General features: G+C 37.8%; 7 protein-coding genes across 29 annotated transcripts; 3 read left to right on the top strand and 4 right to left on the bottom strand.

Moving 5' to 3' along the window:
• Positions 1-3,041: 3,041 nt before the first annotated feature.
• phldb1a (pleckstrin homology-like domain, family B, member 1a) lies at positions 3,042-66,794 on the bottom strand. Of its 20 annotated transcripts, none has more exons than XM_055199362.2 (26): positions 54,603-54,790; positions 51,103-51,147; positions 49,561-49,665; positions 46,929-47,052; positions 45,675-45,845; positions 42,231-42,356; positions 39,698-40,830; positions 29,887-30,117; positions 26,710-26,847; positions 25,793-25,930; positions 23,007-23,135; positions 19,866-20,021; positions 19,640-19,750; positions 17,101-17,190; positions 16,514-16,633; positions 14,633-14,758; positions 14,164-14,322; positions 11,254-11,397; positions 10,932-11,021; positions 10,735-10,804; positions 10,372-10,636; positions 9,700-9,790; positions 9,246-9,392; positions 5,645-5,864; positions 4,521-4,606; positions 3,042-4,196 (listed from the first exon to the last, which is right to left on the bottom strand). In XM_055199362.2, exons 1-26 carry the CDS (start codon positions 54,606-54,608, stop codon positions 4,056-4,058), a joined length of 4,362 nt encoding a protein of 1,453 aa, XP_055055337.2. In that variant the 5' UTR covers positions 54,609-54,790; the 3' UTR covers positions 3,042-4,055. The 20 variants fall into 20 exon arrangements, with proteins under 20 accessions (XP_055055337.2, XP_055055340.2, XP_055055338.2 ...); XM_055199365.2 differs by having other exon boundaries at positions 10,932-11,012; XM_055199363.2 differs by having other exon boundaries at positions 49,561-49,662.
• Positions 66,795-71,361: 4,567 nt separating this feature from the next.
• Positions 71,362-81,819, bottom strand: arcn1a (archain 1a). Its single transcript, XM_055199382.2, has 10 exons — positions 81,630-81,819; positions 79,989-80,252; positions 78,865-79,044; positions 77,895-78,094; positions 76,857-77,021; positions 76,296-76,461; positions 73,719-73,866; positions 73,500-73,608; positions 73,070-73,274; positions 71,362-72,943 (listed from the first exon to the last, which is right to left on the bottom strand). The coding sequence occupies exons 1-10, from the start codon at positions 81,630-81,632 to the stop codon at positions 72,854-72,856; spliced, it is 1,530 nt and encodes a 509-aa protein (XP_055055357.1). The 5' UTR covers positions 81,633-81,819; the 3' UTR covers positions 71,362-72,853.
• A 587-nt stretch (positions 81,820-82,406) lies between these two features.
• Positions 82,407-89,633, top strand: hmbsa (hydroxymethylbilane synthase a). Of its 2 annotated transcripts, none has more exons than XM_055199383.2 (14): positions 82,407-82,669; positions 83,744-83,797; positions 84,392-84,464; positions 84,822-84,871; positions 85,780-85,835; positions 86,292-86,369; positions 86,579-86,656; positions 86,832-86,907; positions 87,059-87,172; positions 87,447-87,485; positions 87,879-87,998; positions 88,357-88,410; positions 88,548-88,634; positions 88,721-89,633. In XM_055199383.2, the coding sequence occupies exons 1-14, from the start codon at positions 82,634-82,636 to the stop codon at positions 88,889-88,891; spliced, it is 1,086 nt and encodes a 361-aa protein (XP_055055358.2). In that variant the 5' UTR covers positions 82,407-82,633; the 3' UTR covers positions 88,892-89,633. The 2 variants fall into 2 exon arrangements, with proteins under 2 accessions (XP_055055358.2, XP_055055359.2); XM_055199384.2 differs by lacking the exon at positions 82,407-82,669 and adding an exon at positions 83,559-83,648.
• Positions 89,634-90,405: 772 nt separating this feature from the next.
• Positions 90,406-91,059, bottom strand: h2ax (H2A.X variant histone). Its single transcript, XM_055199398.2, has one exon. It carries the CDS (start codon positions 90,975-90,977, stop codon positions 90,549-90,551), a length of 429 nt encoding a protein of 142 aa, XP_055055373.1. The 5' UTR covers positions 90,978-91,059; the 3' UTR covers positions 90,406-90,548.
• A 1,227-nt stretch (positions 91,060-92,286) lies between these two features.
• Positions 92,287-126,402, bottom strand: c2cd2l (c2cd2 like). 3 transcript variants are annotated; one of them, XM_055199386.2, is made up of 15 exons: positions 126,268-126,402; positions 123,904-124,331; positions 105,526-105,621; positions 105,189-105,308; positions 104,731-104,844; positions 104,372-104,485; positions 104,086-104,188; positions 101,106-101,238; positions 100,498-100,562; positions 100,283-100,404; positions 98,359-98,530; positions 98,156-98,260; positions 95,696-95,829; positions 95,016-95,253; positions 92,287-93,321 (listed from the first exon to the last, which is right to left on the bottom strand). In XM_055199386.2, the coding sequence occupies exons 2-15, from the start codon at positions 124,264-124,266 to the stop codon at positions 93,068-93,070; spliced, it is 2,133 nt and encodes a 710-aa protein (XP_055055361.2). In that variant the 5' UTR covers positions 124,267-124,331; positions 126,268-126,402; the 3' UTR covers positions 92,287-93,067. The 3 variants fall into 3 exon arrangements, with proteins under 3 accessions (XP_055055361.2, XP_055055360.2, XP_055055362.2); XM_055199385.2 differs by lacking the exon at positions 126,268-126,402 and adding an exon at positions 125,240-125,591; XM_055199387.2 differs by lacking the exon at positions 126,268-126,402 and adding an exon at positions 125,240-125,591 and having other exon boundaries at positions 95,696-95,826.
• Positions 126,403-126,407: 5 nt separating this feature from the next.
• Positions 126,408-132,298, top strand: dpagt1 (dolichyl-phosphate (UDP-N-acetylglucosamine) N-acetylglucosaminephosphotransferase 1 (GlcNAc-1-P transferase)). The gene is made up of 9 exons (XM_055199390.2): positions 126,408-126,801; positions 126,903-127,023; positions 127,188-127,401; positions 127,737-127,883; positions 128,109-128,193; positions 128,280-128,468; positions 129,638-129,725; positions 131,453-131,608; positions 131,708-132,298. The coding sequence occupies exons 1-9, from the start codon at positions 126,647-126,649 to the stop codon at positions 131,771-131,773; spliced, it is 1,221 nt and encodes a 406-aa protein (XP_055055365.2). The 5' UTR covers positions 126,408-126,646; the 3' UTR covers positions 131,774-132,298.
• A 316-nt stretch (positions 132,299-132,614) lies between these two features.
• hinfp (histone H4 transcription factor) lies at positions 132,615-141,385 on the top strand. The gene is made up of 10 exons (XM_055199399.2): positions 132,615-132,770; positions 133,157-133,362; positions 133,748-133,977; positions 136,715-136,814; positions 137,033-137,185; positions 138,443-138,520; positions 138,681-138,801; positions 138,934-139,072; positions 139,383-139,507; positions 140,844-141,385. The coding sequence occupies exons 2-10, from the start codon at positions 133,200-133,202 to the stop codon at positions 141,202-141,204; spliced, it is 1,470 nt and encodes a 489-aa protein (XP_055055374.2). The 5' UTR covers positions 132,615-132,770; positions 133,157-133,199; the 3' UTR covers positions 141,205-141,385.
• Positions 141,386-142,066: the final 681 nt, after the last annotated feature.

The raw sequence follows: 142,066 nt of genomic DNA, 5'->3' as shown, positions 1-142,066 counted from the left end.
TTGCATTTTGTGGAAAAAAGAATTAGTTTTTATAATAAATCTTTGAAAATCAAGTTATGGATTTGAATTTTTTATGTTTTTATAACCTAAAGATGCTATGTGAAAGTTTGTAACAGAAAATAGTGGTTTTCATCTTGTCACTTTTTTGGTATAGAAAACACGTTTTTACCGAAAATTGTCAAAATGGATTTATTGCGTTTTGGAACCAAACTCTTCATATATTCAGGCCTGTCAATCATCATCATAATGGGCGTAAGGCAGCCTTCAGGGCTCCGCGTCCAGCTGCAATTTTTCCCGCATCCCTCCTCCTCCCCATTTCCTCATTCACTCTCTCTTTCTTCCTCTTTGCAGTTCTGTTGCAGGGGGTTGAACTTGGGGCTCGAGCCCCAGCCTCAGGTTCGCTCTCCTTCGAGGACCACAAGCCAAGTTCGTTTACCATTTATCATCAAGACCTGAATGCGCAGGCGAACTAGTGAAGTGGTCAAGGGATTTTATTTCAAGTCCACAACTGCGGGAATTAATCTAATTGAGAAAAATGCTGGTGCATTGTCTGAAAAAATCATTAATGTGATTGGATGTTAAACTTAAAAAACTTTTCCTTTAAAAGCAATCATTGATTCATATCTCATTTAATTTCCTTTGTTGTGCCTGTAAAAGCTAAATGGGGGATTGTCCAACAAGAAATCTGTAAACAAGACCCACAATATCCATCCACAATAATTATAATTCCATAATTTTTTTGATGGTGTTGGTCTTGACTGTCTTTGGTCTCTGTCTTGTCTTGGTCTCGGCCCTTCAGAGTTTTGAGTTCGCTCTAGGACTACAACACTGCCTAGACTTTCTGTGGTGGGTCTGTTGTCAGTTGTATATGTACATTTGTAACCATCTGTGTGTGTGCATATAAGCTATACTGTACGCGTGTGCATGTGTACAATTTATTACTATATGCTAGTGTAAAAAAATGCTGGCTGGTTCACATGGCCTGGATTAAGTCGGTTGATCACGACTTCAAAGTCTTGGTCTATTGATTCCCGAGCGACTTCTCTTAGGTCTCAGTTGATCATTTCGGTTTAGTCTTTAGAGATTTGCAGGGCACAAACCCTCTGGCTTTGATATGTGAGATTATGCTGGATAGTAGGCTACACTGGTTTTGAAACTCAAAGATCTCATAGCTTTAATTGGTGTTTTTGTTGAATGTTAACATGTACCATTTTTTACAAATTTAAAGCAAAGACCTTTAAATGTTTTTAGAAAATAGAGTTGAGCTTCTTGCATTCATTACATTCTTGGGGTTGATTTATTATGCTTTTATGTTGCTTAACAATTGTAACGTGTGATGAATTTGCATCAACTGATAAATTAATTGGTAAGGCTCTGCTGGTGTAGACAGATGGCATCATTATAGCGTTGATGACATTTGTAGTTGCACATTTAACTGTTATGATAATGACTGGGTGCGAGACAGAGAAGAAAACAAGCTGAGGGCCCCGGGGCCTCGGAGGAACACAGAGCGGAACGCACATCCAGCCCTCGCATCTGGAGCATGAAAACAGCGCTGAAGCGTAGAGAAATATGACGAATGAGGCCCTCTACTGGACATTTGGGGAACAGCAAAACCTCTTTACGTGAGAGAGCGCAACAGCACAAACTTATCCAGGAATCAGTAAAATGCTTTAAATAACAAACCATTCGTAGACTATTTGTTTAAAGGTATAGACATAAACAAAGGTTCTTTTATATAAACCAGAGGTGTCAAACTCAATTTTATCAGAAGCTACATTAGCATCATAGTTGCTTTATTTGTAAGACTATATGAATGTATCTCTTTTTTTAACATTACATATTTACCTCTGCAATTGATAACTTATGGTATTCAAGTGTGCAACTATTGTACAGATTTTTTTAATAATAAAATTAAATAAATTAATTAAAATAAATGATGCAATAATATAAATGTACACAAAAGTTTGGACACACTCACTCGTTCTTTATTTATACATTTTTCCATATAACATAATAATAATAAACTCATCCAAACTATGGCATAACACAAATGCAACTTTGGAAATTATGTTGGTGACTAAAAGCATCTAAAATAAACCGAAACTGCAGTCACCCTTTGCCTAGAAATTGCTGAACCATATGCATGTCATTTTTTCAATAAGCTTCTTAAATGTTCAATTTAGGATGAATTTTAAAGATGGAAGATGTATGGAGTTCATATTTAATCTAGGTTCTTATAGGCTGCTGTTTCTTCAATATTTAGTGTAAGTCATCTATTTCAAAAATAATATTTTAAAATAAAATTTTAGTTTTCTAATAACAAAAAATAATCTGTTTGGCATGGGTATATTTTTGTCTACAAAAGTAATTTTAAGCATTTAACCATACACCTTCAGCTTAAATTATATTTTAGATCATAGTTAACATTTTAGTCAAGTGTGTTCAAACGTTTGGCCTGTACTGTACGTTAAAATAAATGATCACTCTTAAATCACATAAAATTATGAAAAAAAACTTTGGCGGGACAAAAATTTGCTTTGACGGCCGCTAAAAAAATTTAATGCAAGAAAAACCCTGCAAAATAATACTTGTAATAACAATAAAATAATTTGTAAGCTCTTGCGGGCCACATAAAATAAGGGGGCGGGCCGGATTTGGCCCCCGGGACTTGAGTTTGACACCCCTGAGTAGACCTCACATTTATACTGTGGGATTTCCTGGGCATTTCCAAAGACATAACAGGTTACTAATGTAATCGATTAAAAAATGTATGTTATCTGACAGGAAAACGTGCCATAACTTCTCGTGCCATATGGATTTAAAGCAACAGCAAGCAGTCTTAAGAGTTAGCCAATTATGTTGTCTAGAGATTTTTGTCTTTTACAGTTATGCGAATGTCTCTCATTTATGTCTCATGTTCACAAAACAAGAATTACTTGACATTGCACTTTGCCTTTTAAATAATGAGACAGCGTTTGCACGACAATATTTGAGAAATATTCTTGTGATTTAAATCAATATGATTCAAAGTTGATACATTGTGCTATAAATCAGTATAACTTTATTTCAATGTATTATGTAATTAAAACCTTAACATAATGTGACAAATAGTGACTGAAATGCATTGAAATGAGTTTATAATGAGTTTATCTGAGCAAAAAAGCTTTTTGTTTCTGTCAAACATAGAAATACATTGTTAGTGGTGTAGCACTGAATTATATAAAATACCCTTATCCAGGAAAATCTGAATAACACACAATTTGTGACTAATCATTAATCATAGTGGCACATCCACACATTTTAAAACCCTGAAATAAAAGATGTGCAAGTCAGAGTACATATCTCAACACGGGTAAAGCTTTGGCTAGAAAAATCCTGTCTTTACAAGTGTCCCATGGTTTGTTTTTAAAAAACACACAACATTTACTGCAATGGTCCCCGACCAATTTATCTTGTAACAAATCAGGTAGCAGGCGTACATTTTTTGTTACTCGTCCAAGCACCTGAGCCACTTGTTTAAGAATTTGTTTGCAGAACAAATATACCAAAATAAAAAAGACAGACAATATATATATATGAATCATGGTTAAAAAAAACTATCAAAAATGTGAATGCTGCCTTTTCTCCTAAAACAGATTATGAATACTGTCATATACAATTATGCTTAATATAAAATCTTGCATATGTGTAAATGCAACTAAGTGAAGATATGTTAATATACACTGTAATGTATGATGTACTGACCTGAAGGCTTGGGACCATAAAATTAAAGAAATGTAAAAAAATACATAAATATAAATATATAGAGAGCATACGATTGATACTGTATGAAATGCTCTAAGCTCTTTAAGTGGTTCAGTAATATAGTCAATAATATAATCAATTAGTAAAATTTGTATATATGTATAATATACCATATAATCAGATCAGCCTCAGTTCTTCTCTAATCCCAATGACACAGAGTTCAGTCAGTCATGGCTAAAGTTTTTTCATTCTTTTCACAATAATAATACAATTTTAATGTCCTGTTAAATGAGTCCATCCGCACGCTCTCAGGTCATAAACTGCGTGTAGCCCTCGGCACCCGTTACTATGACATCCATCCAAATCCGCATGGCCTCTGGGGACGGTGCCACCATGAAATAAAGTCGATCATGAGTCTTCACGCAGAAGGTCAGGGAAGGATTTGGACTCTGCAAGGACACAGAAAAGGATAAAGTGTAAGATGGTGAACGACATGCAAAATGAAATGTCGCGGAAGTGAAAAGGGAAAGCATGACGAAATGTAAGTGAACATGCAGCCGCTTTGATCTCTTTTGCCTTCTGCTGTAAGAAATTCTCTTTATGGAAAGACGTCTGTCTGTTTAAAGTTTCACAGCGTGCTTGCAGAAGTATAGTATGAGTGCTGTTCTCTAGCTTTGTGTGGTATGTTGATTTATTCATGTTGACTGTAAACAGTAGGGGTTGAAACAGTACAGCATACAGTTCACATATACAGTATTACTGTATGCACTTACCTTAGTTGCGCTGCGCAGGTGATCGTAATAGACCTCCTCTATGGCTTGGAAGTAGATGACACCCTTTAGTTTGGTCTCGTGCTTATCTGAGAAGTAAATACAGTGTTAAATAAAGGTGCTAGCTTTTTGGAAAAAAATAATTGTAGGGATTAACTTTGTTATTCATTAAAAGGGATTAAAAAGAGATTACATTTATCAGTCTATTTGCATTACATGATGGGTATGTTGGGGTTTGCGCTAGACACTGAATAAAAAAAAGCTTTGCCTCAGGGAAATAAAACAAGCATAAAAAGTAGACGTTAATTCTAGAAGCGCACGCAGCGAGTCACCTAAAAACTATTGTCTGTCTCAATTTAACGCAATGTGCCACCCACAGTAAACAGCTCTTCCAAAAGACTTCCTTTTCCCCTACTTAGCGCAAATTAACACACATCTTTGATCTGATTTTATCTTATCTAAAAGCACAGTGTTACAGCCTCCAGTGAGCCCCTTCGCACCCGTGTCAACGGTTAAGATTTATTAGTTTCCTTTAAACCATTTTTTTTTCTAGCCTGCCTCTGTTCATTATTCAAATCTGCTTAGTAATAGGATAAATAGTTTTTGTGTTTCATGTTTTTGAAGAGTTGTAAGTGTGGTATTGTTACTCAGAACTGAGCCAGGGGTAAATCTACACCCCCATCCCTCACAAATGCAGGGCTAGAGAAAGTATTGCAGTTTATTTCATCATCTTCATCATCATCATCATCACTACTAACATGGGGAGTGAGGGGGTGAAAAGGCTACACATGAGAAAAAGGTGTGTGTGTGTGTGTGTGTGTGTGAGGAAGAGACATGGCATCTAAAAGCAAGACGGGATGATTGAAAATTGAGAGAACTGAGATGAAACATTTCACTAGAACTTAATCAATGCTTGAACATTTGTTTTCTTTTTATCTATTTTTTTTCTTACATGTTGCAATTTTAACTAAGGCACACATAACGTAAAAAGCATGTGCTCTTCTTCACATTTAAATGCAACACATTTTGCTACAAAATAAATAAATAACTTTGAAATAAATAATAATTATGCGCTTTTTCTATTTCCTTACTATGTAATCTGGAGAAAAACGTGATGATTTACTCACCTACGTAATAAGAGAAAGTCCTCTTAAGTCGATCAAAGACAAACCAGCGTTTTTTCCAGGATTTGATCTTGCCGCCCATCTTCACGAGATGACCCTTGCACATTTTCTCTGTGACATTGACAAACGGACAGGTATCCACGCAGTGGCCCGACGATTCCACGTGAGAACGCAGGTCGAACTCCTCTTTCCGAATGGGCAGGTAGCGCGTCATTGGCCGAGCCTGAAAAAGCAAGAGCTCAGACATTGCAAGTACGGTCTCATATATTTAACCCTAATAAGTCCCTTGGGGTCAATCTTACCCCCAAGCCACATTTCTTAAGTTTAAAAACATGGTTCCCTTCATCTCAGTGAAGTAAGATTTTGTGACTTTTCCAGATTATCTGTAAAGATTCATATAAAAAAACTGGGCTTGATTCGATCGTTCTAAAGGGTGTAACAAAATTTTACCAAAATTTACCTTTTTATTTGTCAAAAAAAATCAATGCATTCAGAATAAATCTGAAAAATTTTGATACAGAAAGGTAGGCCTGGTACTAGAGCACAAATGCAATATAGAAAAGAAATGCTCAATTATACGCACGCACGCACGCGCACACACACACACACACACACACACACACACACACACACACACACACACGCACACACACACACACACACGTAATTCTTTTACGTTTTTTTTTGTAAACACCAAATGGCCGAATTCAACACATGACATCTAGATCAATATCTAAAAACAATTAAAATCAGATTTAGATAATAATTTATGTGAATTTTTCATAAAAACCTGAAACTTTTCAGGTAAGCTAATGGTGTAGTTGAGGAACTGAGTGGTAAACAGGTACAAAAGTATTTTATATCTCCCAAAACACAGCATTAATGTATAGATGGGAAGTAAACAAAAAAAAGATATATTATTTGTATCATTAAAAATGTATATATTTTTTGTAATCACTCTTTTAATTTCTGGGGTCAGTTTTACCCCAAGGAGCTTTAATGTATACAGGAAAATAGGGGCTTATGATGGTTAAAATAATAATAATAATAATAGTTTATCTATGTATTTCTTATTATCAAATTTATCAATAAAAATATATTCATCCACCAGAAAAGTTTGTTTCTTGACATTTTGATGATATTGTCCTTTCTTAAACTCTGCAAAGAATTGATATTCTTTGCAAGAACCCACTGGTTGAATCAAGTGTTTTGGTGATGTCACTTATCTGTGTTTAAAACATGGGTGTCCTACTGCCCTGCCCTTCCCTGCCTGTCTCATCCCCCTCCTCTTCTCATCTTATCTCCTTTTTGTTGTCTCCCTTTCACCATCTGTCTGTGCGCTCCTCTCGTCCACCTGCTGTGCGGATGTGCTCTCTGAGCATTGGCGCTTCTCATCTGGTCCAGTCAAGCTGAGCCAATGACCTCATAAAGTCTTTTAGAGAGCAACTCCAAACATTGACTGACCTCAGAGCTGCGCCGGTTAAGCAGACTGCTGTGCTAGGAGCTGTACACAGACATTGATACTGTCTGCTCAAGCGAGTGCAGCCGCTGACCTTAGATCAGCGTGTTTTAACCATACAGTATATCCTTTTTCAGCGTTAAAGGGATAGTTCACCTTAAACTGAAAATTCTGTCATTTACTCATTCTCATGTTGTTCTAAACCTGTATGAATTTCTTTTTTCTGATGAACACAAAATAACATATTTTGAGAAATGATGGTAAACACACAGCAGATAGTGACTTTTGACTTTCATAGTACGAAAAAATATTTTGGAATTATTGTGATAAATGAAGAAAATATTTTGATAAATGATGGTAAGCACATTGACGGTACCCATTGAATTCCATCATATTTTTATTAAGGTGAACTATCCCTTTAACACTTCATAATAACTTGCAGTATAACACTAACCAAGTTTTTTACTTATAAATAAATGTATTAGTTCATATACTTAGAAATTCATTTTGATTCCTATACATAATATGAAGAGTTTGGTTCCAAAATGCGATAAACGCCATTTAAGAAAATATTAGTTACCACCAAAATCAGTATTGTGTCTGGTCAGTATTAAAAGTCAATGTTTTTTCTTTTGCAAAATCCAATATCAGCCATGTTATTCTGTCATCTTTTCTCCTTTTTTTCCAATCCGCAACAAACGTCACTCCTCCTTCTCTGCAGAATGCAATAAATCCACTTAACCAATCACAGTGTACCATTCCACGCATTGTAAACAATAATGGCGGTGCGTTGAATACACACGGAATCCTAGTTTTCCTCATCTACTTTGTACTTCGTGATCAACAAACAAACAAAAACAAAATAGTAATTTTGATGGCATTGATAAACCTGTGGTGGTTTTCTGTGGCGGGGAAGAAACGTAAGCCATCAAAATCAAATAATTTAGGTGAGAGGCACTCGGGCGAGGGAAAAATGACGACTGTTGCTTGTTCTCACAAGACAGCATCAAGCTTCTCACATTGACCCCAGGGGATCTTATGAAAAACTTTCCATTATTTTACGCGAAGCCAACGAAAATCGAGCAGGACCAAAACATTTTACAGCTGATCGCTGTGAAAATTTTTAATCGACGACGTCCCAAGTATAACAGCACCAATGACAGTGTTCTTAATATGACAAAGTAAGTGTTTTGATTAATGCCATTAATGTTTTTTTTTTTAACGAGTGTCTACTACTAGTCAACTAAATGAAAATAACATGGCAAAGATGAATTCACGTTTATATATTGATTCAATAGATTTATAGCATTTAAAAAAAAAAATGTAATCTGTTTTTATAATAAATCTTTGAAAATGGATTTGAATTTTTTATATTATTATAACCTGAAGATGCTATGTGAAAGTTTGTAACAGAAAATGGTGGTTTTCATCTTGTCACTTTCTTGGTATAGAAAGTAGTCAAATGCATTTATTGCGTTTTGAAACCAAACTCTTCATATATTAATAATGTCCTCCATATATATTCCCAGTGATATTCTCAGTGATATTTATATATACAGTACATATCACTGGGAAAAGTGCCAATGTTCAAGCCCCATGAAAGCACAAATTTCATAATAAACGAGTCATTTGCAGTGAATTGTATTGCAGTGAATAGGATATTTCACCCAAAAATGAAAATTCTGTCATCATTTACTCCCTCTCATGTTGTTGCAAATCTGTATAAATTTCTTTGTTCTGATAAACAGGTAGAAAGATATTTTGAGGAATGTTAGTAATCAACCCGTTCGTGAGCACCATTCACTTCCATAGTATTCTTTTTACTACCATGGAAGTGAATGGGGCTCACGAACGGTGATATCTCTTCCAAAATATCTTCCTTCGTGTTCATCAGAACAAATAAATTTATGCAGGTTTGTAAAAACATGAGAGTGAGTAAATGATGACAGAATTTTCATTTTTGGGTGAACTATCACTTTAATTTAAAAACACCCTGCACTAACATATCTTAACATATTTTTGTGCCATTGTTTTTTCTCAAGATGCACACCAGTATTGTTTTTTTGTAAGGTATGTTTATAAAAGCTATTAAATGTCCAGATATAACTAAGGCCTGGATTAATCTAAAACCTGTCCCATACTGACCTGGGAACACTGTTTCTCCCTCATCTTGACCTCTTCATCCACAAGCCTCTGCCTGTGTGCAGTCTCATCAAGCAGCCTCCTCTCCACTTCCTCTCGCCTCTTCCTCTCGGCCTCCAGGAGTTGCTTCCGTGTCTGAACTTCCCTTTCCTGATGTAGAGACAGACAGATTAAGACACAGAGGGGCTTTAAATCCAAATACACAAAACACACAGCGCTTCGTGACTGGGGATGCATGAAAAAATAAATGTCTGAGCGAGTATTACTGTCAGAGAGCTTGTTAAGAGCCGGCCTTTCATGTCTATCAGTCTTTGTAGGTAAGAAACAATCTTTAATGCAGTGATGCCAAAGGGAACAAGGCTTCCTTTTTAAATTCATGAAAAAGATCTTTTTATGCGAGAGACAGGGAGGCGGATAGATTATATTTCACAGAGAATTAAAGTTTAATGCTACTCACTCGACTCTCCACCAGTCGGGCTTTCTCCTGCTGGGCCTCCTTTAACATCTTCTCCATCTCTTCCAGTCTCAGTGCTGCCAGCCCGTTGTTACTGAGGGAGACACAGACGCGGTTACTGTTGCCGTGGTAGCGGAAGAGGGAGACTTTGGTACATGAGTGCTGGACACTTTGAACAGATCCTACTTCTTTTAACTGAATTTCACAGAGGCGGTCGAGGAGGATGTGATTTTTTGCTATTTTACCTCTCTACATGCTTTTTTCACAAAAAGAAAAGGTTGCCAGGTTTGAACTGTACGAAAAGTGCTGAAACATCTAAGTGAAACGTAGAAACGAGTGGTCAGAGATTCATGCCCGAGACCTATTGATGCTGAAAAGTAGGCCAACATCAAGAGAAAATCTTTTTGTGGCTTCAACATCTAAGGAAACACCTGAAGCATCCCTGGCTGTAAGGATAGTATGCTGTACAATGACATTGTGAGCTTGTTCTGCCTCGGGACAAGAGCGAACTTTGAAGACGAGAAGAATAGCGTGACTGTATGGATGTGCGTGTTGTCATGGAAACAACCTAGGAACTATTCTGGGAAAAGGATGGAAAAAATAAGATGGGCGGCGTGACCCGTCGTCAAGGGATTGGGGGAAGAATGCAGGGTTCCCTTGACAACTGCATCTCACCTTTCAGGTGAGCAAGCCGAGTTGTTGCCAGTAGATACGCTGGTCTCCACGCTGTCAGAGCTCTCCAGACTCAGCGTGTCATACGTGGATTCTCCAGCTGGGGGTGCTTGGTGGTGCAGTATCGAGTGGTGTACCATGGGAGCTCCTGAAGATGGAAATGGGGAATGAGCGCCCTGTGGTGCCCCCCAGTGGCTTTGAGACTCCATCACAGGTTTCTGTTTAGGATCCGAAGGGCGGATTCTGAAATCGTCATACGCATAGAGCCCTGCAGAAGAACAATAACATCGCTAAACTGTACAGTTTTTCTATAACCACCTTTAAAGTTATTTGTTTCCCTAAATGCCCTTTAGGTGTGTTAGCTACCTCTGCCCTGAAGATCAAACTGTCTTTTGGAGTCTAAGTCCAAGAAAGCAGGAGACAGATCCGGTAGACTCTGTAGAAAATAACAGAGGAATAAACAAAGAGAATGGAAAAAATATCTACTTTCCTACACTAAGAAAAACGAACTTGCTAAAGCTAAAACAACAGCGCTTTTGATGTTTTGTGGTCTTTTTACTTACTTTGGTGGGTGTATTTCTGCCTGAGCTGGAAGGTGGGGGTGTAAATGTGCCATTGGTCTGTCCCACCTCACCATCTTGCCTCTTGGAGATCTATAAAGAAAAAAATTCAATGTCAAATATGGCACCTTTCCCAAGCAAAACAAAGAAGTAGAGATAACCCCAAACATTTTGTGTCCCAATTAGATTATTGGATATACTGTACAAATAAAGAAATGAGACAACTACATCTGGACACCGAGAGGTCAAGTGAGACACAGATGGACGACGTAGAGACAGAAACAGGAATACATGCAAAGACGACAGACAGATGAGGAGAGTTTACCTGCATAGGTTTACGTGATGAGAGACATTTAGCTGGCAGAGGGGGAGGGCAGGCATTGCTGGGCTCCCCAGCTGCCATGATTTCCTGGTACCAACGCTCTGAATCTAGCCTGGGGATTAAAGGCCTACTCCATGCAGGCTGGGTCTGAAGGGTCATCCATGGAAAGAGATTGACAGCAAAAATAGAAGAAGGAATTGATATGGAGATGAACTAGGAAAGAGTCATTTGAAAGTGGAAACACATGCATTGAAAGAATGGAGAATTATAAGTTCTTAAATTAGAAGTGCAAACATTAGAAGTGGTTGTCAGATCAGAAAATTAAAAGTATATCTTTGAAGGAATAGTTCACCCAAGTGAATTTACTACTTCGATCTGCCACCATATATTAACATACTGGGCTCATCTGTACGTTTCCATGGATACGAAAGGTATTGAACACATAATAAGCTCAAAATAAATGAAGTATCGTGAATTGATAGTTTAGGGCGCTTGCCGCATGTAACGCATGATTCCGATCAGGAGCCTGCTCTAGTAGTGACGTGATTATGATGTAGCGAGTGGAGGCAGAAATACGAAACAACAATGGAGGACAAAATCATTGTCGCTGTTTGTGTACACCCGGAGCTGAAGTAGTAATCCTTATATATTTGTTCAGTTTTATGCGTTTTAAGCAGGCTGAAGCAAACAATCCCTTTTGTTTAAAATATAATCTGCTGCATTTTGGCGTCTCTCACTCTCGCGCACATGCAGAGAGCTGCGCTTTTTTCGTCCAAAGTCAGACTATTAGGAAGTAATCCTGTTTATGTTTGTAAATGTATATGCATTTCAAGCGAGTTGTAGAAAAAACATCCCTCGTTAAAATATGAATCGCGTTCCACTGGACCGATGTGTTTAAAAGTAGGGCTGGGTATTGGCAAGGGCCTCATGATACGATACATATCACAATACGTTGCCCATGATACAATGTATGGTGATGCGATAGATTGCAATACTTTTTATTTTTTTATCAAAAATGTAAAAAACTTTAAAGCCAAAGTTCTTCCACACGCCGGGTTTTTACATTTTCTGCCATTTTCTCACTCCCGCTAACTTCTGAGACATTGGCAGAAAGGCCATATATGACAGACAACTGGACCGCGACAACTACAGCAGCAGTGGAGGAGGTCGTTTGATGCACACAAAGGGATTTGATGGGGTTTTAAAATATCGATAGTACAGATGGAAATATCGATACACTATCGTGGAAAACATTATCACGATAGTTAGCTGTATCAATATTTTTGCACAGCCCTATTTAAAAGGCACCTCTGTATGCGCCAATGTTTGACACGTGTAGCCTTTTGCAACAACATTAAACAAATGCACTGAATTGTGTGTGTTCGGGGGTGCATGTTTTTACAGTCATTAAGTAATTGTGCTAAATAATCGGGATTCTGATTTTTACCATAATCGTGCAGCCCTACAGTATGACACATCTATAGAAACAAGAATAAAAAGGATCTTGCTTGGAAGAAAGTGAGTGAGTAGGGATGTGCATTTATGTCATTTTTTTCATTTAGACTAATCCATAGGTCTGAAAACAAGTACTCGATTAACTGGGGGCGGGGCAATCAAAGGGGCGGGGCATATACGTCATGGTGAAAATGAAAATATTTTTATTAAAAACCCCTAAATAAAACTTAATTTTAAAGAAACTATTACAGAAAAATGAAAACATACTAGATTATTAATGAATTAAATGTTTTTATCAGAAACCTCTAACAGGAAAAGCTGTGTGATGAAGTGAAACTAAAGGGTTATAAAACACAAACTGATGCGCTGTCTATATGACGCACTATACATAATATTAAGCCTTATATACAAAATAAATGTATTATACAACATGCATATATCTGCACAAAATGCAAGACTTAAACCAAGTTATGTACTTGAGAGCAAGTTTAACTCCCGTTGTGGATGTGCACCATAAACAGCGCGCTTTTGTTGCCGCGGCGACTTTATCTGTTTTTGAATCATGCATGGTAACGTTACTGATGTCATACGCCGGTCTGCATAGCTCAACACAACGTCAAACACGCACCCAGTCTTTACTAGCACAGGCGCTTGTAATGCTAACCATGGCGCTACAAAAAAAAATGAAACCCACATGATCATCATTTTCGTGATCGATCATCGATGCCTCGTTCGAGTACTCAAGCAATCGAGAACTCGTGCCCATCCCTATGAGTGAGGAGGTCGGATAATCTGGTAAGTTGTAAAAAAAAATTCTATTTATATATATATATATATATAGCAGTGGCGGCTGCTGACTTCTTTTTTCGAGGGCGCACGATGCGAAGTTCGTCATAACATGTATGTAGCCCGTCATGTGTGGTTCGTAATTTCAAAATATGTGTTCTGCGTGTCAAGTGAACCTATGTGCATCACGTATACATATTGAGACTACAAGCTAGCTAAAGCCGGAAAATTGTGGGTATTCACGTCTGAATTTAAAGCGAATGAAACTAATTTCACGCGCGAATGATGCAAATTTCATGCACGAATGAAGCGAATTACTTCAAAATGATCCAGCGTCCAACTACGTACGAATAGCGCAATTTATTCGCTTTTTTCGCATCTGGTGTGAACGTGAGTTGTTTGAAAAACTTTAATGATGGATGTAAATGCTTTTTAGAGCTTCCCCATGTTGGCTCCAATATTTTAATATAAAAGTGATGGCATGAGGGAGAGTAAATAATGAATTTTCATATTTGGGTGAGCTATTTCTTTAAATTATAAAAACCTGGCTTAAAACAAAGCAATCTGTCTCATTGTTTTCTCACACTGCTCTTAAGGAACCAACCGAGAATGACAACAACAGAGAAAAACAACGATGAACCCAAAGACACCAGGAAATATTGGTCCACACACCTCGACAGGAAGCAGCTGTGAAGAGCCACACTGGGATGTGTGGCTGGACATGACAGGGTCAGCAACAATAGCTTGGAATGATTGGACGGAAGATGTGGGGGAGGAGTCAACTTTGGGCATCCCGAACAGCTGGTTTAATTGACTAACTGTCACATACTCCTTAACACGATCACAGTGTTGCCCACACACAAACACACGTACACAAACAAACATACACACAGAATGTAGTGAGGGAATTGTGGGTTATACAAAAGCATAGAAACAAAAGCAGAGGACAAAACAGCAACAAATGGAGTTGAGAGAAAGAATTTAGAAAAAAAACACAAGAAATCCAGTGGGTAGGTCTGGCAGCATCATGAAACATAAGGGCACTGAAGAGCAACAAACGTGAAATAAACGGCATTGGAAACAGCAGATTGAAAAGCAAGGAAAGAATCCTGTCAAATATGAAAGACTGGAGGAGTCATACCTCACGAGGAGCGTCTGGTGTTACAGCCAGCGGGAGACAGAAGGAGTTAGGGGCAGAGGAGGCAGCTTGGGCTGGGAAATATCCACTCCCATACATCTTATATACATCAGAGAGTTTGAGGTACTCCTGAGCAGACAACCATCCACACACACACATCCACACGGGATACCGGTTGATAGCTTTTATGTGAACTACACAAATTATGCACTTCATGCACACACAATGAAAAAACCCATGCTCCTACATAAAAAAAATCACTAACATGCAACGCACGCACAGCAAATTTTCAATGTACGAATTCAGCATGTGTATGCAGAATGAGTCAATCACTATTCTCTACTATTATCCTATTATTATGATATGACACAACAATCATGAATGATCATAATTTGCCTGAACGCAACAGAAGTCACACAACAAATCTTTCCATTATGTCAACTAGCTGCTGCTAGTACAATTGATAAATGGTTAACAAACAGACATCACAAACACCGCACACATAACCAAAATCGTGCAAACATTCCCGGCATGACACTAAAACACCAATTTGTCCATTAAGCATAGCATGTTTATTCTTATAATGTTTCCTGTAGGTCACATTAGCCACAGAAAAACATTTTGGTTATGAAGGGTAAGATGTGTGAATGATGAGATTGGTAACAAATTATGTACGGTCGGCAGCCCATTATCAGCAAAGAAACAATAAAAGTCGGTTTCGCAAAAAAAGGTCGACTAACGTTCATTATGCAGCTTATCACACGGCTGCTTTCACATAAATAAATAAGCATACATCAATTATTGATTTGAGTTTCAATAGTATTATTTTGTCAGAAGAAAGCAACTTTAAAGCGATGAGCGACACTAAATAGCAGAGTACAGCATTTAACCAATCAGAATCGAGTTATCCAGAGACCCATGTAATAAGTTAGATATCAAATAAAGTGGGTAAATATATGGACACAAAGTATTGAAATACAGTATGTTATTAGTTTATATAGTTCTCCTAAAAAAATTATAATTTGTCATAATTTACTCACCTTAATGCTATCCTAGCAGTGGCGGCCGGTGACTTATTTTTTTCGAGGGCGAACGATGCGAAGTTCGTCACAACATGTATGTAGCCCGTAATGTGTGTGTGTGTGTGGTTCGTAATTTCAAAATATGTGTTGCGCGTCGAGTGAACCTATGTGCATCACGTGTCCCGTCAAAACAAGTGCCCGCTGCAGTTGCGTCCAAAGGGTTTATGATAAAAGAGATGCTTACTCACATAATCTCATGCGGTATCAGAGTTTACTGTTAAGGGAGTGTCTTGCGTGTATTTTATCAACGTAAGCATCTCTTTAATCATAAATGGTTTAGACGCGTGTGCAGCAGGCACCCACCTTGACAAAACACGTGATGCACATGGTTCACACGACGCAACAAACACACACTTTGAAAACACAAGCAATATACATGACACTTCGAACACACATTTAGAATTTGCACCACTCGGATGAGCAGTCACGAGCCGCCACTGCTAGTATGTCTATTTGGTCGTGGGTGCGGGTTGGGTTGTAAAAATAGATACAGTGGTGTGGGGCGGGCCAAATAATTGCATTAAAGCGGGACACGAGGGTTGGAAAAAATCCTGACCGGCGCATCACTAACACCTAGGATGGCATTAGGGTGAGAAAAATATAAGCTAATTTTTATTTTTAGGTAAACTATTACTTTAAATTTCACAAATCTTACATAACAAACCTTGGAATGTCACCACTGGCCAATCAGAATCAAGCATTTCAGAGTGCCGTGTAATATTGTTAGTTTATATTATGTACTTAATAATTTTATTAGTTGTGTCAATCTTTTACGATTATTTTAGGGTCATGCTGTGTTTACCTCCTGTGGCCTGTTAGGATAAATCTGAGGGGAGGAGCTTTGATAACAAGATGTGGGGAGCAGAGAATTCTGGGTAGGGATCTCGTCTAAAAGATCAGGTTCACTGATGTACAGCACTTCCTGTTTTGAATATGAACCGTCAGAAAGCAGGGCACAGCCAGTGTTGCACAAGCCATACCAAAGAACATTTTAATAATATTGTTTGTCTTATCAAACTTCTTCAGATTCCCTCCCTCTACTTATTTTATGGATGATCAAACCGACATCGGCATGAAGTTTATCGCCAGCGGCGATAACCCAGAAAAAAACATACTCATCACTGCAAAGAGAGACTCGAGTGGATCCCTATAGACAGCAGCACCATCAGTATGTACACAACAATGCATTTATTTCAAACTGATGTACTAAACACTGAGATACAGCTCAGATACCTCATGAATTATAATGATTCTTCAGTTCAGATCACAACACTTCTGTTTACACTCTGTTCAACATCTTAGATCGACAACAAAGGTAAAAAAAGAGTTCACCAGCCAGAAAAAAATTGTAAATTGGTGCCTGCAGTCATGGATGATTAATTTTCTTACCTCTTTCGAAGTGTTAGAAGGTTTGGAGGAAGTCTTTCCACCTGATAAGCTCTGGTATCTTTTCTCCAGAGCAACCAGTCTCTCCTTTTCCTGAAAAAGCAGTACAGAGTTAGATTCACAAAGAGGAATGTTTAAAGGAATAGTTTACCCAGAAATGGAAATTCTGTCATCATTTACTTGCTCGCATGTTGTTACAAACCTGTATAAATTTCTTTGTTCTGATGAACACGAAGAAAGATATTTTGAGGAATGTGCCCCATTCACTTCCATTGTAGGATAAAAGAATGCTATTATATGGGTCAGTGACAAAAAAACGGTTTGGCAAGATGAGAATTGTTTTTATTGTTTTAAAAGCACAAATCAGGTGTATTTTAATGCACATAGTGTAATTGTGTTAATTTTATGCAATAAAAAATTACATTTGCACCATTTTTATAAAAGTTAAGACTGAATGGAACTGAAAATGTCAAATAGTGTAACCGCCAATTGTGCCAAAGACTGAGAAATATTAAATATTTTATCCACCTTGATGGAAATTTTTTTTTTAAATATAATTTTATTAGTTATTTCTAAATGCAAATTTTAATGCGTTTTTGTAAATATTTGTCCTGACATATTCTGAAAACAGCTCTGTTTTCTAAATAATCTTTGACAAATAATGTAAATATGTATGTAAAAAAATCATATTACACTAAACTAGATGACTATATTTTATTCCACATTTTTTATGAATATATTTCTATTTTAATTTAAAAAATACTAGTTACACCAACTGACACAGACCGGTTACACCACATTGACATTTTTGCAATTATCCCCCAAATATTCTTTAAAAATGAAATAAACCGAGAAATGTTGGACTTGGTCCTCAAAAAAGAGAATGTATGCAAGTAATCTGCAAATTTATTTTGAAATTTTAACCCTTTTAATGTATCCATTGCGACACAAAATAATTAACATTACGTCATTGACCCATATTATTATACTCTCAAGTCATCCTAGGTGTATATGACTTTCTTCTTCAGATAAACACAGTCAGAGCTACTGTATAGTAAATAATATTCTGGCTTTTTCAGCTTTATAACGGCATTGGACAGTGACCTATTGTCAAAAAAAAAAAAAAACTAAATAATCTTTAAATTTATTAAATGTCTTCTGAGGTGAAGCGATGGCCTTTGTAACATTGGCTCAGATGTCAGCTGTCTGTCTCTCATTAATACACCGGCTGTATATTGTTTGAAATGTTTCCTTACAAAAAAAAACATCTCTTCACCTCAGAATACATTCATTAACTGTACGGATTATTTCTTGATGGATGGATATGCTTTTGGAGCTTTAAAAATGGGGCACTAATAAAGCCTGGACATTATTTAATACAACTTGGACTGTGTTTGGCTGAAAAAATAGTATTATAGACCTAGAATGGCTTTAGGGTGAGTAAAAAATGGGCTAAATTTATTTTTGGGATGAACTTTTCCTTTAAAGGGGCCATGGTATGAAAATCTGACTTTTTCCATGTTTAAGTGCTATGATTGGGTCCCCAATGCTTCTATCAACCTAGAAAATGTGAAAAAGATCAACCCATTAACTTAGTTTTGGTAAACCATTCTCTACAAGCACATGAAAAGATAGGTCGTTGAAATTTAGCCCTCCTTATGATGTCATAAGGAGCTCTTATTATAATAATACCACCCCTTAATCTGCACTATACAACCACAGCACTCCCATTTAGTGCAGAGAAAAGCACAATTGAGTTTTAATTGCAACAAACCACCATCATTGCGATTAGTGTTTGAATTTCATCAGCTCATTTGCATTTTAAAGGACACACCCAAAACTGCACATTTTCACACACCTACAAAGTGGCAATTTTATCATGCTATAATAAATTATCTATATGGTATTTTGAGCTAAAACTTCACATATGTGCTCTAGGAACACCAAAGATTTATTTGACATCTTAAAAAAGTATTTTTTGCCCCTTTAAAATTACTGTCATGAAGACTCTTATGAGCAGTTTCCCGGACAGGGATTAAGACTAGTCCAAGATTAAAATGCTTGTTTAAGTTGTCTAAACATATCTTATAAATCAGTGCCATAGTTTTGTCTCAAGATGCACACCAGTATTGTTTCTTGTAAGGTATGTTTTTAAAAACTACTTAAAGGAACAGTATGTAGGATTGTGGCCAAAACTGTTACTGCAATCACAAAAATTGTGGCTAAAACTGGTACTGCAATCACCCAACTGGTAGCCAATACACAAAAGGACAACATAAACATCAGTCGAGGGCTGCAACTCCACTTTTTAAATGACAATATCCTGGCCGGACCACTGTTGTCAGTGATATAAGTATTTGAAATGAAAATTATTTCTTAATGTCTAGTGACATATCAGGGCCATTTTATGATTAATTGATATACATTTTTTACAAACTGTTCCTTTAAATGTCCTAATATAACTAAGGCCTAGTTCTGGCCTAATCTAAACCCTGTCTGGGAATCCGCCCCTAAATGTATAGATAATAGTGTAGATGGAGACCTTGTAGAGCATCTGCAGGGCCAGGTTTCTGTCTTTGGCCATCCTTTCACAATCCTGACCTGATTGAAGACCTAATTGATTAGCCTGAATCTCAAGGGCCGCCATTTTTTCCTACACAGACACAAACAGAAGAAACGTTTCAAAAGAATCTATTCTGTTCTGATAGATGATTGGCTGTGATATTACTAGTACCTTAACAGGACTGATCAGAGATCAGTGGCATTACCTTCCTTTTGGCCACACTCCGGTGATACTCTGCCTTGTCCTGCAACAGCTGTCGGCTGACGGTCTCCTTCTCTTCTTCTATGCCACTCTCTCTCTCCAACTGGCGGAATTCCAAATCCTCAAAGCGCTTAGTGGCCGACTCCATCGCCTCTGCCTTCTACAGACACACGTGCACAGATGGACAGAGAGACGAAGAGGGAAAGAGAGGTGCAGACGAACAGATGGGAAAAACAAACAAGCAGACAGACAAATGTGATGAAGCTCACTCCATCTGCCAAACAGTGTTTTCTCTACACAACACAGTTTCTTTCAATAAATCTCCTGAAAATCCATTTCGTAAACATTCTCAGCTTGGTGCTTGTTTGTTATACAGTGCAAACAGTTCAGAGCTCAAGAAGAGTGAGTTGAATTGTTCAATTCATTACAGTATCAGTGGATTAGTACGTTTTAGTGATACAGTAAAAAAAACACGAGATTGAGTGAAAAGCAAGGCCAGGCATACAAATACATAAATTTCATGCTTAGACAACAAACTATAACTTCTAAGAGAGAGGAGGTGGATCATTCACAACCACTGTGTAAATCTGAGCACATTTTGTCTAAAGAGGGGAGTGCATACGCAGGCAACACAAACAGCCATGGGACACTTGTGAAATGTGTACACACCAAGACACTAATAAGCTGTCCAGTACAGGCTGTTATATCGTGACATGTGCTTTTTTGACCATTTATTGCTAGTGTTACTGGAGCATGATATACTAAAAAAGTTATTCGCATACACTGAAGAAAAAAAAAGATTTTCAAGAAAAAAATATCTTAGTATTTTTGTCTTGTTTTCAGAAAAAATATCTAAAAATTCTTAAATTAAGAAGCTCTCTCTTGATGAGCAAACCGACCCAAGAAAACAAGTCTAGTTTTTAAACCAAAAGTATCAAATGTAAGTGATTTTGTGCATAACAATCTGCCAGTGGGGTAAGCAAAATATCTTGAACAGTTTTCTTAAACACTAAATTCAAGAAAAATGTGCTTACCCTATTGGCAGATTTTTTGCTTGTTTTATGCACAAAATCACTTTGATGTTTTTGGTCTACAAACTACACTTATTTTCTTGGGTCGTTTTGCTCATCAAGAAAAAGCATCTTAATATAAGAATTTTTAGATAATTTTTCATTTCTTCAACTTTTTTCTTGAAAATCCTTCTTTGCAGTGTAGTGTATGTATTTCTCTATTTCTGATAGGGAATTAACAATCAACAGTAGTAAATGCACCAATGTACTTTGGGGGGTATTTGCCTCCATTTATTTAGGTCTTTATTTGTTTGTGTAGGGCTGCCCAATGCATTATTGTATACGATAATTACAATTTTAATGCCGTTCAATTTAACACAATTATTGTTTGCAATGTTAAAAAGGGGATAGTTCATCCAAAAATCATTTTCTCACCCTCATGCTGTCCCGCACGAGCCTCCCTCCTCCGGTAAACACAAAAGAAGACACCTTAATAAATAATGGTAACCACAGAGTTTACGGTAGCCATTGACTTCCATAGTAAGAAAACAAATGGAAGTCAATGAGCACCGTCAACTGTCTGCTTACCATCATTTATCAAAATATCTTATTTTGTATTCAACAGAATATAGAAACTCATACAGGACAACATGAGAGTGAGAAAATAATTCATTCAATTCAACTATTTAAATTCAAGTTTCCCTTCAAATATCCCTTTAACATTGCAACCATTTCATTATGATCCATTTGTCTGAAAATACTCTAGCCACTCTTGTTTATTCTGCTGGCTAGAGAAAGTCTTTATTAACAGTAAATCCATATAAGACTTAAAGGGATAGTTCACCCCAAAATGTCGTTAATGACTCCCCCTCATGCCGTTCCAAACGGTTCATCTTTGGAAACACAGTTTAAGATGTTTTAGATTTAGTCCGAGAGCTTTCTGACCCTCCATTGAACATCTATGTACGGTGTACTGTCCATGTCCAGAAAGGTGATGAAAACGTCGTCGGGGTGGTCCATGTGACATCGGTGGGTCAGATGGAATGTGTTGAGGCATCAGGGGTGCATTTTGGTCCAAAAATGGCAGGGGTTGCGACTTTATTCAGCATTGTCTTCTCTTCCGCGTCTGTTGCGAAAGCGCGTGCACAGTGACACTGCTGACGTATGACGCTGCTGACATGTTATCATCAGACATCAGCGAAGATTTTTTTTCAAACTTACAGCGTGCGTCTCCCTCAGACTGTAAAGGAAGCTTGGGCGCAAAAAAAAGCTGGGGCGCACCAGATAACACGTCAGCAGCATCGTACGTCAGCAGCGTCGTGACTGCAGTCTCGTGCATGCGGTTCACAACAGACCCGGAAGAGAAGACAATGCTGAATATAGTCGTAATTTTTTTTATTTTTGGACCAAAATGTATTTTCAATGCTTCAACAAATTCTAACTGACCCACTGATGTCACATGGACTACTTTGATGATGTTTTTATTACCTTTCTGGACATGGACAGTATACCGTACATAGATTTTCAATGGAGGGTCAGAAAGCTCTTGAGCTAAATCTAAAACATCTTAAACTGTGTTCCAAAGATGAACAGAGGTCTTACGAGTTTTGAACAACATGAGGAGTCATTAATGATGAATTAATGAATTTTTGGCTGACCTATCCCTTTAACATAAAGACATTTTGCGTTTTTGTATTTAATTTTATTATTTTTAAAATTCAACAAGTATTTAATATCACAAGACTTGTTTAATAACACAACATGTCTAAGCAGTCACCATGGAAGACTATAGTGGTAGACACAAATACATGTTACTTATTTTATTTTTGTTATATAAAGTGATATTAATTGCTTAAAATTAAATTAAAACTTAATATTGGATGTAAAACTTGGAGAGGAGCCTTTTTATCTATTCAAAAACAAACTGAAATTTTTCACATTGTGTTATCTACTGAAAAAAAAATGAAATCAATCATGTTTAATTATTTATAAGCTCAACTATGCCTTTCGGTTTCTATCTTTCTTGCTACATTTTTCTTTCCGTCTATCTGCTTTTCTTTGAGGTGAACTAGTTGTACAGATGTTCGATTTCTCTGTGACTGTCTCTGTTGGGCAGTATCAAAGCACACACTGACCCTGGTCACTTGCTCCTGTAAGTGCTCCCTCAGTGATTCGGGGCATTTATGAAGCTGGCCCTTCAGTTCACTGTACGAATCCCTCAGCCTGGCCAGGACATCCCGCTCAGCTGAGACTTTTGCTCTCTCCTACAAAAACATTACACACACGTAACATACACACAGGTAAAAAACACACGCAGCGAACCAGTAACGTCGGAGAGGGAAGAAAATAACAGAGCGCACTGCTCGGATAGAGACACATCATGCTGTGTTAAGACAAAGGTTTTCGATATGGGGTTGCCATGGCAATCGGAGCCCATATTGCAGTAGGGTAAATGATAAATATTTATATAGCAGTCAGTTCTACTCAAACATATCTGTAGACTGTTACATCAATACGATCTCTATTCAGTTTGTGGGGAGGGTTGACTCTTGCTACCTAAATTAGAATAGACAGCCCTGCAACAACATACTGACATCAGTGTGAACATACCCTACTTAACTATTACACATATTCATATAATTGTATCTATATGTTAATATTACAGTATAGTTATATCTCTCTGTCCTGTAGTGGCAGTACAGAACAAATCGTGATTGGTTAAAACAATAGTTGTGTAATTAATCTGACTGGAGTGTGTACGATATATAGTGAACAAAATAAGTATTTGAACACCCTGCTATTTTGCAAGTTCTCCCACTTAGAAATCATGGAGGGGTCTGAAATTGTCATCGTAGGTGCATGTCCACTGTGAGAGACACAATCCAAAAAAATCACAATGTATGATTTTTTTTAAACTATTTATTTGTATGATACAGCTGCAAACAAGCATCCGAACACAGGTCTATCAGCTAGAAATCTGACCCTCAAAGACCTGTTAGTCTGCCTTTAAAATGTCCACCTCCAATCCATTTATTATCTTAAATTAGATGCACCTGTTTGAGGTCATTAGCTGCATAAAGACACCTGTCCACCCCATACAATCAGTAAAAATCTAACTACTAACATGGCCAAGACCAAAGAGCTGTCCAAAGACACTAGAGACAAAATTGTACACCTCCACAAGGCTGGAAAGGGCTACAGGGAAATTGCCAAGCAGCTTGGTGAAAAAAGGTCCACTGTTGGAGCAATCATTCGAAAATGGAAGAAGCTAAACATGACTGTCAATCTCTCTCGGACTGGGGCTCCATGCAAGATCTCACCTCGTGGGGACTCAATGATCCTAAGAAAGGTGAGAAATCAGTCCAGTACTACACAGTAGGAGCTGGTCAATGACCACCATTTGCAAGGTTACTGTTGGTAATACACTAAGACGTCATGGTTTGAAATCATGCATGGCACGGAAGGTTCCCCTGCTTAAACTAGCACATGTCCAGGCCCGTCTTAAGTTTGCCAATGACCATTTGGATGATCAAGAGGAGTCATGGGAGAAAGTAATGTGGTCAGATGAGACCAAAATATAACTTTTTGGTCATAATTCCACTAAACGTGTTTGGAGGAAGAAGAATGATGAGTCCCATCCCAAGAACACCATTCCTACTGTGAAGCATGGGGGTGGTAGCATCATGCTTTGGGGGGGTTTTCTGCACATGGGACAGGAAGACTGCACTGTATTAAGGAGAGGATGGCCGGGGCCATGTATTGCGAGATTTTGAGGAACAACCTCCTTCCCTCAGTTAGAGCATTGAAGATGGGTAGAGGCTGGGTCTTCCAACATGACAATGACCCAAAGCACACAGCCAGGATAACCAAGGAGTGGCTCTGTAAGAAGCATATCAAGGTTCTGACGTGGCCTAGCCAGTCTCCAGACCTAAACCCAATAGAGAATTTTTGGAGGGAGCTCAAACTCTGTGTTTCTCAGCAACAGGCCAGAAACCTGACTGATGTAGAGAAGGTTTGTGTGGAGGAGTGGGCCAAAATTTCTCCTGCAATGTCAGCAAACCTGGTGAAAAACTACATGAAACATTTGACCTCTGTAATTGCAAACAAAAGCTACTGTACCAAATATTAACATTGACTTTCTCAGGTGTTCATATACTTATTTGCAGCTGCACCATAAAAACAAATAGTCAAAAAAATCATACATTGTGATTTCAGACCCCTCCATGATTTCTAAGTGGGAGAACCTGCAAAACAGCAGGGCGCTCAAATACTTATTTCCCTCACTGTTTATATATAAGTGGAGCTCAGATGAAAAAGCCGCTATATGCCACATCCATCAAATATGTAATATGTAATGTAATACTTTCAACTCAAATCCCCTTAATCCAGGCCTCAGGCCATTCAGAAATACCGCTTTATTGGCAGAATCAATTAAGAGTCTGATAAAAAATGCTTATTTACAAGAAAACATGTCAGACACACTTACAGTAAGAGAGTTTTTATCTGAGCTCTTCTTATGCAACCTTATGTGTTTGTCTGGGGTCTCTCTCTGGGGTGGGTTTAACTCCTTAGAGGGTCACTGTGTTACTCCCCCATGTGCCCAATTGCATTACGGCTCCATATGATACGAATTTTATTGTTGCTATGCTTTATTAGACTCCCCTCATGTTGCAGTTGGGAAATATTAAGATTTCATTCCAAATGAAATGTTTACCTGTATACATTTTTTAAATGAAAGATTGGCCATTACAATATGCGGTGTAGTCAGTGTCATTCATATTAATAAGAGTTAAAAGGCTGTTAGAAACTATAGCACAATGGTAGGCATGCATCCACACAGTTTTTCAACAGGACCAAATGCGAAACAGGGAAGCTTTAGTAAAAGAAAATCACACTTCATTGCGTGCATAACTGTCGGTACCTTCGCTTTCTCCCTTTGCGTTTCATTTTCCACTTCATTCAGTTTGAGCTGAAGTTGATTGATGATCTCTAACTCGGCCTCCACTTGATCAAGCTCCGCCCTCCTTTCTCCCTGGAGTAAGGCCCTCTCCATCTCTGCCTGCCAATAAAACAACACATTCTGTTAGCTTCCATATGTTTCCGTTAATATGAATAGCGCGGCTCTGCTGATCAGGCAAAATCCTACGTTCACATCGATTATAACATGCAACGCTAAAGATGTTTCTATGCATGACAGATGGTGATTCACTGATGTAGATAAACAGGACTAATGTGGATATCTCCATGTAGCCCTGCCTGTGAAAACCCAGCTGAAGTCATTTTACTGCTTTCTTCATAAAATCATCCTTCATAATTCTGTAAAAATATAATCTTGATACTTTTAATATTGACTGAGGATGGCATGTTGGGGGGGATTATAGCTATTTCATGCATTCTGACTTATTAACAGTGTTTACGAGTTGGATTCGCTAAACATAGGAAAAGTGTCAAAAAGCAAATGGACGTATATAAGAGTATTTCGCTGAAGGTTTTTTCGTGGGCAATTTCAGTGCAGGAAGTACAGTGGAAGTCCTTATATGGGCACTTTAACCAGAATAGAGCATGGACATAACAACCAAGAGCTGATACGAAATCAACATCACCAAAGAAGTGTGTTGTTGTTTGTGGGGAAATTTAATTTTTGAATTTCAAATTTTTGGACGACCGTGGACCCTCCTGATGATGAAAATGAAGTCATGCGGACAGGACGCATATCGGAAGTCCCTGGTATACCTTCGGCTTTACATGTTTCTTGCTCTCATTGAAGTGTTGCTGTATAATGGAACTGGAGTAATTTGTTATTTGAAACATCACAACTGGTTTAGGCCTCAGTCTAACCTCTTGTCTGCACTCCTGAATCTGTTGTTCTAGGTCAGTGACACGGGTCTTCAACTCGTCTACCCGAGCCAGAACCCTGACCCGTTCCTCCTCCAAATACACTCGCTCTTGCTGCCCCAGCACTGAAGAATCTTCATGCTGAGATAGAGAAACACAATTTAGAGACAAGAAAAGGGCTACCCGTGCCATTTTACCTTTGTTGTCCTTTTGGCAAGGAAAAATGAGAAAAATTACCTAATGCAACAGAAATAAAATAAAACAACATATCTAACATAAAGCCACTGAAGCATTTTGCCATTCTGGGGAAAAAGCACTACCAAAAACTAGTAGTTTACCAATATGCAAGATATATATAATAATGATATAGATTAGCTTGCTTTGATACAAAAATCAGATGATACTTTTTAAATTAATAGATGTATGTCATGTGTATATATATATATAGGCCACTCTGATAATATAAAATAATTATTTTTGCAAAAAATAAAAATAAAACCAAAATAACATTCACTTAAGAGGGGAAGAGAGTAAGAGAAAGACAGAGAGTGAAATGTGTTTAGAGACAAAGCAGAAACAATACAGGAAAAACTAGGTGAATTCAAGAGGGACCACTTGCAGACCAAATGATAGCCCTGTTGTAGACATGTTTGGTTTTCTATATGGGGTACATAGAAGCATACACAAGACATAAATGTTTTAGCTAAATCTCACATTAAATGTTAAAATTTGGACATATGTTTTAATGTTTAACAAGTTTTCATCCACAAACCATAGAGTCCAATAATTTGACACCACTAGTGAATAAATATGCTTATATTTTGCAACCTTTTTCATTTAACATACAGTACTGTAAGTCTTAGGCCCCCATTACATTTGTTGTTTGGCAATGATATAGAGACCATATAATTATTTCTCAGAATCTTAAATACAACCAGAAAATACAGGTTGTATGCAGTATAGGGCTGGGCAAAAAAATAGATTTTTCGATTAATCGTTTTTTTTACGTGGTCGATTCAATATTGATTCTCAAAGAGCAGAATAATTTTTTTTCATATTTATTTCCGCAAACATTGAACGTAAGATTAATGTTAATCTAATTACTAGTCTTCTTCAATAGATGTCAGCCTGTTTTTTGCCTTGCGCGATGTTACCAAGGATCAAGAGGCGAGCCTGTCATTCATTCAGTGCTTAAAATGGCGGTTTCAGGTGCTTCATCAACGTTGATGCCACCTTCACGTAAAAAGTCAGAGGTATGGAAGCATTTTAGATTCGGCAAGCAAGACGACGACGATAGTGTTGTGGCTTTTAATTTCTTTTTATTAATTACCCACTTGTAAACTGCTGGTCACTGTACTTTTTTATTAATATAGTATTTATATTTAATCTATATTCATTGAGTTGAATCGAGAATCGAGTATAAAAACCAACCCGAAAACCAGAAACGAAAATTGAATCGAGAATCGAAATCGAATCGATAGCTTGTGAATCGAAATCGAATCGATCTGGAACACCTGAATCGATACCCAGCCCTAATGCAGTACTAAAAAACTGAATAAATTTATAAGCTAAAGTGTCAATTATTAACTGTGACCTGCTCTTACACTTGGGCAATACCAGGACCCTGCAGGCTCTCTTAAACCTAAATGAAACGAAACCCTCAATTCTAATTCTCAACTAATAACTCAGGAGTTCAGTCTCCTCAGAGTTTAAGATGTGCTTAGTGCCACTGGAGGTCACACTAAATACTGAGTTTTGACAGAAGGCGGCATTTTGTTCTAAATTATTATTATTGCAATTTGTTTACATATTTCCTGTATTTTCTGATTGTAGCTTAACAAATGGAGTAAAATGAATGGTGGTGGTAGTCTACAACTTTTGCACAATGCTGTACATTTTATATATTTACAAAATATATTATCACACAACTATCTTAATTATAAATGGCTGAATTTCAGAATATCGTAGTATTTGCTGTGAAGGATATTAGGATCTGAGTCTCTTTAAAGCAGCATGTGCAAGTGTTTATCCGAGTACATGCACGTATGCTGCTTTTAATAAACTCAGATCCTAAAATCCTTCAGTTGTAATGACAGCATCTACTTAAGATGGTATTGCAGTTTGTACAGCACCTGATGATATGTTATTCCAACATCATTTGAGAATGTTAACATGTTGGATGCTTTAATGGAAGCAGGAAAATATGTATTAAAGACTTTGGCAGCAACGATTTAGCTTTTTTGCCACGGTTTTGCATATTTCTAAACCTGTCAGTGAAATCCAAGATAAAGTCTCAATCTAATCATGAGATTAGGAGTTAAATTTCAATCATTGATTTCACACTGATTTCAATCTTTGACATGACCCGACTCAATATGAAAGAAGGGTCACCAGCTGCGGCCGGTGACTTCTTTTTTCGAGGGCGCTCGATGCGAAATTCATCACAACATGTATGTAGTAGCCCGTCATGTGTGTGGTTCCTTTTTTCAAAATACGTGTTCTACGCTTTTAGAGATCCTATGTGCATCATGTGTCTTGTCAAAATAAGTGCCTGCTGCAGACGCGTCTAAAAGGTTTATGATAAAAGAGTCGCGTTTGCCAGATACTCGCATAATCTTATGTGTAATCAGAGTTTACTGTTAAGGGAGTGTCTTGCGTGTATTTTGTGAACGTGAGCATCTCTTTAACATAAACGGTTTTGACGTGTGTGCAGCAGGCATTTATTTTGACAAAACACGTGATGCACATGGTTCACATGACGCAAAAAACACATATTTTGAAAATGCAAGCAACACACATGACACTCCGAACACATATTTTGAATTAGCGCCCCTCGGATGAGCAGTCACGAGCCGCCACTGAGGGTCACATATAATTAGCAACCTAGGATTACGGCAAAATCTCAGATTACTTATTCATTTTTACATCATAACATTGTTTACTTTGGTATCATTGTTTTAAAACCTAAAACTGTCTCATTATATTCAGGTTTAAATTAGATCTTGAATCCCAGCATTTCAATGTTGTCTCAGACTTTTGGACCCCCCTCTCTCTCTCTCTCTCTCTCTCTCTTTGCATATGTGCATATCAATCTGTTAGTCTAATAGTGTGAATATCTCTCTAATAGTGTGAATATAATAGTTTTGATAATGTTTGTGTCTCTGTGTCTGTGTGTTGTACCTCTTGGTGCTGGCTCTCAGTGCTGCTACACTCCTCTTTCAAGTTCTCCTCTTCACTCTCTCTCTGTCTGTAAGAGCTGTGGGCTGCCACAGGGTCAGGGGTGGGTCGTAGACCCGGGACCTCCTCCATACACGGAAACAGACACTCCCTACCTGCGTCCACGCCAGCTGGAGGGTCACTTTTATTATACTCGGCACACAAATTCAGGATGGTTTCAAGTCTCTGCCTCTCCTACAAACAAACAAGCACACACACACACACACACACGAGAAAAAGGATTTAGTCTGCATGCTGCTTTTACCAGTTCACATAGTGATCTAAAATTGTGTAACTGTGACGTAAATGCAGACATACACAATCTCAGTCTCCCAAGAGGTTCATGTGGTCATGCTGGTCTAAACTAACTGCAACTTGACACCAACAGGACATATCAAAGACCATTTGCTACATTGTGTGTACACCACGCAAACAGTCACCCCCTATAACGTCCCGTAACATTACTGTGGATTCATAGTTCCCCGGAAAGGGTTTAGATTAAACCAGGAATAGTTATATTATGACATTTAAGTAGTTTTTTTTTACAAACATGTCTTACAAAAAACATTACAAAAACAATGGCACTGATATATTTTTATATAAATGCAAGCTGTTTTTAGTCAGCTCAAATGCACTGCAAAAAACGACTTTCTTACTTAGTATTTTTGTCTTGTTTACAGTATAAATATCCAAAAATTCTCAAATTAAGATGCTTCCTCCTGACAAGTAAAATGACCCAAGAAAACAAGTCTAGGCCCTAGACAAAAACTACACAATTCAAGTGAAACTGTGCTTATAACCAAAAATATCTGCCAATAGGATGAGAAAAAAATCTTGTAATAAGTTTTCTTTTTTTCTTAAACACTTAATTCAAGCAAAATTTTCTCACCCCATTGGCAGATATTTTTGCTTGTTATAAGCACAAATTCACTTAAATTGTATAGTTTTTGTCTAAAAACTAGACTTATTTTCTTGGGTCATTTTCTTATAAAGAAAAATTGATTTAAAGGTGCAGTGTGTAATTTTAAGAAGGATCTCTTGACAGAAATGCAAAATAATATACAAAACTATATTATCAGGGGTGTATAAAGACCTTTCATAATGGACCGTTATGTGTTTATTACCTTAGAATGAGACGTTTTTATCTACATACACGAGGGTCCCCTTACATGGAAGTCGCCATTTTGGGCCGCCATGTTTCTACAGGAGCCCAAACTTTTGGTTGTCCGGTGGCGGCTACCGTAGCTTCTCTATTTGTTTCAAAAACGAGAGGTGAGCAGTGGACTGAGCCGTTGGTTGTAATTTACAACCTTACCACTAGATGCCGCTAAAATTTACACACTGCACCTTTAAGTCTTTTTAGATATTTATACTGAAAACAAGACAAAAATACTTAGTAAGAAAGTATTTTTTGCAGTGTAGGCATTTTAGTTTTGGACTACACTTAAATACTGTCAGGGAAACCACCCCTTAGTGTCTATGAATTAGTATGAATTAAAAACCTAAAATATGTGACAGTGTTCTCACACACATGCACTTTAAAATAATTTACCCAAATCCAGTTAATGTAAATAACATAAAATAAGTTTCAAGAATGTGACCATGTGTTTGAAAACCCAACAAAAGTATTTTTTTGTAATTTATTGTTTTTTACATAAAATCTTCCTTCATAAAGTAAAAAAAATCTGTGAAAATATAACCTTGATATATTTAATATTGCTTGAATAAGGCCATGTCAAAGATTAAAATCAATGATTAAAATCAAACTTTAATGAGACTTAGCCTGGATTTCACAGGCAGATTCACAAATTATCATTTTTTATTAATGAGCAATATTTAATAAAAACACACACAGCATGCCAGCCATTTAAATATAAGTATACTATACTACTGTAACGGTTTACTGTAACAAAATATACTGAAATATATAAGGTTTTCACACACAAAGCATATAAATCTACCACCAGGGTATTTCACAAATTCACTTTTTAAACACCTTGGGCATTTTAGTCACTTTCCGTGGCACTTTTGCCGCAAGCCCTGGATCATTCCTGCCCCTACCCCCCAACCTCTGACCAGACTCAAGCAACCTCTCGCTCGGCTGTGACAGTCAGCTGCTGCCATCGCTCTACAAACGGTCTGCTTGTATGTGTGTGTACGCTCTCTACTTACAGGCTGCCAGAGCTGCAGACTCCTCTCATATCTCTACTCCGACTAACTAGCGCTCTAGGCACTCGGGCTCATTATATTTAACATGGACAATACCGAGCTCTGCTTGGCTAGATGACACCAGTGGCATTACTAAAATAGCATGGCGGAGGATGGTACACTTATAAGACTGGCAGCACAAATAACTTAAAGCTCTTTATGTCATCGGACCAGATTCAAGATGTTAATTAAGACATTATTAATGCATGACCAACATAATTCAGTTTACATGATATTTATCCATTTGGCAGGTGTTTTAATCCAAAGCGACTTACAGTTTATTTAATGGGTATCAGTTTGATTATACATTTAACAGTTTGAATCCTTCGGATGAAACTTGTGACCTTGGTGTCTCTAGTACAGCTACAGGAAGACATATTGTACAATTAAACATGAGACATGCAGACAGTTGTAACTTAAACTTGTCTATGGCATAACTGAAGTTCTGGTAATGACCTCCGACAATTTGTGCACACACACGGATACATTATTTGTAAATTGTAAAATGCTAAAAAAAAAAAATTGTAACGACAGTACACATATTTTGAATTTGCGCCCCTCGGAAGAGAAGTCAACGGCCGCCACTGCCAACCAATGGTACGTTTTAAAACATATGCTGTTTCTTTTTACAAGGTCTCCCATGTCAGGAGAGTGCAAGTGAACATAACAACAGCATTCTTCCCTAACAAAGAGGGTGTCATCACAGCTGCTGTGCATACTAAAGATGCCACGACACCGACCAACACAAAGCACAGAGCACTTCACATCTGTGTGCAAAAACACAGGTCTCCTTTATTTAAGCACAAATGTTCAATGGTCAGTTAACCTGAGACTAAAGCTGTCTTTTAAACAAGGTAATAAAGTGAATACTTTATCTTTTCTCCTGGGATTTATAGATTTTACGGTGTAAACCGAGTTCAATGAATCAAATGAATCTGTCGGATAGTGTGTGAGACCCAGCTTAACTAATACCGAGGAGCCTTTTCATCATCTTGCATTTTTTAATACTCTCTACCCTTTCGGAAAGAGACTGTGCTTTTTGGTTTAATGGAAGATGAGTATATTCATTTAATCAGTTTCTTAGCTTTATCCACAAAGAAACATGCGATTAAAAACTGTACATCTGTATTAAGCACATACAGAAATTATTTTCTGTTGGGTAAACAAAAGACAAAAAAAACTAACTCAAATTTGATGCTATGTTGCCCTCATGTGGAAATTGTTATGAAATGTTTTAGTTTTCCGAGGTTTCACAGCAACTCAGATGAGAACAAAAGGTAAAATGACCTCCAACTTAAATTCCAGCTCTGGAGCCAGACACATTTTGGTGTGGTTCCAGTGCTTCTCAATTGTGGGATGGGAACTAAAAAAGTCTTTCTTGGTGTGTCAACAGGAAAATGAACAAAATGATAAATGTAAATATATTAAAACTAAGTACATTTTTGTAAACATTCGTTGTCAATATTTTTATTTGACATTTGACTAATGAAATATTTGGTTACACTTTATTTTACGGCATCACTGTAACAGTGTAGTTATATATTTAGGTACTAAGTAATAATCATCAACAACATGTACATACTATAGGGTTGGGGTTAGGATTAGGGTTTGGTTTAGGATTAGTTCTATGTAATTATGCATAATTACCTGTTATTACTATAATAATTACATGTAACATGTGTAACAAAGACACCGTAAAATAAAGTGTTACTAATATTCTTGTTTAGTCTTGTTTAGGTATTTACAAAATAATCACTTTTCCTGATTATTTCCATAGACCCTTTTCTTCTACTAAAACCATCACACATGAAAATATGCCTTTTCCACATTCACTTGACTTACTTTCCACTATTAAAAGGGATAGGATGGTAACCACACAGTTGAGGGTAACCATTAACTGCCAAAGTAAGAAAAACTAATACTATGTAATTCAATGCTACTGTCAACTGTGCAGATTTTTTTATCAAAAATCATTTATCAAAATTAGTGATGTGCAAAGATTATTCACGATTAATCGCATACACAATATAAGTGAGCTTTTGAATATCCACCTTTTTCTCAAATGCGGAAGTAAGTGATGTGACGTATTTCCTTTCCTGTGCTAGACTTCTGGTTGAATAGCCAGCCGGTAGAAAACAGTGTAGTGGGAGCACACATAAAACATGATTTAAACAGTTAATATTTACTACACCTGCTATGTATGAACCAGTGTGAGGATGAAATTAAGAAGTGGCTTGATATATGAAAATGAAGAGTTTCGTTGCAAAACGATGTAAAACCATTTTTTAACATTTTTGTCAAAACATGTTTATTATTATGTTATCATGTTATTATTTTGTTTTATGGTGCTACTTAGCTGTATTTTTTAAGTTATGAAGGTTTAAATCAAAACAAACCAACTGCAGTTGCATTGAAATTAATTGGAATGCACAACCAAAAAACGAGATTTCTGAACAATTAAAAAAACGGTGGTTATCTCGTTTTGCAACGAAACTCTTCAAATATATATTCAATCATTTTGTGTTGTTGATTGAAAGTGACGGGTCTTCAATGCACAAATATAAAAGCACAGCGACATACCAGTATCTTTACAATGGGAAAGTCAGTGGAGTGTTTGTATGGAATTTACCAAGACTTCGTGTTTTTAACTTTTCAGGGGCTGGTTTAAAATGTCACAACTGTCCCGCTGGTGTGAGTTTTTTTTAAACTGCATTTTTAATGGAAATGTTTATGGCGACATGTCGAGCTTCACGCGGTCAAAATAAGTGCCTGCTGCAGATGCGTCTAAAGTGTTTATGATAAAAGAGATGTTTGCGTTTTTTCAGATACTCGCATAATCTCATGCATAATCAGAGTTTACTGTTAAGGGAGTGTATTGCGTGTATTTTGTGAACGTGAGCGTCTCTTTTATCATAAGCGGTTTTGATGCGTGTGCAGCAGGCACTTATTTTGACAAAACAAGTGATGCACATGGTTTACATGACGCAACAAACACATATTTTGAAAACGCAAGCAACACACGATACTCCGAACCGCCACTGAAATACACCCACATTTATATATGTAACGTGAAACATTCACATGCGTAAATATATTTATTTATAAATGTATATTTTATGATGACAGAATTTTCATTTTTGGATGAACTATCCCTTTAACTTTGTTTATATTTGCATGTACTCATACAACAGATGCTTTTATCCAAAGCGACTTACTGTACAAGTGGAGCATTCATCATTGTGTCAAAGAAGCATAAGGAGCTTAAAAAAATCTATTTTATGTTGTTCATCTTTCCCTAGCTTAAACTTTATTTCTATGGAGACTCGTTTCATCTGAGGCACGCGCGTGTTGTTGCAAGTACAAACCTGAACCGAAGTGAACTTCCGGACTGTATTTATTTATTGGTCTGGCTGGTGGCTAAACTGATCTCTGAAACCGATACCTTGTCGGAAATAAAATGTTTTGGCTTGCTAAAGACGAGGGGACATGACGGGCATGGATCACAACTGTGCGGAGAGGTTTGGCAGCCAGGCAAGAATTCAAGGACCTGTAGCTAAAATCGTATACATTCATTTTTACACAGTAACATTAGGTCAGTGTAATAGTTGATATGTGTTAGATATATGAAAAAGGTAATTTACCTGTCATTTATATCCCTTGTTATCAGAAATAAACTACTGTAAAATTACTCTGTTGTTATAGACTTTATGTGGAAGTCTACCGGAAGTTGCGTTTAGTCGACAAAAGCCGTTTGTTTATGTTGTTGCTGTTGAGACCATCTACAGACATGGGTCTGTAACAAAATGTTAAATTCTCCAATATTTGTAAGCTGCTTTGGATAAAAGTGTTTATGAATAAGTGTAAATGTATTTAGCCTTGTTATGTAACTAAGTTAACAAATTGTCCACATGTAAAATCTGAAGATAAACAAGGAATACACGTGTGTTTGTGTAATAAAAGGTGGGTGGAGCCCAGCAATGCTACTATAAAACACAGCAAACACAAAGTTTCAAGACAACTGGGCTATGACCTAGAACTGAGTAAACACAGACATGCATACAGTACATGTAAGGGGATTTAATATTATTTATTCTTAAGAGTATTAGAAAAAAATCTGCTTTTTGTTAGCTTTTTTATTATTCCTTGCCAATCCTTTTTACTTATCACCCAAATGTTTTTCCAGGTCAAGCACCAGATGTAAAATTCCTCCATCCTCAGTGACTATCACATCTATCCTGTCTTTAATCACTGAATCTGTGCTCACACATGGCTTACACTATCACACTGTAAGGGCACACTACTGAAATCAGCATCTGTGTATCTGATGGCATTGTGAAATGGTTTTTGAATGTAAATACATCTTCAGCAGTGCTGTAGGACAAAAGGTTTGGGCAAAACTGCTAAACTAGCACCACCTTTCCAGTTGCCACACCATTGGATAGAGATGTGCTGTAACCATGACAACAGTGCCAGACAGACCAAAGACCACATGACAAAGTTTAACTCAAACACTGAGTGAAAAAGTATGTTAATAATACATTTTAATGCTCTCGGTACTGAGATATTATTGAACCTGACTTCCTAGCCTGTATTAATTTTCATTATTCTCTCTCACACTAGCATCCTAAAATAGTTTTTCTCGAGGGAATAACAGGAATGTGTCTCTTCTGTGACAGCTGCTTCACTGTATAATTAGGTTTTCGTGCTGTATTTCTAAGTGAAGGTTACACTACTTCATCATGCAAATATCATTAATCAGTCGGTTTGAAGTGCAGAAGATGGATATAATTTAAGGGGTAAATAAGACGGTGAATAACACGGATGATGAATGATGATTCCATGTGGGAATTTTTCATGCACTGACGGAGTGACTGGGATTTGTAATTGGTTTGAATAAAAGAGAGATGATGTGTGTGCAATAAATGTAGACCCCATACATTGTGCAGACAATTCAGACTGCAGAAGGAGGGCAGTATGTGTGTTTGTGTGTGTGTGTGTGTGCAGACATGTTTGTGAGGAGGAGAGCTGCTCAAAGCACTGAGATTGTGATGGGTAAATATAGTCTTCGGGCAGCCACACGTTCTGCACATGGGATTTAAAAAAGACCTCAGGAATGTACATCCGTGTGTTATTTCTGACTGCTGTATGTCTTTACCAGAAAACTCTCGCCCATACAAACCCCAACTGCTCAAGCTCTGAGTTCAATTCAAACGCCACTCAAAGCCTCAACTACACACTAAGCAATTCATAACTTCTTCACTTTCACTTTTATGAAGACAAAACAAAAATGTGTCACTTTCAAAGTAAAACCGACCCTTGTCTTTAAAGGTCACGTTTTTTTCTGATTCCATTTTGTAAACCCTAGTAATGTTGCTATAATAGCATAAATAATACATGTAAAATGATAAAGCTCAAAGTTCCCTGCAAGGCGATATATTTTCTTTTACAGAATTCGCCTTTCAATTCAGCGAACGCCAGTTTGGACTACAGCCCTCTACTTCCTGCTTTTATGACATCGGTAGAACAGTTTTTTTGACTATACTCCGCCCACAGGAATACGTCAGTTGCCAGCTAAGCTAACGGCAAGCTAAGCTGCTGTCGAATCACAACACAATAAACAAACTACACAATCATAACTCGTTACGTATTCCTGAAGGAGGGACTTCATAAAACAAGGAAGACATCAGCCTGTTTTTAGGACAGTAAAAACAGCGCTATATAATTAAGTAAATTGTGTGAAAAATACAGCGTTTTTTTACACGTGAAACATGAACACATGTTATATTGCATACTGTAAACACAATCAAAGCTTCAAAAATACAAAAAGAACGGGACCTTTAAATTTGAAAGTAAGGACTTAAATTTCTTCCAGACCTTTGTTCAGTTTCACTCAATTCAATTATTGACAATTCTGCTCTTTGGTTCGGTTCGGTTCAGAGCGTGCCATGCGCAATGTATGTAGCCTCGTGCCCTGTATGTGACCTCAGATAGCGTGTTTCCCTTTCGCGAATTGCGCGAAAGAAGAGGTGACTGATGTGGAGAGTGAGTGCTGCGGGTCATGTTACGTGTAGAAATGGCAAGTGGGAAGGAAGTCTGCCCGGAGTTGGAGGATGCGCCAGCGTCGTATAAGTTTGGTGTGTGGAAACATTTTTTATTTCATGTTACCTATGATGACAGCAGAAATAAAACAATAGATAGAACTGCAGTCTATGGGTTGAATGTGTTCGAACAGCCACACGCGACAGCCTTCTCTCCGCCCATTTATCTAATCTGAGGTACTGAACACAATTGTTTTACGTCTTTTCTGACTTCTGCCGGGAACATACGGTGAAGAGCGCTATTTTTAGCCTTTCATTGATAAAATGAAAGCGGCTGATTTCTGCGTAGTTTCATGTTGTTAGCGTGTGAAAGTTGTGCGATCTTATTTCATAAATTGCCCCTCAAAGTAATCAGGACAGAAGTGGACAAAAGAGACGGATTTTTAATATTACATGTGTAAACGTTATGTTTCTCTCTCGTCTACATACTCTCTGCAGTATTTAAGCAACCTCTCAATGATAAACGTTTGATAAATGCAAGTTATCTCTGTGTGCTAAAAAGGCACATAAGTTCACGTAGATGGCAATACACAGTCTATATTTTTGCCAAATAAATGAAAAGCGTGTTGAAATCATCAATGTCTTTCCTCTTGCTGTATCAAAATCTCACCTAGCTTTCCTCAGAGATGGTCTCAATAATGTGCTTAGTCAAATTCAGTTTGTGCATGATTACATGATACAACTTTTTAATACTCTATCCTAAAATATGGATAATTAATACATTAATAAGATAATACATTTCTGGAGTGTTAAAAAATTAAAAGAAAAAATAACAAGAAGAACCGTACTGAACCGAGAACCGTAACCATAAAACCGTGATACGAACCGAACCGAGGGTTTTGTGAACCATGCCACCCCTAGTTATCATACCGCCAGAATCTTATACCGGCCCATGCCTATATGACACGAGATGTTTATGCGTCTCATTTATCATTTCCTGATAACTGCTTCAGTCTAGTTTGGGACATTTCTCGTCGTGAATGTTGTTATGCATGTAAATCTCTCGTTTTAAAAAGCTGAACCATTTTGTTGTGATGACACACTTGTCCTCACTACGACACGCCCATTACGGCATTGTTTCGGCTTCTTGTTCACACTGAGGGTTTTCCGTGTATCTTACTTACCGTGTCATCTTTCCGGCAACAATCTCAGAAGATTTATGGGACTTGTTTGCGTTTACACAGAAGCTTGTCTAGCAATTTTACGGGTATTTTCTGGGACCAAAGGTCTGTGTGAATGGGGTTTAAGTATTCACGTGTAAGATATGATGCACACATGCGTATTCAGTTTCACATGCATTAAACCTAATTTATATATACATTCACCAAAAACAATTCACTTGCGTAAAATAAAAATTATATTTCCATATGTTTCACAAACACTACATACAATTTACAGACGTAGAACTAAAGCAACTGAAATCGCTCTATTGACTTGTATTGTATAAACATAAACACATGCAGACATACCAGCCTCTCCATCTCCTGCTCACGCATGCGTTCCTCCCTCTGCCAGCGATGGTACTCCAATAAGTCTTCCTCTTTGTCGCTGACCTCTGATATGCTGTTCTTGCGTTCTCGTGTGCGTGGCGGGGCCTGCCGTGGCTCCCTAAGGTTCTTTCTCTGGTTCCCGGGACTGGTGAGAGGGGACACCCCAGTCTGGGAGCTCAGAGATGGTGTGAGACCTCCCCTCTGCCTTCCTCCAGGACCACCTGAATGGTCCTTCAAAAGAGCTGATACAGGAGATGGGCTTCTGGCTTGCAACCTGGAATTTACTACTTCATCCTCTGTTGTGATTCGCCGCTGGAGTCGAGGACTCTCTGGTACGCTCCGACCTGGTTGGCTACGAGAGGTCAAGGGAACAGCAGGTAGAGCTCCGGGGAGAACAGGCACTCCTAGGATACCTCTTCGTGATGACGAGGGGCTGAGAGGAGGAAGATCACGCATGCTGGATGTTTCCACCACACGGCGAGTTGACTGGGGACTTTCTGGAGGAAGGAGTGCACGTGAGTGGGGCTGGTTGGATTGAAAAGTTGAAGTAGTTTCTTGACTGGAGGATCCAATACTGGATCTGGGGCTGGAAGACACAGGTGAGGAAGAGGTTGTGACAGACTTTTGGGTACCTTTACGATTGGTTGTAGGGCTTGAAGGGGTTTCCGTAAAGCCTTTCTTCTGAAGCCTGGAACTTTCCTGATCCTTTAGTCCTCCACTGGAATTGGATACAAAAGTACGTGGTTGCGGCACCGGGGCCTGGACAGTGAAGATGTTGCTCGTGGAACGATTATTAGTTAAGTCCAAACTATCCCCTGATGGGGTGGAAAGGGGAGGACTGATATTTTTATAGTTGGAGCTCACCGACATAGCCCCAGGACTGGTTGGAGAGGAGACAAGATTGTGGACACCCCCATTGAGCATGGCAGATTGCGGACTGGGGTGGTAAGTTTGTTTACGGAGCTTGGAGGAAGAAGCCTGGGCTTCATCCATAGACAGAGAGCTCATAATATCCTTAAAGTCTCTCTCAATAGAGCAAACAAGAGTGCCTTGTCCAGAACGAGTTTTCTCATGCAGTGAAAGATGGTTTCCATTGTGCTGCCCATGAGTTTCTGTGGAAAATACAGAGCAGATCAGTTTTAATAATATTTTTGGATCTACAAAAATTTGAATTTTGAATATTCTTTCATTGTTATATAACAAATTGATATATTTAAATTTCCTATATTTAAAACCAACTGGACCATAATGCACTTAAACCACATTTGCTCTACAGTAATGTAGGCAGGGCTGGGCATGATGCACACAAACGCTCGCCCCCTTCTTTCTCTTTTTCATACACACATGCTTAAACTGGGACTGGGTGTGGCGCTCAGCCCACAGACTGCGAATTGCAACACTCCCACCCTCAGCACAAAGGTCAGAGCGTACAGACGCGGAATTATGGGATGACTCATACTGCACACTCTATACCAGCTCAATGTACTGCCCAAACCCTGCAGCCATGGCCAACAGTGCACTTAACCACACACTAAACGTGTTATTGCATACAGAGCCATGGCACAGCATGTAGTGCAAGATGAATGTGTATGCATAAAAATCCAATAAAAGTACTTAAGTGGAAATTGCAATATTACTTAACTAATTAGATCGAATTTGTGGACAAATTATTCACTTACATTTAGCCAAGGTGCTCATGTAGGAGATATGACACCTTCAGAAAACAATTCTTTAGCAGTGTTTCCCATACATTGATTTATCTGTGGCGGCCCGCCACAGAATCAACACTGGCCGCCACAAATAGATTTTTCATGATTCCCATTTACATTTTTATTTTACTATTTAAAACGTCTTCATTCATTGTAGCGAGCGCTCAGCACGCCTCCCTCCCTCTCTCTCTCATTACGTGCAGCGCCTCAACAGCGCGCCCCCTCCCCTCTCTCATGTTGCGTGCAGCGCGCCTCTCTCACATAACAGTGAAACGTATTTTAACTCCGCGTACACGTCAACAGTCACGGATGTTACTGACAGAGAAAACGGCTGATCATGTTCATCATGACTTAACGAAAGGTTAACAGTAGTGTTTCCCACACATACCCGTTCTGGTGTGAGTCTGTCTGCGAGCTCTCTTCCTACCTATGATGCGGTATGCCCGTGCACGCATTTGCCCTCACATCCCTTTGAGCTTTGAGATCGTGTGGACGTTCTGCGTACCACAGCGCATACGCAAGAAAATATTGAGACAGGACACTCCCCTACAAACAACATACACAAATGTAATAGACAGCGTTTGCACACACCATCGTCTTTTATTCTCACTCCTTCCCAGATCAGAAAACTATGGAGCACTTTCATCACCATAATGTTTGACTCTTGACTCTGCGCAGCCCTGAAGTGTCTGGAACATTTTGTAATAACATTGACTGAATGTGCCTTTATTCATAAATGCAACTCTCTCTTTATTTCTAAGTGTTGTTTCTAGGTCAGTATGATTTAGGTTTTGCATGTATACCTGAGTGGTTCCTGTAGGCACTAGCAAGTCCAGTACTTCCACCTGGCATCAAACTCTTCATCCTGAGGGCCTCTTCTGGGTGGTTAAAGCGGAAAAAGGATGACTGGCCAAAACACAGCATACACCCTGAGAGGAAAATGCATATGTTAGCAAAACAAAAAATAGAAGAAGGGATGTAGTCTTCATAACAGTTTAGAGTAAATATGCATGTCATTGGGCTGAGACAAATAAAAAAAGTTAAAAAAAAGTTAAAATCAGTCAAAAAGCTCCTCCTTAATAACATAAAAATTTTTTTATGATACATGCACAGTGACGTACAGTACATGATAAGGCACTTAAACAACATCTGCATTCATAATTTGTCATTTTGCAGGCCAGTGCTAAATAACAGTACTATTAGTGGACACAATTCATTCTTTCTGAATTTCCCTATCACAATGTTATGAAGACATGGTTGACATTTTCAATGACCTTTTACTTTTTCAGTCTTACAGGGTGGAGTTGCCCCATACCAGCGAAAGGTAAACTAGATTACTTTTTCTTAACTTTGGTACTGGAGGAGACCCAAAAAGCTAAAACTGTGTTAAAAAACACGTGATTGAGAGATCTGAGCATGACAAATACTAAAAGAGTGAATTTATAAATAAAAACATGCTGTGGAAAACTAGGACAATCTAGAACATCTAAATGAAACAAAAGAAGTGTGTGAAGAAAACACGACAAAGCCAAACAAAGCGCAATCAGTGTTAGTTACGCACACATTGTTTTGGAGCTGTATTGTTTCTGGTGTACATCTGTGTTTATGTTTTATTGCACCTGATATCATGGCTTATCTTACTATTATTATAGAGTACAAACTAAATCTGACATAATCTATTAGATAACAAAGAAACAAAAATACCCACATACACACACTTCTTCCTCTGCCCTTATGAAAGTGCGATGATAAATAGGACAGAGGGATCAATGCAGAGTCTGTCATAATGCCAGTGAATTATGATCCAGACTTCAATAATGAACATTGGCATAAAGAAAGAATACAGGAAAGGTATGAGTCATTGGTGACTTACAGGGAAGTGGAAAAGGGGATATGAAAACAACACTTACATCAGAATCCATAAATGTCATGAAATTATTGAATTGTTGGAAGAGAAAACATAGTCCCACTTTTGCATGGGTCATCCATATATTTAACGGCATCATCTTAATGTAAAACAGTGTATTTTAAGTGGTTAATCCTTACAGAAAAGCATTTCAGTTAACTGCATAATAAATGTCAAAGTCCTAAACATTTTTGGACTAGAACTGAAAAATACAAATCAACACGCTGCGTACCATAAAAACTACAAACTTTGCATTACAACTTTTGCATTACAAGATTTTAGGTGTATAGTCCGCACTCCGCAATATTTAGCAGCATGACTCAACAAAATAGAAAGCCGGGTAGTTTAATGTGGATTTAATGCAAATTATACACATGGATTAAATTATAATTTATTTCTGTAGCACTTTCCAAAGTGTGCATTCTTTCAAAGGAGCTTTGCAGAAAACATTTCAGTCAGGCAGCATTATTGTTCTCTTCAAGCTAACGAGTGAACCGTTTCGATGCTAGTTAACACAGTTAATTACAGGCATATAATAGTTTTATTACATATAAATTACAAATATTTAACATTTGCAGATACCAAACTTTTAAAACAAGAAAGTATATAGGAGTCAACACGTGTGCGTGATCGCCAGTAAACTTTATACAGCACTGGATTTGTTAATCAATAAACTGTTTCGTTTTACAGCGTAACCGGCGAACAGGCAAAATGTCAACCGCAAAAATATGAAAGATACAAGATAAAGTGTTTTCACCTACCAGACTGAGAACAAAATCACACTTTTATCCAGGTGACATTAAACAACGATAAAAACGGAGACCGTAGTGGAGACTAGACGAGCTCTCAGTGTTGTCGCGTGGACAAGGAGCACCGCGCGTGTCGCTGTCCGTAGGTTTTGTGATGTAAATGACACGCGCAACGACAGTGCGCGCACGCATTAACTTCTGCTACAACACAAAACAGCGCAGCTGTCACCTGCCCGTTTACCATCAGCATCCCACAGAGAGGAATACACCAAAATGTCTCAGTCACATTGTATAGAAATATATAAAGCATTCTCCGGACGACTTCAGGTGTGTTTAAAGATTAACACTTGCTTTCATTTTAAACAACTTGCGTTAAAATATATTAGTTGCTTTAAACTAGGACACTTTAAGAGCAGGAGTGAAGAAGCATCAATAAGACAAATGCACTGGAGGTCGCATGGGTGGCACGGTGGACAGCTGTCCTCACGCCGGCTGTCTCATGTTATTGTCATGCACAGATTGCGGGCAGGGTGCGGGATGCAAATCAGCTCAACTGGGCCAACAATATCACTACACGTTACTCCAGCTGGTTTTAAGAAATTATTCTTAGCTTAACTTAAAAATATTATTTTTTTCACCACATTGACAGGGAGCACATTACACACATTAAATTTATTTATTTATTTATTCATTCATTTTTACACACACATTAACTTCAGTCATATTCGTTTGCTAATATTGATACAAATAATAAATTCGTATTCAGAAACAAATTGAGCATCTCTATAAAAGATTAAATACTAGTTTCAGTGTACCAATGTGATTTCTAACTAAACAGCCTGAAATAGACCATAAGGGTTATTTCAACAGAACAAGGTCAAGTTCTTCAAAGGGAAGTTCAAACAAACCCCCATCTCTATCATGGCAATTTCCTGAACCTGTGAATAGCACAAATACTGACAGATTGGACAGCCTGAAATAGTTCAAGAGTAGTGCCATGTCAGTTTGTTTCAAAAGGAGTTCAAACAAGCCCTTGTCAACAAAAAGTGTAGACTATACAAAGTAACTTTTCTTTAAAACTGTAAAAAAGAAGCAGTTTATCGGTGCTAGAAAAAATCTGATGCAGCAATATTTATTGTATTATGTAAGTATTAATACTACTGTTTTTACTAGTATTACTATTATTATTTTTCTAACGTTACAACCCAGCAGACCATCCAGTGAAACATTGTCAACTAGTTTGTCAACACTTTATGACTTCATGACCAAGGTCCTCAATGGGTGAAACAAAATTCAGAAATAAATTTCATTCATTTGCAGGCTATATTTCAGGAATCTATTGATTGACCCTCAATTAAACACAAACATTTTTGACGTCAAAATAGATTGAAAATGTAATTTGCCTTTGTTGCACAAAACTTTGTATTGCTCAAATGCAAATCTACGTAAAAGATAAACTGTATAATAAACGTTGAACTTTTATGTTTTAAAATCATTCCTTTGTTTCCTGTTCAAGAGATTAAGAAGGAAATATTAAGTTTGAATTTAACCTAAAAACCTTAACAAATGGCAAAAAATAATCTGTTGCTTACCTTGCGTGAGTCTAACAGGCTTGGTAACAGGAAGGGCATCCATCGAGCACTGATTTCCACAGGGGTACATGGTGATGACTCCACCCACATTTTCAATGTAGCAGTGTAAAGCAGCAACACCCGGACCCTGAATATTAATGTCTGTGTTCCCATGACCAAGTGTAGTCTTTCCTGAAATGTGATGTACATTCAGTTAATTGACACAGATTATTTAAATAGGGCTAAATTTCGATCACTAATGATGTTTTGGTAAGATGAGGTTTATAAGAAAAATAAATGATGGTGGTAGTACTACTGCAGGTTATTCTCCTAACAAAGCTTATTTTAAGGACAAGACAGACCTTTCCCTCCTCCAGTGACTGGCTCTGTCTAAAGAATTTCATTCAAAGTGTCTATGAAGCAGATGTGAGTAAAAGAGCCATAATCCAAAGCTATTGTGAGTCCAGACATGACTTAAAAGGGAAAAAAAAGCAACGGGGTCTCCAGATTCAAGATCACACACCCCCCCCCCCCCCAAAACAAATGTGCATGTAGTCAACACAGTGTGAAGCAACAGGAGGTTGTGTCAAAGTTGGGTCATAGGCTAGCCCCATAATTCTGCATTCTATTCTAAAGCCAATGCCATTCTGAATGCATTTTACAAGAAACAGTTGACACCTGATAAAAATGATATTTATAGGATCTTTGTTCAATTATTTCATATATATTTTATATAGGATATAGGCTATGCATTGGATCTCTGTTCATTATGCAGAAATTGCCATTTGACATTTTTAGATTATGTCACACCCCAACATTATCATATCATTCCCAATAAATTAATAGTACACGTCCTATGGGATTACTCCTTGCATGCGTGCTCTAGTTTTCCCTCAATATCAAGGGAGGAGAAGTCCTCTAGTTGTCATTCTTTATGTGATGAACCATATCCAAGCTATGGAGAGCCTACTGGGACATTACAGTGAAATGTGTCCTCTCTCATGGCCTTCTTACCCCTCACCACATATAAACACACAAACAAAAACACACACAGAAATGGAGTTCACTTTTTTTTCCATTGCCATCTCCCCTGCCAGACAGATCGTATTTAAGGAAAAGGCATGGCCACTAATTACAATTTTTGCAACAAACCACATCCTTTGTTAAATGACTGTGTCTAACGGTAATCTCAGAAACAGAGCAGACAGAATCTGTTCAGGATGCTTCACGAGGACATGCACTGCATTTAATTATAGTTAAAGTGATAAAACTCACCCTCCGGCAAGGGCAGTAGAGTTATTGCTGTACTCAGTCGGCCACTTCCCAGACTGACAAGATGGGGGCGCTCTGCCTGGACTTTGAGTGTCTTGCCTGTTTCAATCAGGTCCAGTGGTGTACTCTATAAACACATGGAAAAATACAACAATAAATGATCTACTACATGTGATATTCACAGTTTAAGCAAGTAGCTCTATTGGGACTTACTGCTCTAGTTAAGACTAACAGTAAACACAGCCCAACAAACTTAACAGATCCTTCGTACCAGTGTGTGATTTACAAAGTGACATTGTAAAAATGATACATTTGATACAGTGATTATAAAGTTATTATAATGTGATAATTCATGTTTTGTCAATTTTTCTCTGATATTGACCAACTGTTGCTATATTATACTTGCATATAAAAGAATGTGTTCCCCTTTCATTCTGATCTTTGGGGAGGTTCAAACTTAAATTACGGAAATCCGACTCTCCTAAAAAACGCACCCTCCATGAACAATTTACTTACCACAGTATAATAATGTATTATTAAAGGATCCTTTCTTACAGCAGCAGTCCTTTGATCACAACTAAAGTGACTCTTTTGGATGACTGCTCAGGGCTCCCAAAACAGGATTAGTCTAATTCAGTTAGGCCCTGCGAGTATTGGGACAGACTATAAGGCTAACTAGGATAAATGGGTTAAGCTCCATCAGGTACCACCATGCAGGCTAAGAGGCTAACAGGATTTAGCCATTAGATGAAAGACAAGGGACTAGGCCAATAAAGAGCAATAAAGAAACATACTCCATCTCAGCATGTCCCAGCTGCGGGTTCTCAAGGACGGCATGGGCGTAAAACATGCTTGAACGTTTCTTAAAGTAGGGAGGTGTAGCATGGTGGTAATAACTGCCAAGAGAATGTTAAAAAAAGGTATTTAACTTTATGTGCCTTTATATGGCTATGATGAAAGAGGCAGTATCTTTTATTTTGCTAGCTAAAATAAAATGCAACATCAAACTCTTCTTTCCATCTGGAATGTAAAACTCTATATGAAACAAGAATTAACTTGTTTTTGCGACCAATGAAACCACAAGTTGGCTTGTGGATCAAATGTATACACAATACAATTAAGATTTAAAGATGTTCAGACATCACCAGGCTAGCCTATTTATGCTACAATAGCAGATAGTCTCTACTGTATTCATAGTAGTTTTACAAGACTAAGGAGTTGTTTCCTAGTGGGTCATTTTACGAGTAGCTCCTAATGTAATAACCCCTCCATGCTGCCTATGTCTGTCTGCCCATGGGTCTCTTCACTTTCTAGAAGTCTTATGGGATCTGCTGTGTAGATTATAGAATGCTAGTCCCTGGGCTGTTTTTTAAGTCCCTGTCCATCTCTGATATGGTTTCTCAAATAATAAAATGTCACGGTAGTTTGTTTTAGCTTTATATCTTACCCTGTCATCTCCTGATGTTAGAGCTACAGTATTTCTATTGTCCTTTGACATTTTTCACATAGATTTTTACTACACAAACATTAATCACTTTAGTGGTCATGTTTCCTTGTATGTGTGTGTTTATTGCAAATGGGTTTATGTGTAATTTATCTGTTGTTAATAAAAAATTATAATATTAGCGAAGGCTTGCTTTAGGATACATTAGGCCTATGGGTCCCTGAAATATGTGATGGAGGAATAAAAGAATGAAGATAGGTTGAAGAAACGTGCATAACTTTAATACAAAATACAGTAACGCTTCACAACAAGGTTGTATTTGTTAAAGGAACATGCCCACATTTTGGGAATTTAGCTTATTCACCATATTCCCCATACATACCTTTCTCCTCTCCGTGCGTGCTGTAACTCTGTCTGATGCAGCCCCCGCTAGCTTAGCTTAGCACAAAGACTGGAAGTGAATGGCTCCAGCTAGCAAACTGCTCCCAATAAGTGACAAAATAACGCAAATATTTTCTTATTTATGTGTTGTGATTTGTATAGTCACACCGTGTACAAATAACAAAGTCATATGAGACACAGCCATCTTTTAACAGTATACAAACTAGGAACTATATTCTCAGAAGGCGAAGCACTGCTACTTGGGGAAGCGATGTGACTATACAAATCACAACACAAAATAGGAAAATGTTCGCATTATTTTGTCACTTATTGGAAGCAGTATGCTAGCTGGAGCCGTTCGCTTCCGGTCTCTGTGCTGGGCTGGGCTAGCGGGGGCTGCGTCAGGCAGATTTGCTGCACGCACGGGGATGGGAAAGGTGTTTGTGGACTTGTCTAACTCTGGGGAATACGGTGAATAAGCCAAATTCTCAAAATGTGGGCATGTTCCTTTAACATTAGTAAATGCCTAGCTAATATGAACTAAAAAAGTGCTGATATTGTCACTTAGTGTAAATAGCATCTATCACCATAAAAATATGCTATTTGCACTTAGAATGTAACCAGCTCCTTTAATTTTAAGCATTCATTAATCCTCGTTAATGTTAGTTAACATCAAAATAACTGTTCATGTTAGTTAATTGTGCATTAAAATAGCAGTTACAACTTTTTATTTTTAATTGTTTTGTATTGTTTATTGTGAAGTATGACCCAAATATTTTTTGTGAACATGTTTTCACCTCCTCTGCTCACCTGTAAGACCTGATGAGTCTGGCGGCCATGTTCTGGAACATTCTGATTCAGTCTGTCCATGTCTATGGAGTTTTTAATTATTTCATGACACTCATTAAGATCCTGCTGGAAAATAAACACAGAAAGAAAGCACATTTTGAAATAGTTTACAATTTTGATATCAAATTTTCCTAAAATGCCCCGGACGATGATGCTTGCTATGCTTCTCAATGAAATACGGTGAAATGCCGCTACATCCAAAAGCCAGAGGGCGCTCTCGTGCAGAAACTCGATATGCGCTGTAGACGAAGAATCATGACAAGCAGCTCCAGGAAATGGCTTAAGGATATATTTATATTGCTGTTCTTCAAACCTTTTCAGGTATTTTCATGATAATAAAGAATATCTATAATGATTATGTTTGGCAAGTGTTGCTTTTTCAAATGCATGTTATAAACGACTAAAACTTACAGTGATTTCAGATCGATAAGGACTTACTGATCTAAAGCCGTAGTACATGAAATGGCTGTGAATAATATCGGCTGTGCGATTCAGAATAGTTATCTGCCACGTTTTATTAATGTATATTGACATTTATCGTGCACCCGTTGATTTAATATTTCTTAGAGTCATAATCACACACTCACAAAAAAATTGCGGAACTGGAACAGTTACAACACTTTAAGTCTAACCCTTTGATCATCTTAAAAATGTGAACCCAAACACACACAGGTGTTTCCTCAGTGCAGACTAAATGCAGTGATGTAACACATGCATATTGTGATTAACCAACTGTCGTGAACAGACTGGAGTCTTCATAGTCGAAATAAACAGCATGAGTCACTGTGACTCATCTTATGCACAAACACACACACAGACCCCTAAAAACTCACAGGGAACAGATGCAGACGATTATCTATGGTACAGACACAAGCATATTACCGTAAACGAACCGGCAGACATAAGGTCAATAAACACATCACAACAGATCTGTCATTTTGAAGCATCTCTAACCTGAAATCCCCCTATATTCACCTCACCCCTGCTCTATACCCCTCATTCCAGGGGGTATTTCCAGTCCCTCAGACAAAACACATGGGAAAACAGACCCACAAGATAAACCGAGCATCAGGGTCTAGTGTGGGCTTGTCTGTATCCTGTCTGTGTGTATAATAATCTATAGTAAACATATACTGACTCAGTATTTTGCATTCCTTTAAAATAAACTAAGATCAGCAAACCAATAAGACTTATTATGTGAATGCGACCCTGTCTGTGAAATTCAATTCAGGCTGACATCTTATAGTGAAATTATGGGATAAGAAGCATCAGTGTTGCATTGATTTTATATTTTCACAGTATGTTCTTAACATTATATGATTTTATATAGAAAACAGTAAATGACAAAAATTACTCAAGCTGGGTTTTCACAGACTGGGTCACATATAAGAAGATACAGTATGCAATAATATACTATAAATATACATTTTAATGTTTTTTTTTTTTGTATTGCAAACAACCATCATTAATAATCTAAACTCAGAAGGCATGAATCAGTATTACCTTATTCTGCCAGTTGTCCAACAATTCACAATCCATAAGGTGTGTCTGTAAGAATAGGCAAAGCACTATGAGGCTACTGCAAATGCACAATAAACTATTTCATCTGCTGGCATGTCCAGTCAATGAAACTGTTGGAATGAGACGCTTGCTTCTCCAAACAAGCAAAGACAAGCTGGTTACTGCATATGCATATTAATAAAGCAGAGATTATGAAAATATATAGCCGAAGACAGCTGTAAAATAACCAAACTTCCTCTTTTCCCTAGCTAACCTCTCTCCTCTTTCATTCCTGATGTCATGTTTGTAAGTGCAGCTGGTCGCAGAAAGCCGCCTTTCACAATCGGATCCAGTGTCTGACCCAGAGAACAGAAAGCCTCTGTCACTGTCACTATGGTCACTGCTCTGACCATCTCGCATACACAGACAGGTTTGTTTCACTTTATTAAAAGAGATATCTCAGGAGTTCCATTGTTTCAATACCAGGCTAATGATATTTTAAATGCCTTAACCCTGACCCCCACACAGACCTTTAGGTTTGATGTAAAACTGCCTCCTAAATCTGTTTTTGTAATGTATTGCTACGTTTGTGAGGATATTTAGGAATGTTGGCCCTCAGGTATAAACAAACCTGCATTGACACACAGACAAAAACATTATTATAAGGGCATGTCATACAAACATTATTTGTAGCTTAACTGGTAGATCATAGTGTAAGCAACACAAACATTGTGGGATTAATTCTCTGGAAACACACATGCTTATAAAACATATGGCTTGATTCGACTGTACGTTGCTTTGAATAAAAGTAATGTAAACAATGTAAACAATCAGGCAAATTTTACTTGTTGTACCTGTTATATCCTACCTGCGTTCATGACCCTGAACCACAAAACCAGTCATAAGGGTCAGTTTTTTGTAATTGAGATTTTTACATCATATGAAAGTTGAATAAATAGCTTTCCATTGATGTTAAGATTTGTTAGGATAGAACAATATTTGGCAGAGATACAACTTTTTGAACATCTGGAATTTGAGAATTGAGAAAATCACATTTAAAGTTGTCCAAATGAAGTCATTAATTAAGTCATCAAAGTTTCTATATATATTTACGGTAGAATATATACTTAATATATACACTCACCTAAAAGATTATTAGGAACCCCATACTAATACTGTGTTTGACCCCCTTTCGCCTTCAGAACTGCCTTAATTCTACGTGGCATTGAAATTCTTTAGAAATGTTGGCCCATATTGATAGGATAGCATCTTGCAGTTGATGGAGATTTGTGGCACAAATTTAGGGCACGAAGCTCCCATTCCACCACATCCCAAAGATGCTCTATTGGGTTGAGATCTGGTGACTGTGGGGGCCATTTTAGTACAGTGAACTCATTGTCATGTTCAAGAAACCAATTTGAAATGATTCGAGCTTTGTGTCATGGTGAATTATCCTGCTGTAAGTAGCCATCAGAGGATGGGTACATGGTGGTCATAAAGGGATAGACATGGTCAAAAACAATGCTTAGGTAGGCAGTGGCATTTTAGACGATGCCCAATTGGCACTAAGGGGCCTAAAGTGTGCCAAGAAAACATCCCCCACACCATTACACCACCATCACCAGCCTGCACAGTGGTAACAAGGCATGATGGATACATGTTCTCATTCTGTTTATGCCAATTCTGACTCTACCATCTGAATGTCTCAACAGAAATCGAGACTCATCAGACCAGGCAACATTTTTCCAGTCTTCAACTGTCCAATTTTGGTGAGCTCGTGCAAATTGTAGCCTCTTTTTCCTATTTGTAGTGGAGATGAGTGGTACCCGGTGGGGTCTTCTGCTGTTGCAGCCCATCCACCTCAAGGTTGTGCGTGTTGTAGCTTCAAAAATGCTTTGCTGCATACCTCGGTTGTAACGAGTGGTTATTTAAGTCAAAGTTGCTCTTCTATAAGCTTGAATCAGTCGGCCCATTCTCCTCTGACCTCTAGCATCAACAAGGCATTTTCACCCACAGGACTGCCGCATACTGGATGTTTTTCCCTTTTCACACCATTCTTTGTAAACCCTAGAAATGGTTGTGCGTGAAAATCCCAGTAATTGTGAATTATTCAGACCAGCCCATCTGGCACCAACAACCATGCCACGCTCAAAATTGCTTAAATCACCTTTCTTTCCTGACATTCAGTTTGGAGTTCAGGAGATTGTCTTGACCAGGACCACACCCATAAATGCATTGAAGCAACTGCCATGTGATTGGTTGATTAGATAATTGCATTAATAAGAAATTGCAGGTGTTCCCAATAATCCTTTAGGTGAGTGTATATAAAGAATATATAAATATAAATAATGATCTTTTCGTTATTTCCTAAAGATTTTTGACATAAAAGAAGTGATTATGTTACTGCACGCTGAGGTCGAAGTGCTCTTTTGCCATACAATATTTCAAATTTTTTTATCCACTTAAAAAAAATTTTGTGCCCCCATACTTACTCGTGTAACTACTTTTGTAACAGTCTTTAAATAGGGAAAACATGGAAGTGTTTGGTGGCTTCCAAATTCATCCCTGTTTGGATCCTAAGGAATGAATGGGGCTAGGCTAAATGCTAACAGACTCAAAACGCGCTGTACAAAGATGCCGTGCACGCATTGAAAAAGATAGGTATGCATTAATCAGTCTAAGTTGAGGTAAGAACATAGTAAAATATTGAAAAACAGTGGTGTTTTCCTTTAAGACTAGATTTGTGGTCCAGGGTCATATTTGCACATAAATAAAATTGGCACGTCAGCTGGCAGGAGTGTTTCATACTGGAAAGAGGTGGGACTCTAAAACATGTCATTAAGCCTGCAGTTATGCCACTGTGTCTTGCCCTCCGCAGCAAAAAATAGACTCGACCACATGGCACAAACCACAAAGCTCCTCTTACAGAGGTTATAATCATACAGGCTACACACACAAACATACAACAGCACAAACACACACAGAGACACATGACAGTATGTTAGAGTTACAGGAAGAAGTGAGAAAACCACAGCAGGAACATGGGGATATAACAGTATAGCTGAATGTAGACTTTGAGTACACAAATCTGAGATGTAACCAAAGAACTCAATCTTGGAAGCTTGCAAATTCTCCAATGTATTTTTATAAATTATTTCTCACTTTAATTTAAACAGGTTAGTTGCATTGAGAACTACCTTTTCTAGATGCCCAGCCAAGACATGCAGCAGTGAAAACAATATAAAACACTTTAAACTATAAATCAAAGCAAAACATTTATATTCAAATACTTTAATATCATGGGCAATATAACGTACCTGTATTCATTTCTGAGCGAAGTGAATAAAACACTTTTTATACCTGTAAACACTATCATTGCATATAAAACTCCTCTTTGAATTGAAGTAATGTAGGAGTCAAAATTATTCTGAACACCTATTACAGAGTTACTAAGAAATGAAAACTAATACTAAGAAACAATAATCAATAACAAGCCCACTCACCATCATATTAGCCCAAAAAATCTGCGCTCTGTTGATGCATGGCCTTGTTTACAAACTCTATCTCCGCTATGTCCTGTGTTTACACCTTTGAGCATTCAGCTGACCATCTACAGTCCAACTCTCACTGTTTGTTTGTGTCTGATCCTCACTCATGTCTCTTACTGAAAGTACTAAAGTTCTGCGGGACTGAATTACACACTATCACCACAGCGAGAGAGAGAGAGAGAGAGAGAGAGAGAGAGAGAGAGAGAGAGAGAGAGAGAGAGAGAGAGAGAGAGCGAGAGAGAGAGAGAGAGAGAGAGAGAGAGAGAGAGAGAGAGAGAGAGAGGGAGAGACAGCTGGGTGATTCTCGCGAAATTAGACTTATGAGGTGTCAACAAAAAAGTAAATGCAAAGTAAGAGTATCAAAATAAGAAGCATACAGTTACAAACATCTCTTCATGTACTATTTTGATCATGATTTCAAATGACATCATACCAACTAATTTTGTTGTTTTTTCCACATTTAAAGGGAAATTTTCATTACCGCCTGGTGTCCATGACTGGATTTGGGTTCTTTGACATGGAAATATTTATAATAAAAAAATCTAAAAAATTAAAATCTTCAAAACATGTTATACTATAAACATTTACTGTAAAGAAACATATGGTAGGTGATCATAGGTAAATGGAGAGACAATAATAAGGAATATAAATGTGTCCAAGACCAATTTTCTCATCTCTGCAACAATTTTCAATCATTGTTTAAGCCCTTAAGGAACTTACATTTTCAAAAAAAAAAATTGTTGGAATGTACAAAATTGACTGTGCCACTGAAAAACCTAATAAGTTGACTGAACTCAATTGATTTGAGTAAACTCATTCACTCAATTAAATTAAGTAATTGGGCCTCCCAAAAACTTATATAGTTTACTTAACTTGGTGGCCACATAGACTGAACTTAAATTGTTAAGTTCACCACACTTGGAGTTTGTACTGTGCACTTAAACAATTAATTTCATAAAGACTGAACTTAAATTGTCATTTAACTTTATATAAGAATGTGTAATGAAAGATATTCAGGACTGACTCGATGTCAATCAATGATTGAACTTAATTCTCCACAGAAGCAAACATCAAACTGCACTGTTCACGTGAATCTTCATTTTAGTGGAGAGAAATACAATGAGTTAAATGTGGTGCATGCTTACTAAAGGAAACACTGATTACCTGAATGGTGACTTCACAAAAAAAAACCTATAATTTACAAAAAAACATCAATAATGTTACAAAACGTGTAAAACTCTAAGAAATGTTATTATCAGCTGGTTCATATGTCCTATCTAGGGATGCACGATATACCGGCCGACATATCGTTATCGGCCGATAACTGCTTATTTTTAATATTATCGGTTATCGGTCTGATAGCAAAATTAGTCCGATAAATGAAAGCCGATAAATTATGGATTATTTTGGTTTGTTGAACCACTTCACTTGCTCATTGCGGCCATGTGGAGTTTTGATTGGTGCTTTCTGTGACATAGCACGAAGATGACACATGTTGCTGGCTTAAGAAGAGTATGCTAGTCTAGCGCAAAGACAAGATGTCCCCGGTCTGGGAGTTTTCATTGTGAAATTAATATGAATATTTATCGGCCTATACTGTACATATATCGGTTATCGGCCCCCAAATATAAAGAGTTATCGGTTATCGGTATCAGCCAAAATTTCCATATCGGTGCATCCCTAGTCCTATCTGTTGTTATTCTTGGACCAAAGATAAATCATTCAAAATTTTCAGGCGCAAGGTCTTATGGGTATTCCTCACAGCATTTTGAACTGATAATCTTAAGTTAATTGCACTTGAATGTTTAAGTTTATGGTTTATATAAGTTAATAAGTTAAATTAACTGAGATAGTTAAGTTATGGATCCAAAATGCTAAATTTAAGTCATGATTGCTTGACTTTTTGAGTACAAACAGCATTAGGGCTCTCAAGATGGCTACCAGGTAAGCAGTTCTTATTTTTTTCTCTCCAGATAAAAGTGAAATTCTTTTTGTCATAGTACCTAGACAACTTTTTAGTTCTCATTACCGAAACATGAGTTTGTAAATGCATATATTTAATGTAATATCATGTTGGGGTAATGACAATTTTTTTATAATGATTCTATTAAAAATGTAAATAATTCTAAAGGAAATATGTTTTAAATCCTCTAAAAATAATGGTTATAGTAAGTTTAGACCTTATTCTTATATGTGCAAAAAAAATTGGCTTCAAGGGCTTTTTAAAAAATCTGATGCTGGACACCTTCTAAATCTGGATTTCGTGAGAATCACCCAGCTGCATATGATTCCTCAAAAATAGGCCTGTCAGAATGAAGGTGTGGAGTTTTTGTAGTACCTACAAATAAAGCAGAAAAGACTCATTTCAGCCACATCAGACTCCTTACATCCCGTAGGTGTGGGATGGAAAAGACTGCTATTCCATGTGGAGTCCCCCTACTCACTTCCTGCGCTTTCCTCCTCCGGAGAAGCAAAAGCGAGTGGTGTTTTCCACTCGATGCGTAACAGCTGCATAAACTGCTGATGTTGTAACAATAATGAATCACTTCAAGAGAATTTGTTACATAATTATTTTCATTTATGGAAACAAGATGCTGGAAAAAACAAAGTCATCACGGAACTAAGCAAACATTTATAGTTGGTCTCTCGGACAACGATTCATTTTAAACCAAGCCAGACTGTTTGATAACGTTCTCGGAAAACATGGGAAATCCATGAATCTCAGCAGGCTAGATAGTAAAAAGTTTGTCTGAAGGAGAAAGGATGAAAGAAAGATGTCTGTGCTTTTTTCCTTGTCCACTGCCAATGACCGGAACACGGTGAGTGAATCCAAACACATAAAAGATGAACACAAACACATCTGAGGAGCAGCTAAGCAACCGCAGCTGCGGAGGGGACGCTTCCGGTGTGAGCTCGCGAGCAGGGATGCTTCCTTTCGGATGACCCTTAGATCCAGCTACTCTCTGGGAATAAACATTCTCCAGCTGCACCCTTTTCACCCAAAAACAAGAATAAATGTCACTGGTTGTTTAATTTGAAGCAGTTCTTGATCTTCTGTTTTAGGCCACCGATGACATTTTTGTCAAATTGAGAAAAGAATCTGCCAGAGGCATTTAAATGTTACTCATGTGTTCTTGTAGCTCAATGTTCAATGTCTAGGAACCAGACGGTTTCAGCAGCAACAACATAAACAAACAGCTTGTGTGGACTAAACGCAACTTCCGGTAGACTTCCACATAGAAACAATAACAACAGAGTTCTTTTACAGTAATTTATTTCTGATAACAAGGTAAATAAATGACAAGTAAATTACCTTCATTCATATAATGTATCATATATAATGCGTATCAACTAATAGTGAACTACAAGTTATTTTGAATAACAACATCTGCCAAAACCATAATATTCAAATCAATAGTTTGTAGGGAACCACAAGTAACAATCAGAGTTAACATTTAAAGGGTAGGTGTGTGATCCACTCCACTACTCTTAAAGGTGCTCTAAAGGGTCACCTAGCCTGATCTCATGACATTTCGTACATATCTTACAAGTTGGCTAATTCGTATAAATTCATACAAAGTTAATCGTGCAAAAATGTATGATTCTCATGAAGAAAACAACAAGAAGACCGAACCCCTAACCCCAACGTCATAGGGGTCAAGGCAAATTGTACCAAAACTTACCAGTGTAGTTAGCCAACTCGTAAAATATATACAAATTCTCGTGAGATAGTGTTGAGTCACCAAATAACCTAAAATTAAATGTTTTGCTCAATAGAAAGGTTCTGTGAATTTGTTAAAGTTTCTTACACTGTCACAAGGGTGGTACCATTTCACACATTTGCACCTAAGTAGTTTATATTCAGAGGTATATATTGGTACTAAAGAGTGTATATCAGTACCTCAAAGGCACATATTGGTACCAAATGTCTCTAACTAAATGGTACATATTGGGACTTTTTAAAAGGGTACTGCCCTAGTGACAGCTAGGGACCATTTTTCTGACAGTGTATGTAACAATACAGTCAGACAAGGACATTTTATAAACCTTTTAGGAACCTAAAACAAAAGTGCACCAAATAGGAAAAGCTTACCCAATGGTGGGTGTTTTGGGTGGGAGTGTGTGTTTATGCAAACTTGGGACTGTTTAAAACTTCTTTGGGAAAAATGCATTTTAACAGATGTGCTTATTCAGATCGACTTGCTTTAGCTTTACATGTACGATTACTACAGCCAACGATGGCAAGCATACAAGCTGGAAAGTTAGCTAGCTGCTGGATAACATTCGACATTTCATGCTGGAGCGCTATCTTGGAATAACACGTGTGATATCAAAGCCCAGTATTTTGGTCTTACTCATAAATTCCTTGACAGCAGGACCATAAGTCCTTTAGCATTTCGTAACAGTCTGGTCGCTCAGTATATTATCAGAATAAAGTAACAAGGCGTCAGATAAATTGGCCGCAGATCTCACCATAGAAAACAGCCAAAGTGCTTGCGTGGCAGAAATGCGCAGCATACTGTTTATATCAGCATGTGAGAAAAGAAAGGCTGGGATTGTCTCACTGGCAAAGCGGTATGAGAGACTATCTTCATGGTTTCGAGAACAGGCTGTCCTAAAAGGAATACAGTGTTCTCAGATTATGTTTTTACACAACTATTGGAATTAAAATATTCACATCAGTCTGTTTTCCATCAAATAATTCATATATTCTTATACACACACACTGTTTCTGCACTGTAAAAAATTTGCTGTAATTTTGCAGCTGGTTGCCAGTAACTTACTGTAGAAGATAAAGTCAAAAAAAATGTCATGTTCATTTAACTTTGAACAAAATGTAGCCAGTAAATAACATAAATGTAAAATCTACAGTAAGTTACTGGCAGCTAGTTGCCAGTAATACCCATTAATACTGTAATTTCTACAGACATTTTTTACAGTGTGTTTCACACACCTTGCACAACAAGTGATGGGGAACCTTTTTGGGATTTAGAGTTATTAAGGATGTACGCCGTCAAAGCAGATGCTTTAAGTTTAATTCCAAGTTTGAGATTTACCATAGCATACTTTTTCTAATTTTTCAAAGGCCGAAACATCACTAAAATACTTGGAAACAAATATACGGAAACAAATATTAATAGGTGTCTTCTTCCATCGGCCTGATTGGTACTGTAGGTCAGTGGTTCCCAACCTGGGGTCCCCCAGAGTTCACAGGGGGGGCGCGGGAGCAGATATGCTTTAAGGTGAATAAAGATGCATAAAATGTTCCACTAATAGTTTTATATAAAAATATTTATTTTTTTAAAGTTTTTCAAAAATCATATGCTTACAGTGCCAAGATAGTCAAAAAATATCTCTTATATCAAATAATTATTTAAATTTTGCTCGCACACATCACTTGTTCAGTCATGTGCTTGTTGTCTTCGTAACGGCAAAATCAAAAGGAAACATTCAGTATTCTATGTTCATACACAAAATCCGAAAAAAGATAAACAACTGCGTTTTACTAGTTGTGTAAAAATGAAAATATTAGGCTAAAAGGAAACATTTGAAGTTGAAAGGAACATTTCCTGTGTATTCATGTAATAAAATGTCATTAAATACTTAAAACTAAATTTAGTTACCATATATAGTGTGTGGGTGTTTATGCGCATAGCATTAATATTTATATGAAGAGTTTCGTTGCAAAACGAGATAACTCCGTTTTTTATATTTTTCAGAAATCTTGTTTTTGGTTGTGCATTCCAATTAATATAAATTCAACCGCAGTTGGTTTGTTTTAATTTAAACCTTCATAACTTAAAAATTACAGCTAAGTAGCACCATAAAACACAATAATAACATGATAACATACATAATAATAAACATGTTTTGACAAAAATGTTAAAAATGGAGTTATCTCGTTTTGCAACGAAACTCTTCATTATATATGGGGGGTCTCGGATTGTTAAATATGTACATGGGGGGGCCCCAAGGAAAAAGGTTGGGAACCACTGCTGTAGGTTATACCATACAACTTTGTGGGCTCCCATCATTTGGGAGTTTCGCCAGGCTTTTGACAAACCAATTTCAATTAAAAAGTCACGCATTATTTTGCGTGACATTGTCACATATTTCCACCATTTTACGTTCCCCTGCCATGACTTTCTTTTCCGTGACAGTTTCACTTATTGGTTACTCAACTGTTTTTCTTATTTTTAAACAATTGTCGCTTCGGTTTGGGGTTAGATTTGCTGTTTGCGTTAGGATGTCATTTAAAGTATTGGTTTATACTATTTTTTCGTATGCTTTTTAAACCATTGTCGCCTGACGTTAGGGTTAGAGGTGGGTTTGGGTAAGGATGTCATTTTATGTAACAGAAAGTTGTTCTAACCCCGAACTAAAGCGACAATTGTAAGAAAATAGGAAAAACAGTTAAGTAACCAATACGTGAAACTGTCACGGAAAAGAAAGTCGTGGCAGGGGCACGTAAAATGGTGGAAATCCGTGACCATGGCTGAATCCCAAACCGCCTACTTCCATACTATATAGTATGCAAAGTAGCGCTTTTTACATACTATATAGTATGGAAGTAGGCGGTTTGGGATTCAGCCCATGTCATGCAAAACTGAGCAAAATAATGCGTGACTGCATAAAAGTAATCGACCAGTAAATCGGCTATGGTTTATGGCGTGTGGGTGTGTCCACTAAAGCAAAGACTAGAGCTGGTGAGACCCAGACTGAATGAAGGTGTGAACACTAGGATTAAAGCTTAATTAATCACGCCACATTTGGCTATTTTTCACCAACAGTGCTGGTGTTTTATTTCTCCTTATTGTTTTTCCTTCTATTCTTTGGGATTCCAGTCCCTCTCATGTTCAATAATGCATTACAGGTGCACAGATTCTGCAATCCTGAATACATGCACATATTGTTTGAGTTACTAATGTTATCCTTGCCGAATTTACTCGTACATGGAACTTTCTGTCATTAAAACAATTAGTTAAACAAAACCAAAGCTGCTTTACACTTATTCAGTGTTGTTTATGCAGTCTAATCTCTCACTCTCGCTCATGAAAGCATCTATTTAGACAGCTCTACTGTAGTCTCTCTCTCTCTCTCTCTCTCTCTCTCTCTCTCTCTCTCTCTCTCTCTCTCTCTCTATCTCTCTCTCTCTGCTCTAGATTAATTAAACAGGTGAGTCATTTGACTGACAGGTAAGGAATTTTTGCTATTAAACCATCTGCTGATTTCAATGTAAGTCTCCAAATACCATCAGACAGGGCACAATCCTCCTGCGCACACAAGCCATACAACACAGTGGTTTGCACAGCGCTGTCTCCACTGGGACAATAGTTTCATTGTCCATTCTTGAGGTCAGGGCCACGATTTCCAGGCTGGCCTGGTCGGCCCATTTTCTCTCTCAATCATTGACACAGTAAGACTCTCCATTACTCATAGACACAAAATGATGACATTATTTAATACACACCATTTTAAAGAAGAATCTATGTGCAATCTGTCATACTGCTTTTCAAAGTCAATTTGCTCATTAGATGTTGCATAGTTATGTGTCATGCATTACATTATAGTCAAAAATAATTCTGAAAATTTCTTTCACTCCAATTCAGTTCCTCTTTCACTTTAGCTGATTCCGACAAACTTTTTCAAAGTTTAAAATAAGCTGAGATGGGCGTAAGCTACAATTTATTGTTTTTAAAAGTAGGTTCAAAATAGCCAAAACCCACTTGCAAAATTTTTCCTTTGCTTATAATGAACTTGAATTAATCACACACACAAACACAGCTGTCAATCAAAGCCTTACCTATGAGTTCAGATAGTTATACAGGTACTTGTCAATTCCATGTTGATAGGAAAGTCGTTGTTCTCGTGTTCACTTCACCAAAGTCACCATGTGCATAAACCTGTTAAGTGCACTAGAGCAGGATAGAAAATGATGCAGAACTATGTGGAAGAATGAGAGAAATATCCTGTCTTTTACTATTCCCCCACCTACATGCTTCTCCTCTCCACCCATTTGTCTCTCCTTCCCTTTCTCGAGCCCTCATGGTCTCTCACGCATTCTCACCCTCCCTCCTTTATTCATTCTGCTTCCACAGAGCAGTCTTTCATTCTTACATCTGAAGAGTTCCTCACTTGTTCAGGCTCTGGAACGAGACACCCACCCAGAGCTCAGATCAGCAGAGATGGGATCCATCAGACAGAACGTGCATTGGGGAAATTTATCTTAACATCATGATGCAGAGATTTTACAAACAATGTTTCATACGATTAGATGTCTAATATTAGCCCAGTAGCACTGAAGGTGCTCTTCTTATTGCCTGACCTCATCTATTCAAGAATATTTTCTGTATGAACAAATCTAATTTCTACAATACACTTGATCTCAAGCCAAGCCACATAAGCAAAATGAAATTAAATTCAGTTACAATATAAACTTCCCTCTAAATCCATTAAACTGCCCTGGAGTGCATAGAGAAAGAGTACACCAGGTCAAACTTCAATGTTGGCTTGACACGGCTTTGCTTACAAACACATTAAAAGGCTAGAAGTTTAAACGTCACTTAGGCCTCGCGGTCTGTTAAAAGAGAAAAATGGGAAAATCCGGTGGTTTTGTGACATAAGCCTGGGTGTTGTAATACTCTGAATCATATCTTATTTTGGTCTTCTGTGTTTCGAAATCTTACACACACACACAATAGTAATTCCCCCTAACCAAACCCTCAGATATCTACCAATGCATGCAGACTTGGGAAGACTGCTGACTGACTTAAAACACCCTGAAATACCATATAACTAATCTAGGAATGTCATATTGAATCTTAATAACTGCGTTAACTGTGTGATAAGTGATAAAATAACCATAAATAGGGGTGCTGCAGTGTTTACTCACAGTTTTCAACTTTAATACCTCTGAACCAAAATTATGGTCTTTGCGATAAAGGCATGTGTAACAGGCCATGGAAACCATATGAAGGGCACCTAAAAATTTCTGTGTTCAGGTAAACATTTTAAGGTTAATGTATGATTCAGCTTTTAGTGTTTCATCTCTTTATGTCCATGAACTCAGCAGACATCATGACACATGAAATAAATGACAAACCTTTATTTATTTACTTAAATCACATTGGTGTTTACCAGTACATCCTTTGACAATTAAATGTTAAAAAAAATCTAGGGCCTGCACTGTTTCCCAACCCACCCTACTTCTAATGCTGCGTCTACACCAGCCGCGGTAGAGACGTCAAGCGCGAGTGATTTCAATGTTTAGTCTATAGTCCCTTTCACACATACAGTCTTTACTGGTAATTTACTGGTAAATTGCAGTTAACAGATCATGTGTGAACAGAACCTTTCCGGTAAATCAGTGCTCCCAATTTACCAGTAAGACAGGTTGTAAGATTACCAGTAATTTACCGGTAAGCGCTGTGTGTGAACGAAAATTATAGGATTACCGGCATTTAGAACGGACGACGTCAGACCGTGCTGACAGCTTCGGGCCAATCATAGCGTTTTAATACAGATGACGCGTTTACCCCCGCACTGTTTACTGACGTTTCCACACACATGCTGCTTGAAAGTTGAGCACACCTGCAGTTTACATCCACATTTCTTCACCAAAGTTGATAAAAACAGCTGACCGCCGAATTGCCGACATCCTTAGCACGCCCTCTGTGAAGCCTAAAGTGCAAACAGTACTGATGTTAAAAACGCATTTTCGGTTTGACGTCGTCTCATTCAATGTTGCTTGGTCATGAGCAACTTCGCGACTGTTTACCACAGACGTGAAAACAACAAAATACGGACCGTGGATATGAACGACGTGGATTGTTTACAAATACAACACGGAGCTCGCCGCGTGCTACAGGTACTTCCGCTTTCTCAACGAATTTACCGGTATAGAGGGTTTTCACGACGCGTCATAAGAGCGGAAGACGACATATTGGAGGCACTCAGCATCACAACAGAGCACAGACACTGATGTATATGCCGAACGTCGTCAAGGAAAATGGTTAATTATTCCCGTGTTTGAGATGGTACCAACAGGACATATTGAGAAAAACATTTGGATAATTATCGACTTCCAAAAGTGATTAAAAACCAGGGAAAGGAATGCAAGAAATTATCAGAGGAGGCGCTTGTGGTTGGTAAAGCTCAGGAAAAAGAGTGGTAACAGTTATTGTATTAGAAATATGATTGAAGTACATAAAGTATAAAACAATTATGCTTCTACTTGTTGTGCTTTATTTAAAAAGTATTTAATATGTACTTGTAGTGTATGCACAAAATGTACTTAAACACAAATAAAATTTGCGCTGCAATGCCTTAATGCCAGTGTGTTTAATTGCTCATAGCACATTTTCTATTGTAATGATAATATTTGTAATAGTAAATGGTAAAAACAATTATTGCTTTTATTTTTTACTGTGCTTATTTTACTGTAAAGCACTTTGGTAGGACACTGGCTATTTTAAATTTGCTATATAAATAAAGCTGACATTGACATATGGGCTCTGCATGAAAACTAGGTAGTTCACTAACTTATATCGGGATATGCAACTGAAGGAAGAATCGCCGGGTCGTCACGGATCCTAGAAGAGGGAGCTCGTAGGGATCTGCACCGCCTATAAATTGTAATTTCTCGAAATGTCGTGCCTTTTCTTGTGGTCCAAGTCCTTACCTATGCCTTTGTATCTGGGACGTGTTTTCTTTTGTTTAGACATGTCTACATTCACTTAAAGTATCCAAAGCGCATAATATTCCATTGTACTCCGTTCAGTTATTTACACCGAGTGCCTCCACAATGGCCAGAACGTGACGTCGGTGAAAACCCTCTATTTTGATACTGATGTGTGAATGATGTCTTACTGGTAAAATAACGGAACGCCACTGCGTGTGTGAACAGCACATTTTTGTATTTACTGGTAAATTCATTCTGGTAAATTCATGGTAATTTACCAGAATTACTGTGTAAAAGAGGCTAATGTCAATGTGCGTTGATGCGCATCTGGAGGTCTCGCTGCGCGAATGAGGCTTTTAGCGCGGCAGAAGCGATTCTGCCTCATTCGCGCGTCTAGTTTGTGCGAATGGCGTGAATCGAGCGTTGCCGCGGCAAACGCATGAGTTGAAGATTTTGAACTTTGGGCTAAAAACGCACCGTTAGACTTATTTGGGTCGTTTTGCTCATCAAATCATCTTAATTTAAGAATTTTTAGATATTTTTACTGAAAACAATACAAAAATACTAATATTTTTTTCTTGAAAATAATTTTTTGCAGAGCAGGAGTAGTGAAGTGATTACAGAAAGCGAACGGAGTCGCAGAAGCCCCTCCCATGACACGAATTTCCGCAGCGAGGATGAAGCAAGTAAACTCAAATGCTCAGTTTGTAAATAATCAAACCATCTAAGAGCAAACACAATGTTGACAAATTTCATTTAGGGTGGATTTGTTTTGAAAATGTTATCTGTGATGTACAAATCGCCTCGTCATTTTTATAGCTTATTCGTATGTTTACATAGCGAATATATTAACATAGCTTATTATTATTTCGTTAATGCTTTGTGGAATTTTTTGTTACAAATTGATTTATAGCATCACTTTGGATGTTTTTTGATCACATCAAGATGAATAGAATATACATAGTGACCTCTAGTGGCTGTGTGAGAGGATTTCTGTTCAACACAGCACAAGTGATGGATGTAAATGTGGGCTTTGAGTCTAGGGACATTTATATTTTACAATTTCTTAGTGTAAATAAAATAAAAATGAATAAAAATCTATTTAATTATGATCTACCATCATCAATTTATTGACCCCTACTTATAGCTAATACAAAAGTATGATGGTACTGGAAGTTAAGTTTGAAGGAACTCATTGAAATTGTAGTATTTGAGTATATGAAATCAAACAAGACCACTAATAATGAAATATAATTAAAAAAAAATAATAATAAAAAATTGTAATTGAAACTTTGACCCAAACCCACAAAACAGTTTTAATTAACATTTGTAAGACATAATATTTTCTCAAACAAAAACATTTATTAAAGCATGCAAAGTTAAGAGCTCACTTACTTGAAAGCGAACCCTTTTAGGGCTCATTGTGTGAACTTTCATTATAGGATATTAACTGATCTTTGATCTTTTTCTTCAGGAAAATCCTTGGTCTTAAGGAGCCAGATCAGTCCTGAATCATCCTGAGTCCCGGTTCTTCAGAAATTCATTCAGCTAAATCCACTGTTGTCCTACTGGAGACAAAAAGCTGGGTTTCCATCAGAACAGCATCTATTCCTGAAATAAATGCGTCTTTAGTGTTTTCACTCTTGCATTCAAGCTTCCCTATAAAAATCTGTCATTGACTCTCCACCCTGTTTTAAAGTGGAAAAACTAAGTGGAAAAAATGAATCATTCAGTTGAACTGGTACTTGTAACCAATGGTACATCAAAACGCTACATTGACAGTTCTCATAGGATCCTTTTAAAGATTTTATTCATTTTCTTTTAATACGTTTACGCTGGAATGTTATTCATCATGAATTCATAATTCATTATTTTACAAAAATCTGAGGTGTATTTGAACCATTCCTGAATCCACATTATGATTCCAAAACAAAACAGAAACAGAAACATTTAACTATAGCCTACATAGACATTCAAACATGAATGGGAATGAACAAAGAAAGGGAGGCCTGTTCACTTTTCTTCATCAGGGAGTTAAGACTCATGGATTGACAAATGAAATGCTTAACTGGAAACTTAGGTCTTACCTGAAAAAGACACTCTGAACCTCCTATACACAATACATCCAGAATGGCCGGTGGGTTGATTTTAGTATGTCTAAATAGATGCGAAGTCCAAAACAATGCATTTAATACAAATCAAACAGACAGACATTCTTTGGAAGCAATAACATTGAGCAATAGAGGCCAACTCCATTATAAAAGTTTGCTGTAAAATTCTTGTTTTAAAACTTTCTTTGCTTGTGTTCAGCTTAGTAAAGTCTAGAACATGACTAATATAAGAATGAAACCCATTCTCTGTAATACATAATTAATGGCAGAAGATGTTTCTCAATTCCTTTGATATTATCTAATTTTTTGTCTTATCTAAAGGCTGCCTTAAAATTTTCTTAATTTTAATGGGAGTCGAACTGAAATTATGGTTGGTCTATTAGATTCTCTTAGTTCACCCAAAATAACCCTGCTCGGTGAAGCCTTAAAACCTGGTTGATCTTTTAATTGTTGACTTGAAATTTGACATAACTACAGTGGTTACTTTGCTAAAGTAAAACCTATTCTGTCTAGTAAAAAAAAGTAATCCATGCCTTTATTACATTTAGGCTGAATAATTATAATTCATTGTATTATTGGATTAGCTTTATCCCATTTGCAGTTCAAATGCATCTGCAACACTTTTGACAATTACTAAAAAACGGGACCACATTACATCACTGTTACGTTCCTTGAGTGCACTGTCAGCTAGGGAAAAAATTGTCAAAAATACCAATTAAAAATACACCTCTGCACCCACAGAGTTCATATTAACACTTTATAGGGAAATTAAAAAGATTTGAAGACTTTCGTTGCAAAACGAGATAAATCCATTTTTTTACATTTTTGTCAAAACATGTTGATTATTATGTTATCATGTTATTATTCTGTTTTATGGTGCTACTTAGCTGTATTTTTTAAGTTATGAAGGTTTAGATCAAAATAAACCAACTGCAATTGCATTGAAATTAATTGGAATGCACAACCAAAAAAGGAGATTTCTGAACAATTAAAAAAATGGTGGTTATCTCGTTTTGCAACGAAACTCTTCATTTATTTTATAGTTTAAATCTTTAACTGGTTTGGTCCCTCCTTATTTAAAGGGACACTTCACCCATTTGCATTAAGCTTTGTATAGTTAGAACCCCAGTCATGTTTTTGAATGGTTGTGCATCTTTTCCTCAGTTGCCGCTGAGACAGGAGAAATACAGATTTCAGTGTTCCACATCCTTCTTTCAATGATGTAAAAATCATCAATTGCATCATTAAAAGCAGGAAGTCCAATATCTTTGTTGGGTGAGACTACAAACACCCCTTTTCTCATTCAAACAGGCACCAAATTCTAAATGTATGTTACATTTCGACTACAAATATGATGCACTTTCAATAAAGATTCATGTTTCTACGGGTGAAATGCTCCTTTAAGATTTATTGACTGAACATTCCAGTCAGCTAGAGTATAGCCTAATGGTGCTATATAAATAAACTTGACATTGACATTTTCAGTTCATTTGAAAAGACAATTTAATTCAATTCAGTTGAATTCACATTTATTTGTATTGTAATGTTGGAAAGCAGCTTTACATAAAATGTAGAATAGACATAAAACGCAGCAATTCAGTAAATTAAAAAAATAATCAGTAATGGAAGTCGTCTGAAGTCTTTCCATATATGCTGTGTCAACTGAAGGAGGCAGGTTCCAGACTGCGTAATAGACTCTTTTACTGTTTGTACACAATGATGACGTGGCAACGTATGCGCGCGCATTGTGGCAACGGAAGTAAATCAGCATTAAAGCAACACAGAGAAAATTCTTTTAAAAAGTTGACTTTATCAACTTTATTAACACAGCTACCAGATCCGTGTAGTGGAGTGTATAAAAGACGTTAGCAGATGGCCAATTACATATATTAGTATATTATATTAGTGCAACCAAACGCAACAACCAGACTCTTTGATGCTGGAAAACCGTTTTGATAAACGTTTTGAGTTGCTAACACGTTAGAGCCAATGGGGAATAACACTGCTTCTGTTGCCAAAATGCGTGCGCAGGCTATTTTGATCACGTGGGCTGTAAGGGTCTATAGCTGGGCTATAGTTACCTTGGGATGAGAAACAGAAAAGCAAATACAGAAAATGAGCATAGCAGCTGTTCATAGCTTTTTTTAAGACACATGAAACAAAATAATTTTGAAAATACACTCCTTTATTTATTAACTTAAATCACATTGGTGTTTACTTTGAAAAATTAGATTTAAAAAAATCTAGGCACTGGACTGTTTCCGACCGTCCTACCTTACAGTGCAGACCCTACTTTTAACTCTTAATGAGACCCTGGGGTGAACTGCAGCCCCCTGCCCGCCCTTTATGCCGAACCCTACTCAACCAGGGCACTATTTTAGATTCTGTTTAAACACAAAACACGCTGCACCTGAGGTAAGAAAAAAAATCAAAGAATCTAAGAGCAAACACCGAAAACAGAAAACAATGGTGGCAAATCTCAATAATGATGGGATTGTTTTGAAAATGTTAACCTAGTAACTTAATGTACAAATCGCTGCATCGCTATTTAAAAAACGTGTTATTGTTTCGTACGATAGCTCGTACCTTGAATTACCATCGCTAACATTAAGTTAAATAATTAAAAATAAGTAACATTTAATCATTACATATAGAGAACAGCTAACACCAGTATTTTTTCGAAAATTTAACAATGTTTTCAACCCGCTTTATCTTAGAGTATTGAAATCAGGGGTGTTTAGGAGATTTGCCACACCGCCGACCGGACATATCTATGCCGCCGACAATTACCTCAGAATGACTCGATTCACGCTTCGCTTTATATACCCTGACCGCCCGCCCACGCTCTTTACGACGTCATAAACAGAACATTCCATATGATTCCATGTAAACAATGGAACACATCTGTGTCACGTAAAAAAAGAAGAAAAAACAGCTGTGTGACGTAACTGTATTTAAACACAATGCACACTGAGGATTTGTTGACGAGTGACCAAGTGAGTGGTGGTGACCAAGTAAAATATGATCTATTTGCCATTAAATATTTTACACTTAATCATTAATTTAAATGTCGTCAATATTGTTTTAGACCTACAAAAAATATCTACTCGGTTTATTCTATTAACATTGCTTACAGCTTATTAATATTATCATTTCGTTAAGGCTGTGTAGAATTTTACTTATAATTTAATTTATGGCATCACGCCATGTCTCCTATCACATAGACATGGTGACCTCTGGTGGTTGTGCAAAGGTATGGATAGGCTTTGGATAAGTGTATAACTAAACAAAATGTTTAGTAAATAAACTAAAAGTAAACACATTTAATAATAAGGGCTACCTTCATTAAGCCCCTAGTTTAATGTTTGGTTTACCAAGGAATACTGTACATAGGTACAATGTTGTTGGAATTTGAGTCTGAAGTAAATGACAAAAATGAACTCAGTTTGAGTGTCTGTCTGAACCAAACAAAACAAAGCAAACGTGTATATTTGAAACTTTGATGACCCAAAACCTAAATGGGTCTACAATTAAACACTACAAATTTAAAGCTTGCTTACTTGAAGGAAACCCTCTAAGGCACATTATGTGGACTTTGAATCTAAGATATGAACTGATCTTGGAAATGGTTTTAAGGAGTGAAATCAGTTTATCACAACCGAAAAGAAAAGCCCTGGATCTTTAAAGTTCAGCTAAATCCATTGTTTCCTGCACGAGGCAGAAAGGTTTTCCATAAGAACTACATTCAAAACCTGACTATTACTGCTTTCACTCTTGCATTTAAGCTTCTTTAATAAATAAGACCCCAGTATAAAAATCTGACATTTAGCATCCCCAGACAGTTTTAAAGTGAACAAAGCTAAATGGAAAAATTGAATGATACAATTATAACGCTACATAAGAAATGACAGTTCCCAAAGTATCTTTTTAAACTCTTTAATGATTTTCTTTTAATAAGTTTACACTGGAATGTTACTCATCATGAATCCCTAATTTATTATTTTACAAGGTTACAAAAAAATCTGAGGTGTATTTCTACCATTCCCGAATCCACATTATGATTCCATCAAACCTTAAACAAAAAACAACAAAAACATTTAATATGTCCTTCCCCCAACAAACTATGCGAGACATTGAAAATATTATTGGGAACAAACAAAGAAGTTGGGCCAGTTCACTTCAGTGGGGTTGAGATTGGGTTGATGGCTTGACAACTGACTGGAAACCTGGGGTCCCTCCTGAAAAAGACATCCTGACCTCCACTAAGGGATCCTATACACAACACACCTAGGATAGGGCAGGGGCTTGCTATTTTAGTATGATTGAATAGAATCAAAGTCCAAACCTGTAGCATTTAATATAAAACATGATACAAATCCATTACGGCAGGAAAAGCTTGCTTTAAAAACTCGTTTTAAAACATTTCCTCTGCCTGCAACGTGTTCAGCATAGTAAAGTCTAGAATTTGACTAATATAAGAATGAAATCCATTCTCACATTATAATTGGCTATAAATATTTTGTCATAAATTATTAGTCAAATGGAGTACCTCCTATTCTGATATCAGGAAGCAACGTTTTGAACATCGGAAAATGCAAGATTCGCATTCGTACATCACTGCATGATGTAAAACATGAAAATAGCAAACCAGTCAAGAGTCATACAAATCAAACGGGTTTCTTAAACATGTTTTACAGTAGACAGAAACATGAGCTAAAGCATATGCATAGACAAAACAGGGAGCTTGAATAACAAAAATGGACAAAACAATAATTAAGATTAATTTCAGGATATGATTGGCTATTGCAAACACGGTACAAGAGTGGATCAGCTGAGAATTAAGAGAAAATAAGTCATTGACTGTCTTCTAGTGTTTTACAGTTAATTTACAGCAGAAATGAATATCAAACCGGGCAGAGCCATAAACATTAAAGACACTGGCAACTTGAATTGAACCTTTCAGTAAGGTTATCAGTTCAGTGGGTTCAACCACCAATTCAAATGTTGTAACACATCAATGATATCACTCCTGCCATAATAACCTCAAATTAACAGAGACCCCTCACCAGCCCACATCCTCATCCTTGTCCAGTTCCAGTTCAGCCCAAACCCTCACTGACATCATGATTGGTTCGGCTTTTAAAAAGAAAGTTGCTTTATGAAACAAATTTGGTAAAAGTACAGCCAATACTGCCAGGAAGGGCGAAAATAATGGTCAAAGTTTCACTTTTTGTGGAAAAAGAATTCTGTTAAAGTACTGCTGAAGATGATAAAGTCTGCTGAAGATGATAAAGACTGCATCAGACCTCCATTTGTATGTCTCTCCCTTCCTCTTGAATTATAAGAATGTTTTCAGTCCATTTATCTGCTCTTCTGTCAGATTTGGTGGAATTACGTAAGCGGGTAGATTCCTTCTACAGTATTTCGTACTTATCAACCACAAAAGACGTTTCAGAGGAGAACCGAACCGGGCTATCCCCATCCACCTGAGACACCTTAGGGACCTGGCAGAGAAAAACAACAGAGAAAACGGAATGAGGAAAAAAGTGACTTTAAATTGTGATAAAAAATTGTGGCATTTTCTGCCATCCAATAACATTTTTAGGTCAATTCAGGACCTCTTGTCTTACCTGAATGTCACAGTAGCTGCCTTTGGAGACAAATGAGACATTGACAGGAAAAAAGTCATTGGGTTGGCCAGGTATGCTGAACTCCAGGCTACCGGTCTTATTTTTCACATCAATCACAGGCAGACTCCACTCCAGAATATTTCGTCTGCTGTCATGACGATATTCTCCATCTAGATCACCAATCACAGGAGCTCCCACCCCAGACCTGTGAGCATTTCAACAAAATACAAACATAAGTAATAAAATCCAACCATTCTGAGGTCAAATGAAGACTAGAGGATTAAGCAACACAAAAAAAAATGTCAACATAAATAATGTGTCATTATGTTATTAATAGCAATATAGTAACCCTTTCATGTGCATTATTATATATTGGAGAAGACAGTATGGATAAAGGTTTACAACTTGATCAAAATAAACTAATACTCACGGTACAGGGATAGAGATGACAACATCGTTAAGTTCCAAAGAGTCGTCCTGTAACTCATACTCAATGTTTACATCACAGCCAGTTCCACTTTCGGAGGGCCAGCAGTTTACTGCAGAGAGACACAAGACACATATTTGTCATTACCGACCATGTGACACTATGGGTGAGACATAAACTGTAATTAACTGGTAATAACATAACCAGATGTTCAGGACTGACTTGTTAAGGGTATGAAAGATTCATCTGTGGTCTGTAGTCTCCATTTCAGCACACCGACATCACTTTTGAGAGGAAAGGATTTGTCTGGGTTTTTCAGACCAATCACGGACTCAGATGTGAAAAGCTTTTTGTCCACATTGGGATGTGTCTGGAGAAATTAGGGTTAAAAGAGTAAGAAACTGTTGGTACCATTGATATTGTGGTTTTAATGAATGGATAGTAATGCATAACATAATATACTACTTTTTCTTTCACTTTTATTGGAATACCATAATCCTATTGAAAAATCTTCTTTTGTAAGAAACTGAGATATTAGAACGTAAGCATATTAATTGTTGCATAATGCATACAGTCAGTTTACAAGCAATTTTACCAATACATCATTTTGTAACAGGATGCTTGAGCATGCATAAAACCATTTCCCCTTCTTATTGCTCATCCTCCAGTTCAGCAGGTGGCAGTAATAGAATTTTTGGTTTGCGAATAATAATCCGGATTCTGTGAAAACACTCAGGCTGCGTCCGAAACTGCCGACTTCCATACTATATAGTAAGCGAAAAGCAGTAGGTGATGCGAGTAGTATGTCCAAATTCATAGCATTCCAAAAACAGTAGGCGAAAAGTACCCGGATAACCTACTACTTCCGGCAAGATCCCGATGTGTTCATTTGATGGCCTTTAAGGAGAAAAAAGTGGAACACCGACTATGTTTCCCCCTAGTGGGCGCAGGTCTACTAACATAAGTACTATGAAAAGTTGCTTGTTTCCACTTTTGTGCTTTAAACGCTCGTTTTTTGGGATTGACAGCTTATAAAAACGTATTTCTGGGTTTTTTGGCCTGTTAGCTGTACACCTTGTTACACAACAGCTTTTAGGCATTATTCTGTTTTTGTTATATGCCAGAAATGTGAAGGAGGGAGCCTCTCGCAATACAAAGTCAATGGAGACGGATGAATTGTTTTCCCCCCTGGTGGGCGTGGTTTTCAGGTTATGACGTGTTGTGCTCTGTCTTTATGAGCCCCCGGGAGAGGAGTTATCCAATGAAGAAGACGGAGGGGTGTGGTTTTATTAAAAAATGTCCGAAAGCGGTAACACAGCTCTATTCAGACGCAAATATATATTAAACAACTGTCCCTTGATTTAATTGCACTATTTTAACGGCCTTTCAGTTTACGACTAACTTCTTGTTATGACGACGTATGTCACGTGATGTTTCAACATGACGAATGTAGTACGTTCATGCAATCCACATTCATACTACATAGAACGTACTGATTTAACCGTTGATGAGTAGGTACTTCATCTAATTCAGTTCCTACTGTCACAGTGTGCAATTTCGGACGCAGCCTCAGAACTGTTGGTCTAAGACTATGCATTACCCCCCAGTCACATTAGCTACAAGCGACAGAGACAGAGCGACAGGCTACCATTCATTTTCAATGGAAGTGACCGTTTGCCAGCGACAAGCGACGAGCTCGCCGGTGCGCGAGCAAGGCGGGGCCAAAATAGACAAGCAGGCTATTTTATGCAAATACTGAGCGATGCGACAAAGCGACTGCCAATCGGAGTGAAGGAGCAACGTGACGTAGGTCTGTGGTCGAGTCTGAGAAAATAATTCAAGATGGCGGAAAATGCACATTTATGTATATATCTTATAAGTTTGGCATTTTATCTCAAATATTTTGTTACTTTTATCGAGAAATAAATACTTTTAAATCCAAAAACACCTTTCTTGTAACTTAACAATACCTCTAAAGTGACTTTTGATACCGCTTCTAGAAACTAGCCAAGGAACGCCCATCAAGCGGGTGCGTGTCGCTCGGTGTCGTTCACTTTTGTAGCTAATGTGACTGTAGGGTAACAGGTAATCATGTTCTAAATGTTCAGTTTCTTATACAAATGAATGTGGTTTTATTTAATAAAAAAACCAATATACCCATTGAGCTATGAGTATTCATTTTGGGTTATTAGTTTTTTGACAAAGTGCACCTGCAGACTTGCATTATATGAATCAGCAAGGATAATAGTTTAAGATGAAAATATCTATTGTGTTACTGAAGAGAAAAAAAAGTCTTAAGGGTGGCCTGAGGGTGAGTAAATTAATAGGAAATTAAAATTTTGGGTGAACTATCCTTTTAACACATTGTACAATCTGTTCTTTAAAATGTACTCTTCTCTAAAATGATGTACCAGTAACACAAAACACTGAGTTGAAAGAAGATAATCCAACTAATCTGCCTTCCTTAAAGGTGCTCCAAGCGAATCTGCGAGACGTCAGTTTTTGTTGATATTTGAACTGTTTTCAAACAAACGGAGCGTAGTTACCTCCTCCCCCTCCCTTCCGTGCTTTCATGAACGCGCCCAACCCAAACCCCCAAATCCTTCTCGTCGTTTATCAGCTGGAACACTTTGTTATGGTTTCTGTTTGTAGTTTTGGCCATTGTGTTTATATTAAAGTTTGTAGAGCCTGGGCTGTCTACAGAGATTGCGTTTTTTTTTAAATTTGTTATGGTCTAAAACACGTGAATTCGCTTAGAGCACCTTTAACTAATAGAGGAATTAAAAATAGAAGCTTCACCTGTAACTGGACACCCCTTTTGTCATTATTGTTGACATGCAGCCTAATCCGGCCATTCTTGTCATCAGTCACTCTAAGGGTAATCATGCCAATCACTTCCATGTTCTGCAGACCACCATCACGTCCACATGTCAGGGTGATCTTTTCCTCCACTCGCAGATGCACACTAAAAAATATGCAGAAATGATGGTGAAACTAACATCTGCCACACCTTCACCTGTTTCACATGTAATGTGTACCCAATATATATATATATAGCACAGTATAGCACAGACTGATGTGTCCACAGCAAAAATAGACTAAGTATGCTGCAGAAAGTCTACCTGCAGTTTTGTGTAAAAATTGTTATAATGAGCACCATGAAAGCCACTTATGTGCTGAAGATGCAAGATGTGCGAGACTAGTTTCAATCTGAAATCTTAAACTGAAAATTACTACTTACGGTTACCTGTAAATAATTATTTATTAGCTCAAGTTGCAGTTAGAAAACTTATTTATAATATATTCTCCAGTAACATGTAAAAATCTGATTCTTGCATTAAAAAAAAACACCATCATTACCTCTCTGTGTGGACTGGAGCAGGTAAAGATTTTGAGGCATCTGAAGGTCTTTTGCCTGTACCGGGCAAAATGATGTTCTCTCCCTCTGACTTAAGTTTGTCCACAAAGTCATCCATATCTTTTCCCTTGCCAACCAGTTTAAGTGCTTTGCTAGAACCACTGGACCTAAAAACAAAACAAAATACAGATGAACACAGATTAGAGTCTGTGCAACTGCAATTACAATGCAATTGAAAATGTTATGGAGTGCAAAATATTAAAGAAACTGGTCAAACAAGTACTTGGGTAAACTCTTTAAAGTTTGTTCCTGGAGGGCACCGTCCTGCATATTTTAGTTCCACCCCTACTTTAACACACCTGTCACTAATTTTAGGTATCCTTGAACCACTTGATTGGCAGGTTCAGGTGTGTTTGACCGGGGTTGGAACTGAAATCTGCAGGACAGGTGCCCTCCAGGAACAAGGTTGAAGCCCCTTAAGCTGCGTTCCAATTCGCCTACTAATGCTACGTCCTTATAGTATGTACTGTTTTTGTGTTGGGAAAGTACATACCGTTCAACACAGTATGGACACACTGGGACATACTAATGCAAAACAGAAGTGACAACTGTTGCCTGGAGGATGCTGTGATCCTTCAGAAATTTAGAAAAATCAAAATTAGTGCTGCTCATCTTCGCATTCAAGCATTTCTTCATTCACTATTTGTCATGTAATTTACACTGTTTACTCTCCAGTTTCATTTATTGATATAGTGCTGCATCATTTATTTAATTTGTTAACTTCGTGTAGCACAACCAAACTCCACCCTCTCATAGCGAGTTATGGGTAATATCAGTCATTTTAATGTCCAAGGATCCACACTTGAAATTTTTACCTAAAACAGTAGACCATCTGGGAACTTTATAGATACTTTTTTAATACATACTATGATTTGGGAGATACTAATTCTAATTTCATATACTATTCAGGATGGATAGTATGCAGATTGGGATGCAGAGATAGTGTAAAGCTTTTCTCCAAAAACAATAAATGGGCGTACCTGACTGGAACAGGGGTAGGTTTAGGTTTCTCGGGTTCGATCAGGGTGTCTGTGATGATGGTCGCATTGCTGCTGCTCATACCAGAGTTGCCAAAACCACCGAAGCCCGGCCCCTTCTTCCCACGCTCGGAGTCACGCCGTATCTGCTGCAGCTCTTTAGCCTTTCTCCTCATCTCTGCCTTAGCTTCACGCTCCTGAGTCTGAGTAACAAACGAACACATCAGCAGTTATGTATTACACAAGCAGGAGAAATACGATCAATCATTGGTCATGAGAGACCCTTCCTAGCATGGTAATAACAAAATGACTCAATTTGGTTGACAAATGAGCAATATTTAATCAATAGAAGGGTTGCTTCCATTATAAATTCTGCACACTGGGCATCAGTGAGCAAACCTCCTCCTCATTTGCCTCATGCTTGCACTTAAGCTAAGCAAATCGGCTAGCCACAAACACTATCAGTCAAACGAAGGTAGACAAAGGGCCACTAAATGAAATGGTCTGAAATGGACACCCTTTTAAATGTTTTGCCATATTAATCATAATGCTCAATGTGTATGGCAATAGCTAAGCTACAGGACACTGTCAGCACACAAATTTTTAGTGCCGGTGCTTTAAAATCAAAATAAAAACTAGCCAATGTTACGGTGACAAAATAAAATGTAAATTCCAAACTCTTTTAATTTGTTTCTTTAAAGCATGAACCTTTTAACATTTCTTTGAACACCATTGGCACCCTTCCAACCAATTTCAAGAGGTATCTCTTGGGATGCTTTTTATGCAATACTAAAGTTCTATATACATGCTGGTCTGCTTATTGCTCACTCATTGTCCGAGTCATCAATGCAAAAAGTCAATTACAATTTAGGTTAGTTTACAAAATTAATTTGAACTTTAATTAAGTGTCATTACATAATTTTAACTTTTAAAGACACGTTTTTCCCTTTTTCGAGAAATGTCTCTGTCCTACCTCTCGGACGGCACGGAAAACCTTTTCCTCATGAGAGTCCATCTCTGTAAATGTTCGGATCTGGGCCAGGTTGACATTTTCTCTGTAACCGAGCGCGACAATCTCATCGAAGGCGAAGATGAGGTCAAAGCAGTGCTCGGAAATCTCGCTCTCCTCCAGGACACGACAGTATTCGGGAATCTACAAGGAGTAGAAAATTAAAACAATCAAATCTGTTTGTATTCACTATTCATGTAACCTACTGCAGATTCTCATGTTATATATTAAAATAAACAAAAACAATCATGCAAAAATATTATTTATTTTAAGATAGAAAACATTATTTTAATTTATAGGCTATTAAAGGAAAACACCACTGTTTTTTTATATTTTACGATGATCTTATCTCAACTTAGACAAATGAATACATACCTTTTTTCGATGCATGCACTTCATCTTTGCACAGTGCCTCATAAAATGAGAACTATATTGTAGCAGGACTTCAACTTCTTGTTACTGCGCAAGAGGTAGAAGTGCTGCAAACTAAGTGCTCTTCTGCCATACAATTTAGTTCTCATTTTTTATCCGCTTAAAAATCGCCACGTTTTATTTTGTGCCACCATACTTACTCGTGTAACTACTCATGTAACAGTCTTTAAATAGGGAAAACGTGGAAGTGTTCGGTGGCTTCTAAATTCATCCCTGTTTGGATCCTAAGGAATGAATGGGGCTAGGCTGAATGCTAACACATTCACGACACACTGTGCAAAGATGAAGTGCACGGACCGAAAAAAATAGGTATGTGTAATTAATCCAAGATGAGGTAAGAACATAGCAAAATATTGAAAAATGGTGGTGTTTTCCTTTAAATGTGATCAATATGGTGACTCGCATACATACATGCAAGACATTCAAAATTGTACAATAGTGACCCCAACTGTATCTAAATAGAAAACTATGAGCATTAAAGTTTGATTTTAATCTGTGGCCTTACTCAAGAGTCATTATTAAAGATATCAAGGTTATATTTTCACAGATATATGTATATATTTTGTAGAAATCAGTAAATCACAAAAAAGTTGGGTTTTCACAGACTGGGTCACAATATCTAGAACGGACGCATGCATGCAAATTTCCTTTCTTACCACACGTGAGAACAGACGCAGTGTCTCCAGGTCTTCCAGTATGTTACTGTTCTTAGTGGTGACCAGCACCATGTAGAGTTTTTCCAGCGGCTGGTAGACGTAGCGCACGCTCTCGGTCTCCACGAATGTATGTTGCTTGCCTGTGTTCATCAGCTTAGGGAAAGCAGCCAGCAGACCCTCCACTCGCGTCCGCGTCATCTCCACAAACTGCCGCGACACCAGGGCCTTACCCGCCTTGGTGCACACTGCTGCTGCCAACAGCACCTGGTGTTTACCAAAAATCTCAATAAGCAATTTCCAAAATGAATTCGTAAACTACAGAGAGGACTGTACAGAATGCAAAAACTTACTGGATGTGTAGATGGAAAATTTCCACCAAGTTTAATATTAACATTGCTTCCTTCAGCAAAACTCAAATGACTTTGGCTCCCGTGCTTGCTGCACTGCACTGCAGTTTTAATGGGTTTTGCTCAAGGATAACATATATATAGCAGCTATACCAATAGAAGGTTGCTTTATGTGAAGATATATAATCTGTATAACAGATTTAAAGGAAGCATACAGTACATTTTACTGTTTAGAAAAGATCAACATGTACTAATAACTAGGAGTACCGTAATGCTAAAAAATATGTTTTTTCATAAACAAGACATTATCTGTATTCATTTGGAATAAATGACACGTTTAGATGTAGTTTCAGTATTTCTTTCTCATATGTTGACTAGTACACGATGCTATACTAGTCAACATATTGTACAAATGGATTTGCGATAAAAACACTGCCATCAGTATTATTTCTAAAACAACAAAAACAGGCAATAAAAGTCAGTAACTCAAGTTTATTTTCTATCATCAAACGTTATAATCCACTTGTTCCCTAGTGGGGAAATAAATAAACACCGGAGTGGTTTGTCTATGCCTCGCTTGCTTTCTGATCTTGCATTTTGTTATTGGGAATAAGCAACATTATAGTTCTCTAAAGCATTATGGGACTTAAAACAGTTCAGACAGGAACTAACTGGTTTTGCACAACTGTCAAGTAGCACATATGCTTAAGTCCAGTAGCCCATTAAGATCAATTGCTATCTTTGCATTAAACATATGAGTTTCAATGGTTGTCAATTTTATCATAAGTGTAAAATATTAGCCAATGCCACTTAATTTCTGGCTGACACACTCTTATGTCAGCAGATGTATAAAATAAATATACACAACTACCTGTTATTTCAAACAAAAGGTAATTTAGTCGCACAATTTCCACGTTGCAGTCCTATTTGTATTAATCACAAACTTACATATCTAATTTGTTATCAACTAGTAGACAGATATACGGATCAGCTCATGTTAAAGGCCTGTAGTACCTGACACTGATGTAACGTTAGCTAACTAAAAATTGACAACAGAGCTTTTCATGCGCCTTAACAGGTTAAGAATTGACACGTCGACAATTCAAACGTTATTATATAGTCGCATTACAGCCTCTAAATATGTCTATTTTACTGTATGCTTTAAATAAATACGAATATCGCTCAATAAACAACTCTGTGGTTCATATCGTTAGCTAGCCGCAAGCTGTCTGCTAACACCGGAACACGTAGTCAAAATCCGGAGTTATCCATGAATATATAAAGCCGAACTCACCATTTTCAGTCTCTGTCGTTTGTTCTGTGCTTTACTTTCTCGACGACGTTTGTGTAGTTGTACAAATGCTACGTGGTTATAAACAAAACAGTTATTTGTGTGCAGCGCTCCGCTCCCGGACTCAATATGGCAGAATCGTAAGCCACGTCTCCAACCGGAAGCAGCTCGTCAGCAGGGTAAAAGGGCAGCCCGACATATGTGGAGGATCCAACATCAGCAGCAGCACGGCACTCTCCAACAGCCTATTATATAATAAAGGATAAATGATAAATGTAATAAATTTGCTTTTTGCAACGTTACAGTTGATTGATATTAAACATATTTGTTTAATTGCCCTTTCTCGATTTTTTTGGGTTGACCTTAAAATTTCAAATGAAAACGAAGTAACAACTTTAGATTAGTGAGTGTGACATTTTACTATGTTTGAGAAATCCCACATTTTTCTATATTTTTTCACAAGTCAAGAGTAACTCGTATATTACTTTTTCAAACATCTACGAACATTATTTATGTCAATAAGTCACGTAATTAATGTTTTTGAAATAGATTATACTAGAAATGGAGAGTAAAATAAGTCTTTTTAGTACAATAATTTTTATATTTAAAATATTAGATTTTTTTTAATTGATTATATTCAACTATTATTTTATCGAACAAAGGTATTTAATAGAAATTCCACTATGCTTTTTAATTTTTCAGTCTTGGGGTAAAATGCTTCATAAACACAACGACTTTTACTGAACAATGTCATTGTTATGTATCGTATGTGTATGCGCAGCGTGGTGCTGCCCGAGGAGCTTGAATACACACAAGCACGTTGCTGTCAGACGGAAGTGTCGATCCCATCTGGGTCATTCGGTAGAAATGGAGTCACGCGCAAAGGCTTTGGGAGCAAGCGTTTAGAAGTAAGAAGTCACTCGAAACAATTGCTTAAATGACTGAAAACTATTGATACATTTCCGGAAACTTTAGAGACTGCAGATAGCTCCAATTTCTTTGTGGAAATGACTGAGAGTGAGAAGAACATTAGTATCTCTCAAGTAAGTAACTCCTCAAGTTAATGGTGACATTTCATTGGTTAGTTCAACTGCCTTTCAACCGTCTTGTATTTCTATTGGTGCTTGAGAAGAGTTTAGATAAATAGGCGGATCTAACAACAAGTGATTTTTTTACACTGCCAATGTTTGATAATAAAATGTAACCTCATATATCAGTTAGTGCAGTGGTTCTAAACTGGGGGCCGCGAGATTGTGCCGGGGTGCACCTGTTTTATGACACTTAATAAAATATATTAATTTATCATAAAATCTGTGGAATTAAACTTCAGAAAATAAGGCTACTAACCAACAGCACTACATTGTTTTTAATACGTTTAATACGTTTTGTTTAATTAAAATGTTAGGTTTTAAAAAGTTTTAATGTCATACATTTTTTAAGGGGGCAAAGAAGGGCACACAAATTATTATTATTAAAATGACTAAAATAAACAAGTAAGTGAATAGAATTGTTGTTGCTTTAAAAAAAAATAATGTGTTGATTTTGTTTAGTAGTAAGTATTGATATCCAGTATCAAAGTAGGTATGCTCAGTCTCTTACTTGTCAGGAGCTTTTGGTTAATGTAACAAGTTTAAAAGTTGTGGTCTAACACAAGAATATTTCATCTTATAAAAAACTATTCTAGTCAAGGATATCCCCTGTTCTTTACTGTTTTGGAGTTACAATGGGCATAAACGCACTTGAAGATAAGTTTAAACAGCAGCAGTTTTGTGGAGACAACTGGACAAACTGGGGTTGGGCAATCACCCCAGATCTAACATGCAACTATCACTGCATTGGCACCTTTAGTTTATCAGCACGGCACAGAAAACAAAGGGTGTGGATATTACAAGAACGCTGTGAAGAATAAAATCTGCTCATCACCAGTAGCTCATTCATTCACTGGGCCTTGTGGCAGGCACATCTACTTCTGTAGACCTCTTATTCTGCAAAAACATGGACGGTCCATTCAAATACATTAGAGTGAGGGTTCGATTTAATGTATTGTTTTGGTAAAGTCATTCACAGGAGTTAAGATAAAAACTCAAATCAAATATTGTGACATTCTCTTATTTCAGGAAGGAAGTGGCAAAGTTGGTCGGGTCATTCGCATGGGAACAAGGAAGAGCCAGGTAATGTCCCTTAGTCTTGCAGTGTTCGAAAATGATTTCTTTCTCAAATTGATTTTTATTGTAACAATTCATTTTAAGCTTTACTTGTTGTTAACTTTTAGTGCATATGCAGACTACAATACAATACATCTATGTTTCTAACTTTGGAAAAAGAAAACCTATACTAAACGTGCCAATATGCCAAATAGATGAAATTATATACATATAACAAAAGAATTGTGAAATATTGAATTGTTTTAAGGGCACTGCATACTACATTCAAGGTTTTCTATACTGTAGAATTAATGAAGTCGATAATAGAGAAATTTATAAAGCACATGAAAAACGTCAATTTAGCATATGTTTACCTGGAAACATTATTGTGAGGTATAAATACTGTAATTAGATTCAAAGTGGTAGAAACTGTTGTTAAGTATGCAGATAGCCAAATGGACATGGGTGGGAAAACGAATATGTTGATCAGATAAAAATTGCCCCTTGTTACAATAGCACTTACAGGGAGTGGCTACTAGCATTTTTTCATATGTCACTCACCTTAAATGTTGAGAAAACATTTGTCATTTTATCAATAATTTGGATGTGTGTCTCTCTCAGCTGGCTCGCATCCAAACAGACAGTGTGGCCTTCACACTGAAAGAGATTTATCCGGATGTTCATCTTGAAATAGGTACGAGAGGAAACTTGCATGCCATCATTTTTATGTTTATACTTTGTCAATGCTTTTTAAGTGCAGTGGGAAGCAGAGATATTAAAGATGTCTTGCCGTATATGCATTGATTAGTATCTGTGGATCTTGTCTGTACTGTTACACACACCCTGCCACCACTTTTTCTTTTTCTTTCATGCACTCACTGTTTGTCTAAGCACAGAGAGAGATTGTGTTCCACTAAGAATGTGTAATCCATACCACTGCTCCATTGCTGAATCCTACTGTCTGTGTCAAAAGAGATAAATGATGATGTCAGAAACGGAGCTAGTGTGAACATCTATTCAGCTCTGAACCTTTTTTCTGTGTCCGTTTCAGTTGCCATGTCCACAATCGGGGACAAAATCTTGGACACTGCATTATCAAAGGTAATGATATCAGTCCTGTCATCTTGTGCAGGTTCAGTTCAAAGAAATGCCTTTGAACTATGTAAGATGTTCTCTTAAAGGGACAATCCACTTTTCTTTGAACATATGCTCATTTTCCAGCTTTCCTAGAGTTAAACATTTGATTTTTACAGTTTTGGAATCCATTCAGCTGAACTCTGGGACTGGCGGACCACTTTTAGCATAGCTTGGCATAGTACATTGAGTCTGGTTGGGCCATTTGGCATCGCGCTCAAAGATAGCCGGGGAGTTCATATATTTTTCCTATTTGAAACTTGACTCTTCTGTAGTTACATCTGGTACCAAGATTAAGAAATTTACAAGTTGCAATTTTCTAGGCAAATATGGCTAGGAACTACACTCTCGTTCTGGCGTAATAATCAGGGGCTTTTCTGCTGTAACATGGCTGCAGGAGGCCGAAAATAGTCCCCCTAGTAACTTTCAATAGCAGGGGACTATTTTCGGGCACTGCGCAATATCATTGCGCCTCCTGCAGCCATGTTACGGCAGCAAAGTCCTTGTTTATTACGCCAGAATGAGAGTATTTTTCCTAGCCATATCTGCCTAGAAAATTGCAACTTTTAATTTTCCCGTTGGTCTTAGTACACAGTGTAACTACAGAAGAGTCAAGTTTTAAATAGGAAAAATATCGAAACTCTTTGGTTATTTTTGAGCGCGATGCTAAATGGTCTAATCAGATTCAATGGATTGTGCTAATCTATGCTAAAAGTGCTAGCGTCAAACCCGAAGATCGACTGAATGGATTTCCAAACTGTAAAAATCTAATGTTTAACTTTAGGGGAGCTGGAAAATGAGGATATTTAAAAAAAAAGTGGAGTGTCCCTTTAAAACCAATAAATAATGCAGTCTGTGTTGGTGACTTTTTTTAGATCGGTGAAAAAAGCCTCTTTACCAAGGAACTAGAGAATGCCCTTGAGAAAAATGAGTAAGTTTCAACAATCAATACTGGCCTTCTATTAGGGAGTGTCTGTTCTCATGTCAACTTATACTAAAATGTGCTATTCCTTAACCCTTTAAAAATCAAACATAGACCATTTATATATTAATATTTAAAACTATTTATTAGTTGATAATGACATAAAGTACTTCAGATTGATTTAAGTATTCATTTTATTGATTTAGAACATCAAATACCTCAACCTTATGTTATCTTGGCACACATTTAATACATAAAATCAGTTAGCCTATGTTCACTATTCAGCTGTGTTTTTTAATACTAAGAATTTATAATGAGGGGTGCATATAAGAAGATGTGGATGCAGATCTCTTAGATTGTTGATACTACTTGTTTTTGGGTATTTCTTTAAATGTGATATTATAAATATGCTTTATGGACCAATACAACCAAATAACAATTTTACATGTGCTTATTCACCACTAGAGTGGATATTGTGGTGCACTCTCTAAAGGACTTACCTACCTCATTGCCCCCTGGATTTACTATTGGAGCCATTCTTCAGTAAGTAGCTTTAAATTCCTACCAAAAATATCCATCCATCTATTCTCTAAAGCCGCTTGTTCTCTGATAAATCTAGGGAGGGCTGGAGCCTATCCCAGAATCTTGAGCCGAAGGCAGGGGACATAAAATATGAACTTGTGAATGTGATTTTTGGTCACGTAAATGTATGAATTGTAAACACCAATGGTACTTTGTATTGCTTTGCAAAGGCGTGAAAACCCTCATGATGCAGTGGTGCTTCATCCAAAGAATGCTGGACTTACACTGGACAGCTTGCCAGAAAAGAGGTAAAGATCAGCACAGGTTTTATATAGAAATGAATAAAAATTGCATACACAAATGCATGCATTCTTTTGTTATGATTTTTTTATGTCATTTTTGCCATTATTTACCCAAAGCTGTCAGAAACATCAGTATCAACATATTTTGAATATCAACATATTCGCCTTTGTTTGCTTCCAGTGTGATTGGCACAAGTTCGCTTCGCAGGGCAGCTCAGCTGAAGAGAAGATTCCCTCAACTGGAGTTTGAAAATATTGTATCCTACAGTTTTTATTATTTTGTGCATTTGTGTATATTTTTAATGGAAACATTTTCAATGGACTGTCAAGGCAAGCATGCATTCATTTAATTCTGTGTGTAGCATTGTAACGGTTCTATAGTATGTATCCTTAACCTTACCGCTATAGAGGGGGAATCTAAACACTCGTCTAAAAAAGCTAGATGAAAAGGAAGACTATGCTGCCATTATTCTGGCTGCGGCAGGCCTTAAACGCATGGGCTGGGAAAGCCGAATCAGTCAGGTTTGTGAAGCATTACAACTCTTTTAAGTCGTAGATTCAAGTTTCAAGACAAGGGCCATTACATCAAACTTAATATTCATTGATTGTATCAGAGGTATGAGCTCAGAGTATGATATCACATCCTTTGCTAACAATAACAGGCACATTATATGTGACCACTAACCAAATCTGGTGAATAGGCCTATTGTAGGAGTATAGTGAGTGATTACTGCCCTTGTTTGTCATGTTATTTGTAATGCATAATATATTTTTTATAAACTCTGGTTCATTTCAGATTCTGGGACCTGAAGATTGCATGTATGCAGTTGGCCAGGTAAATGTACAAATGTGCACAAACATTCAGAAACTTTAAAATAAGAAAAGGTTTTTTATGCAGTAAATGGAAACTGGTATTAAATTAATGGCATGCATTTTTCAGTGTTTATGCTCTTTATGGAGTTGTTTGGCAGTTGTTCATGCAAGAAACAAAACACCTGCAGCTGTATGATCAACAGTTCTGCTGCTACACACTATAAACACTAGAGGAGGAAACACCTGTCTAAAAATTGATGTCAACGGTTACAACTGTTAACATGCACATATTTAGTGTATGTTGCATGTTGAATTTCTGACCGAACTACTGTGAAACCACTGTATGAAAGCTGTACCAAACAACAGTATGCCAAATGGCATTCAGTATATAATATGATTGTGTCTTTATCATCAGGGCGCATTGGCAGTGGAAGTCCGAGCACAAGATAAAGACATTTTGGAAATGGTGTCTGTCCTGCATCATCCAGACACAGTGTTACGCTGTATCTCAGAGAGAGCTTTCCTTAAGCAGCTGGTGGGTACTGGAATACATGCATATCGAAGAGCTAAAAGCTTTGTACAGTCCTTAAAGTGTGTCATTTTTGTTAAAATATTTTTTTTTATCTCGGCTTAATATAAAGCGACAACCGTAAGCCATTTGTAGATTGGCTGTGCCAAAAAGTGTGCTGTGAAACATTGCATTTACATTAAAATTGCATTTAAACATTTAGTAAACACTTATATCCAGTACAATGAACATTACTCTGATCAGCCTCAGGTTTAAAGTGGGATTTGTTTGTGACATCATGTCAGATGGGGAATTTATGTATTTATACAAGACTTTGCGGCATTCACACTACTACCCATTTTTATTGTCCACATTGTGATTTTAGGAAGGAGGCTGCAGTGTGCCTGTGGCTGTTCATACAGAAGTGAAGGGGTCTATGGTAATACCACTAAACAGATCATAACTTTTATAAATATTCAGTTTCAATACTTACAATACTAAATGTCGATTGACAGTATACATTTGCATGAGTGTTGTAATAAGCATGAATGTAAATAATCTCTTTACTGTTTTCAGTTGTATTTGACTGGGGCTGTCTGTAGTTTGGATGGAGCTGACTGCTTGAAGGACACTATGAAGATAAGTGTGGAACTAGACAACAAAGTAAGAGTAACACTGTAAATTATCTTTTTCCCTAAAGTTTCTTGTATATAGAAATGACCATTAACACACAGTTGTTGTTTTTTTAGGTGAATGAGAGTGCACAGGAGTTTGCACACGTTGGGGTCACTGCCACCAATGTATCTTCGAATGCCCTTGAAGCTGCAGAGAAACTAGGTGTAGACCTGGCAAATGTACTTCTTGATAAGGGTGCCAAAGACATTCTTGCAACAGCCAGAAAACTGAATGATGCTCGATAACATTTTAGTTGCACCGGGTGTCTAAACTTGGTTTACATGGTGTTACTTTAAAAAGCAGTACACTCAATAGTGTGCTCCATAGCTAAGTTTTCATGGTTTAAAGAGTATTTATTAGTTTATCTAGTAAGTAACTTTTTCGTGTACCTTAGTGCCTTTATATAACAATGTTTTGCCACTATTATCTTGGCAGCTAAATCACACACAAGACACAGATGTTGTTTTACTATTTTGACGACTTCTCTCAGGCACACATTTTTTAATGAAAAATCATCTTTATAGTCTTGCAAATCAGGCTAGTCCAGATTAAATTGAGGTAGTCAAAATGGCTACCGTTTACGGTTGCCTTTAAGATTTTAAAATGGGTAGCTTTGACCTTACTGTACATCCCAGAAAATATTTGTATATTTTACAGGACATGATGCAAGACTCCTGTTTAATGTGCTGGATTTCATTTTATGAAAATGCCAAAATGGTGCTATTAATTTTCCTGAGAATTCACGACTACGTGACATCCAAAAATCTTTAAGTGAGCAGTCTAAAAATTTTGAGGAAAGCAATTTGTGCAACCAAGACAACCAGTTAGGTTGTATGCTCATTATATTTGTTAAGTGGATCAAAGGCGTTTATCACAAAGTGCCTCTACTAAGCTAATAAACCAAACGTGCCATAACCAGCAACGTTAATGTTCTCTGTAAAACTATTTCAGTGACTTGTGAATAAAGAAAACTATCACTACCAACAATTCTTATCATCTTTCGTGGATTATTTAAAAGGATAGTTCTCCAAAAAATGAAAATTCTGTCATCATTCACTCACTTTCATGTTACAAACCTGCATAAATTTGATGAACACAAAGGAAGATATTTTGAGAAATGTTTGTTAACAAACCCTTCGTGGATCCCATTCACCTCCACAGTAGGAAAAAATAATACTATGGAAGTAAATGGGGTCCATAAACATTTCTCAAGATATCTTCCTTTGTGTTCATCACAAAGAAATGTATACAGGTTTGTTACAAAATGAGAGTGAGTAAATGACAGAATCTTTTTTGGATGAAAACATCCCTTCAATGAAACCTGCAAAGTAACTAATAGATAATCAATACAAGTAAATTTAAAGGGATAGTTCATCCAAAAATGAAAATTCTGTCATCATTTACTCACTCTCAGGTTACAAACCTGTATACATTTTGTTCTTCTGATGAACACAAAGGAAGATATTTTGAGAAATGTTTGTAACCAAACCGTTTGTAGACCCCATTCACTTCTATAGTAGGCAAAATACTATGGAAGTAAATTGGGTCCGTGAATGGTTTGGTTACAGACAGTTCTCAAATTTATCTTACTTTGTGTTCATCAGAACAACGAAACTTATAACGTTAACAGGTTTCTAACAGCATGACAGAATTTTCATTTTCGGATGACCCATCCCTTTAAGCGAAGCACTAACTTACTTCACCCGGACAGGACGTTAGTTGGCTATTAAGTTACCTTTTAATAAAACACCCAAGCAGATATATAAAACAACATTTATTGTGAGGAAAAGCAAACCACTAGCAGATCATTTCAGAGTCAATATGGAAATTCGATCTTTTTCGAAGAATTGGGTGGCCCTTAAAAGGGCCGTTTGGTTGAATCAGTTCGGTGCAGCAATACTCTTAATACTCCTGTGACTGCGATGAGGCCTTCTTGCCAGATTTCCCTGTGCTGGCTGCAGCTTGGCCGGTTTTCTTGGGCAGAAGCACGGCCTGGATGTTGGGCAGAACACCACCCTGAGCGATGGTCACTCCGCCGAGCAGTTTGTTCAGCTCCTCGTCGTTACGGACAGCCAGCTGGAGATGGCGAGGGATAATACGAGTCTTCTTGTTGTCCCTCGCAGCGTTTCCCGCCAACTCGAGGATCTCAGCGGTGAGGTACTCGAGCACGGCAGCCAGATACACGGGAGCACCAGCACCTACTCTCTCAGCATAGTTGCCTTTGCGCAGCAGACGATGAACACGGCCAACGGGAAACTGCAGGCCGGCACGGGAACTGCGAGTCTTGGCCTTAGCGCGGGCTTTTCCTCCGGTTTTGCCTCTTCCAGACATGTCGATCACGTTTATCTTCTCAACTACTTGAAGAAAATAGTGAAGTCCAGCGTGGAGTTGCTGCAGTATTTAAGGACTGACTGAAGCGGGGTTGTGTAGCCCCACCTACAGTTTCGATTGGTTTAAGTTCTGAGACACGAACCTGATTGGGTGGTAAAGCAAAACGTAGAACGAATGGGACTTACTATTGGTTGGATTTTGACTGTGCATAATCAGCGCAAAAGAACGCACCAATCAGAGCACTGCTGAGGGGACTGATACGTAACGCCTATGTGCACCACTATTGGAGTTTCTTTATGCCAGTCAAACTTGAGCGGCAAATTCAAACCAATTGAACATATTCCCTCTGAATTTTAAAGCACATTTTTGGCGGAATATCAAATATCTTCATAAATAAATTCACTCACTGTTTCTTTTTACTTGCATGGTATTATTTGTGTAAATTTTAGATTAGCTCACGCACCGCGTGTAATTTTTAAGGTACAATATTGTTAAAAGACAGACTGGGGGAAAGAAGAGAGAATGGATTTTTAAAAATAATTTATTTCGAATAAATTAAACATCAAATGAACCACAATAATATAAAGCTCTGAATACCTCGTAAAGCCCACTTCCTTTGTTGTAGTTTGTTCGCTGTTATCATAACATTCTTTTATTGTATCACATTATTCAGGATTTATATTCAAGGAGCTTATCGATTATAGCAAACGTATAGCAAAAAGGGGCATAACGTTAAACTGCGAGGAAAAGGCATAACATAATTCAATTTGTCAACGTTTTATCTTTAGTATTTAGGTTGGAATCACTTGAAAAACATTTATCTTCCATCAGAGCTCTGATTTCTTTAACCAAACATTGATAAAACGAAGTTTGAAGGGGTGTGGTATACAGCAAATGTTTTCATTAACAGAAAACAGTAAAATGTTCAACTTGGTAACGTTATTGTAACAAAAAAATCTGTGGTGGTATAACAACAAATACAAGTTCTTATATTAAATAAATCACATGCGGATTCAGGTTCCTGGGGATGACTTTATTGCAACTAAATGAACAGAGGAAATATGCTATATTTACCGGGAAACGCCTGTTTTGTTCAAAAAGCCATCTCTAAAAAAATAACAAGCGTGATCAAGCGTATTTCTCCACGTTTGTAGTATCCCCTGAGGTTGTTCTCACGTGAACCATGAAAATATAACTGTCACCTGCAAATTCAGCGTGAAGTTAGCTCAACAAGGTATAGATCTACAATAACCGAGTTATTATTTTATAAATATAAGTTAACTGTTACACAAATGTAGTTGTCCTGTAGTGTCATATTGAGGGTTCAACTATACAACCAAAACACACAAACGCAATTTAGCGAGATAACGTTAGGCCTACAACCCGTTCCTTTTTCTTAATCAAATAGAAACATCATTATTATAAAATATTATCAAGCCACAATTAAAAGTCAAACATACCACTACTTAAAAACAGTGCGCATAAGATCTCTTCATCGTATAACAACAGCAAAACGTGAACAAAGCTCACAGCATGTAGCGTATCCGATTCTCCATACACTCCTAATGTGCTCGGGAGAAATAAATCAGTGCTGATAACAGTAAACGATGCACAAACATAATAAAATCGACGAAAAAAAGATTCCCCATTGTAAACAATCAGATTAAGATCCAAAGTGCAACTGATAAAACGAAATAAATAAGAAAACACATTGCAAAAGTGTTGAGGGCATTAATAGTCATGTGTCGCCCCCTTGTGCTCAACAAGCGTCACTGCACGACACTCTCATCCATTGTTTGTTCGACTTCAATCCATCCAAAAAGCAGTCTTTTCCAGTTTAATTAAATATCAGTCAACCTTAAATCACTTCCACATTTTGCGTAGTTTGCCATCATGAAAAGATGCAGTCATAGGTGGAGGATAAGGTTCTTATCATATAAACACCAAAGCAACTTTGCCTGGGGATGACGTGATAATCTAGAATGGAGGATAAGTATAACACAAATAACTTATTCTAGAGGAATATAGAGCCACTCATTTGACTGGTGCCTGCACCATTTCTTTTTCATTTTATGCTTTTTATTTCTCCTTCAGTTGTCTGCAGTGTTCGCCCCTCCATTGGCTGTGCTTGATTTGCCCTTTGTCTTGGATGAGCGGAAGGAAAAGCGTTTGATGAGGCGACGGGAGAAGCTTCCAGACTTCTTACGGCTGCTGGAGGAGCAAGATGCAGTGGACGAGTCGTTGCCCAGGTTGGACACATCCTCATGGGATTGACTGAAACTGGGCTCTTTCTCTCGGTGTTTCCTGCGGAACAGTAACTTGGTGCCACTGCGGAGGAATCCCACTAAAAAAACACATGATGCTAAATATTAAATGGTATAAAATGTCGGTATTTTAAGATATTACAGAGAAATTCAAACTTGCATACGAATATAAATACATTCAGCAGATGCTTTTATCCAAAGTGACAGTGCACCCATGACCTTAGCACTGTTAATGTAATGCTTTACCAACTGAGCTACAAGCCCAGCTAACAATTTTTGGTTCCCAAAACCAGTGGCGTAGCGTCTGGGCATGCAGGGTATGCACGTGCAAATGGGCCCAGGGCAATAGGGGGCCCGGCCCTGGGCCCGCCCCAGCTTTTAATAAAAAAAATGTTCAATTTAATTTTTATTTGTGGCAGCAATAAATATATTTTTGTATGCATATCATGGGAAGTGATTTCTTATTTCTCCGTAATGTCTAATTTCTCCGTCATTTCTTGTTTGTGTTTATTTATTTTTTTTGCACTCCGCGGCTGCCCCATCATTTTTTTACTTGATGCATCGCCGCGCCAAAAAAAAAAGAAAACACAGTGTGAGAGGTTACTATAGCGGCTATCTACATGTACATTAAGGAAGGACAAATATAAACATAAAAGTGGGGCCTCAAAGAGAAAAGAGAAGGCGGAGAAGTTAGTCACGAGTCACAAACTACCCAAAAACATTTCGTTTTTCTTTATTTAAATCTACCCATTAAAGTAAAAAAGTAAAGTAAAAATATTTGACTACCTTATTAAAAGTATATGTTGTTAACAGACCTGCACGCCACAGTTAACAGTGCCAATGGGCAAGGTTGGGGGGGGGCTTTGGCTTAAGGGGGCCCATAATTTTTTTTTTGCATATGGGCCCGGGACTCACTTGCTACGCCACTGCCCAAAACGTTTTCCTTATGTTAGTTTTTTGGTTCTAAAACGTTCCCCTAACATTATTTTTTGGTTCCCATAACGTTATTTTTTAAGGTTTGTTTTTGGTTAGCCAGGAAAGTTTTCTTTATGGAAAAGCACGTTATTTTTAGGTAAGTTTAACGGTTTTCTACGTTACGGTAACGTTATAATAACGTTATGGGAACGTTATTTTATGGTTACAAAATTAACAAAAAAATAACCATTAGAGAACTTCTGTACAAGTTATTTTAAGGTTATTTTAAAATAACCACCCTGCAACGTTATGGAAATGTTATTTTATGGTTGCAAAAAAATAAAACCTAAAAATAAAGTTTCCAGAACGTTATTATTTGGTTCCCAAAAATAACCAAAAACCAACGTTAGGGGAACGTTCTGTGTTTGCTGGTAGAACTGCAAAGCTGGTAGAGCGTGGTGATAGCAATGCCAAAGCCAAGGGTTTGATTCCCAGGGAATGCACACATTTTCATTCTGTGGATGAAAGTATCTGTCGAATTTGCAAATTTAAAGGCATAGTCACCCAAAAAAATCATTTACCTACTTTCATGTTGTTACAAACCTGTATAAATTCTGATGAACACGAAGGACGATATTTTGAGAAATGTTTGTAACCAAACCTTTCGTGGACCCCATTTACTTCCATAGTATTCTTTTTTCCTACTATGGAATTTCATCTCTCAAAATATCTTCTTTTGTGTTCATCAGAACAAAGAAATTTATACAGGTCTGTAACGACATGAGAGTGAGTAAATTATTACAGAATTTTCATTTTTGGGTGAACTATCCCTTTAAACTACACGTAAAAGCTGCTATACCTTTGTGGTCTTTGAGGCTGCGTGTCTCTAGCGCTCCGGTTGATCCCGTTTCAGACTCTGCATCATCCACGGACGGCCGTTCTGATGCATCAGACGGCGTGGTTTCTTCAGCATCCTGATGCGGGCCAGCGCCGTGGTTGTTGGGGGCTCCGCTGGGAGACTGCGCCCCCTGTAGGGCCGCGTCCATGGCTGCGGCGTAGCTCACTGATATGCCTGAGTCATCCTCACTAATGGGCACCTGTGGGAAGACAATTCGTGTTCACACAATGTTTCTTGTGTACGTGTCCTGTGAGAGATCAGACTGACCGAGAAACATCTTGGCTTCTTACGGACGGTGAATTTGTTAGTGAATTTGATACTGCAAACAGTCTGTCACCCAAGCAACAATCACTATGTTCTCATGATTTATTTGATGCAAGATGTTTACATGATACAATATGAATGAGCTTATGGTGACATAAACACTTAGATTACACATTACAACAACGCTAATATTGGCTAAATGTACAATATCAGTGATACAGTATTATAAATGTGTCTTCATAGCACATAGAGATGACTTAACAAACAAATTACCCAGGGGAAGCTCTGTTCTGCTTATTATTTCCCTTGATGCTTAACCAAGATGTTTTTTTGACACCGAATAAAAATGTTTGTATAGAAGAAGTTTAGTCTCTGACCTTTGATACCCCAGATATGATGAGAGTGCTGCGTTTAGTAGGCGTCTTTTTGGGTACCTTACTGGCCGACTCGGTCAGTTGCCGAATAGCTGTTTCTGCTATGGGATCCAGCCCATTGGGGAGCGTGCCTTCTGCTTGGGAATAAAACATTGATACAAACAAGATCACAAACCTTCCCGTACTTCTTCAGTGTGAATGTACTTGCACTGCAAATACAGCAAAATGTTTTGCAATAATATATAGATATACACATACATATGTACGGTATAGTTTTTATGCGGTTTGGCTGTTTGTTTATACGTTTATTGAACATTTTGGTTTCAGTTTTTTAAATTACCTTAAAATGACTAAGCTACCCAAAAACCGCCACATGTGATCCTAGGGACAAAAATGCCCTATTTAAAACCATTATGACTACCATTTTTGACCCCCCATTTATCTTAACATAAACTAATACATACCTTTATGTCAATATACCATTTTGAACTACTGGCATTCAAGTTTTAATTTTTATACTTATCCACCAGTAGGCGCTATTTTTTACCATTTCATGCATTCATCAAAATGTCACAATTTTTGCTGTTTTCTGCGGACCGCATTGCTACTGAAAAGATAAACCTTTAATGTTGAAAAATGTTGTGTGTGTAAAAAAAGTGTGTGAGTGGTAAGGGGGTGGGGGTGATGTCGGGGTGGGGTCAGGGTTGAGTGGGGCAGGGGGGCATATTCAACATATCCAAATTCTTCTCTCTTTGAAGGCCACATTCTGCATTATAAACTAATTCAGTAATAAAAACGATGATAGTCCAGAACCGAAACAAAATCAATCTTCATTTTGGTTCTCGCTCATGTTGTTTAAAAGACTGAATCGTTTAAAGTGGAAAAAAATATTGACGTATGATATTTTTAGAGCAGTTTTTGGGAAGGTGGCATTTTGGCCTTAGGATCACAAGTGTGAGTTTTGTACAAAATCTGACCCTGTTCAAAAAATAACAATGCATCAAAATCAATGTTGCTACCAATCTTTGACCCATCCTAGGGTCTAATAATAATTATAATCAAATGGTAGTTCAAATGTTTTTTATTTTTGAAAAAAAATTATATTAAAAAACATGGGTTAATGTAAACAAACTGGCATGTAAAGGGTTAAAATGTCCACAAATGTAATTAATATTTGATATGTATGTTTCAGGAAAAATACGTTTTAAAAGACTGAATTGTCTATAGTGGAAAAAAATATTGACGTATGATATTTTTAGAGCAGTTTTTGGGAAGGTGTCATTTTGTGGCTTTAGGATCACATGTTTTTTCTGTATAAAATCTGATTCTGTTCAAAAAATAACAATGCATCAATGTTGCTACCAATCTTTGACCCATCCCAGGGTATAATAATAATCACATGGTAGTTCAAATGTGTTTTTGGAAGATATTTTTTGTTTTTTCTTAAAAAAAAAAAACAAGGGTTAATGTAAACAAATGGGCATATAAAGGGTTACATTTCCATAAATTAAATTATTTATATATACAGTTTTTGGGAAGGTGACATTTTTTTACCTTAGGAACACTTACGTAAGCTTTTTTTTTACTTCAAATGACCTGAGAAAATAAGTCTACTTTTTAGACAAAAACCATAAAATCTTTTCTTAAACACTTAATTCAAGAAACCCCCAAAAACTACCGCATTGGCAGATTTTTTACTTGTTTTAAACTCAAATTCACTTAAATTGTATATTTTTGTGTAAAACTAGACTTATTTTCTATTTAATCAGTTTTTTACGTGCACGGTCAAATACACAGCCTTTGCAAATCATAGTGCATCTCCATAATTTTTGTTGTTTGTCGTGAATCAGTGTAAACGTGAATCTTTTTAACTCTACCCGCCATTGAGGAGTAATTAAGAGAAAACATTTGGATGAAAAACATGTTCCTGATAAGGTTTTATGGTTATCTATAATACCGCTTTATAAAAAAATTGAAGCAAAAAATTATTTATTAATTTTACACTCCGTTTATGTTTTGATAATCATTCTAAATCTGATCTCTAACAAAATTCCTTCAAAAAAATGCAACTATTTCAGCTTTTTGCAATATAGCAACAAAAAAAAAAAAATATATATATATATATATATTTAAGAGTTTATAAGCAAAGAAAAAAATCTAGGTAGGATTAAAAGTTTTTTTCCCGTTTTGTTTGTTTGTTTCAAAGCAGAGGGTCTGTTCTTTCATTTGATACATTTGTATGTTTATATATTTATAAAAGAAAAATTTCCTTTAAGGCATTTTGTGAAACTTTTGTGAAAATCACAAAAATGCTGGTGGGCAACTTCAAAAAAAAAAGTCTGACGGGGAATGAGTAAACATTGTGGTTGTAAGTGCATTTTTTCTTAAATGCAAAGGAAACTTTTCCATTTTGTACAACATTGTTGTTCTGTAAACGTTATGTAGCCTTAATAAAGAGCTCACTGTTGGGAGTGGTGCTGGCACTGGAGCTCTGTGAGCTGTTGGTGAGCACAGTGGAAGTCTTTTCAGTCACCTCCACCTTTGAGGGAGACCTAGACGGAGAGTCTCCTGCAGTTACAGAAGAGGAAACCAAATAAGGTACAACTACCAAGTCACTATAATCGCTAAAGAAAGGCATGTATGCTCTTGTAAAAAACAACCTGTACCTAGTTTACGATCTACTTTCAGCCGTGATTGGATGGTGGTCACTGTGGTGACAATGGTGCCATCAGGCATGATGGTGCGGTCCACATCCACCTTCTTTGACGGGGTGACTGAGGATCGCAGAGGTGTGACGTTCTGACAAGAACGTAAATCACTGGACTCCAAACACAACAGCTGTAGGGGCAGAGAAATATAAATATTTTTATTATAGTACAGCCACAAGTTTCTTCAAACAATGACAATCTTAACGTTGCATATCTCTGTTTATACTATCAAAGATTATTCATTTTTTTGTACCTGAATTTGTACCAGATTGTGTGTCTAACAAGTCCAGTAAACAGGGTACTAGGTTAAATTAAGAAACAGTTCAGTTATCGAGTTAATCAGAGACAAGCTGAGTGAGTGTTCAGTTCACAGGATGTACCGCTGTAATAAGATATGTTTTCCGTTAAATAATTCACATTGACTTTTTGAACAAACCCTTATCAGTGTGCTCTAAAGTGACTTTCTCAAGGTAAATCAAAGTAACTCAATTTGCTTATGTACTTACACCATTCCAGCATCTTTGGCTATATGTATGGTGATAAAAGGTTAATCTATGCACAAGTTAAAGGGACAGTTCCCACAAAAATGAAAATGGTCAATGGTCCCGTACACACTGCATATTAATTAATCCTGTTCTGTACACACACAGTTCAGTAATTTACAGGACTGACAACCGCATTCTACAACCGAATTAACTCCCGCAAAATGCAGGTAGTGACAACCGCATTTACAAAAACTCTGCATAGTTGAGTGTACATAACCAAACTGGACAACTAGTAGTTAATAAAGTGTTTAAACGTGCATCATGGACCTGACAGGTCACTCTTCCGAAAAAATAAATGCCTAGAAGGGGAAAAAGTCGTTTGTATTCGCGGTGCAGAAAATAACAGAGGCACGAGCGTTTGCTGACTAGTGTTGCCAGATCTTGCACAAAAAAAAAAATAAAAATCCAATAATAAACCGAAATAAATCCAAAAGCTTTACCTCAAAGATCAAAATATTGGGACCGGCACCATCACACTTTATTACGCTTCATGAGCCAAAAGCCTTAACGATTATGCACCAAAATGGTATGTGCGTACAAAAAAGACGAGGACCTGGCAACACTGCAAGACAGCGCTCTGTGGAGCAGCCTCAAAAATGCATACAATGCACAACGCCAAAACGGAGGTTTATTGCAAAACATAACGCTGTTAAATTATTTTGGTCAAAGCTGTAAGTGATAAGCACGTGAGAAGGCAGAACGTTGCTATGGTTGTCTCTGTGTCAATCATCACATTTTCGGGAGTGAGTCTTTTTCCGTATAGACATGTAACGAACATTTAGGGGTTTCACTCCCGTATTTAAATGCGGTTGTCACTCCTGAAAGTTTCTAGTGTGTACAAGGCCAATATTTACTCACCCTCATGTTGTTACAAAGCTATATTAATTTCAAAGGAAGATATTTGTAATGAGGCAGGTAACAGAAGCACCATTAACTTCCATAGTAGGAAAAAATACTACTGTGGAAGACAACAGACATGAGATTGTAAGTAAATAATAAAAATATTTTCATTTTTGCGTGTTTAATACACAAAAGGTGATCTATGCACACATGGTGGAAGTGCAATTTAGCATCACCAATTCACCTAACTTGTATGTTTTGGACTGTGGGAGGAAACCTGGAGTTAAAAACACAGAGACAAAGGGAGAACATGCAAACCAAATTTTACACAGAAGTACTTCCAGACCCAGCCGGGACTCAAACCGGGGACCTTCTTGCTGTGAGGCAACAGTGCTATCCACTAGTAAACCAAAATGTTTTGCACATTGATAATCTTTTCATTCATCTGTCTACCATCATAATTTCAGTCAAAAGCTCTAATGTAAGACGCCACTCACCTCTAATGTTATGATAGCAGTTGGAGCCAAACCATGACCCGGAGTGACGGACAGCTTGTGCTGTCCATTAGGAATCTTTCTAGAGGGATCCAATGGTAAGGAAGCATGACCAGGCAAAAACTCTAAAACAAGAAATACAAGTATATTATGTAATGCAAAACAGACTGTTGCAGGAATGTGCCCACTGTAATCTTACAAACACTGATATGACTCACGCTCTCCCTTGCTGTTTTTCTCCACAAGCCTCACTTTGAGTTCTTTGGTTTCTGGTGCTAAATCCCTAACAGACACAAATAAAGAACAGCATGTATTTATCACAAACACTGCTTATGCTGTGCAATACAAAACACACACATACACTAAAATTCGTTTTGTATGTGATGCTGAATAATAGAGGAGCTGGGATATTTCTGTATTACATTAGCATTGTTGGAGAAATATCCCACATGGCTCCACATCAGCAATCTGTATGCTGGCCATAAGAAATAAATTGACCAATCTGCTAACTGGCAATGCAGGAAATGGTGACGGGTTGGGAATGGTTGTAATTAAATGTGCTAAATAGCTCTTTGTTTCCCTGGGAGTTGGCATTCACAGAGCCAATGGTGGAGCTGCATGCAGCTTCACACCTTCATTCATGACAAAAACAAGAGGAATTTGAAGAACAGGCTTTCTTTGAGTTGAATGGCAGGTGTTAATGAATTCAAAACAGGCTATCAGTCTAGTAAGATGGAGAAAAATAAATAAAAATGGCCTCGGTCAGATGGTTTATTTTTTTTACAGTGTTTTCACTGATGCATATCTAAGATACTTGTGTGCTTACAGTGTAATGTCATCAGTCCAATGCAGGGCTGCTCCAGTACTAGAGGAAGGTGTAAGGAAGCCTGTTCTTCGTTCAATGGAGGGAGTGTCCAGACTCAGTACACAACAAAGCTCTCCAGAATGGGTCTGACATCCTGGGAAAGAGTTAAGAAAAACATTTATAAAGAAAAACAGACCTTTTGCATTATAAAAGTGCACAGACTTTAGAAAAACAGTTCTATCAGATATATTTTTTTAAAGAAAGCATTATATTTGGGTCACCGTAATGTCGGTTTAATAGAGATTTTTTTCAACTTTAAAAATCTAAAATAGTTTAAAATTAGTTTTTACTCAAAAAAAAAAAAAAATGTATGTCTAAAAAACCTTTTATATTTATGCATTTCACAGATGCTTTTATGACTTACAATGCATTACAAGGTATACATTTTTATCAGTATGTGGTCCTTGGGTTCGAACCCATCACCTTTTGCGCTTCTAATGCAATGCTCTTCCACTGATTTATACAGAAGCAAATGAAGAGTTGGTTCCAAAACGCAATAAATCCATTTTCACTAATTTTGGTAAAAATGTGTTTTATACCATGAAAGTGACCAGACCAAAAACACTATTTTCTGTTACAAACTTTCACATAGCATCTTTAGGTTATAATAACATTAAAAATTCAAATCCATAATTTGATTTTCAAAGATTTATTATAAAAACTGATAATTTTTTTCCCGCAAAATGCAATAAATCGATGACAGCATGAGTTTTTTTCAAAATTATATAAATCTATTGAATTAATATATAAATGTGAATTCATCTTTGCCATGTAATATTCATTTAGTTGACTAGTGGTACACACTGATAAAAAAACATTAATGTCATTAATCAAAACACTTACTTTGTCATATTAACAATACTGTCATTGCTGCTGTCGTTTGAGAACAAGCAACAACCGGCATTTTTCCTTCGCTCGAGTGCCTCTCACGTAAATTATTAGATTTTGACGGCTTACGTTTTTTCCCCGCCACAGAAAACCACCACAGGTTTATCAATGCCATCAAAGTTCTTAGTTTGTTTTTGTTTGTTTGTTGATCACGAAGTACAAAGTAGATGAGGAAAACAAGGATTCTATGTGTATTCAAAGCGCCGCCATTATTGTTTTCAATGCGTGGAATGGTGCGCTGTAATTGGTGAAGCGGATTTATTGCATTCTGCAGAAAAAGTCACGGTTGGTGTAAGCCACGGTTTGGAAAAAAAGGGAGAAAAGGTGACAGAATAACACAGAGGATATTGGATTTTGCATAAAATTAAGAATTTACTTTTTAATACTGACCTGATACAATACTGATTTCGGTAGTAACTATATATTTTTTTAAATGCCGTTTATCACGTTTTGGAACCAGACTCTTTAAATATTTGCTATATAAAATATATCCCATATTATGGGGGAGTTTTTACCGGCATATTTTTTCTCTCCCCCAAAATTACAGTGTTTATATTTAGCTCAACTGGTAGACCATTGCGATAATAGCAAAAATGTCAAGGGGGTGTGATCCCCAGGGCACAGTAAGTAACTTTGTATTTAAGTGTCTGCCAAATGGGTTAATGTAAATGTATTCGGAAACATGGTGAAGTTTCCGGTCCAAATACCCTATGCTGAAAATGTCAATTTTTGGGTGTGCTGGAAAAAGTGCTGCTTCCCTTCCTATTTGTGTACGCGAACTTACGTGCACAGTCGAAAGCACAGCCTTGCCAAGTATAGTTTATTTTACAGACATTCGATGCATATGCATTGTGAACAATGCAATGCGTCCCCTGGGCTACATGCTACATTCTCCTGTGGGTGCATACGTGACCTATGCATACAATGTATGCAGGGTAGGGATAGGACGGTATGAAAATTTCATATCATGATTATAGTCACCAAAGTTATCACGGTTATCAATATTATCATGGTTTTGTTATGTTGCGTTTACACCAGCAACGGCAGAGGCGTCAAAAACGCGCTATTCGCGTGTAGTTGTACACTTGAACATTTGAGTTCACTCGCTTCATTCGCGCGTGAAAGCCGCACGTGAAATTCTAGTCATTCGAGAAATCACGCAGAAAATCACGTCACTACTACAGCAAGGTCCTGATTGGTGTACCGCGTCGCAGGATAATAATCCATGTGTAATCGTGTCTTTGCATTGACTTAACGCGTAAATCACCTGCGCTTGCCGCCTTTACCGTGGCTGGTGTAAACGCAGCATTAAAATGAGATGGAAATGTTCAAAAAGAACCGATAGACACACTGAAAACATTTGAACAAGGTTTATTTTTGAAAATCACTATTTAATGTTTCATGTCCCTGAAATTATTTCTGTGGTAAAAAATAAATAAATCTGTATAATAAGTTTACAGTGAATGAATACAATACATTATCCCTTAAATGCCTTCTTTTGCAAAAAAATTATATTGCATGTGCGCGCCTGCTTCAAACTGATTCTGTCTGGACAGGATTTACCGAGAGTTTTCAAAATCATGGTAATTAAACACGGTTGTAATAATATTTAAATTTTAAACGATAATCCTAACCGTCAGGAAATTTTATCATGGTTAATCGTGAAACCAGTAATCGTCCCATCCCTAAGGTTACAAAAATCTGGCAGGGTTCCAGTGAAAATTTTGCAAATTGGGCCATGTGCACTGTAGGCGGACCCTCGCGTACACACAGAAAATGGACTATATGGGCTTTTTATGTTACCTATGTGCAGTAATGAATTATGTAAAGAAGATTTTAAATAGAAATTATGACCTAATTTTTCTTTTTTTTGACAGTGTGGGCGGGGCCTACGCAAAGTGACATCAGTTTTCTCAGAAAACGCCAACAGCATGTCCCATAAGACTGTTGTGGTTTCATTGGGATTTAAAAAAAAGAAAAAAGTAGTGGGCACAATTATGTTCAAACAACATGTCATTTCTCATCACTGTGTAACTGAAGGTTCTTTTTATACCTTTCTTGACACTGGTGGCTTTGAGCTGATGTACCATAATCCTTTTGACAAGTGAGCTCTGAGACGGAGAGTTCAGACCACCGAGCTGCTTCGCCCTTGGAAACTATAAATAAGAGTGTGAATGTTTAATAACCTGCAAATTGCATGCGTTTACTAATAAAGAACACATCACAACATGTTACTCAAGTGTTGCTATCAAACCAAAACACAGCATCTGAGTTTCAAAAGTTGACCTATGGTAATAACCCCTACAGTGTGATACAGCAATGGATACTGGTATTTTTACCGCAGGGCTTGATACACAGGCTCTCAGGTTGAGGATCATCGCGGGGTGTGTTGTGTACAGTGTGTCCTCGACCAGGGCGGCAATCATATCGCTGTCCGCTGCTCCGTCAGAGCCCTAAAGGTGAAAAAGACATTACAGATCATTTCTTGGATAAAATTTTTGTTGGCTTGCATTAAAAACAATGATTGTGTCCCATAATTGTGTTGTAATGTGTCACATTGGCCCTAAAGTGAGCATCATTGCAATGGCAGGACACAGTAACTGAACATTTTGTTGACATTGGCATTGTGTTGACATTTCTTGGGGATAGATCTGGCTCAACTATGCTCAGATTAAGACAAAAACGGTTCGACTCTTACCTCTTTATGGACTCTTTGGCATGACGTTACGGTTAAAGAAAGCCGAGGTTGCCTGGAGAAAGTCCAGGATACAAGGAGACCCTCTTCCTCCACCTCCTCAAGACAGACCTTCAGCTACAGAAGCCCACATACAACATATTTTCACACAGGGAACATATTTCACAAGGCATTTAATTTGCAAAAGCAATATAATCGTCGCCTGCCGCTTCATTTTTTACTAGCCAGAGATGAAACATTAAACTGTGGCACTGCGCATCAAGTGCCGTCATTTGTTTGAGATGAGTATCGCATGCAATATTCATAGCCACTAAACCTCACAATCTACATTAAGCGATTGAGATGGAAAAGCTGGCAAACTGAGAGCCCCGGAGAGGACGTCAGACTAATGAAAGTTGAGTGTGCAGCTATGCAGACTGATGCAAACTCGCGAATGCAAATTCCTTTCATTTGTATTTTACCTGAGCCTGCATGGGCTCCATCGTGATCTGGTAGGTCTCCATGGAAACGGCTGCAGGTGACTGCTGAGTGACAGTCACGGGGAACGTTATGGTGTCAACAGAACAATTGCACTGCAGGACCTGGTAGTGGTTGAGAGTTTGATGAACAGAGAGTGATGGTGAGAGACAAAACATGTTGGCACTTTATGACGTATAGAAAAAATACAAATTTTGACAGGATAGATACATTGGCCTTAATTTGCTAAATGTTTATGTACATAAATATGCAATATGTTATAGCATGCATAAAAATGTTTAGGTTTCCCTAATGCTCAGGTAGATGCATTTGACTGCTTACCATGCTGCGTGCTGATTGGTCTGTACAAGTCACATGGTCAATGGATGCTGACTTTGGGAGCTGAAGGCTGTCATCAAAGGTGATTTGAATGGAGCTCTAAGAAGAAATAGAGACAGTCAGTTAGTTTATCTGCATATAAAATTGCAGTCGAGATCTGTGAAGAGGAGTTCGGTGCCATCACTCTGCACGGTTCAGATTTGTCTCCTGGGCTAAATATTTATTTGCATGTTTATATTAAGCAGGTGCATTCATAGATCTTCTCAGCTTCAAGAAATTCCAGCTACATGGATAGATGTAGGTGATAAACAGGCAAAGCAGAATTCCAATATCATTTACGGTACTACTTGCCCTGCAACGCTTTCATGATTTAGTAAAGTGCAACTGAGAGGAAAAAAGAACCATTTTAATTAAAAACCTGCATAAATCGCTAAACAGAACGAGTGGGTGTTGAAATATAAAACAAACAGCAATCTAGTTAAGTTCTTGAGGAAAAAACAGGTTCCTTTCTACAAGACTTTTTGCCCATATCTTACTAACAAGGGACATGCCCAGTGGCAGCTCGTGACTGCTTATCCGAGGGGCGCAAATTCAAATTAAGTGTTCGGAGTGTCATGTGTGTTGCTCGTGTTATTAAAATATGTGTTTGTTGCATTGCAGTATGTAAACCATGCATCACGTGTTTTCTCAAAATAATTGCCTGCTGCACACGCGTCAAAACCGTTTATGATAAAAGAGACGCTCATGTTCACAAAATACACGTAAGAAACTCCCTTAACAGGAACCACACACATGATGGGCTACATACATGTTGTGATAAACTTCGCATCGAGCGCCCTTGAAAAAAAGTCACCGGCCGTCACTGGACATGCCTTAGCATTTATTGTTTTTATATGCAGATAATACTAGGTACAATGGCCTAGCACTATCCCACGTCGTAGCAGGAAAACTTCTGCAGTTTTAGAATCTTTAAAAAAGCATTTTACCAATGGGGACATCCCAATGTCCCTAAAACAATATGGACAGAATAAGCTCACATCTGGGGACAAACCTAAAGGTACATTCAAGTAGTAGGTAAACATTCAACACTACCTTTAGCCAAAAACATTGGTCAGCAAAACCCATAATCAGGATATGACATAATTCTGTCTAGGCAAACATGGCAGACTGCCATAGTAACAAGGTGCCAACGAAACTATTCATGCCAGACTTCCGTAGATTGCAATCATGTATTGAATACCCATGACTCAAATAGACACAAATGTAAAAGTTTGTTATATGAGCAAAGGTCTCTGATTGGCCACACCTAAGTGAAATTAATAGCATTCCAATAATACAATACAAGAGCAGAGAAACCCTCTCCAAGCATGACTGTCATAAGAGCACTGCGGTAATGCAAATAACGGAGAATAACCACAACACTGACTCACGCTTCTGTCATTGATGGATGTGATAGAAAAACTTATAGACTTCATAAATGATACGGGCATTTAAATGATGCTGTCTGTTATAAGTCAATCTTTTATTTACAGATTTGACATGACTGAACCTCTGTCTAAATCTTAATGGATCAGTCACATCAAGAGAATATTAAATGAAATTGTAAATGCCCATACTGGTGTACAAGAAAGGCTATATTTAAAAGCTGAAGTTAGCAGATAAGGATTAAATTAGGCTTATTCTCTAAAATCACAGAAGAGTGGACTGCAAGGATGTTTTTCTAGTGAAGTCGCAGAAACAACAACACAGAGAATGATGCTTTCTTTTAATAGAAAGAATGTGAAACATGCATGTTGTTATAAAATGTTAGGTTTTTAAATATATTTTATTATTATTCAAATTGATTTAAAACTTAGCACTTTTGTATCGCATATCATACATCTTATTATCTAGGAAGTTATCGTAAATCACATTTATTGTCATGCAGCCCTAGTATTTTTGTCCAAAATCATTAACATAGGCTGCTAATGCATATTTTGTATCTGGAAGTAGATTCTGTCTGACTAAGCTCACGCTATTTGATGTGCATGCCCGGTGTGAGAAACCTGTGAGTTGTCCTATGGGTGACGCAACACTGCACTTCCCTAACTTTACAATGGTAGTGCCATAGATTTGTTCCAAATGTTGTAGTCAATTAAAAGAAGATTACAAATAAGACTTACTATGGTACACAAAAATAGGTTTTAATTACTTAAAGGACAAGTTCAGTTTTTTACACTTAAAGCGCTGTTTTCAGATTGTTTATAATGAAATAGAACAGTTTTGACTGAAATTTTGACGTGTGCGGCTGCCCCGAGAGTTTTCGGGTGTTTGTTGTTTCGCCTCCCACCTCTACGGTGGGTGTGTGGGTGCACTGGAGCAATCCTTCCTAAAATGCATTGGACTTTCGTTTACAAAGACGTGAAACTCACCGAGTGGTGAGGGGTGTTCACTGATATGCTCACACAAAAATTGCTGCAAAATACGCATTCCAACAGGTTTTATAGTAGTTTTGCCAACTCCATTGACTTGTATTAGATGTGCTGTATATGGTATTACTCTGCGCCGGGAACCTTGTTTGTATTCTTGCAATTGGCAAAGGTGGATTATCGCCACCAACTGGGCTGGAGTGTTTATTATTCAAGCTCTCAACGAAGGAATATACGGGTGTGAGGCGTTTGGAAAAATAGATCCACAAATTTACAACGAATGCTAAAACACCTGTTGGAAAGCATCTTTTGCAGCGATTTTTGTGTGAGCATATCAGTGAACACCCCTGACCACTCAGTGAGTTTCACGTCTTTGTAAACGAAAGTTTAATGCATTTTAGGAAGGATTGTTCCAGTGCACCTATACACCCATTGTAGAGGTGGGAGGTGAAACAGCAAATTTCTGAAAATTCTCGTGGCAGCTGCATATGTCGAAATTTCAGTCAAAACCGTTCTTTTTCATCATAAACAATCTGTTAACAGGGCTTTAAGTGTAAAATACCGAACTTGTCCTTTAAAATATTTTTCAAATGTTATAGTTGTATTGGAAGATAAAACTGTGTGTGGTCTAGCTTACATGCATGAAGCATGAATGGAATGTGTCAAAACACATACCAAACAACTTGTTTACTTTATCAAACTGAAAGAGTATGTGCCCCATATGAACCTATAGCATACAGAGCACTAGTATGGGATATTTTAAAATGAAAAGAGCTTGGCAAAATTAACTTATAAATAGATTCTTTCTCTTTGTCTCTGAATTTCAGCCAATGGGATCACAGGACATGTTGGGTAGCGTTTACTGGTTCGGTCCCTGAGCTATTGGAAAAGAAGAGATAAGACAAATTTCCTACTGTGGTGGCATATGTTCGTTACTTTGCTTTAAGCACTGATCACAGATTTACACAAGCACTTTTTCTGTATAGACGGTTTCATCGGACGCACGTGCGGTGACAAGATTATGCGTCTGGCCTGAACTTTATTTCCAGTTTCTGTTTGTTTAATGTTCTGACTAGTTTGTTTAATGGTCTGACTCTTAACAAATACCTCGTCGAAAATAACAAATGTTTTGATTTCCTTGGTAATCTACAAGTTGTTTATTTTGCTTGTTATATAAATAAACTACTTTAAAAAGATTTTGTTGTTATTTATTCTTAGCGTCCATTTGTAGTGGTATATGAAACCTCAGAAAACCACTATATGTCCAACATTTGTTCACTTTTTACCCACAATGCACCCACCAACTCCCTTGTTCCAACGTCGGACAGTGCCGGCAACACTGGAGGAGTCAACTTTTACAAATTTCATACATTTGGTAGTACTTCATCCTATATAATTTATACCCTTCCCTTTTTTAATATATTTGCCTGTATTACTCAGTATTTATTGTGAAGCTACTTTACTACAATGAAACATTGTGAAAAGCGCAATAGAAATAAATTTGAATTGAATTATTATCAATGAATACAACTAACACGACAAATTAAGATGATGAAATTTACAGTTTTATAATACAATCTATTTGTCCTGTATAATGATACAATACATAAAACCACACATATATGATAATAAGATAAGCGCAATGCGACAAAAATGTCTGTACCAATATTCTCTTACGCAAAGTATTTATGTTAGTGTTTGAAATCACTAGATGTTTCATCGGACGCACACGTGTTGTCGCGGTTATGCGCATGAACCAAGTGAACTTCCAGTCTGTATTTGCTTATTGGTCTGGCTAGTGGCTAAACTGATCTCTGAAAAAAATACCTTGTCGAAAATAAAATGTTTTGGTTTGCTAAAGACTAGGTGAGACGACGAGCATGAATCACAACTGTGCTGAGAGGTTTGGCAGCCAGGCAGGAATTCAAGGACCTGTAGCTAACATTGTATACACTAATTTTACACAATAATGTTTCCTCAAGTGTTATATTTGATATGCGCTAGATATGATATATGAACGAAGATAATTAACTTATCATTTATTTCCCTTGTTATCAAGAACTCTGTTGTTATTGATGTGGAAGTCTACCAGAAGTTGCGTTTATTAGTCCACAAAAGCCGTTTGTTTATGCTGTTACTGCTGAAACCGTCTATAGGGAATAGTAAAGGAGTGAACTACTTTGAATACAGCGTATGTTAGCAAATAACAACACGTGTGTGATGATGTCAGTTTCACCTACCCCGCACTAAACTGTTGTGGTGTGAGAAATTTAATTTCTCACATCATTCACTTTCAAAGATGTATATCTGATTGTCTCTTCAGCAATGAATCACCACAATACATATCATTTGCATACAGAGACAGATCCTTGTCATTTACATCACACATTTGCATGATCATCTCTGCTCTTTCACAGCATCACACAGTGATTCACACATCTGAGACTGGTTATTAGCCACTACCAACACCTGCACTTCAATGGCACTAACAACACACAGTGCAGGGCCAAAAGAAACCAGTATGTTGTTATTTTTCGTAAATGTATAATCTGTAAGATATTTGCAGTAAAATATTGAAAAAACCACTAGTCCAGTGTTCTATATTTTTCAATATCTCTAATGTTTTCAACTACATGTAAATTATGAGAAAATTTAAACAGTGACACGTGGCAGTGCAGTCGCCTGTCAATGACGTTAATATCCATGTTACCCTTTGTTTCCACCTTTACTGACATAACAACCACATGACAACAGTGTCGTGGACAAATTCGGTAGTAATAGCGTCTGTCGGTGTCAGGCCACTCGCCTGTTATGGTAGCTTGTTAATCTGAACACTTAATTCTGTGCTGTGTTAACACACCATCGTATTGGACTAATACTGTAACATCTATGACTAACAATTGTGTTTTGAACATTACATGAAACCTTACATAATGAAATAAAACAATGTCATCAAATGCAACATTTATAAAACTTGATTACTTATAGCATGTTTAAATTGCCACTTTGTGGGTGCAAGCCACGGTAGAGGCATCAAGCGCAAGTGATTTCAATGTTAAGTCAATGTGAAGACGCGTTGACGCCATCTGGAGGTCTCGAGGCACGAATGAGGCGTTTAGTGCGGCACAGTAGACGCGATTCCGCCTCATTCGCGCATCTAGTTCGCGCAAATGGCGCGAATTGAGCGTTGACGCGGCAAACGCGCGAGTTGAAAAATTTGAACGTTGCCGGAAAAACGCACCGCATTAACCAATCAGGAGCTTGCTCTAGTAGTGACGTGATTACAGGAAGAGAGTGGAGTCGCAGAAGCCCCTCCCATGACGCGGATTTCCACGTCAATGTCTCGATGACTAGAATTTCATGTGCGAATGAAGCGAGTAAACGTAAACTGTTCAAGCGGCAAACTAGGCGAGGTAGACGCAATTTTGACGCCTCAAATGCGGCTGGTGTGAACCCAGGGTTAGCAAAAATTTGCTGTTTTTGGGTGTGTCCTTTAAAATGCAAATGAGCTAATCTCTGCACTAAATGGCAGTGTCATAGTTGGATAGTGCAGATTAAGGGACGGTATTATCCCCTCCTGACATCACAAGAGGAGCCACATTTTAATGAACTATTTTTTCACATGCTTGCAGAGAATGGTTTACCAAACCTAATATACTGGGTTGTTCTTTTTCACCTTTCTAGGTTGATAGTACTGGCGACCCAATTATAGCACTTAAGCATGGAAAAGTCAGATTTTCATTATATGTCCCCTTTAACAGGAACATTTTTTAGTAATTGTAACCATACTTGTTAAGCTTGCAGTAAGCTGTTTCCTTGAGTACTATTGAATAGATTCATGAATCGAATCAATGCATTTCATTGAAAATAAAACAGACAAATAACTTTTTGGTTCAATGACTCAATGATCCAGTTGATTCTTGAGTTAACCGCTCACTGGAGAAAAAGATTATTCCTTTGAATTTCACACAAAGCTTGGTTTTGTGCATTGGCTTGCAGTTTGGTGCATTTTTAATCATTCAAACTTGACAGACATGGTCGGTACGAACTATTGGTGTGTTAAAATAACTGCAGTTCCTCTATGTTCTTTTGTGTTTTAGGAAAATTATAGCAATACTTTTCATTTTTTGGGTGAGCTAACCTCATAGGTTTTGGTAATTAGCCTTTCTATTGCACATTTATCCCTAAAACAATAAACTGTGTTGAGGTTTTGATTTATTGTTACACTATTGCATTACCTCAGTCAATAATTTCTTAGCTCAGGGAAAACCTGCACATCAATTTACAGTGCTGAGGAAATTCTGTCTAGCGTATCAGCAGTTTCTGAGGTTCCATCAGTAAAATCAGGGATCGTAATGAAAAACAGGACCGGTCCACCCCCACTAAGCACACTCAAGCAAAAATCACCTGTCATTCTGCATTTTTAACAAAGTCTTGCAAAGTTCAAATCAGAATGCATATTTGAGATAACAGACAAAAGCCACATAACTTCTATGCAGAAACTGCACGCGAGCATTAATGTTAATTAAAATGTATGATTACAAACATAGATGAGCTCAAGTGAACTTTACGGCAGTTGTTTGAGCTTAGTATCAGTGTTTATAAATTTGTGGTTATGTAATTTATACTGTCTAATTTGGGTAATAAAATGTTGAATAAACTTTATTACACAGTAGTGCATTAATCAGACAAGAAAATGACTTAGTCTTTGACCCCATAGTGTGTGCTTATCTCAGACAAGTGGAAGTTTGAAACCGTGTGTGTTTGTGTGGATAACAAAGTGTATTCCTATCCACACTGGTATAATGTCACTGTGAGTTTAAACCAATCTGCCTTGAAACACCCTCAGGCCCCTACAAACACAGCGCGCCAATGCTTTGAACCAACCCAAAAATATTATTTTTCAGACACTATGACGCAATTAGCAAATTAGCTGACGTTTCCTCAGGTTAAATAATGCCAACAATTGTGGAGAGAGGTGTGACACCATCTCAAAATAAAGGACAATGGGGAGACGTTGACGTGCACAAACTTTGCCGTGGGCCGTGCAGCATCCCACAGTATCGAGCTGTAACATTTTATTCATATCTGCTGGGTCCGCTGCCTCGCAGTATATTCATAAGTCAATGTGAAAGCAAGGTGAAGCATGATTAATGAAAAAAATACAATCAGATTACAAATAAAATTGCTTAAGTTTTTGATCCATGAAAAGCCCATTGTTGTTTATGTAGTATTATATTCAGTATTGTTTTTAAGAAAGAAAAATAATCATGAAAGCACCAGAGGCTACAAACAGACAGAAATAAACAAACATGATGTTTGACCTTGAGATCACTGCCATTCTGTTTGTGCATTTGCAGACACTGTTATATTGTGCACTGCAGGCATGACAATGCGCTGTTCTGCCATTCCATCACATGCACAGTTGCCACAAACGCACACGTACACACTTCATCACAGATGATGCTAAAACAGGCACACATGCCTGCAGGACTGAGCCATATTGGCAAAGCTAAAACACTGAACACTCAATCGAGTGTATGTACAGAAAGTATGCATTAATGTTGTAATCTTTATACTCTTGTGACACTTTTTAAATGTGTCAAATACATTTTTGGTGTCCCCAGAGTACGTATTTGAAGTTCTAGCTCAAAATACCATATAGATAATATATTATAACATGTTAAAATTGCCATTATGTAGGTGAAGATGTGGTCATCATGTAACTCCTGCTGAGTGCTCTGTGCAGTATAAACAAGGAGCTTTCGCTGTATGGTGCATGTACGCACCTCTGTGCAGCTTGCGCTGTTGCGATTGGTGGTGGGCAAGTTATGTCACAGACCAAACTAATCGATATTGACATTCTTTGAACACTATTTTCATCATCGAATATTATTGACTACTATTTTAATGCACTGCGAGTCACTTCAAAGGATCTGCCAAATGTATCAATGTAAATGTGAGTAGCTGTAAGTGTCTTACTTCGTATATTGTTTCATTCTCAGAGGACGTCCTTCTATTGTCATCATTGTCACAAATAACCAGCTGTGCAGATCATCCCAACCCCCCGCACATCACCAAATCCCTAGATTACTAGAAAAGTGTTTGTGTATGAAGTATTTCAGAGAGAGAGAGAGAGAGAGAGAGAGAGAGAGAGAGAGAGAGAGAGAGAGAGAGAGAGAGAGAGAGAGAGAGAGAGAGAGAGAGAGAGAGAGAGAGAGAGAAGAAAGAAAGAAGGAAAGATGAAAGCCTCTAAGCCAGGGGTGGGCAAACTATGGCCACATCTATCCAGCCCAACGAGCACTTTCATCCGGCCTGTGAAGCAGTTTATAAATATTTTTAAAAATGCGTTTGAGTTACGAATACTTGATTAATTTGATGCAAAGCAATCAAAGTCCAATAGATGTCGCTAGTGTGCATTGCAGTTGACTGCTGCTGCACTGACATACTTCACCAGCATCGGATACATGGCGGTATGTCTGATTTGCCGTTTTTAAAGACCAGAACCGTTTTTCTCTGTTTTTAACACGTATGGTTATAAATGGTAATTAATCCGGTAAAACATGTTTACTACACTAATAAATGTTGATAACTGTAAATATGGCTCAAAATGGATATGAAATCAGCATCTTGCTATGCTTAATATATTACTATGTGTACACCTACAGTATACTTGTAAATAAGTGTTTAAGGCGTCCATCAGACGCTGTTTCTTCGTATCTGATGTTAATTTGAAGTACCTATAGAGTAGTTTTACATCCTTCATATCTCTGAAGAGTCTTTAGGTTTATAAGATTTATAAAAGACATATAAGCTTTACCAATAACATATGAAAAAATTCGGAAGGAGGAGTTACGAGCTGCGGGAGGAGCGAGTCACGAGTCAACACTTTATACAACACTGACTGGCTAACTTATGATTCACTACATGTTCGTGTCGTTTATAATATGCACTTACACTTATCGTTAAACAAAGATGCACTTACACACAAAAAAAATCTGCTGCTACCCCTGATAAACAAACTGTATCCATTGTTTCAATAAGGCGGGCTTTCTTCTCCTTACATCCAAAAACACACTTCTTCTTTCGTGCCATTGTTGAGTCTCGATATAAAACAAAGCTGTCGCGTGAAGGGATGCCTGTAACTTACTGTCCTTGGCTCTCGCTCTCCTGCTGATTGACGTGTAGGCGTGGTTTTCCGGGGGAAGTGCTTATAAAAGGAAGTGATACATATAGCGTACCTCTGAAACGTCAGCTGGACCGTAATCGAAATAACCTTTCCGAAACTTGTACAAACCCTGGCGAAGTGAATTCGGCACAGAAATACTCGGTAACACGTCCAACTGCTTTTTTGACACTTTGCATTTGTGTTACTCTGTGTTATTAAGTCAGAATGCATGGAATACTGTTGAACACCCCCCCCCCCCCCTTTAATTTTTCGTTCACCTATGTGGCCCTTTACCTGCATTTCAAAACCTGATGTGGCCCTCGAGTCAAAAAAGCTTTCCCACCCCTGCTCTAAGCAGTACACAGACATGCAGCCTGACACCTTCATTGTCTTAGAGGCTGTTTACACTTGGCATTAACATGCGTTTTCATCGATCGGATCACAAATGGCAACGTTAATGTCAGGTGTTTACGGTGTTTAAAACATTTTGGACGCGTCCACTTTCGACCACTTTCAACCACATTCAGAGGTAGTCGAAACCCCTTTCGATCGGATTGCTTTTGTAGTGTAAGCGCAAATGTGGTTGAATGTGTTCGAACTGCCACACGCGACCGCCTTCTCCATTTATCTAATCTGAGGTACTGAAAACAATGTTTTATGTCTTTTCTGACTTCTGGCGTGAACAGACGGTGAACAGTGCTATTTTTAGCCTTTCATTGATAAAACTACTGCTGGTGTTCTCCGTAGTTTCGTTTTGAAAGTGTGAAAGTTGTGCGATCCTATTTCATCAATTGCGCTGAAAATTCAGAGAAAGCTCCAACATATAAACGTACAAAACACTGTGCAGCATGTATACTTGCTAAACAAGCAGTGGACTCCGACATAATATTAGTTTGCGTCCATATAAACTGATAATTATTCCCGCTCGCGTTTGAATGACAGCAGAGAGACTCGCCGACCTTCTCACGGACCGTCCCCTCAAAGTAATCAGGACAGAAATGGTCGAAAGTGGACAAAAGAGACAGATGTAAATACCAGGTGTAACCGGAATGTGTCTCTCTCGTCCACTTGTGATACGATTGATGAAAACACATCTTAATACCAAGTGTAAACAGCCCCTTAGACTAAACATGACCAGAACTCAACACATAAACCAAACACTGCCCCTTAATTCCCACTCCAGATGAATGAGCCACATAAAAATGACATCTGGGGGTGTTTGGGCAGTAAAATGTTTACTTATTTTTGCACATACATGTAACTAGGCCTCTATCATGTCATTTGATTCATGTAGAAACAGGCACACCTAAGCAATTTTTACATGGATTGACTCCAATTTGTGGAGTCATTCACTTGCGATCTCTCTTTAACCCAACATTCATAGACACTTTCCCACCAGTCTCACTCTCTCTGTAACAATCAGCATACCGGTAATCTGATTAAAATCCCAGTGTGGGAAATTGTGCAGAGGAGATTAACTGATGGTCAATACGGATTATCGAGACACGTTTTATTCTTACCAAGGCTTAAAAAGTTGTGGAGTTCCATCTAGAAGAATTAAAACTAATTGTACCCATGAATTTTCCTGTCAGACAAACCATGAATCACACACACACACACACACACATACAAAAAGCCCAGAATCTGCCCTTTATCCTTTCCTTTAACGGTCATTCATGTTGTTTTTACTGTGGTTGTATGTCCAAGATGAGTGTGCAGCTCACTAGGTTCCTGTAGCTCAATTGCCAGAGCATTGCGTAAGCTACACAAAGGTTATGAGTTTGATTCCCAAGGAAAACACATATGGATAAAAAATGTAACATTTACATTTATGCATTTGGCAGATGTTTTCATCCAAAGCGACTTACTGTGCATTACAACATACACTTTATATCAACATGTGTGTTCCCTGGGTTTAAACCCATGACCTTTTGCGTTGCTACCACTGTACCACTGAGCTATACAGGAAGTCAGGGTAATCGCTTTGGACTCTTAGGGACAATCATATTATCCCAACCAAACTGCACCTGAGCAGTTTGACCCCGAAAGCCTGGGTCAAAGCCATTGACTGTAAAAAAAAAATGGACGTAGTGTCCGTGATGTCACCTATAGGTTTCTAAAGATCGTTTTTGAAGCTTAAAGTAGGCGGTGCCTGCCGTCGCCTTGCCCACGCGGAGCACTTGCGGGTCTCCAAAAATGGGTAAAAAGGCGGGACATGGGTGAAGCTGAGGTGGCTGGTTGCTGAAATCACGCCCCCCTAGCTCAACTCAAGTGACAGCAGTGGCTATTTTCTACTGCAAAGTTGGCCATTTTAACATGGGGGTCTATGGGAATTGACTCCCTTTTGGAGCCAGCTTCAAGCGACCAGTCGATGAATTGCAGTTCAAGTCACTTCCGTATTGGATTCATCAGAGAGATTGGAAGGTTGCCCCTCAGTTAAAGCACTGGCCGGCTTGCAGAGGTGGGCTGGAGCGAGGTTCACTTGGGCTCAGGAGTGGGAAGCGCCGTGTGATTGCAAATCATGCAAGAGCGTGGTTCAAAAGGTAAGGCGTCAACTCTACGACCACTCACCTTAATCTGCCTTTTGTAAAAACCTTCTAATACACACAGCAGGGTTTCGTGAATGTCTAAGCTACACACAACTAAGCAATATGATTGGCATGTGAGAGGGCTGTGTCATTGTGCAACAACTCAGAACAAAAAACCCAGACTTAACATTGACAACAACGATGGGTTTTAGTGGGAAGAAATGCTGTACTTCCTGTTTTCTTCCAAAAAATCGCATCCTAATGACGAAAGTTTGCCCGGACTCGGATCGTGCAAAGTATGGTGTGAGTGCGTGCTTCGGGGGAAGTAGACAGGGGGGACAATCGCCCTCGGGCACAGTTTGGTTGGGTTTAGCTATAATATGAGTGCCCTTAATGCCCCAAAGCATCACCCCAAACTATACAGAGAAAATAAGTTCAGTCAAAAAGTGTGCCCCCCACACACTTTAAGGGGTTGTGCACACCAAAACTTTTAAACGCGGCTGAAAATGCCTAGACAACACCAAATGCCAGCTGTTTTTCAGCTGAGCGCTAGCTTTCTTCAGCTAAGCGCTTTGGTAGCTCTGATACGTCAGCTGTGAGACGGATGGTTGCTGTGATACTTGTCCCGCCCCACCTCCACTGTGATTGGACGGCCGCGTGAGAACTGACATTGACGAGCGGAGCTTTTCTTCCAAAGTTGAAAATTTTTCAACTCTCGGTGCTCAGCGCTGAGCGCGTAAAAACCGCCGGGCACCGGTTTTCAACGCGGAAGAAAACCGTTAGCTGCTGGCTTATTTGAAAAACAGCGAGCTTCCATTGGAAACTATTGAAAATATGTGCCGGCCGCGGGCGTAAAAGCTTTGGTGTGTCCAGCCCCTAAGACGTTTGTCTCTATGGCTTATTCTGGTTTGCTTTTCAACGCAGAAACTATAACTTATAATGGACTTTAATTTAAATACTCTTGTTATTAGCGTCACTGGTGGCAATTAAGATAACTTCAATCGGCAACTTTTTGCTAGGGCACACACCCCATAGTGACGTGAGCTAGCCATGGCCAAAACAGTGAGTAAGCATGATTCACCAACATCGTGTTGACAGATGAGATGAGGTAAATTTATTTTAAGGCAAAGCTCTCGGGACCATAAATATACAGGCTTTTATAGACAACCTAGGAAGTTGGAGGAAGTCTTTTATTATTTTGTTCCCAAGCTGTTCATACATTGCCTATGATAAAGCAACTAATACATGACAATTTTACATATAGGTATTTTAATTAGTAAGTAAACAAAAAGGCGTAAACAACAAGAATGTGGAGGTTCAACAGAAAATGATGAAAGAAACCTCTCTCTCTCTCTCTCTCTCTCGCTTTCTCTTTCTCGCTCTAACCTAAGAGGTGGTCGCCATGGCAAGGGCAAAAACCATGGTGTTTGTTTTCATGTTGCTATGTCAACAGATGACTTCAGTGTTTCAGAGGGGCCAAGCAAAAGTTGCTTGATCTCATACACTCTTGATCTGAGCTAACGCTTATAAGAAACTCTGGCACATACTGGAAAAACCCCTCTGTCAGGTTTTTCAGGTCAGAAGAACTCGGGATGAGCTAAAACAGCAAATAGCTGGTCTGCTTAAGGCTGGAATACACTGCTCGGTTTTTTGCTTTGATTTGCTGCATGGAGAACTTGACAATAGCGGCTCAAAAGTAACCACCCAACACCGCATCCACATGCACTTGGTTTGTGTTTCTTTTGCGATTTAGCATCTGAAAAATGATCAAAATATGTACCCTAGCTGTCAATGGGGCTGTACCCTTTCAAATAGTACAACTTTGCACCTGAAGAGTTCATATTAGTACCAAATGCTTTCTGACTTATTAACACAGTTTAAAGGGCACGTACCTTAGGCGCAGTAATATTGACGGACGTTTTTTTTTTTGGGGGGGGGGGGCATTTTTGCCTTTATTTGATAGATAGTAATTACAGAGATGACAGGAAAGTATAGGGTAAAGAGAGGGGTATGGGATTGGCAAAGGACCTCGAGCCAGGATTCGAACTCGGGTCGCCAGAAGTGCATCTGCACCATGTGTCGGAGCACCGTCCACTACACTATCTGCTCTGACAATATTGACGGAAGTTTGAGCGAGAGGGGGAATAGTCAGGAGTGATGATATTACTGCACGCCAAGGTCGAAGTGTCGCAAACTAAGTGCTCTTCCGCAATATAATATAGTTCTGATTTTTTATCTGCTTAAAAAAATCACAACGTTTTATTTTGTTCCACTATACTATCTTGTGTAACTACTCATGTAACAGTCTTTAAATAGGGAAAACATGGAAGTGTTTGGCGGCTTCTAAATTCATCCTTGTTTGGATCCTGGGGAGTGAATGGGGCTAGGCTAGATGCTGGCACATTCACGATGCGCTGTACAACGATTGGGTGCACATATTGAAAAAAGATGGATTTGTGTTGATTTGTCCGGGTTGAGGTGGGAAGATAGTAAAATGTTGAAAAACTGGGGTGTTTTCCTTTAAAGAAAGTTTCTAGATCAAAGCTTCTAAAATAGGAACATCTCCCCATAGCCCAATCTAACAGAGGAATATTTAACTAGCACATGCAGGTCACCTCTAAGTCATGTGAGCGAAATTTCACTGTGATATGAAGACACTATAAATTCTGTTCCAGTTATTGTAGATTAAATTGAAAGTCCTACTTTGACGACGACATTCCTTTTCTGCTCATTAGGTCTGATTATCCGCAAGGTTTTTTGCATTCTTAAATGTCACTTTCCATGACCACTCAGTAGATCGAAGCCAGTTTCTTAATTATAATTGTCAGATAGCCAAATATCTCTCCTCCTGTATTATTTTCATTGCAAAACTATTGTCAAGTTATTTTAGGATACAATAATTTCCCATCATAAAGGTGAAAAGAAACAAAATGGAGAAAAACAAATAAAGTTGGGAAAACATCTCATGAAGCTTATTCTTTGCTCTCCACTATTTTGTTAAATGTAAACAACTATCACAGGATTGCTCAGCTGTGTGCTAATGTGAGAGTTTCGGAAAAGAACAGATTCTGAGAGCCTAAACACAGATACAACTGAGAATTTTGAATGATATGTGTACACATGTATGAGATCAAAACATTAACTAGGCAAATAACCCACGGTTAACTACAGAGCGAAAAGTCTTTCTGAATTCTGGGAAGTGCAGAACAGCAAAATAATGACCATCCTTGTTATAATAAGCCTGCATCACATAACACCACATAATACCAATACAACCTGTATGTTTACATGCAGCCATAAAACCATAATCCCAGTAATATAACCTGTATGTTTACACGCAGTACTGAAAACTATTATCTCACTAATACACTGTTTACATACAGTCATAAAAGTCATCTCATCAGTTTTTATAACATCTTCAATTACAGTATGATAAACCCTCACTATTCATTTATTATACAAGTCCCAAGAATTTTCACATTTTGTATGGGTCAAAATCATATAAAGATCATGTTCCATGGAGATATTTGTAATTTTTTTACAGTATATATATTAAAACGTTATTTTACTTTACTTTATAACTAATAACCAACTTTAAAGGCAATTTTCTCAATATTTAGATTTTTTGCACCCTCAGTTTCCAGATTTTCAAGTAGTTGTATCTGTGCCAAATATTTTGTCCTATGCTAACTAACCATACATCAATGCAAAGCTTTTATATTCAGCTTTCAGATGATGTAATGTTTAAAAAAATGACTGATTTTGTTGTCTGTGGTCACAAATGTTTAAAATTACTAAACATAGTTCAACACATAACATTAAATCAACTCTGACTCACTCTTGCATAGGGATTTTTAACACTTTGGACTATTCATTAGGTTAAGCCTTCCTCCAGGACTCCCTGATATCCCATGTGGACAATCTGCTGACAGCATAACCATTGAAGCTGCGGTTTTGGTTCTTAGCCAAAGCAAGCACCTACATTAAACAGCAAACTAGCCAATACACTTTTATAAGCCTCTATATCCTTACACAGAAAAAAGACCAGCGTGCTCTGTTGAAATCCAAACAAAAGGAGAAAATAAATTGCGTGCATTCTGCCTTATTAACACCGTTTAAGAGTCGGATTCCTCATGATAAACAGGAGCAAAGTGTCAAAAAAGCAGTTGTGCCTAATGCACTTCGCCAGGGTTTGTACAAGTTTCGGAAAGTGTTTTTCAAAAACATGAAAGATTCATACGTAACAATCTTGCTCTATTTCTTTTATGGTCAATTTCAGTGCAGGAAGTACAGTGGAAGTCCTTATATGGGCACTTTAACTGGTATAGCACATGCACACACCAACCAAGAGCTGACGCGAAATCAACATCACCAAAGAAGTGTGTTGTAGCCTGGTTAAAACCAGACCATTCTCAGTAGTAACTGAGTTATGGTCTGGCAAAGCTTTATAGACAAATCATTTTCAAAGGGGTGTCACCAACGGACGTCTCTCAAATGCCTCTGTGTCCAATTGGATAGACCTAAAACCAATCACAGCGATAAAGGAGATGACGTATGCAGAGCTATATCAGACTTTTGCCGGATCCAGTCGGTAAGACAGCGATAACATCTTTTTTTAGATATGACGGCTTCGAGTGTTGTTCTTTGCTCGGTTTTTGACGAAAAGGAAAAGTTTAAATCGCTTAAAACAGACGCGGATGCTGATTCGAACGAGTGATGTAATGTACAAAATCTGCTTCACTGTCGCTGCGCTGTCTTCATCGTGTTAAGCCCGCCCCAACGTTTCTGATTGGTGCCGCGATTTCTCTGCATTAGAAATGGACTTTAAGCTTTAACACTTGACGGAAGGCTTGTCTGAAGTGTGGCCAACAGCCAATCACAGGGGCCGCAACACATGCTCCGGTCTTCCATAAACGTAATTGGCTGGCTCTGCCTAGGTTATTTGCATAAGGCGATCTGATTGGCTGACGCACGCATTGCCTGCGTTGTTCAACTTTTGCCGCGAGCACTAACGAATCCACAATTCAGTTCGGCCAACGCATGACGTCACCAATTGGGAAGCGTGAATGGGAAGCGTCAACGCTTACGCCCTGTGTGAATGTACCGTAAAGTCTGTCTTTTATAAATCTGAAAAAACTATATGAAGGATGTAATACTACTCTGTAGGTACTCAAGATTAACATGAGATAAGCAGAAACAGCGTGTGCAATGTGAGCTTTAACTGTGTTTAATTGTAGCATTTCCTTCCCCCTGCTTTGAGAACCTGAGAAAATAAATGGGTTGCTGAACTGGCACAACTATTGGCTGGAGACCCGTACGGAAATGAGATGGAAGGAGATATACATACAAATTGTTACTTTTCTCTACAGCTCACAAAGTTAAATGTCTAAATCCATGCAACAAACAAGTTTGCATGTGTTGTCCAACCCAGCAGGAGGGGCATGTCTGGTAAAAATATCATTTCTGCATTCTGCTCATAACTTACCAGGCTAAACATGCAGATTGTTATCGCCTACAAAGATTACAAAGCTGAAAGGATTTTTAAAGACACCATCACGTAAAGACCATTCTGGCTGATTTTCACAATTGTGCATGACCTTACTAAGCAGTTTTGCTGGAGTAGGGATGAATGGACATCACTCATTCGCTCACACTGGGCTTTGATATTTACACAGATCAAATAGAGTTAGAGTTAAATTTAGGAGCGGGGACCTTTAAATAACACAGAAGCACTAAACAGGCACCCTTAAAGCAGACAACTGGATACATAGGAAAATATTGTTGCTAAAGAGACCTTTTAACCCAGATGTGTGTAATTTTTTGAGATTTGCTGTTTTCTACATAAATGTAAAGAACATTGTATGAAAGTGTTTAGAGTGTCTCTTAAATATAAAACAACTACATGTTATGCATATAGTTAGTAAGAGCATTGAATATGTTGCAAAAACTTGACTTTTATGTAACCATCCTTATTCACTAACCATTAACACTGATTAGCCTGAAAGATGAAAGTGCTAATTTGGATACATGAGATAATGTCTAAAGGGAATGAGATGCTTGTTACACACAAACCTGTCTCTCACTCCTGCTTCCCCTGACACCCTTACACCCACACATTCACTAACAAGTAGCCAGGCCATGATATTGTGCCTACACACTTATTCAACCTATAAATACTCTTACGCATGTATAAGCACGCATGGAGTGGAAAAATCCGTACACAAAACTCCCACAAATATTACTGCACATTTCATTTTGCTTGTCAGATCAAACTCACCCCTTGCCTGCAGGCCTGTTCGTTGAGCGCTCGCACCCATGCTCTCTGCCAGTGCTCCCTGAATGACTTGAACGCAAAGAGCGATGACAAAAGACCTTTGACCCCTGCCTCGGTGTCACTTCCAACCCCATCTCGTCCCGGCCTCAGCCTTAGGAGGGAACCCCACACGCCGCCCGTCAGGGTCTGATGGGTGAGACTCAGGGGCAGCTGCCAAGGGGTCTCCCGTTTACCCTGCACCCTGGTGCCCTGCCCAGGTCGAAGCAAGGCCAGTGAGAATTGAACGAGCCAGGCTAGGACGACCAACAGCGAGGCGCAGAAGAGCGCCACCTGAACCAGCCAGTTAACGTCCTGGAAAGTCGTCATCTCCCTGATCAATGAATCACTTCAGTCTCATTTTCATGAAATCTTGACTCGCAAAGGTTCAAATTCTGGAGAGAAAAACACAAGTAGACTGGAAAATCATTGGATGCAGGGAAATAATGGCATGCAGCAATGACAGACATTATGAAGATGTTTTAGGAAAATTGAACGTTCAGAATCTAACTAAAACATACAGCTAAATTTAATGTTATTTTTATAGATTTTTAAAGTCTCCTTACCAAAACAAACCATACTACAGTTATTATTATATTATTACATAGTTATTACTACAATTGTTGTAATTACTATAAAACTAAAATAAATTAATAATACATAATTTACATAAAATACATATTATAACAATGAGTTGTAGTTATAAAACGTTCCCACAGTTTTTGCAGCAACAATGATTGACATTGTTAGAGGTTACCATGGTAACCGTTTTGTAGGTATTACAAGGCCTCCTCGTATTTAAACACCCTTGCAAGTGTACGTGTCGTGTATGTACCACCACATGTGCTTAAAAGTTTAAACAGTTAAGCAAACTGACTAAGCATTTCGGTGAAAGTGTGACATTTAATGCCAGTCCTGTCCTGAAACCAGATAAGTCCCAACTTCTTTCAGAAAACTTAGATCAGCTTGCTTTTAAATCGCAAAGTCTCCCCCCATACCCTGTCTGATGTAAACCCGGTCCAATTCTGTCACAACCAGTGATTTTCTGGGTCAGCGTTGCACTGCAACGTCGACTCGAAGTAGCTCGTGGGTTCGTCGTAACTTTTCTTCTATGCATTGGAATTGACAGCTAATGCAAAGCTTTATAATGGCAGCATATAATGACGCTCGAATTAAATCGTGCACGTCTTCATCACCCTCACTGATCACCATTTCAGAAGCACAGTCCGTGTCTTAAAATCTAGATTCGAATCAATGACGTATACATAGCGATTGAACGACAAAGCAAAAGGTGAATTAATACCGATTGAGTGTAAAGCGTTGTCTTCGGACACCACTGTAAACGCTAGCTACAGATCACCAGCTCCATTGCTACATCATGTCTTCATAATCCCAACACCAGTCTTTAGGTCCTAGCATCGTCTTCGATTAAACCAGAGTTGATCGTTACATGGCCTCTTTTTGGTGGATCTTCGGCATGCTAAATAAAATAAGCCATTTAAAATATTCACTGCTTTCAACGCAAAAGACAAAATGTGTCCTCCCACTGTAGGTGTCGGACGTTCTGTAATGGTAATGCGCCAGATACAGAACAGACGAGCTGTCAAGTGCTGTAGCAACACACACCGACCGCGCACGCACTGCATGTATTTAAAGAGACACGCAATGTTCCCAGCAGCAGGAGCTACGCATGCGCGATGCTCATACCCCTACTACTCAAACGCCCATCTACTCGTATTGTCGTAAATATAGGGTTTGTATAAAGGCGAGCTTTCCACTGCGAACGTGGCAGAATTATAATAATTGTTTTTGACTGTCTGTAATGCAAAATGCATTTATATCAACTACATAAAATCGTTTTCAAAAAGATACTAACAACAATACACACATACAGGCAGAATAATTATGTACTTTCTAAAAATTTATGCTAATTAATTTTACATTACTTGTTTCTTTCATACTATTACATAATATTTAAAAATAAAAGCACATGAAATTAGTATTGTACTACAAATATAAATGGGACTTTTAACATACTATTTTTTATGTTTCCGGTTGTGTTACGCCTAAAAAGGTTCGATCAAACGCAAGATGAAAATAAATTTCATTGATAAACACCTACATTATTACTGTCATAACATAGTATTAAACAACATTATGCTTTAAAGCTCTTAGCGTCAGCAGCCTCTAAAATGTATAATAAGACCGAGGTATTATTGTAACCCGTCGGCGGACGGATTATGTTGACGGAAGTAGACGTGGATTTTGTGATGAGAGAACCTACACTATACACTGACATATCTACAACGTTTACAAATCAATGCTGCTTACATTATGCCGTTGAGTTAGTTTCTGAGTTAGTTCATTTGTTCCAGGTCTCTTTTTACGTTTACCGATTTACGAAGATCTGAACTACCGTTCATTGATTCAGTGCTTTTAAATAAAAACAGTTCGGTCCGTTTAAATATAAACAACTCGTATGTAATTCAGACTCGGGCTTTCATGCAGTAATGGCTACACATAAGTCTTTAGCTGTTTAGTTGAGATTCTCGGAGAAACTGGTTCAGTGTCAGTTCCAGTATGGGTGTACAACTTAGTTGTAAACTTTGTTGACAGCAAACGCTCTTTTCAACAAGAAATTAGTGCATAGAGTGACGTATAGTTATTTATAGTAAGTACAGTGTAGTAGTTGTATAGTCAATCCCTAAAGATGTCTCCTGTTCCCGTCCTTCCTCTTATCATAAACTGTTTAATGTCTGCAATGGGATGCATTGCAACACTCAAGCTTATTCCAGCCTTTAAGGATCATTTCATATCTGCAAGACTTTATGGAATGGACCTAAATAAAACCACTAAAAAACAAGTGTAAGTGTTTTTAACTAATTATATGTGATATATATTCAGTAGAAGTATGCATTGTAGTTTAATGTCTATAAACTGATATTGTTTTTATTTATTTTTTCCAGGCCTGAGTCGCAAGGTGTAATAAGTGGGACAGTCTTCCTCATCATTCTCTTCCTCTTCATCCCTGTCCCCTTCCTCAAGTGCTTCATGGAAGAACAATGTCAGCGGTTCCCTCACAATGAGGTACGGGCAAATTTTTTTCAGTTAACATTTTTGGTGAAATCATGTATTGCAATACAATGGTAAATAAAAAATCTCGTATCATCACTTTGTGTATTATATAATACACCACAGGACTTTTTCCCATTACTAAAATATACCCTTTGATTTGTGATATGTCTATGTAGTTTGTTCAGCTTATTGGTGCTTTGTTGGCCATCTGCTGCATGATTTTCCTGGGTTTTGCTGATGATGTTCTGAACTTACGATGGAGACACAAGCTTCTGCTGCCCACTATGGCCTCCCTTCCTCTCCTTATGGTTTACTTTACTAACTTCGGTAACACTGTCATTGTCGTTCCCAAACCTTTTCGTCTCCTGTTGGGGATGCATCTGGACTTGGGTAAGTTTGACTATTAGTTTTGTTGTAATTGTTGGTTGCCTAATGGGTTTTGTTTGTTTATTCTTAACGCCATTCCAGCATCTATGGCTATATTCATGGGCGAGAACTGGTTAACCCATACAAAAGTTAATCCACACAAGTTATTTGATACACGTGTTGGGGGAGGGGCAATTTGACATATTGAGTTTACCTAACCTGCATGTTTCTGGCCTGTGGGAGGAAACCGGAGTAAACCCATGCTGACACAGGGGAAAAATGACCTATTCGGGGCCAGTGGGGGTTAATTTTATTATATTGGTAATATTAAAAGCACCTGTTTATATATTGTGTTTCAGGCATTCTGTATTATGTGTACATGGGAATGTTGGCTGTATTCTGCACAAATGCTATCAACATATTGGCTGGTATCAATGGCATTGAGTCAGGACAGGCTCTCTTTATATCTGGGTCCATCATTGTTTTTAATTTGCTGGAACTTAATGGTAAGATGTTGATCTATTTGCGATCAATGGCCTGTTTGCTGTACTTGTTTATTTTTTCATGTTTCTTAAAATAGGTAAATGTCTAGATACCAAAAAGGAAACGAAAATATTGGGTCAATTCAGGATATTAATTGTTTAAGCCTCACAAATATTGCTTAAGATTTTAATAAACATGTAACATAGACCTAAGGTCTAAACATCTCTTATGATGTTCTTTTCTTTCAGGAGACTATAGGGATGACCATGTCTTTTCTTTGTACTTCATGATTCCCTTCTTCTTCACCACGTTAGCCCTCTTCTACCACAACTGGTTTGTAAAAAACCATGGCTTTTTAAAATTATATTTCTTATAATCCTATAAAATAAGATATATATTTTTTAATTTCCTCTCTACAGGTACCCTTCGTCTGTGTTTGTGGGAGACACATTCTGTTATTTTGCTGGAATGACGTTTGCAGTGGTTGGAATTCTGGGCCACTTCAGCAAGACCATGCTGCTGTTCTTTATCCCCCAAGTCATCAACTTCATTTACTCTCTGCCTCAACTGTTTCACATTATTCCCTGCCCTAGACATCGTCTTCCTAGGTGCGTTATTACAGTAACAGTTTAAAAGCATGATAAAACAATGAGTAGAGGGTATGCATTGACATCACTTTTCCACGTGACCACGCCGGAACTCGCCCTGTTGAGTGGCAAAGTTCAACAAAATGGCTTGTTTTCATAGCAGCTGCGCGAAAATTCCAGTAAAACTGACTATTATCAGCTTAAATTGAATTTAGTTGGACTTGATAGCAGAGGTGGACAATACTTAGTTACATTAGTAACATTTTACAAGCATCTGTGCTTTATTAGGGTGTTTGTATTGGGAAAAATGTTTCTTCACTACATTCTAAAGCATAGAATCATACTTTGTATTCTTTAATATTGCATATTAAAATGTATTTAATACCTAATAACATTAAAATTGTGAACTTTTACTTGAGTAAAAGTACGTTATTGTACTTAAACATTAAATGTAAAACAAAAACTTGTATTTATGAAATGTAATAGAGTAAAAATATGATAATATGCTTTGGAATGTATGTTTTCCAAAGAAAAACACTGATAAAATACAAATACTTGAAAAAATACTTTTAAGGAGAAAGTAAAACCTCTGCTTGATAGTGACCCTAGCAACTTGTCACCCACCTGTGGTCTGTGGACATTCTTTTAACGTCATCTTCCTAGGTGTGTTACCTAGGAAGACAACGTTGGCATGACAATCTAATTATTTCTCCTTTCGGTGTTTTTGGCAGTCTGTAAAACGATAGCTCAGAATTCTTTGTTAAATCTGTTAGTACATTCTATTGCAAAACAGCCTTTTCCCATTTAGACGCGTTTTCCCCATGTTTTTGCTGATTTTACACTGTACACAAATGCTGCCGCTCTGTTTTTGCCACTCAGTGGGCTTAACCGCAGTCACTTTCACCAAAGGTGATGTCACATGCATACCCTCTATTATAAACACAGTGAAATCTAATTTGTATAGCAGATATTTTGCAATGGGAACTTTTATTTGGAATGACTGAACTTACCATATCACCTGTTCTTTAATCTCTAATGTTTAACAGGTAAATATTTGCTAAAGCTTTCAGTTTATGGGTTCACTTCACTATAATTATTGTCTTGCAAATGCATGCGGCATTAATATGATGTCAGTAGTGTTTCTGAAGTATCTAGTTTCAGAGCTCGAACCTTCACCTCTATTTTTGCAGGTTACAGTCAGACACAGGAAAGCTTGGCATGAGTTACTCCAAGTTCAAACGGAAAGACCTAGGCCAATTAGGACAACTTATTCTGAAGGTAAAACGCATGACATGTCAATATTTACAGGTATCTTAGTTTGTAAAGTCAACTAATTCTGCCTATTAAAGTGTGATATGATCTGCATCTAAGTCAAGGGTATTGACAAACATAATGTGTCTAAAAAATAATTATACAAAATTATTATTTTTTTTGTAACCCTTTTCCAAAAAGAGGGTCAAAAAAATCTGATCTTTCATGTCTTTATGGAACACACTCATTCAACATTCAAAATGTCAGTGGAAAAAGTAAGTGAACCCTTAAAATGAATAACTGGTTGACCCCCTTGGCAGCAATCTTAGCCAGGCACTTCCTGTAGCTGTGGATTAGACCTGCACATCGCCAAGGAGGAATTTTAGCCCATTCTTCATGGCAGAACTGCTTTAGCTCTGTTATATTCTTTGGATGTGTCATGTGTATGTCCCTCTTCAAGTCAATCCATAGCATCTCTATTGGGTTGAGGTCTGGGCTCTAAAACCATTCTGTTGTGGACTTGCTCTGGTGTTTTGGGTTGTTGTCCTGTTGCATCACCCACCTTCTACACAGTTTCAGCTGACATACAGAAATTCTCACATTATCCTGAAGAATTATCTGATATACTTGGGAAATCATCTTTCCCTCAGTGATTGCAAGCTGGCCAGGCCCTGATGCAGCAAAGTAGGCCCAAATCATGATGTTTCCTCCACCATACTTTACAGTTGGGAAGATGTTTTCATGATGATATGACGTGCTCTATCTACGCCAGATGTAGCGCTGTGTGTTTTCCAAATAGTGAATATCTTAGTTTCATCAGTCCACAAGACATTTTGCCAATATCGCTGTGGAGTGTCAATGTGCACCGTTGCAAACTTCAGGCGTGCAGCAAATGTTCCTTTTAGTAAGCAGTGGCTTCCTTCCTGGTGTGCTGCTGTGGGTACCCTGTTTGTTTAGTGTTTTACATATTGTAGTAGAATCATGAAAAAAGATGTTAGCAACTTCCAATGATGCCTTCAAATCTTTGGCTGTCATTTCTTTTCCTCATTGAGGAGTCTTCGTTGTGCTCTTGGTGTCATTTTGACTGAGCGCCCACTTCTTAATAGAGTAACAACAGTCCCAAAGCATCTCCATTTGTAAATTGTTTGCCTGTAGACTGGTGAATTTCTAAAGTCTTTGAAATAACTTTAAAACCCTTTTCAGCTTTATGTAAAGCAACAATTCTTGAGCGAAGCTCCTCTAAAAGCTCTTTTTGGCAAGGCATGGCTCACATAACCTTGTTCGTCTTGTGCAGAGCAAACTCCAAAAGTTTGAGGGGTTTTTATTAGTCAAAGTAGCTGTAGTCCTCACCTCCAAACGTATAATCTTTACGAGACTCCAGATGTGCTAAACCCTGACTCCAATTAGTTTTTTGAGGTTTTTAACTCAAGGGTTCACATACTTTTTTCGCAAGCACTATGAGGTTTTTTGTATGTTCTCAATAAAGACATGAAAGATCAGATTTTTTGTGTTTGTGATTTTTTTTTTATAGATGCATTATGTTTCAATACCCTTGACTTGATGAAGATCAGATCACATTTTATGACAAATTTATTCAGAAAACTACGAGATTCCAAAAGGTTTACATACTTTTTCTTGCCACTGTATTTACACACAGTAAGATGAAGCAAAAATAGTAAGCATAATGTTTATTTCTAGAACATACTCTACTTGGGAAATCAAGTTTGAATGGTATTTCCTCTTACATCCTACAGGTGGCAGAAATGCTATGGCTTCTGGATGTGCGTAGGGGAGAGGAGGCAGACGATGAGTTTATTGAGTGTAACAACATGACCCTTATCAACCTGGTACTAAAAATACTGGGACCTACCCATGAGAGAACCCTGACAGCAGTCATGCTGTTTATGCAGGTGGGCTTACGTTACATTATGAATACTTCAAATTTAGTTTTAAAGATGAGACTGTGGTTATCTGTATTTAAATGGTTTAATGATACATTGTTTCTACAGGTCTTGGGAAGTGCCGTAGCATTTGGAATCCGGTATCAACTTGTCCGTCTTTTCTACGATGTCTAGACCCCTCAAGCTTAGTCTGTAAAATCCTGAAAGACTTCACAACCTGCTGCTCTCAACTGGAGACGACCATAGTCGACTGACTAAAAGATTTTTCTTGGACGATTGCAAAACTGCCAGTTCTCTATAAACTAAATGAGGTCTTATTCCAATACAGTGCAGTTCACTGATTTAGACTACTATACATCTGCATGCAATGGGACAGACAGCACATAAGCCCATAATTCACAATTGGGAATTAAAAGCTCTGAAGATTAAGAAAACATGCCTTTGGCTTTATTTAAGGAATTACATACAGTGTCTATGTGAAACAACCATGTGAACCGAAAAATATAATATTTTATTTTGGAAGGTTATGTGAAGCATTACATTCAGGAATGTTGGTGGTATATGGTTATACTGTAGGTAGTGGCTGAAACTGTTTCAGAAAATGATTGAGTTAAGTTGATATGCACTTATATATTTTTATGATTCTAATATGCCTTTAATTCATTTGAATAAATGAATGTGAAAATGCTTTGGAGGTAATATTGTGTGCCTGTTGGAGTTTTTTGATACAGAATTAAGACCTGAAATTAAACAGAACTACATTATTCTTGATATCTAATTATGAAAATATTTAACTTTTGTATTTTTCACTCTTATCGGACACACTCCGTGTGGACTGGAGCTGCACTTTATTGATCTAACAAATGCTTGACATAAACTGACAAATGTGAATGACGAAAAGACAAACGTTCATTTTAACAGCTATGCAAATTATTTCAGTCGTATTTAATATTTTTTACGTTAAAGAGAAGGCCATTATTCTCCATGAATACAACTCGGCAGAGCGGAACGCGTGAAAGGTTTCCGATGTCCGCGGAATAATAATTTTGACGTACCACTAGTGTGCAATTTGATTGGTTGAGGTTTGAACGAGACGGCGCAAAGGTGAATTCTGATTGGTTTAGTTATTTCGTAAGGAAACGCGGAGAATTATTCAAAGTAATCGCAAAAGGTGAGTTATTATAAACATTTAACATTCAGATCATTTAGTCTACAAAATGAAATGAAAAGAAATGTATAAAAAGTCTTAGTCCTAGCAGATAACCGTGAAAATGATCAGTCAATAGAATAGATGCAAATGGTTACAAATGTTTTTGTTTTGCTAACCAGCTATTCCCTCATGCTAACGTTAAGTCAAAAACTTTCGCCACCATGACAAAACAACAACCAGGACAATTAGTAGTTACGGAGGGTGTATGTGTTGGAGGATATTATTATTATATCTCTGCTCGGTTACAGAGGAAAGCCGTTTAGAAACACAATTTGACAGATAAGAACTGAAAGCTAGCTTGGTGCTGAATGAAACGTAGTCCTAATAAAGTTCACCGTGTGTTTCAGGGAACCGGAGGAACAAACATTGTTTTATTTGTAGTACTGTACGATGCCCTCCTCGGGCAAGCGCGCCCCGCGCAGAGAGGAGCTGCAGCTGGAGCTGAGTTGCGAGTGGGGCTCGTGTCAGGAGACATTTGACAGGATGCAAGAGTTTTGCCAGCACGTAGAAAAACATTATAAAACCACAGTGGAGCGTGAGACTGATTTATTAGGTGGGTCCATCATATCTCTGCCTGCCTGAATGTTTGCTGTCCAGCTAAATGGTCTCAGAACACATAAGTTATAACATCTTAGTTTTTATACAGTGTCCTAAAACAACGAGGTATATGCAAGCTTTCAGATGGAATGACAGGTGTTTTTTTTTATTTCTTGAAATGGTTTACATGGTTTCCTGTTTTAGCATCCACTGTGTGGCAGTATACCTTATAATATCACAAATTTAATGATCCAATTACAATCTTATAACAATTATTTTTACATTTAGTAATGCTAATGTACATCCTTTATTGTACACATTATTGCAAATATTTAATGTGTAAATAATGTATGCATGTAAAATGATGTAAGATGCTATAGAAATCAATGTGAATTTTACAGAAGAAGAGTATAACTGTCTGTGGAGAGATTGTGGGTTTTGTTCAGTGGAAGGAGCTGGAGAGATTCTCAGACACATGTTCTTCCACTGCTACCACACAAAGTTAAAGCAGTGGGGTCTTGCTATACTGAGGGGCCACAGTGACATGGGCACCTGCTCGGTCGGTATTCAAAACCGCAACATTGTGCCTGAGGTTCAAGAGAACTTCTTATGTCTTTGGGAGCACTGTGAGGTAAGGAGACAATCTGACTGACTTTATCCTTAAAGGGGACATTTCGCAAGACTTTTGTAAGATGTCAAATAAATCTTTGGTGTCCCCAGAGTATGTATGTGAAGTTCTAGATTTAAATACCATATAGATAATTTATTATAACATGTTAAAATTGCCACTTTGTATGTGTGAGCAAAAAAAATTGTCGTTTTTGGTTGTGTCTTTTTAAATGCAAATGAGTTGATCTCTGCACTAAATGGCAGTGCTGTGGTTGGATAGTGCAGATTAAGGAGCGGTATTATCCCATTCTGACATCACAAGGGGAGCCAGATTTCCATGACCTATTTTTTCACATGCTTGCAGAGAATGGTCTTCCAAAACTACTGGGTTGTTCTTTTTTTGCATTTTCTAGGTTTATAGAAGCACTGGGGACCCAATTATAGCACATAAACATGGAAAAAGTCAGATTTTCATGAACTGTCCCCTTTAAGAGGTTTTGGCAAAACATGCTTCTTTTATATTGGACTAAACATTATACAGTTGAAAGAAAAAGTATGTGAACCCTTTGGGCTTACTTGAGTTTCTTCATAAATTGGTCATAAAATGTGTTCTGATCTTCATCTAAGTCACAACAATAGACAAACACAGTCTGCTTAAACTAATACGGCACAAACATTATACATTTTCATGTTTTTATTGAACACAACATGTAAACATTCATAGTGCAGGGTGGAAAAAGTATGTGAACCTTTGGGTTTAATAACTGGTTGACCCTCCTTTGACAGCAATAACCTCAACCAAAGGTTTCCTATAGTTGCAGATCAGACCTGCACAACGGTCAGAAGAAATTTTGAACCATTCCTCTTTACAAAAGTCTTTCAGTTCAGCAATATTCTTGGGATGTCTGGTGGTGTGAATCGCTCTCTTGAGGTCATGCCACAGCATCTCAATCGGGTCGAGGTCAGGACTCTGACTGGGCCACTCCAGAAGGTGTATTTTCTTCTGTTGAAGCCATTCTGTTGTTGATTTACTTCTATGCTTTGGGTCGTTGTCCTGTTGCATCGTCCATCCTCTGTTAAGCTTCAGTTGGCGGACAGATGGTCTTCAGTTTTCCTGCAAAATGTCTTGATAAACTTTGGAATTTATTTTCCATCGATGACAGTAATCCGTCCAGGGCCTGAGGCAGCAAAGCAGCCCCAAACCATGATGACCCCTCCACCATATTTCACAGTTGGGATGAGGTTTTGATGTTGGTGTGCTGTGCCTTTTGTTCTCCACACATAGTGTTGTGTGTTCTTTCCAAACAACTCAATTTTGGTTTAATCTGTCCACAGAATGTTATGCCAGTAGTGCTGTGGAACATCCAGCTGCTCTTTTGCAAACTTCAAACGTGCTGCAATGTTTTTTTTTTGGACAGCAGTGGCTTCCTCCGTGGTGTCCTCCCATGAAGTCCATTCTTGTTTAATGTTTTACTTATTGTAGATTTGTCAACAAAAATGTTAGCATGTGCCAGAGATTTCTGTAAGTCTTTAGCTGACACTCTAGGATTCTTCTTCACCTCATTGAGCATTCTGCGCTGTGCTCTTGCAGTCATCTTTACAGGACGACCACGCCTAGCGAGTGTAGCAACAGTGCTGAACTTTCTCCATTTGTAGACAATCTGTCTTACCGTGGACACATGGACATCAACCCTTTTAGATATACTTTTGCAGCCCTTTCCAGCTTTATGTAAGTCAACAATTCTTGATCGTAGGTCTTCTGAGAGCTCTTTTGTGCGAGGCATGGTTCACATCAGACAATGCTTCTTCAGAACAGCAAACTCAAAACTGGTGTGTGTTTTTTATTGGACAGGGCAGCTTTAATCAACACTTCGGCTGTGTCCGAAACCGCATACTGTATAGTAGATACTGAATAAGATGAAGTACCTACTTACTTGCAGTTAAAACAGTAGGTACTGTATAGTATGAATCCTGGTAGTATGAATGAGATTCGGACATCCTACATCCGCCATGTTGATACATCACGTGACATACGTCGTCATCACGTCATGTCATTTCAGCACGAAAACAGCCGCATGCCTCTTCTTCTTCGTTGGATAACTCCTCTCCCGGGGCATCATGGGATAGTGAAGTGCCCATCGTATGCACACTGCAAAATCTAACCGGAAGTAGTAGGTCATCCGGGTACTTTTCGCATACTGTTTTTCGAATACTATGTATTCGGACATACTACTCGCCTCCCCTACTGCTTTTCGCGTACTATATAGTATGAAGTAGGCGGTTTCGGACGCAGCAATCCAATCTCATCACATTGATTGGACCCCAGGTTGGCTGACTCCTGGCTCCAATTAGCTCTTGGAGAAGTCATTAGCCTAGGGTTTCACATATTTTTTCCACCCTGCACTATGAATGTTTACATGTTGTGTTCAATAAAAACATAACAACGTATAATGTTTGTGCGGTATTAGTTTGGGCAGACCGTGTTTCTCTGTTGTTGTGGCTTGGATGAGGATCAAAACACATTTTGTGACCAGTTTGTGAGGAGATCCAGGTGGGCCCGAGGGGTTCGCATGCTTTTTCTTTCAACTGTACATTGTATTGAATATGGCTAGTCAAAAGGTAATAAAATCTAAGGTTTGTGAGTGGTTATGTGCCCAGGTGTCTGAAGCTTTATTTTTTTCTAATATGTATTCCGTCTGTCTGTGCCATAGTTGTCTGTATTTAAATTAAACTTGCTTAAATGTGTGTTTCATGTTCAGATGTCTATGGATAATCCAGAGTGGTTCTACAGACATGTGGAGATGCATGCCCATTGTCTGGAGGGTAATGAAGAAAACATGTTGTTTTGTGGCTGGAAAGGTAAGTAACAACTTTAAAGTTATGCAATAATAATGGATATTATGCATTTTTGAGGTGCTGACAAAATTCAAGTAAATGAATGTTATTTGTCCTTGTTTAGTGTTTGCTCTGACTACAGTTTTAGAAGTAAATTAACAAGGAATGAACCCCATACAGAGGAAGGCATTTCGGAGAACCGTTCCTGATTGGTTTCCCTTTGACTTTTCTTTCCACTATAGACTGTGAAGCCTCTTTCAAGGGAAGGTTTAAGTTGCGAGAGCACATGCGTAGTCACACACAGGAAAAACTGGTGGCATGTCCGACCTGTGGAGGAATGTTTGCCAACAACACAAAGTTCTTCGACCACATTCGACGTCAAACCTCCATAGAAGGTGAGAAGTTGTGTGCGAGCTCTATGATTGGATGTGTGTCATGGAAAGTACTATTATGTAAATCTAAAAGAATCAGCGGTAACATTTTATGTACAGTACTGTGCAGAAGTCTCAGGCCACCATTAGTTTTGTCATTTTAGAAATAGTATAATAACCATATATAATTATTTATCAATCTCTGAAAAACTGACAAGCTTGGCCACATTGCATACATATTGCAGGCGATACGTCCCCGATAATTAGTGCGACATTGCTCCACTTGTCAGTGAACTACAGCTTTGTGTAGTAAATGCTGCTCCATCTGAAAGCAGCTGATGGCGATTTACTACTTATCAAGAAACCAGCTTTACTTACGAGATGCGAGTGACAATCACATGTGATTATTGTGCAGCCCTACCTTATACTTAAGCAGTAAAAGGATCCTGACTCTCTTAAGCCTAACCTTAAATCTGAAAGAAGCTTAGTACTGTATAATATGCAAAATACAAGAGTACTTAAGGACATTCTCCCAAGAAGAGTTCAAGGTGTGCTTAGTGCCAAGGGAGGTGACATTAAGTATTGCCATAATTTTAGGGCTGAATATTAATTGTTTGCAGAATAAAAGTTTTTGTTTACATCATATATGTGTGTGTACTGTGTATAATATAAGATAATTATTAACACACATGTATGTATAATTTTAGGGAAAAATTATATATTAAGTATTTATATTTATATAAAATATAAATTATAAGTATTAAAATATACACATGTAATTTTTTTTTAAATATATTCATGCATAATTATTAAACACAGTACACACATGTATGTAAACAAAAACTTTATTCTGCTTACGATTTAGTCTCGAATATAATAGACATAATAACAATTGCCTGAAGAAGCCATTTTGTTCTGAAAATGTTGCTACTTTTTAACATTTTGTGTACATTTACAAGGGAAGAAACATCATTTCTCTGGATTTACAAATCCTTAGGAACTTTCGGGATAATGTTAGTACACACCTGTATTAAAAACATCACATTGTGCAAGTGTTTTTTTTTTTTAGATATTTTATTATAAAAATCTTAAATATTTTGGTTTTTTTAAATCTTGGCTAAATTAAAGCTGGTGGTGGCCCAAGACTTTTGCATAGTACTTTATTAATTTTCCTTATATTACTCATTACCCCTAATTCTTTTATAATATAATAATTAAGAAATGATACTTAGGGCTTACATGCTTCACATGTTACTTACATTTATTTGTTTGTTTGTGTAGGTCAACGATTTCAATGTTCTCACTGCTCTAAACGTTTTGCCACCGAGAGGCTACTGAGAGACCACATGAGAAATCATGGTACGAGTCGTCTTGTATGCATGTCACAAAGGTTGTACTCTGTTTTGCTGTATTGATCAGGTTTTGCTACTGCTTGCAGCGTTGGTAATAAAGGTTTTAATTGTCTAGTAAGCTGTGATCTGGTTGTTCTCATGATGTTTTGTGTGTTCTCTGACGACAGTCAACCATTATAAATGTCCACTGTGTGATATGACCTGTCCATCACCGTCCTCACTGAGAAACCACATCAAATTTCGACATTCCAATGAAAGGCCATACAGCTGTGACTACTGCGAGTACAGGTGAGATCACTAAGGTCAGGTTATTTTTGTGATGCATCATCCCTGGATTTGTATGTATATTTTTGTAATTAAAAGTGTTAGTATTTGAGAAGCAATCGTTTATTTGTCAGTTTCTGTGGGTTTGGTTTTCAGCTGTAAAAACCTGATAGACCTGCGAAAGCATTTAGACACACACAGCAGTGAGCCTGGATATCGATGTGACTTTGCTGACTGCGGCTACTCCACCCGCTCACTTTACTCAATAAAGAACCATTACAAACGTGTTCATGAGGTGAGCCAATCAGAAGATGCCAGCAACATGCCCACAAACGGCCTATTTGAAATGCAGTATGTAAATGAGTGGATTGGAATAAAAACATATACAGGCTAGTTGAATTAGAAAATAATTGAAAGCAGTTTGACTTAACTTCAACATGTGCAAAACAACATAAGGAATGTATAAATAACTTATGCAAATAACAACAAATAAATAAATCTATTAGAATTTTTACATATGCTACCATATATATTTGTGGCAATGTTGACGCATACCTTCAGAGTGGTTAAGAATGTAAATGTGATGTTTTGTGTTGTGCATTTAGGGAGATTACACTCCTCGCTATAGGTGTCACGTGTGTGAGCAGTGCTTCACTCGGGGGAACAACCTCACTGCTCATCTACGCAAGAAACATCAGTTCAAATGGCCCTCAGGACATCCCAGATTCAGGTATGAACCACATCATTCTAATTTTACAGAGCCTACATGGCTTTGGCAAAATAGCCTAATGTTTTGCTATGGTCAGGATTGGGGCTGTGACGATTGATCGTGCAAATGCGTGTTTCTCAATGAATGAATTTGAATGAATCACAGTGAAATGCCACCACATCCAAAAGCCAGAGGTCGCTCTCGTGTAGAAACGTCATTTGTGCCACAGAAGAAGTAGCATTACAAAAATGATTCCAGGCAATGTCTAAAGGGATATTTATATCGCTGTTCTTCAGATTGTTTCAGGTATTTTCATGAGTGTTTGACGAGTGTTGCTTTTTTAAATGCACGTTATAAACGACTCAAACTCATAATGATTTTAGATTGATAAGGACTTCCTATTGATCACAGAGCCGTACACGCACAAGCTGTGCATGAAACACAGAATCGTAGCCTTGCGATTCAGTATCGATTTAGGCAGGTCTTTTTAATGGGGGACCCGATGTATCGGCACAGCCCTAGTCAGGATAGACTGTCTATGGGGGTATTCCATTTGTGAACATCCCTATGCCCTAATCACTTCGAAAGACAGAACCCTTATGGTGAAAACTCTAGAAAAGCTGTGCAATTGATTTATAAAATGTTTGAAAGACCAGTGGTGACCGCATCAATGGAAACACAATGCAATTTTCAATATTTCTGCATGGCCTGAATTGCAACATGGGACTACATGTTTTTAAACATTACCGCAAGCTAGGTGCTCATAATACGAGGAATTACTCCAAACATGTATTTACTTGTGAGTTAATCCACACACAATAACAAATCAAATAATTTTGCCTTTCCTATGATATTACGCAGTGCCCGAAAATAGTCCCCTGCTATTGAAAGTTACCAAGGGAACTATTTTCGGTTGCTGTGTAATATCATTGCGCCTCCTGCAGCCATGGTACGGCAGCAAAGTCCAAAATAAGAGTATAGTTCCTATCCATATTTGCCTAGAAAATCGCAACTTTTAATTTTCTGTCGGTCTTAGTACACAATGTAACTACAGAAGAGTCATGTTTTAAATAGGAAAAATATCCAAACTCTTTGGTTATTTTTTAGCGCAATACTAATGGTATAATCAGATTCAATGGATTATGCCAAGCTATGCTAAAAGTGGTACCACCAGACCCGGAGATCAGCTGAATGGATTCCAAAACGGTAAAAATCAAATGTTTTACTCTAGAGGAGTTGGAAAATTAGCATATTTTCAGTTTTTAAGTTGAGTGTCCCTTTAAATTCTTCCCAATCTATCCTTTATTTCCATTTCTCTACCTCTAATTTTTCCTCTTTTTTCTATTTGTACTTCTAGATATAAAGAGCACGAAGATGGATACATGCGTCTGCAACTGATCCGCTACGAGAGTGTAGAGCTCACAGAACAGCTGATGAGGGAGCGGCAGGGCGAGGGGGACAGCAGCGAGTCTACCCAGCAGAACATCCAGCCTGGTGAAGAACTAGAGGGGACACAGCCTTCTAGCACTGTGCCTGGAAATACAGAGGCAGGAATAAGAAAGGAGGCAGCAGAGGACTGTAGGATGCAGGAGAACAGAGAAAACGTGTTTTTGTTAATGACAGCTGGCACCTCCTCAGAGATGGACTCTACAGGTGAGGAGTCGGTGATGCATCAGCTACAAGACACCGCACAGCAGATGGGCATGGAGGTGGTCTAACTGCTCCTCTGATTACTGAAGCTCCCTAGGACTGCTGTGTCAGACAATTAAAAGGCGTTGGAACATGGTAGTAAGAGAGTAGCAAGGGTCCAAAGTTAAAATAGAGTGTGTTTTAGGAGCTGTCAGATCAGGCACCATTATCACAACACTGAATAGAACAAATAAACTACTAATCAACTGATTGGCTGCAGTGAACTGACATAAATAGTTCATAGAAAAACAAAGTTTTTCTCATGTTATTTAAAGTCTAAATTATTAATGTCTTCGATAAAACACAAAATGTTAAGATGATGTTCAGCTGAATTGTAAATTAGAAGGAGAATTATACTGCCATTAAAATACCATTAAACTATTTGAAAGTGTGTTAAGACAAAAAGTTAAGATGTTATTCACTCACTGAAGGTTTCACTCAGTCCTGACTGAGAATACAGTGGAAAAAAAATCATACTGGCCTTTTTTGTAATACTTAAAGGATAGTTCACCCACAAATGATAATGTTGTCATGATGTACTCACCCTCGCGTTGTTCTTAACCTGTGTCGGTTTCTTTGTTCTGTTCAACACAAAATAAGTTATTTTGATAAATGATTGTAAGCACACAGCTTGCTTATCATCATTATCAAAATATAGTTTGTGTTCAGCAGAATGAAGAAACTCATACAGGTTTGGAATAGCGTGAGTGTGAGTAAATCATTGAAAAAAATCATTTTGTGGTAAACTATCCCTTTAAATGCTTTCTTGTATGGATAAAGGTTCAGACATTTATAGATATTTTGCATTTCATGGAAAACAAGTCTTTTGGTTTTAAAATGACATAGATGAAAAAGTGAAAGTTTTAATTTAGTACGTTTTTGTGAAATATA

Source organism: Misgurnus anguillicaudatus, chromosome 22 (assembly GCF_027580225.2).
Source record: "Misgurnus anguillicaudatus chromosome 22, ASM2758022v2, whole genome shotgun sequence".
In the NCBI taxonomy this organism is placed as follows: domain Eukaryota; kingdom Metazoa; phylum Chordata; class Actinopteri; order Cypriniformes; family Cobitidae; genus Misgurnus; species Misgurnus anguillicaudatus.
The sequence above is the reverse complement of the archived record's forward strand: the minus strand, read 5'-3'. Positions and strand labels throughout refer to the sequence as shown.

Excerpts from the sequence above, each read along its gene's own strand:
- hmbsa (XM_055199383.2), top strand. The coding sequence starts at position 82,634 with ATGACTGAGAGTGAGAAGAACATTAGTATCTCTCAA. Across the intron at positions 85,836-86,291 it reads AATGCCCTTGAGAAAAATGA|AGTGGATATTGTGGTGCACT; the intron begins GTAAGTTTCAAC and ends ATTCACCACTAG. Across the intron at positions 87,999-88,356 it reads GAGCTTTCCTTAAGCAGCTG|GAAGGAGGCTGCAGTGTGCC; the intron begins GTGGGTACTGGA and ends TTGTGATTTTAG.
- h2ax (XM_055199398.2), bottom strand. The coding sequence starts at position 90,977 with ATGTCTGGAAGAGGCAAAACCGGAGGAAAAGCCCGCGCTAAGGCCAAG.
- phldb1a (XM_055199362.2), bottom strand. Across the intron at positions 26,848-29,886 it reads CTGAGAGCCAGCACCAAGAG|CATGAAGATTCTTCAGTGCT; the intron begins GTACAACACACA and ends TCTCTATCTCAG. Across the intron at positions 11,022-11,253 it reads CATCACGTAAACCTATGCAG|ATCTCCAAGAGGCAAGATGG; the intron begins GTAAACTCTCCT and ends TTTTCTTTATAG.
- arcn1a (XM_055199382.2), bottom strand. Across the intron at positions 76,462-76,856 it reads GCTCCAGTCCACACAGAGAG|TGTGCATCTGCGAGTGGAGG; the intron begins GTAATGATGGTG and ends CATATTTTTTAG. Across the intron at positions 73,609-73,718 it reads ATCTTTCATACCCTTAACAA|TAAACTGCTGGCCCTCCGAA; the intron begins GTCAGTCCTGAA and ends GTCTCTCTGCAG.
- c2cd2l (XM_055199386.2), bottom strand. The coding sequence starts at position 124,266 with ATGACGACTTTCCAGGACGTTAACTGGCTGGTTCAGGTGGCGCTCTTC. Across the intron at positions 101,239-104,085 it reads AGCCACCAGTGTCAAGAAAG|GATGTCAGACCCATTCTGGA; the intron begins GTATAAAAAGAA and ends ACTCTTTCCCAG. Across the intron at positions 98,261-98,358 it reads GAAAGTAGATCGTAAACTAG|GAGACTCTCCGTCTAGGTCT; the intron begins GTACAGGTTGTT and ends CTGTAACTGCAG.
- hinfp (XM_055199399.2), top strand. The coding sequence starts at position 133,200 with ATGCCCTCCTCGGGCAAGCGCGCCCCGCGCAGAGAGGAGCTGCAGCTG. Across the intron at positions 133,363-133,747 it reads GCGTGAGACTGATTTATTAG|AAGAAGAGTATAACTGTCTG; the intron begins GTGGGTCCATCA and ends TGAATTTTACAG. Across the intron at positions 133,978-136,714 it reads GTCTTTGGGAGCACTGTGAG|ATGTCTATGGATAATCCAGA; the intron begins GTAAGGAGACAA and ends TTTCATGTTCAG.
- dpagt1 (XM_055199390.2), top strand. The coding sequence starts at position 126,647 with ATGTCTCCTGTTCCCGTCCTTCCTCTTATCATAAACTGTTTAATGTCT. Across the intron at positions 127,024-127,187 it reads AGCGGTTCCCTCACAATGAG|TTTGTTCAGCTTATTGGTGC; the intron begins GTACGGGCAAAT and ends ATGTCTATGTAG. Across the intron at positions 129,726-131,452 it reads TAGGACAACTTATTCTGAAG|GTGGCAGAAATGCTATGGCT; the intron begins GTAAAACGCATG and ends TACATCCTACAG.